The following is a 130802-nucleotide window of genomic DNA, read 5'->3' as shown; positions in this document are numbered from 1 at the left end:
GTCACTACCTGATCGGATCCCTGAGCTGTCTACAAGACTGCTGACTGTAATGTCGAAACTAGAAGTGCATTCATGCAAAGGCTCCCACATACTGGGGCGTTCCGCGGAGGTCTGTGCGTACTTGAGGTGTACTCAAGAGGGGACTCTGAGCGGACTCCACGCATACAGGTACGTGCTACACTGTAAACTTCTCGGAGGCAAGAAGTCTTTACATCGAACTGTTTTATATGTGACACCGAGCTTGATACACTGAGCTGCTCCAAGCAGGCGGTCGCAAGGACGTGTGGCATCACAGTCCGTCTCTGTTCTCACTGACAGGTGGAGCCTGCTGAAAAAGAGACAGCTCTAGGTGCTCAGCTAGCTCATTACACATTTTACCATCCGTTATGCTGCTTCGTCCCACTTGCAGAAAGCATGTGAATTGTAGGAATTTGACACAAGAAATAGTAGACAACAGTACGCTCCACATAAAGGGTAAAACATCCGCGAGAGTCAGGGGCTGGAGTCTGACTAGCTCACAGTATGCGCACAGTACGCCCGAGCGTGTGGGAGCCTTTAACAGCCCGCGCTAGCAACAAAACCTAGTAAGTTAGTAAAAAATTTATTACAGTTATCGTTCATTTGGCCTTAATTTAGAAGCAGGCAGTGTAGTCCAACTTCTCCGGCCACCCGACAGAAAGGATAGCTTTTCTCTCAGAGAGTGCTTTGTACGCGGAGGGGGGCGGAGTGATATTACACACTTGGGAAAAATATTTAGTGCGCCTTATTAATATTGCAATTGATCTGCCCTGTAACAATCAGGGCAAAGTGTAGCAAGTAAAAATTTAACCAAAAACCCTGGTTGGAGCCAATAAATTTATGATTCGACACATGGGGTGGGGGTGTGATTATATTTTCATATACAGTAGGTCCAGTTTGGTTTGTATAGCTATTTACCTTAGTATATAAATACTCATTTGAAAACTGTGTATTGTTTCTCACTTAGAGTATCTGTCTTTGATATTAGAAATTCTTTTGATGAACTGAAACATTTAGGTGGGAACAAGGAAAAAAATATATGAGACATGTAACTAGAAAAATGCTACGCCACAGCCTCGTAAAACGGTTGGTGTACTGTGATAATTGTAACTACTTTATTATTGCATAAATAACCGCTGAATGAACCGAGGTGGGAGCCAGAGTATTTGGCAGATCTTTTTAAGGCCTAAACGTTGTGTCACAAACTAATGGAAAAGAAGGTCATCTTATGTGTGACATGATGAAAAAAACATCTTGCTAAATGGGTCTCTTTCTGAATAATTCACAGACTCGCAGATGCTGTGGTTTCTTGTAATAGTATAGCGACACATGAGGGAGCTGCACAACCCTTGACTTTTCTACCGATTTTGTTATATCCCAACCCCAACCAAAATGTAATATTTTTTAATCGTACTATATGTGATGGATCTGGATAAAATTGTCTCTGTTGGTGAAGTTGGTAAAAATAACTTTAAAACTAAAAATTTACATGTGCATATCTATCCACCCCCTTTGCCCCTAAAATGTTCTGGTGCAACCAATTGCCTTCAAAAGTCCCATAATTAGTGGAAGGAAGTTTACTTTTGTGCAATGTAAGCCTCACGTGTTCGCTCGCTATAAAAACACCTTTTCTGCAACAGGCATCACACAATAAAGACCAAGGAGCTCTCCAAACAAGTAAGGGACAAAGTTGTTGAGAAGTACAAGTCAGGGTGGGCTTATAAGAAATATCAAAATCTTTGACGTTCCCATGGAGCACCATTAAATACATCATCTTCAAACAGAAAGCACATGGTGCCACAACAATCCTGCCAAGAGAGGACCACCCACCAGAACTCACAGATTGGCCAAGGAGGGCATTAATCAGAGAGAGAGAGGGCACAGAGACGAAAGGTAACCCTGAAGGAGCTGCAGAGCTCCTCAGCAGAGACCAGAGGATCTGTCCATATGACCACAATAGGCCTGTTATCTAAACAATGGAGAAAACTCTTTAGCAATCGGTTTTGAGTCCATCTTGTTAGGCTACAAAAAGTCAAAAATGCCAAGGGGGGTGAATACTTTTGCTGGCAACTGTGCTTCATTTTCGTCACAGATGAAGCATTTTTCATCAACATCTGAAAAATGTCGATTTTTTTCAACATCTTTCTTTGTCCTACATGCGGTCATGTCGCTTTCTCTGAATGATTTTGACCAAACTTTAATTGTCTACTCCAATTTTGGAGCATCATATTGATAGTGTGGTTTCTTTACAGATCTTCTCCCAGATTCAGAGTGTCATCTGGACCAGGTAGCTGTCGGCAGGTTCCTAGTTTGGGGGCTCCAATAATATATATAGGCTGGCACAGAAAGTCAATATGAGCTTAGGTGAGTGCTATTTTTGGAGCATTTTCACTGCTTCACCTTGCAATCGAACAGCCCTACCCCACAGGGAGCTGAAGATGCTGCATTTATCTTTACTTAAAATAAAAAGAGATGTCAAAAATAGTCACTTCATCCACCGCTGCTTTGTGAGGTCACGTTGCATTATTGCATGACTTCAAAACAAAGTTATTACAACAGCAGAGTCAAGGCAAAGTTACTTTTATGTCCTGCAATGTTAAATGACACACTTTCTTAAGTTTGCATTTATTAGGTTACACCACCTTGAAAATGTATTCAGGCCCTTTGAACCATGTCAAAAAATTTCCCGCCACAACCACAAGCTTCACTGAATTCTATGCGACAGACCAACGCAAAATAATGCAGAGCTGAAGCGGAAGGACACATGCCATTCAATGTTTTAACAGCAGAAAAGAGTTTCTGCTGTTAAAACATTGTTTCTCTTTATATTATTGGATCATTCTAAAACACAAATATCCTTTCATCTAAACCAGTTCTTTGTAGCTCTAACTGTATATTTAGGGTTATGCTCCCGGAAGTTGAGCCTTTGTGCCAGCTGTGAAGCCTCTAACAAGCTGTCCTTCAACGCTGATCTTTAATACTCTTCCCTCCATATTCACGTCAAAACCTTGACTAGCTTTCCTGCATCTGCTGGAGAAAAAAAAGCCTCCCCACAGCTTGATGCTGCCATCACCGTGTCTCTTAGTGGGGAGGTTGAATTTTGGCTGGTGTGAATTATTAGTTTTTCTCCACATGTAATATTTACCTATGAGGTAAAAAAGTTACCTTGTTCCATAATATGTTTGCTGTGTCACCTTCATATAAAAACCTGTATCCTTTTCCTTCCACTTTCCAATTATTTGCTACTTTGTGTTGGTCAGTCACATAAAAACGCACTAAAATACACCAAGGTTTGTTGTTGTAATGTGACAAAATGTGGAAAAGAATATATTTAGGGGGAATTAACACTTTTTTCAAATCACAGCATATGAAACATTGAGGAATTCACATTGTAGGTTGTTCTTGAGGCTCTCACAATCAGGAGAGAACAGAAGTCAATGAATCTCATCCATCAAGCTCTGCAGCAATCAGATTTAAAATAGAGTCCATCTAAAACAGTTTTCATTCCTAAGCAACTATTGGATGGTTACCAGTTGTGACTAGTTTCTTTAAGTAATTTCAAATACTGTTTTGCTTGGTCCTGTGAGATTAATGGAGTCCAGGCTTTGGTTTGAAGGATGTAATACAGCAGATGAGGTTTTAATCCTGGCTAATCAGAATTTTGACATTCGGATGAAGACAGTTTTAATGATCACTGTCAGAGTCCCCGACTAAACTCAATTCCCCAGTCATGTTGTTAAAAATTGTATACACCGCACCCCGTCAACCAATGCCGCTACAATGTGCACCAATAATTGTGAGAAATTTCAGCTTTTTGGTTTGATTGGCTTCCAAATATATCTTAGAAACCATGCACATTATTTAGCTGATTTAATGACTCTGATGGTGCATTCTCTGTGTTCACGGGAGTCGGATTTTCCAATTTTTCTGTTGGAACAGGAACAAGTAGCAATATGGCTTCCGCACATATAGAAGGTCATAAATGGGTTTTTTTCAGCAACTAAATGTTGCCAATATAAACAATTTATTAGCAGCTGTGACAGTTTGTATCTCTCTAAACTGCGGAACACAATTCTAAAGAATAAGTATTTTCTCTTAACACATTGAAACAAAACAAACACATCATTATCAGCTTGTATTGCTCATAGCAGTCGGTACCAAGATACCCATGCCAACACCTAATGTCACTGATCTCTGACTTGCAACTAGAATGCTCTGAACCAAGGTAGGATGTCACACCCGGCGTTAAGCTCTGACTTCTGAGTGTTTTTCTGATGTTTACACGAGAGACTGAATTGGCCGCTGCACCTGTCTGTTTCATGCGATGTGGTCTGCCCAATTTGTTTCACACAGGCAGAACAGAGAGCTATGCAAAGGCCAACTGAGACACTATTCATTCAATTTTATGACGCTCGAAGCAAGACATCTGTTTACAAAACACGGTCAACTGGATTCCATGCTTAAAAACGGAGAGTAAATATGCTACCATTAGCTTAGCAGTTCAGCTAATGTCAGCAGCCAGGAGCAAGTCGTGAGTTTACTCAAAGCTGTAGGTGAGAGTCAGATAAATCTCTTGCAACATAAGGTTGTTCTGCAGAAACTCCAGCTTTCGCTGTCAAGAAAAAAAGAAAAATACCGCAGCATCCGGAAGCTCATGGTGAGTGGGGCGCAATCACAATGCTAATGTGAATCATGCAATACTGATGAAACATAGCTTTTTACTCTACTGGATGCATGGCATTAACTTTAATGAAGTGCTGCACTGGGTGTCAGTTTCAATAAATGCCTATCAATGGTGACTCGGTTCGGTATATGGGGCTGACGAACTTTGGATCAGGACATCCCTAATTTGTTTCAACACTGTGTGACTGAAACACAGCTGAGTACAGTTAGTCACCTGTCTGTGAAAGCTGAGTTCAATCTTTTCAAAATGTTTTCCACCGCTTTTCCCATTTCGGCATGACTAAACTCAAGCGGAGCGACGGGGAGCTTTGCATTATTCAGCAGGAACATATTTGACTCCCTGGGCTTTCATGTGACAACAGGCGAGAGAATGCTGGGAAATCATAACAGCAGATTAATATTTATTACCAAACTGTCAGATATAGGGAACGACTCAACCACGCTGAACACAATCCGGCACCGAATCAAAGTTCCCTGGGAAACATTTAATTGTAATAATCAATAAAACATTTTTAAATCAAAATGACAACAAAATGGCTGAATAAAATTAGATGTGGTCTAATTGCTAAATAGAGTCCAGTAATATAGTCTCGGTCTATATCCAGCTGTTGTGAGAAGGCCTCTGAGGTTTATTAGGGAAGGTTAATGAACAAACAGCCTCATGAAGACCAAGAAGCAAGTCCTGGAGAAGTTTAAAACAGGATTAGGTTATGTCAAAGCTACCGCCCTCTGTCGGCAGGTAGACACCTCTGCGCCCTGTCCGGTCCTTTAACCCCCGGAGAAGCGATTGCACGTTGAATAACTTCTTTTGAAGGAAATGATTCTTGAAACAGAAACCATACTTCAACACTTTTAATCTAAACAATCCAGAGAAATGGTTACAGATATCAGCACTGAGGCTGCTCTCTCGACAGTTATCGATACTGGAAAAAGGAAGAGTCCCAAATGATGGCTGCCTACATCTTTATAGAAGCCAAGCACAGCCCACAAATAATAGTAATAACAATGGAACATCACAACAAAACAATTTAATAACAATCACCAAAACAACAACAAAAAAACATCTCAAGCTTTGAACATTTGAGCCCTATCCAGTCCTTCCTAAGAACGGGCGTGGCATGACTGCAAACCTACCAAGACATGGCCGGCCATTTAAACTGAAAAAGGATAGCATCGATCTGAGAGGCAGCCAAGAGGCCCGTTGTAACTCTGGAGCAGCTACAGAGACCCACTGCTCAGGTGGCACAAGCCGTCGACAACTTTTAGTCATGTACTCCACCGATCGGGCTTTTGAAAGCAATCGTTTACACACGGAAAGCCACAAAAAGTCCAATCTGTAGTTTGACAAAAGCTTCTCAGGGGACACAGCAAATATGTAGGAGAAAGGGTTCTACTCAGATGAGAGCAAAATGTAAGTATTTGGTCTGCATACAAAACATTATATGTGGTAGAATTTAACAACACATAACCCTGTGAAACATGGTGGTGAGAGTATTATGCTGTGGGTTGTTTTTCTTTAATAGGGACCAGTCTAGCTTTTTACTATAATTGCAGCAAAAAGTGACTCTACAAAGTATTCATACACAAGGACTCAATACAAATACTTTTCTTATTTTTTATATCTAAAACCATATATCAATTACCTTCCTTCTCACAATTATGCACTACTTTGGGCTTATCAATCGCATAAAATCCAAATAAAATACGTTAAAGTTTGTAGTTGCAATGTGACAACATGCAAGAAAAAAAAAGCTCAAAGGGTCTGACAAGGCTTCCATGGCACTGCATGTTCTCAGTGAAACACATAACATCCCTGTGATCCCGGTGACAGTCAGGAGGAAACATCACTTCAGCCATCTTGTCTTTGCCCTCAGCCCTAAATCCTTCATGTCTTCTCTTCAACTCTTCAAAAACCGTTTTTTAATTTTTTTTATTTTAGGCGCTGGTTGCTGCAGCATAGCAACGATTGTCTCCGGAGTTTCTCATCATACGAGTTGTTAGGGACTGCTAGAGGTTTAAGCTGTGATCAATAAGACTGCAGATTAATTAAAATTATTCTTATTAATCAAACAAGCGCGGAAATCACAGAGAGCCAATGAACTACAAAACAGGATAACCAGAACATTAAACATTTACAACCAGAGCGGCGCCTCGCAGAATCGGTGCGGCGTTATTATAAAAGCCTCGGTATGACTTCACGCACTACTTCCGCCCTTCAAATGGCAGCTTCGCAGTCGCTGTGGGGTCCTCCAAGGCAACAGCATCCTCCGCAAGTGACATCTTCACAAAGCAGCACTGACTCACAGAGCAAAATGTCAAGACAAAGGTTATCGGGCTTCTGCATTACGGCCACGGATAGAGAAACCTAGGAGAGTGTCGCCTTCCCTCGCATCGCAGCTGCAACACGATGCCATCCACTGACCTCCATGGGTTCGGATGCAAGACCTGGTTTACGTCTTCCCTATTGTTAGATTCACCAGCTCTAATCCTAAAGCAGTCACTGCATTGTGAAAATTAATATTTTAGTTCAGTTCTGCTCATCTCAATTAAATGTTAATATCTTTATAATTGATTCGTCTAAGTGTCAGATTCAGTCGATTTCAAAGATGTAGTAAAAAGACATTTTAAATTGGCTGGTTCTTTTTCTTTTCTTTTTTTTTTTGCACACTGCCAGATCCTTTTTCTCCCCCGAACAATTTTTCCTGCTGCCCTTCAGCTGACAAAGACCTTGGTGAAGGCTGATAACTCTCCCCGCGGTGGAGCACGAGTGAAAATGAGACATCCGCACCCCTCATTCACGGTCTCCCAGAATTTCTGACAAAGTCGTCTTGATTAATGCGCCGCAGGGGCTCCTGAGTCTCTGAGTGCTCTGATCTTGGGAGCAGAAGAATTGCTGGAAAGATGGGATGGAGCGATACAGCACACAGAAGGGGGAAATCTAATCGGCACAGACCCACAGGAGAGGTCGTGTTTACATCACAGCTCCCTCGGCGTGCTCTCCATCGCATGGATTCATGGCCACGGTGCTTCATTACCGCCGTGAGTAAATAATAATAACAGAGCCGGCTCTCACATGAGAGGGGCTGAAATGAGGGGGGCGATCACGCTGCTTTTAGGGCCTCTCTTCGCCCGCCGTCAGCTCCCATCACCAGGCTCCGGCTCCGTTGTAATCTCTCTGCCATGTCATCCTGTTGGGTAGGAGTGATCGCGTATTCATTGTGACAGCGTAGCATATTTTCGACTAAAAATACACCCAGAAGGTCATGCCGCTCGGAGGCAAAAGAAGAAGTTTTTTTTGAGGGAACGGTAGGATCTGCTGTTCTTATTTTCCACTGATCAGATCAGATCAGAGACAATCTGAGCACAGGCTCAATTCAGGAGTGATTAAAAAAGGGTTTACCTGGATTTTGGGCAACTCACGGCAATAATTGACCGTTTTTGTGCAGGAACTGCAATCATATATAAATGCTACAGTAACCATGAGCAAAAAAATGAAAAAAGAGGCCATCCACGCCAAAATTGAAAACAAAAACAACAATTTCCCTGAGTCTGAAAGGGAATATATTGACAATAAAGGCATCAATCATATTATCTATATACCTTACATTTAATGTTATTTTGACATTAGAAGCTAAGCTTACAGTAGTGCATAGCTCTGAGGTGGCTTGCCTTGCCTTGCTGAAGAAAAGCAACCCCACAACATACTGCTGCCACCACCATGTTTCACTTAGGGAAGGGTTTATTAACTTTTTGCCACACATTTAGCATGTGTGGTAGGTCCAAAAGGTTTTGCCCTGGTCTGACCTAACCAAAGCTCCCTTTTCGCACAGCTTTGCTGCGTCCCCTTCATGTCTTGTGGCAAACCGCAAACAGGACTTCTTTTGGCTTTCTTCTTAATCACTTTCTTCTTCTCCACTCTTACGTTAATGCCAGACTTGTGGAGTGAATGACCGCTAGTTGCCCCGACGAGAGATTGACCCGCATGAGCCGTGGATCTCTGCAGCTCCTCCAAAGTCTCCATGGGTGTCTTAGCTGCCTCTTTTAATATTTCTGCCCTGGGTTTAGCGATGCCTTGGTGGGATTTAGTGCCATTTGTCATCATATTCTTTCTGTTTTCTGATATCGGATAGAACAGTGCACAGTGACATACCCAAAGCCTGGGATATTAGTTTCTATCCGAACTTAAACATCTCCATAACTTTATCCCTGACCTGTTTGTTCCTTGGTCTACATGATGCTCTTTGGTCACTAATGTTCTCTAACAAGCCTCTGAGGCCTTCAGAGAACAGCTGGATTTAGTAGAAGCTTAAACTATACAAAGGTTGAGTCATTTTTAAATGACGTGCCTTCCGAAGACAAATGGTTCACAAGGTATTTGTTTTCTAAGGAGTATCAGAGAAAGAGTGACCTAATACAGATGCATGTCACATTTTTCAGATCTATATTGGCTATGCTACGTTTCTCCGAGCTGCTACAGAGAGACCAAGCTGTGAACGTTCCCGTCCGGAGGAAAGATTTCTCTGGCATCTCACCAAATCGACTAAAAGGACCTTGGCAATGGTATGACGACGTTTTTAGCAGTTTTGAAACTTTTCTAAACGTCGGTCTACCTTAACACTCGCATCCGAGCCCAGATGTCTAGTCATTTTTTTGAGGATATTCAAGTTACATTTTCAAAAAAGACACCAGGCTCTTGGTTATGCTTACCTTTTGGTAGGAGTGGGTGCCCCAGAGGTCATGAGCAATGTGTCGTTCATGTTGACGGTCGCCGCTTTCGGCTGACTAAAACAAGACAAGATTAGAGGTTTTTATTGCTACACTGCAGAGGTCTTGTGCTGCTTGACACCGGGAACGGGAGGAGGGATATTTGCATTTTTATTATTAATCATAAATCAGCTCCTCTGTAACTTCAGCTTTATCCAGCTGTACTTAAGGAGGTGAGAGGGGGAGAGGGAAGAGGAATCACTAAGAACCACTGATTACGGTGCACCAAAAAAAAAAAAGAAAGAAAGAAAAAAGGCAGCATGGTGAGACCGCTGTGATACAATCGACTTTACTGCAAACAGATGTAGATGTGTTTTTTTTAGGCAATTAGCTCAAATCTAATTAACAAGTGCAAGAGCAACAAGAGCAAACAAGAAGTCTAATTAAAACACAAGTCTATATATATAAAAAAAAACGATCTAAAAACAGGGGAAGGTGACATTGCGGGAGGTGATGTGGAAGAGTAAACAAAGCCACACGGCCCAGGTGGTGTCTGGATTCATGGCGGGGCTCATCGGGACCACAGAGTCTCACTAACGGATCAAAACATCCCTCTGAAAACAGCGGCGGCTCACGGAGGCACAGAGGTCTGCCCTTCTCTGTGGTAACGTCCCCTGATTCTGACCCAGGTAGTTCATTCTAGTTATTAACCTCGATTTGGTTTAATTTCATTTTCATCTTTCACTACAACATAAGGGGTAGAACACTGTGGAGCCCCCCGTGCCCCATCTGTGCTTACTGGTCCAAGAAGCAATCTATAGTTAGAGGAGGATATTTACATCCGGAGAACACAGTTATTAATAGCATTACGTTGTTGCATTAGTCTCCTTATAAAACAATACACAAACCAGAAAGACACATTTCCTCTGAATGAATAACAGGATTATCTGCTCACAGATACCACGAGGGGTGTGATATGATGATTTTACGTTTCCCCCTCAACAGAGTGAATTAAAAAACACAAGTAAAAAAACAAAATCATGTTTTGTTGTTTCACTGAAACCATTTCATGCAACTTTCCGCTATCTTTTTTTAAGGAGAGCAAAGAAAACGTGTCGGTGCTGGACGTCGCACATGCTGTCTGTGTTCTCCTTAAAAAGACTAAAAAGACAAACAGTATGCAAAAAGAAAAAAATGTCATATGAAAAAGGTTTGTACGCCGCCACATCGAGCTGCAGACAAGAGGACGAGGCACGAGACTTACCTCCGCGAGGAGAGAGAGAGAGCACCTGCCTCGGTGGCAAAACACATCCAACCGCTGCTGCTGCTGCTGCCAGATGCCTAATCTGCCCTCAACTGAGCAGGCGAGCATCTCAATGTACTACACTGCTGCTGTCTCCAAGGAAACTCGGCAGTCACATGACTTCATGACGACGTAGATTTTCTGTGTCTCACTCGCGCTCCTTTTTATTTCCTCTCTGAGGCTACGCTCCGTCTCTGTATTTTCACCTCACCACACGCAGACACGCTGCGAAATGCCATTTGCTTACAAGGAGGACCAAATACTAGCAAAATTTGTCTTATTTAAAAACGTGTAATAAAGGGTTTGCGACCATATTCACGGTTGCCTGTCTTAACTCCTCCCTTTACCTTCTGCGAGTTACATAAATCAAAAGCTCCTCAGCGCAAGCCTTCTAAAAATAATCTTCGGCGCTTTCTGAATCTATTAATGCAACGCCTGCGTAAGAGCACGGTCCAATAAAAACAGCTTATCCTGATGTTTAGGTTTCAGTACTTTTTTTTTTCTAAAAATAAGTCAGCATCTAATATGCATCCCTACTGGCTCACATAACTGCCTGCAGATCTGTGGGTCGTTACCTATGAAACGCGGCTGGAGGACATACGGCCCAGACGTCTGTTCGGTGACTCAGAGGTCAACCTTCAGGCACTAAAGGATCAAAGCCTGCAGCGCGCCAAGGCCCGCTGTAACCGCTTCTCGTGAATGAAATCACATCATCAATTCTGTCATTTGGCCGTGGCGAGTGCGGGGAAATTAATTGGATGCGTGGTCTTATGGACATTGATGACTCTAAATCAATTAACTAACGACTAAACTCTATTGTCACAGGGGCTTTATCTCACCACCATGCACCTCTTTTCACTATTTTGTATTTTTTTGGGGGGCTTAGGAATAAGGTTTTGGGCTTACCAAGCAGTGGTGGTATTGACAACATTCTCCTAAGTTGTCAGTTTCTTATAATAAGACTGAATGAAGTGATAAATAAATAAAGAAAATAGCCCTTAGCCAGGACAATTAACCCCCCATCTACTTAATGTTTATTCTGAGGGTAAAAGGATGGATTGTTGACACGTGCTGCTATGATTAAAGCACGTTTGTCTGCTTAACACAGGCACTGGAAGCAGAAGGGTGCTGCTTTGTCATCAGGACATTTAACCTGCACTGATTGGTTCTTTAATAGCCTCACCAAACTCGGCGGCACAAGGATTTGGCTTATTTCCAGCAAACATATGACCAACCACGCAGTCACCCACACCTCTCATACATTTGAAGTGAGGTGGTGGAACGGGCCTGTTCGTTTCTGACTAATGGAAACACAACCAACCGCTACCCGTGGCTAAATACGCCGCCTTTAAAACACCGTGCCATCTTGGTACCTGCACCGGTCAGAACCTACACAGTTGTCCTATAACTCAGTAGACGCCATGCTCTCTTCCTTGATGCTATGAATATTGACCTGGACAGTCCTAACTCATCAGAATTTCTGGCTTAGGTTCGTTTGAGATACAACCTCTGACTTTTAATCACCTCTTTTTCCACAAAGCCCTCAACTAGATGATGTTTGCTTCTCCACACCGAGGCTAAACCTCATGGGGGAGGAGCCCACATTTCCCATGTTTACAGGGAAATTCTGAAGTCTGTGAAGAACAATCTTAGTACAGATGTGATTTCTGAGACAGTAGCATTATGATTGGATAAGAGGACCAGCAATCAGGCCTTCATATTGGATTTAAGTTTTCCAGATTTGGAGCGATCTCGACGTTTTTAAATGGTCATGGAAATTTGCAATAGAAGTTACTGTTTTTTTTTGCATAGAAGATGATGATTACTCACACAGGAAAGGAAGGATAGAGGCAGTGCACCACCAACGATCTTCCTGTTTGAAATACGGACTTCATATGGAACAACCAAAGTGTTTCCAATGATAGTCACTGACATAAAAGTAAAGAGACGTAACAGCGAAAACAATTCAGTTTTTTTAAATCCACAATATAGTAGAGATTTTACCATTACCCTGCTTTTCTATTAGGCAAATTTGATCAAGTTTTAATGGCTCATGAAATAGCTGTCGTATAAACAGCTGATGAATTTGTGACTGGAGCTGCTTCACGATCATCAGTTACGTGGCTTAAATGTCTGTTTTTATGACTTTGATGAATTTTGCATTGACCAGGAGACAACTTTCAATTTTAAGGCTTGGATGAGTGTTTTAAAAAAAATGTATGAATTCATAGTAAAGGGAAATTTACTTACAGAATATAAAATGTGGCACACGATTTAAAACAAAGCGTGTATTAAATTGGAACGCAAAGCATAGATAATGCCTGCCGTTTCACTTAAAATCCATTTTGGCAGAAGCAGAACTACCTCCGAAGGTAAGATACGTTTTCAGACAAACAGACAGCGGCTCCCAAACCGGCATCTCCTCTTCCAAAACACAAATCCCCAAGAATCCGCCTGACAGTTTGAGTGAGGAGAAAAAACTCACAGCTCGGTTCTCGGTTCTAGACTTCGCTTCAGACGGCAGTACGTGTTTCAAAACAGCACGAGAACAGCAGCACTTTGTCAAAGGACGCCATGAAGGTTTGGACAGCAGGGGAGCTCGCGTCACTTCCATTTGGGTGGCCTGATCAAACCTGACGCTCTAGCCTGATTCTGCCATTCGTTCTCACCGAGGCTTTGTCAGCTCTCTCACACTCACACACACACACACACATACACACACACACACACACACACACACACACACTCACACAGGCTATAACGGTGACTTATAATATGAAAGGGCACCTCATCGAAGTTAACGTTTATCCAACTTGGCAAAGTGCGGCTCAAGTTTTAGAACCCACATCGTAGGCTAGTGTTACTCTTTTTTGGGATCAATGTCGTTAAGCAAATGTGAGGAAAGAAAATGGAACTCATCATGTATGTGAGGGAATCAGTAGGAGGAAAACACTCTAGAACCGTGAATATTATGGTGACAATTCAACCACTAGAGCTTTAAAAATGCCCATTAAATATGGGAATGATTTGTTCTGAGTCAGCTATCTATCCCCCCGTGGCAACAAAAGGGGAAAGGGGTTTTAAGATATAGTTAAGATTTACATTTTTCTTCTAAATTACAAAACCAAGTGATTTTAGATGCATTTTGTAACTATTTTATTAGCAAATTAAGGCTCAAAGCTGAAAGCCAGTTTTAGTTTTTATGTCGTACCAAGGTCCCCTTCATACCAGATTAAAACTGCCCCATGGTTTCCCCAACATCAACACTGCTGGATTGTGGCACATCTAAAAAGCCTAATTCCAATTTAAAGAAAAGCATGGCATTATTGAGAATTCAGGGTTTGCCAAATAGCTTTCATGCTGTTTTTTTCTCCATCCATGAAGCCATCCTACCAAAGCACTTTGACCTTTTTAAGAAACACAAAACAGCCAAGAGTTCCTGATATTTCTGACTGAATTAAACAACCCTTTAACAGAAAATCCCAAAGCAGTGGTGATGTCATTTTAGGAATCGTACCTCGGTTAGATAAAAGTTATTCACATAGCCGCCTAGGCCTTAAGAGAGCTCCTAAAGTGAACAAATGTTAGGAGTGGTGAGGAGGACTTTTAGCCAGCCAAGAGTGCCTTAAGATGGTGGAAACAGAGAGAGCTGATGGGCTGATCCACCATCTAACCAGTAGAGGAAATGAGCACATACACTTCTTTAATAATCATTCAATTATTAATATGTAGATAAGATAAGCTTCCTCATCCCTGTAGAGGGAAATTAATTAGTTTCAGCGGCCCGATGGGTTAAAGGTGCGGCTCTCCGACAGTAAGGAGGGACGGCTCTATCCACCAGTCAAATGTCTGCTCCCTGGTGAACAAAACGGACCAGCATGCCCTTCTCAGCACAAGAAACTCTGACTTCCTCTGCTTCACTGAAACCTGGCTTGAGGAACACACCTCTGACCGCTTCCAGCTGTTTCAAGTGGACCGCAGCACGGCGCTCTCTGCGAGCCAGAGGGGAGGTGGAATCTGCTTTTATGTAAATGAAGGCTGGTGTTCTGATGTCACATTGTTATAGAAAACACGTAGTCCTCACATGGAGTCATTTTTAAATAAAATTCAAACCCTAATATTCACTGAGCGAGTTTGCTTTGTTTTATTCTGGCTGGTGTTTACATCCCACCACAAGCCTGCATTTCAGAAGCAGAAAAAACAGCTGGATGACCTGATAGCAGACAGGCAGAAAAAAAAAAATTGCCACTCTCTAATCATCGTTCATGGGGTTTTTAACGGCACAAACCTCTCAAATGAACTTCCAGAATTACAAACAGCACGCTGAATGCCCCACTGACTGGCCTCCATGCTCCCCTGACCTAACTCCAACAGAACATCTCTGAGACGTCATATTTGTGTCTGTCTGATGCTAACTGGTTGCACCTCAGGCTGTCCAGGAGCTCAGTGATGACCTGGTCAGGATCTGGGAGGCGATCCCCCAGGACACCGTCTGCATCTCATAAGGAGCATGGCCAGACGCTGTCAGGCTTGTATACAAACACACGGGGGTCATACAAACTACTGAAGATCATTTGGAGTTGGTGCAACGACATTCCAGCAACTTGCACCAGCCTGCTGCATCAGGTTTTCCCTGTCAATTTCTCTCTGACTTTGGATTGAGCCCCCTGCGGGCTGATGTGGCATCCTTTTGTTCCTCGCACATTCGCCATTCCTTGTCTGGATGGATATGCAGCATCAGTTTCATCCCAATTGAGAACTGTTGTGTTTTCAAAGGGTTCCTTATATTCTTTTGTGTATTTTGGTTTTGACACAATATGATAGATTTTAATATGATGCAACATAACACATATTAATGAAATACAACACAATATGATACATTTTGGTGCGACTTGATACAAAATCATATATATAGATATGATACCCTATGTGATAGGGGTTCTTACGATATATGCTAAAGATCTGACACAGTGTGATACATTTAGATTTGATACAGCATATGTTTTACATGACGCCATATGATTGTGTATTTCAATGTGATGAGGTAATATATGGCACGATATCATATGACAGCACAATATAGTTTATAGTGCCTTTGGGTGAAATATGTTCTAGACTCAGCATTGGCCAATAAGCTTTCTATAAATAATTAGACTAATAATATCAGGCCTAAATGGGGTAAATTAATAAAATTACTAAAATAAAACCACCGCACGTAGTTAAAAGACAAACATAGGCCCTGGAGTTTGTGAAGGACTACAAAAAAGACACGTGTATTGACTTTTAGGTGAGGATTCGCAGGACTTTGTGATGTACAATATTGTCTTTAGAGAAATAATTACAACCCATTGCAGGAACGCTGATGATGACCGTGCAAAACTAAAGGAGAAGTTAATACCAAGAATGAAATGAACACGTTTTTCAAAAATATGATAACAACAAAGCGTCGGCATAAAAAAAAAAAGAAAATACGAAATAAAAGAAGTGCCCAATCTGTAAGGCTTATAAAATCTCTTTCCTTTTTTCTTCTGGGAACCACTTCTTTCCCCCCAAAATTGCCGCCAGTTTTCTTTATTTTGTTACTATATTTAAGGCTGTGACCACATTTGTTTCCGAAAAATAAATCAAGAAAAAGAACTGTTTAGGTAAGAAAAAACATACGCTGAATTAAAGATCTATGTTCTCAAAAAACAAACGTCATAAAAAAAAGAACAAAAGAAAAAAAAGAGCAACCAAATGGATAAATGCCTGCTGAGGGCATCGCAAAGATATTATCCAATGTAGTCTGGGTCTTGTTTTTCTTTTCTTTTTTATCACTAAATTAATCTTCTTGTGTGATGTAATTTCATGCTACACAGCCTCCGTTGCACAACCTAATCCAATTGCCTCATCTCTGAGTAGACGAAACACTCGGGTCCACAGTTTATTCTCCACGATGTGATGAAATATACATTTATGCAAATGTCACCTCCGTCTTCAGTGAATGACACGGCGGAGGAAAGAAGGAAAACTTCCTGCTAGAGGGAGGAGCCTGGATGCGAGAACCGATTCGGAGCTAATGGTATCCATCATGCAGGAACACGTGGCAAACAGGGAAAAAAAATTTCGTTTTTTTCTGCAGTTTACTGAGCTACATCCTCCTGCTAAAATGCGGCTCTCTATCAATTACTCGCTGACACTTGCCTGCAGCGGCGGCATAAAAAGACAGCTTAGATTTATGGTTGTGCGCGGAATATGAAGGAGCTTTCCGTAATGGAAAAAAAAACCATAGGAGATGTAGAAAACTCTGATCAGAAAGTTGAGCTATTTCCGCTTTGTGCGCTGAATAAGTAAAGCTATTCTTCATGTCTTTAAAAGCATTAACCTTGAGTTTTGTTTTGTGGCAACCAGAGGGCTTCCATAATTATCAATATCCATTTCTTTCTATCACGTTGAGCATATCTCAAGCTATAGAGCCAATTCAAGTTATCTCATTATAATGAGATACTATCTCATTATTTTGAGATACTATCTCATTATAATGAGATAGTATCTCATTATTTTGAGATAGCATCTCATTATAATCAGATAGCATCTCATTATAATGAGATAGTATCTCATTATTTTGAGATAGCATCTCATTATAATCAGATAGCATCTCATTATAATGAGATGCTATCTCATTATTTTGAGATACTATCTCATTATAATCAGATAATTTTTATTTATTTTTTTAACAGAGTGGCGGAAATGGGCTTCCATAGCCCAGAAATGGTGCTGAAGAAAAAAATTAAAACCAAGGGGGGCCTCAGCGATGTGCGCCGTGTGGATGAGTCGCAGCAGCGGAGGCTGATTCCACAAACCGGCCCGTTTTGTTTTTCAGCTGAGATGTAAATGAGCGTGCAGAGTTTAGGACAGCAGCAGAATATAACGCATTTCCTATAATGCCTTGCAGGAGCCGCAAAGCCTGGAATGGGAGATTGATGCCGTCGTCCCGGATTCATTGCCAACAGATTGACGAGGACGGCCGAGGAGTCAGCAGCAGCAGCGCCTCAGCCTGCGCACTATATCATGTTTCCCCCCCGTTAACAAATAACCCGGGACTAGACATCCTGGTGAGACGGCGCGCCATCAGTTGTGTGATGTCGGCGTAATGGAAGGATGGAAGCCGTTACATGATGGCACAGGACCACAGATCATAAGCACATCGAGCCTTTACTGCGCTGTGGGCATAACTAATAGTGTGGAGAGTAGCACTTACACGGTGTGGGGGAGCTCCTGAGGTCTCTCGGCCTGCTCGGGGAACACGGGGTGCGGCGGCTCTCCGATGGGGACGCAGCCCAAAGATTTACTGATTGCGTGGCTCAGCTTTTTGGCCGGAGACTTCTGTGAAAGTGGGCAGGAAAGACAGCACTCGTCACCTGCTCCTGTGCACACCGGCTTACTTCATTTCATACCTAGGCATGTCTGCCCTGTGCAAGGTGTGGGTTAGCAGTGGTTCCTGCATACACGGTGCTGATTTAACCAATATTTGGGGGAATCATATTCTTCCCAGCGACGCTTTGACCTAGAACTTCTGTTTGCTAGAAAATATTTTTACCAGCAAGTGTACGCTGGATGTATAATGGTGCATGTCCACATATATCATAAAGGTATTTCACTCCATCAAACTTTATAATTTTTCCATATTCTTTTTTACATACACTGTATAGCTACTATTTTGTCATGGTCTAAATCAGAGTGAACCTGTCCTTTTTTAGAATAAAATGTATTTTTTTGCCAAAGGCCCAAATAATGATGGTGAACTTTTTAGAGTTTTTTTTTTATTAGACATTTATAAGCATCTACTTAGTCTTTCGTAAAATTGCCAGTGTGCCTCGGGTAAAATGTTTTGGGTATTCTTCTGCGAGCTTCTCAGAATAGCTACCTCCTGCCAGAACCGGTGTAAGTCCGTTGGTTTTGTAGCTATCTTGCTAACACGCACTTTTACAGCTCTGCTTACACATTTTCTATTATACGGAGGTCAGGTCTTAGTGATCGCACACCAAGACATTGATTTTGTTCTCCTAAAGCCACTTTGTAACCAATCTGGCAGCATGTGTAAGGACAAGGAAGAAGCATCTCTCACTATGTTGCTCCAATGTTTCCCAACAGTATTCTTCCATTTTGGTCATCCATTTTTCTAAATTACACCTTTTCCTCTTGCAGCAAAACAACCACTAAACATGGTGTACCCACTAGTCAGGATGGTGTTCTCAGGCTAGCAAGGTTTAGCCTTTTTCCTACAAATGTGACGAAGGTCGTAATGGCTAAACCTCAAATTCAATTCAGTCTCGTCTAACCACAGGACATAGGTCTTTGTCCCTTAGTGAATTCGCAAACTGTATTCTGTCTTTTTAAATTGCTTTCAGATTAAGGGTTCCTTTGTCTGGGGCTGGTCTTTTAACCCATGTGGTTACAGGACTCATTACTGGTGCTATCTTTTGCTTATGTTCTGGAAGAACATTTTGCACCAATCCACATTCATCTCTGGAACACCACCTGGCTTATTGCTCCTGGGCCTTCCCATTGTGTTCATACTTGTATAAACTGATAAACATGTAACCTTCTGGCATCTGGAAATTGCACCGTTCTTCTGATCTTCTCCTGATGTCACATTCTGAAGCAGCGTGTATGTGAGGTGTTACATTAAAACACATCCAAAGGTGTGCCTCCTGATGGCTCAAATGTTATCAATAAAGAAAGAAGTTGTTATACTGCAACAACATCTACTTTTGGGATTCTTCAAATGGTTTAAAGGCGGTGTAATTCTAGGGTATGTGAACTTCTGAGTTTTGTACCGTAATGGGGGAAAAAAACTCTCTCTTTAGTTTGGCATTTAGGATATTTGACCCAAAACAAGTATGTATATATATATATATACACACACAGATAGATAGATAGATAGATAGATAGATAGATAGATAGATAGATAGATAGATAGATAGATAGATAGATAGATAGATAGATAGATAGATAGATAGATAGATAGATAGATAGATAGATAGATAGATAGATAGATAGATAGATAGATAGTGTTCTTATAATATGTACTCCTATAAATAACCAGCAGAGGGCGACATATATCAAATGATGTTGGGTTATTTTGCAAGTCCCTCAAATACTACAGTGCTTGTCCCTTGATGTTGGGCCAAAGTGAGTATTTACAATGTTAGTCTGGGCTCTCCGTCTCTAGTCCTAACATTTCTTAATGCAGTTTAAAGATGATTTTCCAAATGATGGTGTATCTCCGTAATAAAGAAGAAAAGAAGGCAGGACGACTTTTTGAGCCCGGTCAAATTCTGACTGATCTGTTCAAAGGCAGTTGTGGTATAAAAAGTAAAATCTTATCTTTTAAATTCTTTTTTTGTGTGAATCTTGCATTAGTTCATTAGATGTTTGTATTATTTGACTGTTAAATGTAAGAATTGGTCCCACTGATTATGGGATACAGTGGTTTTGATTATTGCAGCATTTGTGCTGTGTGGTTTAGACACTTCAGACGAAAAAAGGATTTCACAAGGATGTCCCCTGGACCCAGTTGCAGGTGGTGGGAAACAAAAGCACTGTAAGAAAAATCACATCACTGATGGAAAATTTCTCCCACGCCATGCATGTAGCTGACATCTGGGCTGCGTCCCAGATGTCTAAAGGAGCTTTTCTGCAGCTTGTTCCTCCCAGACTTTAAACTATCCGCTGCTCACAACAGACTCAATAACTGTTAACAACGTGTTAATGGTTGCACAGGTTCTGATCTGATCATGAATTGTTTACACTGACTCTCAGATGCTAAGGTACACTTGCACACACCTTAGCTACTCTGAGATGTTGCTGTACTGCCAATGCATGTTAAATATCATTGCATAGTATTGCATATTAACATATTACTGCATATTATTGCATATCATCTCATATTGCTCTCTTCTGTGAATAGGATGGTGTTTTCCCACAGTTTAACTTTAATTTGTTTTTTACCTGAGTATGCGGTATTATCAATAATTTTGCAATGCTCACTGTGATATTTATTTTAATTTTTATATTGGCCTTTCTGATAAAGCTTTAGAACCAACTCTAGATCAGATTAGATATTTTTTGTTTCATTACGAAAAATTCTGTGTAACTCTGTGTCTTTGCCACTGTCACGCCCAAATTTCCCCAATGTGGGAGGTCTTATGTTATAAAGGTTCTTATCTTATATGCAAAATACAGATAAACGGGCAGGTTGCGACAAATTTCTCCTACTGATGTAGACGTGAGGAGACACCATCCCGTTTGGCAGTGTGCCTTGTTTAGGGGTCAGCGTGTAACTGGAGGAGGTAAATGAGGAGATAAATACTTGTAAATTATCTCCTCATTTCTCCTCAAACTAGTCATCTGCGCCCCGTTTGGGAGTGCTAGCTGAACATAATGGTCGATATATATTCCAGTGTTAATTACGCTGCTCATGAAAAAAATTAAAAGATTTCGAAAGTGGATGCAATTTGCTAAATAAATCACACCTGTTACTTAAATTATGCAATTACAACACGTAGCAGAGGGTTTCATTGCCAAAGCAGTTGTTTTAAATTTTAAAATATAATGTAAAAAGTGATGCAGGCTTGTTCCACAAGCTCTCTGTCAAAAAGGTAACTACAAATTGGAGCTCTGCAGTAAAGCGTCTCGGCCACAAACCTGCTGTCGCTGCTTCTCATCCTCTAGGTACGATGAAGAATCATAAAAGTGCATTTTAATGTGAAGGAAATTGGGCACATTTTGTGAAACATCAAGTTCTGAATCGTTTGTCTAAATGTGTTTTGATCAACCCGTTCTTTTAATATTGTATTTGGCCAAAGGGTGCAAAAACAATTCAAACCTTTGAGTCGAATGTTTGTATAAATTAAGCTGTAGGTGTGTGAAATATATGTGCTGTGTGAGTGGCAAACCTAAAGTCAAATTTTACAGCATTTCTAAAAAGTCTGTGGCAAACTTGGCTTAGCTGGCGATTAAATTATGGACGAGTAGGAAAGACTCAAGCATTCTTTACTAAAGATTTCAATTCAATTCATAACTACTTTATTTATCCCAAAGGGAAATTATGCTCTTTGTGGTGAGGTGATACTTTCCTTCTAGTTTGAGATAACTTTGAAAAGGTTTTAGGGCTACTATTGTTACAGTAAAGATAAAAACAAACAATAGCTGCCTTTGAATTGTATTTCTTATGTACATATCTTATTATTACCTTATTATTATGTTGTTGTAGTAATTTGTTTTTCATAGAATCTTCCTTATTGGATTGTTTTTTTTCCCCTCACAAATATGAACTGCTGAATTTTCTCAGTGTGTGTTGTTTAACACTCGTGGTTGCAACTCATTTTAAAAAACGTTTAAGATCCATATTATTCATATCTGGAGAGACAAAAATTACCCTTTGGTCCGGTAACTTATTTAATCAAGGCGCTTAAATTTCTTGCAATGAAATGAACTATCCGAATAAAAAATGTCTTGCCTTTAAAAATCGACTTTATGATGCACTGCTCGGAGACTGAAATAAAAAAGGTGTCGTGTACGCGGAGCGCCTCGAGGCGTTTAGGGATGAAAACATGATTGGATTTTTCCATAAACCTTTTTATGAAGGAAGAGAGGCAGCTGTGACTCTGTTACAGTAGAGAAGATGCCAAAACCAAACTGTTAAGGAGAGATGGGACCTAAATGCCACTTAGACGCTTCAGATTCATTTAAATGGGACATTTGTCTTTAGTTTTCAGGAACACATTGAGTGTAGATGCATCTACCTAACCCGCAATAATACTTTCAATCATGTCATTCTAGTCCTGAAGCCGGACGAGCTGTTGTCCTTTCCTGTGGAATTGGATATGGATTTAGGATCCTGGGTAATATCACTTCCCTGCTTTCAATTTATGACATCATGATTGAGCTCTAAGGGAAGGCGGTAACACAGCGACTTCAATCAATACAATTTCATTTTCAAAATAGCTAAACCTCATAAAACCCCCCTAAGATTGTTTCTGAAAGATCATTAACCGCATTGAGACAGCTGTTCCGTCATAAAAAAATCACTCCCCGCTCTTCAAGGCGTGTTGACTTTTAGATTGTGCGGAGACGGCAGAGAGACGCGACGCCAGAACCGGATTGTTTCCTTACCCAGGACGAGTGCTCCTTCATTTGGTGTTGGTTACTATGGGGGCCGTTGGCGTGGCCGCGCCAGAAGCAGCTCTGACAGAGCTGGTAGCCATGGCACTGTTGGCACCGGTAGCGAAAACCCATCATGCTCTCACTCCGGCAATAAGAACATTCGACCGGATGGAAGACTGCTCGAAGACACACAAAAAAAACAAATCGGGTTGTCACATCCGCGTCGTCACTGGCGTGAGAGCATCCGTCCACCCGTTCCCGCTGAAACATTTGATCGTTTTGGTCTAACTAATGCCATATTGTCTATTTTCAGCTCATGTATTACTTTCAACTGACAAGGGATCCCAGCAGGGATCCTTTGAACTCAAGGAAAACAGGCTGCCGACGCAAAGAAACAAACACACCAGGGGTTTCAATCAACATTTAGAAGGTAGAAGGCTAAAAGTTGGGCAAATTGTTCTACACTCAAAACACTACTGCTAAATTCCATAAAGTGATAGACGTAACATACAATTTATGGAAGGATGAACAGTCTCTAATTTTTTATATCTGCTTTAGTTTAATGGTAAATGGTAAATGGCTTGTACTTGTATAGCGCTTTAACTGGTCTTGACAACCTCCAAAGCGCTTTACACTACAGTTCAGTCATTCACCCATTCACACACACATTCACACCCTGACGGTGGTGAGCTATGTTAGTAGCCACATGCAGCTGCCCTGGGGAAGACTGACAGAGGCGACACAATATAAACAAAAAAAAACCAAATACCATAAAAGTTGCAAATTTATTTGAGTGTCATTGAGATAAATAAGTATTTAATCCCCTACAGTAGTAAGAGATGATTGGTGAGAAACCTTTATAGGCCAGCACAGTGTTAAGATGTTTGTAGAAGGTGTTGACCAGGTTTGCACACATCTCAGCTGGGATTTTACCCCACAACTCTGCACATAGACTCTCTTCTCGACACCTGCTGATGATTTTGCAGCTTTGTGCAGATCTACTACCTCGTCTTTCGTCTGCTCTCTGGTCCTGCCAGTGCTTGTGGAGATGTTGGAGCGCCAGGAATAAACACAGGAAACTGCCTCGAGATGACGTGTATCATGAGTTGAGTTGAATCGAATTGAATAAGTTAGGATCAGTGGTATCTGTAACGGATTAGTTATCTGGTTGACTTGTACACCGTTTGGCCACATAGCTGCCAAACATCTGGCTGGTTTGAAGTGGGTAAAATACCTTTTTTTTTCTTTCTTAAAATACAAATTAAATTCTGTGCGCCATGAAAACACCACCATGGTGGTGGCAGCATCACACTGATGGATGCTTCTTTTCAACGGGGAAAAGGATGCTGGTCCCAGTTGATGGAAATATGGATTAAGCTAGAGCTAAAATAGATGGGTGTAGAACAGTGGTTCCTACAAAGAATTTTTGAGCCTCTTTTTCCAGCAGCAAAACTAGCTGGACCCTCTTCCCTGCTGTCACGCTCACATGCTCCAAGGTGCATTTGTGTGTATGTGCAGTTTTTTTTTTTTTTTTTTTTTTTTTTTTTTTACAGAATGCACATACGGAGTGCAGAGATACCGGAAATAAAACCTCCTATTTTTTCTCGTCGGTAAAATAGTCCAGATGTTTTATTTTCTTTGAAGGATAAAAGCCACCGTGGTCTTTCATTCCTCCATCGATGAATCCGATCTTAGGATTTTATAGGATTGTTTTATTGAGACAACGAGCCCAATTCTCCGTCGTGAACGTAGCATCAACTGGTCAAAACACCCTAAACCCAGTCCTGGCTCACAGCTTGCGCTGTGGCAATCCAAAGCTTCTTTTGCCATCATCCTGGTAAAAATGTTTCTCTCAGTCTGAGCCAGACTGAAAACAGGGGCGTCTCATTGTAGGGCCTGAGTGCGGCAGCTCTTTTGAGACTGCAAACGTCAATGAGACGAGACTGCATTTTTTTTAAGTGATTTGTTAATTTCCCCAATCATGATGCAAATGTTACTGGCTACCTGTCAAGACAGCCTCTTACTTGTTAAAGAGCGTCGGATAGATGTTGCAAACCTGTGCACCAAGTAAAAAGTAATTTATGCCCGCAAGCAATGCCTTTTTTCATCAAAAACATGCTTTACATTTGTTATTGCATATTATCCTTTTTCCACAAACACATTTGGGTTATGTTAGTTATATGTGTCGAGCCAGATTTGATGCAATTAAAGGTTTCTTTTCCCTTCTGAGCATCATTTAATATATGCAGGGGATACAATTTCTATTTTACTCACTGACACTCAATTGCACAGGTTATCCATTTTCTCTGAATCTGAGGGAGATAGTCCTTCTTTTGACGTTTGTCCAACCGGCAAATACAGACCCATTTTTAGTTATGTAACGCAAATGTGTAGGCAGCATTTCTGTTGCATTCAAAGTGAAAAAGAAATCATAGTTCAGTCGTCGAAAAAAAAAAAAAAACTTTAACGCTTTAAAGACTTTTTGTGGAGTACCTGTGACTCCATCTAAAAGTATCATTTTCACGCTAACCAATCTTCCACACACCCAAGCTAAAGTTTGCTGCCTGCCAGGGTTTACTGTAAGTGTAAAAGCTTACCATTTTCAACATTAGCAAGTCGGTGCATGAGTGGTAACCATACAAGACACTGAGGAGGAGGGTCGGCCATCAACACATCCAGGAACGTGTTCAACATGATCTTCTTCTAGAGGCAAGCATACAGACTTGAGTAAAATCCTCACTGCATTTGAAATAAGATCTCTAGACGTAGACATCAGTGTAAAAAAAAAATAAAATAAATAAATAAAGCACAAAACAAAAGGCCATCCTTGCCCTACCTGCTGAGGGAAGCACATCCGCACCGAATGCTCCGTGTAGCCAAAGGACGGGCCCTCGAACACGGCTGTGGGGAGCTTCAACACCTCCCGGAGGAACTGGTCAAACTTTGCAAACACCATGATTCCACTTGAGTCAGAGATCTGTGAAAAAATATCTGAGAGACGTGCGGTTGTCGGTTTACTTTATTGTTTACCGGCTTCTGACATTTACTGCGTGTTGCATGGTCTCTGCTGCGTTAACCCAGAGAGGGCATGTTGCTTCAACAGTGACCCTCTGTGTTTGAATGCAGGAAGTGCACCACGGCACAAGTTAGAGGAGAGCTGTGCAAAGCATCAAGCAGGTACCTTTCAAACATTTTTGAGTATTTAACAGTCCAGACAGCAAAGACTGCACTTACAGCGCAGCTTGTCCACGATTTTTCCTCCGCACATCGTTGCCAGCATGGCTTTCATTGAGAAAACGGTCAGCTTCCCATGACTTTCACTGCATGTTGGGAAAGAAAAGAAACGTTATCAGTACACGAAGGAGATACTGTGAAACGAAATAAATCTCAAAAGCAAAAAAAAAAAAACGAAATAACTGAATGAAAAAAGCTGTCAGATTAAAATATATTTAGGCTTGGTTGCTCCAACTACTTTATTTATGCAGAAAAAAAAAGCGCTTTAACACAACGCTGTTTTTAAGTAACATTCCATTTTTCACAGAAATGTTACAGTAAATTATTTCCAATGAGACATATGAAATGAATACTCAAAACAATTTGAAATGATAAAATGAGCATCATGACACACATGTCCTTTAGTGGTCCAAATAACCAAAAGCAGGGTAAGTATCAGCAGCCGCGCTACATTTCTCTGTGAAATTAAAAAATCTAAAGACGTAAAGCCTGAATAAAAGACGACTAAACATATAAAGTGTTGCCATATGGTATTTACTTCCTCAGAGTTTTTTTTTTTTTTTTTGCTGTTTTTCGCCTTAACGCCACACTTAATATTTCAGAGTATCAAATGTCTTTTAATAACCTGATGAAACACAGAGCACAGCTTTCAAATGACGTCATTAAGGAGAAAAGCTAACCAGAACCAGCCTAGTCCCCTAAGCCTAATAACTCGCTTAGGCACCTTTGGAGGCAGACACCTTGGGTTTAGGCTCAGACTTTGACTAGGCCACTCTGAAAGGCTCCTTTTTGTTCATTTTCCTGGCACATAACCTCAGTGAGCTCGAGCTTCTCAAGGACAAAAACTGTTGGCCACAAATTCTCCTTCAGGATTTTATCTGGTAACGAACCAAATCAGTGCCTTCGTTGTATATATTAAAGTCATTTGGGGGCCAAAGCAGCTCCAGATCATCCCACCGCCACCACCATGTTTGACTGTTGGTGTGATGCTCTTTCACTGAAATGCTGTGTGTGTGTTAAGCCAGCTGTAATAGGATGCGACCCATCCAAATGAGAAATGAGTACAGATTTTGGTCTTGAAGCTCGCCCAGTGATGCCATTTTTGCTAAGTCTGTTTTGAATGGCTGAATCACAAACACTGACCCTAGCTGAGGCAGTTAGGGAGTGTTAAAGTTTTTCTTAAAGTACTTTCTCCATTTGTGGAAAGTAGCTCTCACTCTCACCAGCTGGATTTCTGGAGCCTCAGAAATAGCTTTTTTTTCTTACCTTCTCCAGGCTGACAGATGCCAACGGCTGTATGTATTTTTTATTTGTTCTTTAACTTTTTCTTGAATTGATTCATTTATTATTTACTTGATGTTTTACTTTGTGATGTCTTCAAGCCTAACCTGACCCTAGCCAGCTGAATTTCTTTCCGCTTAGCTCTGCCTAGCTTCACTCACATCCATCTGGGACATCTCCCATAGAGAGTGATTTCTTCAACCAATTTTATTGTCCAGCCAATCAGGACGCAGGGCTGGAGTTTCATAGATGTGAGGTAGTGGAGAAGCGACCGTGAGACTGTTTTGATTAAGACAGCAATGGCGACTCGCATTGAGGAAGCAAGCGTTAGCATTGATGCTGCTATTTCTTCCGTGTTGTCCAATCTACCTAATATTGTTTCATTGAAAGAACATCAGAGAACGGCTCTGAAGGCTTTTGTTGGTGGAAACGATGTTTTCTCCCTTCTCCCGACTGGATTTGGCAGGTTTTGTTTTCCGGGGCGTGCCCGTGGCAGAGCGATTAGCGTGAACCATATTAGGAGGCCTTTAGTCCTCGACGCGGTCGGCCCGGGATCGACTCCAACCCGCGGCGCTTTGTAGCCTGTCTTCCCCCCTCTTCCTGTCAGCTCACTGTCAATAAAACGCATGCCACTAGAGCCGCAAACACATAAAAAAAAAAGTTTCGTTTTTTCCTGCATCGCTCTCACAGCGTCACGGGTTAGCTTCGGTGTGAGTGGTTGAAATAGCATGTCGATAAAGATGACACACAAGTGGCTTATCCAATCAAATGCAAGGATTTTTGATAAGGCCCAGCCTTCAGTAAAGGCAATTCCTATGGCGGTGTCCCAGATGGACGTGAGTGAAGCTAGGCAGAGCAAAAGTCATCTGGCTAGAGTCAGGTTACTTCAAGCCTACTTCAACCTGACTGCAAGTCTGGCAGTAATAAAGGCTGGAAATTTGTGGTAAATCGCAAATAAGTCGGGATTTCACATGGTTGAGCGGGTGGGGGGGGAGGGGGGGCTATCACTTCTTCACATAGGACCAAGTTAGTTTGGAGAGCTTTATTCCCTTTAAAAAATTGCAAACTGCCTTTCCTGTGTGCCCAAGTTAATTCAGTCTGATATTTTAATTTTTTGATGATATGAAACATCTAAATGAGGGAAGAAAGCAAAAAGAGTATATATTTGTAGGGGCAAACATTTAGATCGGTGTAAGGTTGTTTATTTAAGTTGCCATTGTTCTAAATGTATATTCCACACACCCAACAGAGTGCAGCTGTTTAGCATCAGTTTGCTTGCGTTTGCTCCGGTCTTCAGGTACCATGGAGAGCGACAGTGCTCCTGCCTAGTTTAGATTGGACATAAGGGACAGATAATGAAACTGCTTCCTGTAATCACAGCCATTAGCTCAAAGTTTCCCAGATCCGCAGCAGCATAATTAGTAATGGAGCGGGCCCAGAATGGCTTCACAGATAAAGGTAAACCAACTGAGTGGGTCCAGGAACGGACAGGGAAGGCAGCCGATCAAGCTCACAAGTTTAGCTCCTAATAGAGGACCTTATTAACCAATGATAAATGTCTCCGCTCTGAACAGTGGCTGGCCCCAAGCAGGGATATCTATTAAATATTGAAGTATCCCTGGGGCTAATTTAGCTGATAGAGGCATCTTTTTAAAGGTTTATTTACTTTCTTTTGGATCTGATTTTTTTAGGACAATTATATCTATGAGTTTAAGAATTTTTTTTTTTTTAAGTTTTGAAATAAGGATAATTTTGCATTTTTTTTTAAGACTTCTGGTATTCTAAACATTACTGAATGTGGCGTTTGATAATGTTAAATAAGAATAATGTAGAACTGGGAAATGTTTTGATTATAAAAGTAGTAAAAAGAGAAAGAGTGGTTTCATAAGTTTGTCTAAATGTTTTTTATGCATTATCTGAATAGAATGACCACTACAGACAGATACTAATAGTGAAAAGGTGTTTTTCAGCACTTTTATGTTATTTAGCTTCAGACTATGTGCTCTCTATTCATTACGTCTTTATAAAATTCCTTTTTCAATAAATATAGAAAGATTCACCACATTATATGGACAAAACGAAACCATTAGTTCCTCGTAAAATCTGAAAAGAACGTAATTTTTTATGTGATGACCTGGCAACCTGTCCTGGTTGTGCCATGCTGGAGGTAGGAATCATCGACATCCTCCCCCCCACTGCAGGGTGACACATGTGCCCGTCTTTTACGATACGCGAGTAGCAATCCGGAGTCAAATTCCTTGTTTTTACCCACAAATTTGGCGAATAAAGTTGATTGTGATTTTGATGTAGATACATACAGACACAGTTACCTGAAGTTACTAGTAATATATATAACAATTAAAAAGGACTGAGTTACATTTATTTTTGAAGGGCTTATTTGATATCTAAAAAGCTTGCCATTGAATGTTTCTTAAAACATTTATTTCTTAAAATATTTTTTTCCCCCAAACGGATAAATGAACTCAAATTAAGGTCGGATTTTCTACATTTTTCAGTGAATGGTTACGCTCTTTAAACAAAAATGAATTCATTTTAAGGGTTTCTACACAAGGCGTGCCAATAGATTGGGCAGACATTGACAGAGTTCATGTTCTCAGCTCATTAGCTGTTAAGGTGTGTTTTGTTTCGGACATGCTGATGAGCACGTGTCCCGAACCTGTCATAGGTGGCCACCATGAAGTTCAGCAGCAGCCCGATGGACTGCTCCACGTTGATCTGGTGCGTGGTGGGCAGCCGCTTGTTGAGCTGGTAGTAGATGGAAGACAGAATAGTCTCGAGCCGCGACACGCTGATCTCCGCGTGGTGGTCCAGCGTGTTGAGCCCGTTGTCTCGGAAAGCTTCGATCATGTTCCAGACGTCGACCAGATGGACTGCGAAAAAGGAGGGGGAAGCACATAGCGATCAGCTGAGTGTGTGCGTTCATGTCTGCAGTCGTCGTATTAATGTCCTCAGGGCTGAAATGTGAGCAAGGAATGTTTCGTGCGCTTACGGTTGCATCTCTTTTGGACAAACCGGAGTTTGCAGGCAGTCCTATAAGTTGACAATCTAATAACATCAAAGTTTTGTGCTCCTGAAAAACAAAACCATGAAGATTATAACTAAACAACAACATCAGTACCAGGTTATGACAACACCCCTATTATAAATGGATAATAAATAGGTAATAAACCAGTTATTCATGAGACTGTTAATAGTTTATAAGCCATTAACATAGAGTAATAATACATTATTTAAAGGGTAAGGGTAACAAAAGTGTGACTAGCTCCCCCCCCCTTTTTTTTATAAGTGCTTTTTAATGTTTTATAATGTCTTAATACTGTATATCAGGGGGTATTCTTCCACAATAATGGTATAATATTTTTCCAAATACATTGCAGGCACATTTAAACACTATTACTGTGTATTAGAGAGCACACAAGCTAGTGAAGCAGTTATCCACGCACTGACAACGAATAGGGAAAGTTGACAGCACTCACTCATTTCCATGAAGAGCTGTCTCTTCTCGACCATGGCCTTGCCTCGTTTGCTGCCTTCCTCGATCATTCTGTGGCACATCAAACAGCAGATCATGCAGCACTTAATGTTTAGTCACCAGCAGCGCCGCCTTAATGCAACACAGGGGCTTTTAAGTGAATAAAGTCCTCCAGGAGGATTCTATCCAAACGCAATAGAAACGCTGCCCAGAAAAGGTGCCCATGCCCCATGAACGTTTCGCACTTTGTTACGTAAGGACCCCCAAACTTCAAGGAATGTTTATTGAGATTTTATGTGACAGACCAACACAAAGAAGTGCCTAATGGTTTTCAATATGTTCAAGTAATAAAAATCAGAAATGTAGCCTGCATTCCTATTCTATGCACAATAGCTCAAGTTCAGTCACAGAAGATGGAGACGATCTATGAATGTTCAATTTTAATGTCTTGCCGCTGATTTTCACTTGTAAATTTGCGCAGGAAGGTGAACCTTTGTTCCAGGTTCTAATAGGCTTTCTTCCGGGATTTAGCTCCATCCATATTTCCATCATCTTCACCAGCCTTCCCACCTCTGCTGAAGAAAAACACGCCCACGGCATGATGAGACTATGCACAGGATGGGGCACACTGTTTCCTGCGTGCTTCCATCTGACACAGCCTGTCAGTTCAGGTTGGACGGCCAGGTCTGGGTAACCTTATCCCTAGCATTTCTGCAGTGTTTCTTCATCTTCATGTTAATGTTTCTTCCCTAATATTCTATAACAAACCTTTGAGGCCTTTATTTAAGGGTATCAAATCAAAGGAGTTGAATATAGATGGACACAACACTTAATGTCCATAGCTGGGCCAGGCACTGTACCCCTGCACCACCGCTGCACCCCCCGACTTGCAACGTTGTGTTGATCTGTCACATAATATCCAAGTAAAATACATAGAAATGTGTGTCTCACACATTCATGAAATCCAAAAGGATTTGTTTATTTGAATTTATGAGAATGGAGAACAGTTGGCCTCGTCAATCTGGCCTGGAGTAGGCGACAATTTTTTTTCTTCCCATCAGGGAGTTTAAACCATTTGAGGACACAGCAACAGTTTTCACAGAATAATTTATGAGTTTTACTATCTAGTATCGTATCCTTATAATTTTGACTATTGGGCAGTTAGTTTCTAACAATTTCCATTTCTGTGCACATAAAATCTGCACCACACTTGACAGTATTCCAGTTATTAGTCGGAAATTCGCTAAACGTTGAGCTCAGGGAAAAGGCTAACTACTCCTGTCGTCACAACTAAAGACAATGGCTAAAAACAATCTGTTTAAATGCACAAAAGGTAGAAAATGTTCTAAAGTGGCGTGGGTGCCATTAGTTTAATGATATAACCATCTGTTTAAAATGAAAATAAGTGATTTGTAACAGCAGCTTTCGCCATGCTTGATGCACGGCCGCCATGTTGGACTCTGAGATTTGGCAGACAGGAGGACAGGATTTGGACCGCTGGAACCATTACAATTTATGGTTCTGACTTAGAACTAAGAAATCTCAACTTTCTCATGGGAATTAAATGCACCAGAAGTGTATAGGCTGACTTATTTCTACATAGAGTGCTACCTGCTATCTGCATTTAGCCAGATTTGCTAATCCCCCGCTAGCCGCATCAACTTTGGAAACAAAATAGGCCTAGAAAGAGGGAGTGAAATATGTGTGGCGTTTAAAACACTCTGTAAAAATTTATTTAAACTACTATTAACCAAAATGTTGTTTATGCACTGTGATTTTATTAAACTAATGCCTCTTTGTGATACAAAAACAAGCAGATTCCTTGTTGTTTCCTCTCTGTTTTAACTCAGTACGTATTGCAATGGAAAGGTTCAGCCTCATTATTTAGTCTCGCTTCTCCTCTACGTGCAACAGAGGATTTTTAGAACTAAACTGACATTTAGAGTTTCAGCTTTTTCTCAAAATTTGACAATGAGTCATTTTTTCTTTGACAATATTTCAATGTGGTCAACCAAATCTCATGGTCCTGCCGCAATCATTTTCATTTTACCCGTTTTTAGCATCTTCTCAGTACTGAACGCAAGGTGCTTACCTGCTGCTGAGGAGATATCAAGCAAAGTGATGCTCTGAAGGTCGAACCTGCGAAGGAAATGACACTGAAATGTTAGTGAAGGAGGCTTTTAGTTTTTTGCTGGCATAATTAGAAGATTTCAGCTTCTTAATCAAGCCTGAAATGTAGTTGTGTGTTAAAAAAAAAAAAGTAATTAAAGCCCCCCTTTCTTCTTCCCTTCAAAGACTTCATTAACTCTCAATCTGGGCTGTTGTTGTCCCCTCTCTGCTTATGTAGAGATACGGGCGCGCTTGGCTCGGGAGCCATCCAGCGCCTGTGGTCTGCGCAAATGATAATTCTCCATGACATGCCGCTCAGCAAGGCCTGCATCCTGTGGGCTAATGACACCAACAAGAGCTGCACAGGAACTATTTCCCGATGATGGACAAAGAGCACATTAAGGCCGGCCAATGAGCGACGAGCGTCCCCGGGAGAACGGCAGACCACGAGAGCCATGCACCCCGAGCGTGGGTCACATGCATCTTCGTTGGGAGGGGATGATCAGCTGAGCGCGTCCAGAGACGCAACGGTCCTACAGACCGCAATGAGTGTTTTGCTTTCATTTGCAGCTGAGCAAAAAAAAAAAAAAAAAAAAAAAAACTTCTGCGCCGACTCCAAAACGTCCTTCTAGCTCAGATATTGGGCAAATCAAACTTGTGTTGAAGGCTTTGCTTTGCTGCTTGTGCAAAGGCCTGCAAAGCCATTCATATCCCTTGAAGCTTTTCAAGGAATTTAAAATAGCGATGATGAGGTTTTCGAAATTTTTAAAATAAAATCTAAAAAGTGCGGCGTATGTTTGTATTTGCCCCCTTCACTCCAATACCGCTATATAAAATCCAGAGCTAACGGCTGCTTTTGGAGCTCCCTTACTTTATAAAGTACTTACTTTAATCTTGGTATAAATACAAGATATGTCCTGTGAAGCTCTTGAGAGGAAAATTCTGACTAGTGAGCATCAGGAAGACCACGGTGCACAGCAGACAGCTTAGGGATCAAGTTGTGGAGAAGTTTAAAGCAGGTTTAGATTATAAAACGGTATCCCAAACCTTAAACGTCTCATGGAATACTCCTCCGTCGGTAATGAAATTGAAAGAGAACGGTACAGCTGCTAAGCTGTACCATCTACTTCAAATGATAGGCGGCACAGGGAGCTCATTAATCAGAGTAGTAGCCAAGAGGCTGGTGGTAACTCTGGAGGAGCTGTGGTGACACCAGAGCACAAAAAAGGCCTTTATGGAAGAGTGGCAAGATGAAAGCAATTGTTGAAATAAAGTTGTTAGGAGTTCAGTTGGAGATTCCCCCCCACACAAACCATGCAGAGAGCACAGCAAGCACAAGGAAGAAGGTACTCTGATCAGCTGAGAACAAACACGCACTTTCTGGAGTGCCTGCTTTACGCCGTGTGTGGAGGAAAACTTAGATTGCGCCTGAACACAGCATCCTGGGTTCCAACCATAGTGGTGGCAGCATCAAGCTGGGGGAATGCTTTTAGTCAGGATGGGAAGATTAGTCTGAGTTAACCAGGAGGTGAGAAGGAGTTAAATCCAGTACTGGAAAAGAACCGGCTAGAGGCTGTTAAAGACTTCACAGAGGGTTGAAGGTTCAACTTCCAGCCGGACAACCGCCCTGAGCATCCAGCCAGAGCCACGGGAGCAATCATAATCAAAGCACATGTGTTAGAGTGGCCTAGTCAAAGTCCAGAGGTGAAGCCAATCAAGAATCTGTGGCAAGACTTGAAAATCGTCGTTCTCCATCTAATCTTAGTTTCAGCTGCTTTGGCAAAAAAAAACTTTAGTCTGTAGTCATTGCAGTGAAACATGTTTCAACTCAGGGGAGCTAAATACAAATGCAGGCCCCACTTTTCGGGTCTTCTTCTGTAAAAAAACGAAAACTTTTGAACATTGTGTATCCTTTTTATATTATATATTTTTATGTGCTGAATTTCCTTAATTTAGTCACATCCCAAAATCCCAATAAAATAAACGGATGTTTTCCGACTGTAACCCAAGAAAAACGCTTAAAACCTTAAGGAGCACGGCTACTTTTGCAAGGCGCTGTAGTTTTCTGCACTGGGCCGCTGTTAAATGTTGGAACATGTATTTAGTGAAGACATCATGAGCATTTACAGCGTCAGCATTTCTATACCACTCAAAGGATTTTTACCCCTCCTCATCGTTACAAACAAATTGCCTCCGTTCCAGCAACAAATACAGGCAAACCATAGAAATGGCACGGATGAAAAGAAGCTGTGGCAACTAAACAATAGTTGGATAAAGCAAACACCAGAGAGATCAAAACTCTAATTGTAAATCAGAAATCAGAGAAACCCTGATGGGTTAAAAAAAAAAATAGAAAGAAAGAAAAAGAAAAGAAAGGAAAAGCATTTGCTTTGTATTCAAAGACCAACAGAACAAAAAGACGCATCTGACACAAAACCTCTTTCTGATTTTGTGATCAGACAACCAGGGGTTTTCTTAGTATAGTATCCTTAGATAAGGAACAAGTTGTCACTTTTCCCCCCCGGGGATACACGAAAGAGCTTTTAGCACATCGAGATCCCAACCGGTGTGAAGATTAAAACCAAAGTAGCAATGATTTTTAAGCCCATAGCATTCAGACGGCTGCGCCTACAGGAGCCATAGAAGTTGTCCTAAACGCCAGGCAGCTGATTAAATAAGTAAACCTGCGTGCCGTCAGGCCTGTGGGGGGGACAGTGTAACCGCACCTTCAGCTCGGAGGTAATGACAACATCCTTTAAGGAGAATGGACGGAAGGGTTACCGCAGTACCTCCTCACCGCTGATATCATTCATTTCTCCCGTTCCCCCAGAACAGGAGGACCTCTCCGGGACGGACAAAAAAAAAAACGCAGCCATGTTGCTGATTTTTTAACTGCCTATTTAGGTTATCTCATTCCCGCAATGGGGATTATGTGTCGTGATGATTTGATTCTCTTTCCCCTCCTTCTCTGGGTTGCTATAAAAACGATGCGGAATCTTGCGGCTGGTCGGATCTCGCAGATGCCTCGCCAGCGTTGGAGAGGAGAGCGGCGGCCTTTTGCCGGATGAAGCGCAGGCAGGGCGCGTTCAGAGCATCGTCACCATCGGCAGCAGCAGCAGCGGAGTCAGATTGGGAGGCTGAGCGGACTGGTCCTGTGCGAATACGGGCTAAAGGGGGGAGAGGAGGAGGAGGAGGAGGAGGAAGGGGGGGATATTTCCTCAGTGATTCACAGCCGCATTTCTCACCTCTGATGGATCCGCGGGTGTTTTCCGCCGACGTTACAGCTGTCGGGATGCCGAGGAACCACTCGGTGCTTCCGTCATCATATTTCCAGCTCCTCTCCGGTTTCAGTCGCCTCGAGCTCGGCAACTGCGGTTGTAGCCGCACGCAGGAACGCACGAGCTGCGCCGTTCCGCCGCTCGGCATCAGCAGCGACCCAGCGGCGGGGGACGGCAGCGCAGGCACCCCACATGACATGCGCCAACCCCTACTACACTTTACGCATGTGCGCACGCACGCTTGCGGAAAGCTGTCTGTGTAAATAATCCACAAAAACTATTTTTTTTTTTAGTTTAATTTTTTCCTAACAACCGTAGATCATACAGATAAATGCATTATAGGTCTATAGGCGTCCTTACAGATTTCCATCAAAGATGATCGGAGTAAATATGAAATGTAGTCGGTTGTCAGATGATTTCAGATTTACAAAGTCCCTCCTGAGGACCAGCTGGTCAGTGGGCATGGGAAAACAGATTCCTGCGTGTAAATTGCAGAGAGGTAGGACGAGGAAAGACCACCAAGGGTTTTAAAACTAAACAAACCTTAAAATGAATCCTATACGCAGTGGCGCCACCAGGGGGTGGTCAGGGGTGGCCACCCCCACCGACCAGTGTAAATTGTAGGCAGCCGCTCTTCCTGAGATTGTGTCACGCTTTTATGTGTATCTGCCAGTATCTACTTTCCCCTAGTAACTGTTTTGTTTTCCAATAAATGAATAAATGTGCACCTTATTCTAAATATAATTACACAATAAAAAGGAATTGTTGTTCAACTCAAAATGCTAACTGTAGGCTACTGTTATTGGCCTATGCACATTAGATCCATCCATCCATCCATTTTCCAAACCGCTTAATCCCTCATGGGGTCGCGGGGGTTGCTGGTGCCTATGTCCAGCGTTGCACATTAGATCATTAGGAACATTAAAAATAAAAACATTAAAAACCAAAAGATATTAGTAGGCGTTTACCCAAGTCTTTCTGATAGTTTTCCACAGGCTAAAATCCTGAAATTATGGCTTTTAGTTTCAGTGCCACCCCAAGAGTTCAAGTGGCTCCATCTGGCCACCCCTATGAAACATTTCTAAAGGCGCCACTGGCTATACGTATGGGCAGCGAGCAGAGTAATGTAAAAATTAGGAAATGTGCATATATTTACATAAGCCTGTTCAAAAACAAGCGTCAGAATTTAAAAAAAAATACTACCTGAGCAATAATCATGGATCTTTGTATAAAGTGTAGTGCCGTAATCCCAGTGATGACCACTGTCAAAGTGCTTCCTAGAAAGAAAAAAAAAACTGTCTGGTAATCTGTCATTACTCATAAAATCATGATCTCAATGTCAAATTTAAGATCCGTCTTAAATTCAAGGTTTGTGAAAGCTGGATTAGTAAACTAAAATAAAAATGATAACCATCCAGACCCTTTAAATCATCAAGACAGTTTAGCAATGATTTAACAAAGCCCAAGTTGTTCTTTTTGAGCACAACACGCCAAGCTTCTTCATAATATAACAGAGTGGCAACATATGAAGAGCAACGAGAAGGGGAGCAAAAACTGAGCCCTGTGGAACCCCGCATGAGAGAAAAACAGAAGAAAATACATTGTACCCCTGCCGACAATGTTTGCTCCCCAATTAGCATCTGGATAAAAAAAATAAAAAGCACAATTGTGTAAATCGCTGTGTCAAACGCAGCAGTTTAATCTAAAAGCATAAGAGGCGCACCGTCACCGGTGTCAGTAGCTAAAAATATAGGCAAAACCTTTACTTTTCTCTTGTAGAAAGCTTTAAATTGGCATTACCCTGTGTTCAAGAATAACAAGCAGCAAGTGTTCAGTTTCTACACCTCATGCCTTGAGAAAACACCTTTCAACTTTTAAACAGAAATTATCACAGAAATGTTCCAAAGTAAAACCACAAATCAAAATTTTTTTTTAAATTATTTATTTATAATAGATTATAACTTTAAAATACATTTTGTTTACAAGTGCAGATTACCATGTTACATTCACTGGAGTTTTACTGGACACAGAATGACACGGACACGTGTAACAAATGCGACTAGTGACAAATGTGACGGCTGGAAAACGGTGATTACCCCCACACAAACATCGACGCCGGGATTTCTCGACTAACCGCTCATCTGGATGCACACACACATGTGGGCAGGTTCAGCAATAAGAAAGACTGCGACCACCGTGCACGTTTCAGTCATCGTCAACAAGAAAACCAGCTGCCTTACTGAAGTGCGTTCCAGTCCCAAATTTTAACTGTAAATACAGCCTTCGCTAAATCTATCCCGCCGAATAAGACCTGCAATGTCACGTATGACGACTAACAGACACCTGGCAAAACATTCTTTTTCTAGAACTACTCTGAAAACCCAAATTTAAAAATTGATTAAAACTAAAATTTTAGATCACCCTGTCGCCTGTAAAAAAAAAACAAAAAAACAAACAAACAAAGAAAACAAGTCATGACACAATTTTAGGCAAAGGATGAACACAGACATGGTCTTCATAAAAACGATTTAGACAAATGGATTGATTGAAAAGGCTGGTTCACATACCCGGGCCGTTCCAGATACAAAATTAAGTCATGCCTCATGGTGGTCTGTCCTGTCTACACAAAATTACAGGAAGAACGGACAGCCAATATATTACTATAGTAAATACCCTGTTGATTTGTCCCAAAAAAAATAGCAAATAGACCTTTTATATTAAAATATATTAATTAAAATATATTACTTTGATTAACAAATCTGAGATTAAAAACCACTTCTGATGATTTTTTTTTTTTTCGATTTTCTTTACGGTGGCTTTGGCATTTTAGCCTTGAAAATAACGGCTATAAAAACAGGAACGTGTCGCCCGTCCTGGAGATTAGAAAATATACGCGATTAGTTACTCCTCTTAGAAACAAAAGACACGAGTTAACAACTTCCCGCTGACACGTTTTTTTTTTTTTTGCAAGTTAATATGGAGTTAAGTAAGCAGTTACATTGTGTTGTCCGTTCAATGTACTTTACTCTACGTCACAAAGGAGACTGCGAATAATTATGCTTACGACACCCTCATACCACCTTTTAAAAATGGAAGAAAACTGTTCATTTTCTGGAAGGTCAGAGGTAAACTGTTAAACTCGTCTATAAATTTGTGACTTATTGTACCTCCAGATCATTTTAGAAAACCTACAATCGTTTTGACTATACAACATGTTCGTTTCAATGTCAAATATCTTTTTCTACTAAAGAAAGTGGATATACTTAAGCAAGGTGTGCAGCACAAACAAAATATTGAACACCTACATCTAGTATTTACAGTGAAATAAACGCCTTCATTTTCTCCCTTTACCTTGAGTGTTTTTTTGTTTTGTTTTTTTCCTTTCAACTTTTAGCCGCAGCTTATCAGTCTGTACAGATGCAGAACGATAGAAAAAAAACCAAAAACGCGTGGGACGTTTATCTACAAAACGGTTTTAGGGCGAGAAAATGTGGCTTTAAAACAGTAGTAGTTGACATAAGACTTGTCTCTGATATGGGGGAAAAAAAATTAAGAGGGAAGATAAAGGCATTTTCTATTTAAATTGTTTCAATTTAAGTGCTATGTTGAGTTACAACTTTACATCTTTATGCTTTGCAGATGCCTTGGCTTGATACCATTATTATTATTATCATTACTATAATGTGCAATCCACATGGGTAGATTTTTGTAGAACCTTTGAAATTCTACCATATTTTATACGCATTTCTTTAATAAACTTATAAATCCAATATTTTTTTTCTTAAATAGTGTGCTCTGTAATATTGTACCTTTTATATAAAATTGTTACTTCCCTGCCACACATGCATTAGTTGCAAGTAGGAGGTACTGTACAACCCATGATACAACCCTCTGTGGTGCCCGTTCTTACTACCCAGCTATAAAAAGTTCAGTCTCAACACGGAACAGTCATAAAGTCCTAAAAACAGCAACATTCACTTTCTCTCCTTTTTTAAAAACTACACACACACATACACACCCACATACATACATATATTTCGTTTTTATAAAAATATAGACTAATCTAGCTGAGTGCAAACATTGTTGAATGTAAGATCCCTCATATCTGACAGACGACTAAACGGACTGAAAATTGATTGGCTGAAAACAGACGCGGATGGAAAAAACAAGACCGTCGCTGCTTTTCCAGCAGCGATCGCATCCTGGCTTTTGCAGTTAACATCTCTCATTACGTTCTGTATGGATTTTAAAATAATCTGATGCCATTTTGCGCCTCAACAACATAGAAAGTTTAGGCATGGGCCGGTCACCAGTTTCAAGGTATCCCAAAAATTTTAAAAGTCTTAGATTGTTCGTCATCGTGTTCCAGTTTCGTTTTGATTAGAGGTCAGAGAAATTACTGGAGTGACCAGAGTTTCTCTGGCGATACGGACTTCTACTCTACAGACACGACCATCAATCATTACTCCAACGGCATTTTAAAATTTACAGTTCAGGCAGCTAGCCAGTTTGTCGGTTAAGCAACAGACTGCAGGCTCGCTACCAAAGCAGCCAGCATGGTTGGTTAAGCAGCTAATATCTGTTTGTCATATTTCCATGGAGCAAAGTTGTTGTTGGGTCCTAAAAACTTAAAAATAAAAATTCACATTTTAGGTCTTAAACTAGTCTTTCATCGACGTGGCAATATACCTTTAAATTTTGACCATATCTTCAACATTTTGGCTTTCCTTCTTGAAAATGTATTTTTTCTGGATATTTACACACTTTGATTTTTATAAACAATCTGACTTTTATACTTTTTGTTGAAATGGATAGACGCCAGAAATACTTCTACCATATTTTTCGGACAATAAGGCGCACTTAAAATTCCTTAAATCCCCTAAGAAAAATTGAAGATACCCCTTATAACCCGGTGCAATTTGTATAATATGATTGCTGTTGTGTTTACTGACTGATTTTATGTGGTAAAATGCGTTCAAAAATCTGTTAAAATGTGTATGACGTTGGTTAGCAACAAAGTCGCTCCGCTCAATGGATATTTGGAGCATTACAGTACACTGTGCCACTACCTGATAGGACCCCTGAGCTGTCTACAAGACTGCCTGACTGTAATGTCTAAACTAAAAGTGCATTTATGTAAGGCAGCCTGCACCTGGAGTACCCGCTAGCTTAAACAAAACTAGGAAGTTAATTCAATATAAAAGTTACGTTTATTTTAGCTTTATGTTAGAAACAGGGCAGTGTGGTCCATCTACTCTGTCCTCCTGACAGAGACGGATAGCTCTCCCTCTCAGGAGAGAGCTGAGCACGTGAAGGGGCGGAGTGATATTACGCTCTTGGGAAGAATATTTAGCGTGCCTTTTAAAATTCGGTGCGGTTTACGATCCAAAAAATACAGTAATTCTTTTTGTTTTTCTTCATAGTGACCCTGATATTCAGTTGTACGTACCGGCCCATGCCTAATGAAACCATTACATAACTCAGTCCTTATTAATCTAGTATTATTGTACCACTAAACACGACACACACAGCTTTGAAGGGCCGATACAGTCATCGTGGCAGAAAGCTCCGCAGCCTTTGCACATGATCATCGCCTTCAGTCGGCAGTAGCATTTGGACTGGACGTCCTCCATGTTGGAGCCCTCCATGAAGGCCTGCTCGCGCGAGGGCTCGACCTGATTGCTGTGGTCCAACGTGTGACCGGCTGGTATTGTGGTGACAGTCACCGAGAACGACATGACGCTCCCGCAGATGCCGCCGGCGCTGACCTCCGACGAGGACGTGGAGGAGCCGCCGCCCGCAGTGTTGTGGTTCAGAGCGTGAGGTACGGACATGCTGATGGTGCCGCCGTAGCTGGAGGCCACCGCGGCTTCCTGATTGTCAAGCGTTCTCTGCGAGGCGGTCGGCTGCTGGTGACTTGGGTCCGCGTGGGTGAGATATGGCTCAGAGGTTCCTTGATTGCTGCTGCGGAGTTCGAGGTGACTGCGGTGTGACGGAGAAAAGGGGCTGGCGTCTTTGGCTTTTGCAGAGGGGCTGCTGTCGTGACCGCCGGCTCCGGGCTCAGTCTTTACACTGGAGCGATGCTGAAAAGTTGCTGCGTCGTCGGACCTGGCGACCGCGCATCCCTGCTGCTCAGTTTTTACCCTCGTGACGGGCGTGAAACCTTTGACGGGCTCATCCTTCTTAGCCGCCTCCTTTCCCGCCGTGCTTTCCCTTTTTAGAGCGGACACAGACTTGTTGGGACCCTTCTTCCTCTCTGACCCCCTGCCGTACGTGGACACGTTGAGCAGGTAGTGGCCAGTCATGGCAGGCCTGGGGATCTTCCTTCGGCCCAAGAAGCCGAGCAAAACTCTGGACTGCTCCTGACGCTCCTCAGCGCGTGGCATTTGTGGAACGCTGTGCGGCGTCTGACCTCCAGACGGCTGGCTCTGTTGTTGGGCCTTTCTCTGCATTAGAGTCTGAAGGATCTGCTCTTGGGTCTCCTTATCAGGAAGCTCCCTGTGAAGTTTGCTGTGTTCTGGGAGACCCGCGGCGCGTCCAGCTGTACCGGTTCCCCTGTGGTCGACGAGATGCGGCGCTTTGCCCCTACTCCCAGAGGCCGGGTTCGACACCCTCATGTCCACCTTGGATAGCGGTTTTGGGAGGATCTGATCCAGTGGGACTTCTTTTCCCTGCAGCAACTGTGTCACAAGGGGGTTGTTTGCAGGAATGCAAGAACTGGTTCTGGTTAGTGATACCACACTTGGTGGAGCGTCCTTATCCGACGCAGCCGGCACGGATGAAAGCTCCGCCGAAGCCTCTGAGCTCCTTTGGACGCTCTGGAGCCCTGTTATGACGGTCCCAGCAAAATGACTGTTGTGCCGGTCATCAGCTGCTCTTGACTGAGACGTCTGATTTGAGCTGAGCGAAGGAGATGGAGCAGGAGACGGATGGCTGCTGGTGGTGGATGGTAACCTGGGGTAAGCCTGTGGGGACGTTGGGCTGAGGCTGAGGCTGAGGCTGGGCGATGGCTGCCTCTGATCGCCACCGCTGCCTCCCCCGGGCCCCGGGCCTGGCACCGCTCCCTTTGATCCGGATGACAGCGAGGCGGCGGCAGCTCTCTGTGCCCGGGCGAGCTGAGCTTTGGCTTTGATGTCAGCCAAAGTGCGAGCGCCGGTACGCCCCGGGCTGCTGAGCGGGCCGTGGAGGGGAGTCCTTGGCGACACTTGGCTCGGTGACAAAGGAACAGGAAGAATTCGCGACACCGGGATCTGAAAAGAGAGCAACGTTTGTTTAAATAAAAGAAAAGAAAAGAAAACCCCCTACAGGTAGACAAACATATTCTTACAAATTGGGGAGAATAAAGCAGAATTCCTTTAGGAAACCATAACAAACCACAACGACCCAAGCTACAGCGCTTTCGCAGAATTATTCTCACCTTTAAACATCTTTTTCAATTACAACCATAAACTTCTGAATTTTATGTACTCGGCCACCACACTGCATTCTTCTCCGGCTAAAGCTCAGTCAGACCAAAAGGAGAGAATCTGTGAAGACCAATCTGAAATCTCTCCACATTTGAATTTGGGTCCTGATGCTTTGTGGCCACTGATTTTCTCAAGGACAGCTGGAGTCCTACTGAAAATAAGGAGAACGGCAAAATGCTGAAAGTGCAATGTTCTATCGAAGGTTATCACAGATCTGTGTGACGATGCTTGGTTTGCATTAAGGGTTGTTGTCCTGCTGGAAGACGACCCTCAGATAGTCATTCAAATCTTGGGCTAAAAGTTCACCTTTGGTCTTAAAAGCTCTCAAAAGTTTGCGCTTGGCCTATAACATCGAATCCCCGTGAGAAAGAGGGAATTTAGTGGCTTTAATCTGATTAACTCTGAATACTTCTGGAGCATCATGTTCAAAGTGAGGATGCATGGAGCCTGCGTGTGTTCTCACCTTGAGAGGCGGGACCCTCTGACTGGTTGGTGATGGCGTGGCAGGGCTGGATATGGATGATGCTGATGGAGATGCTGAGGAGACCGAAGACACAGAGGACATGGAAGACAGACGAGGTCTTTTCTCAGGCGTTACTTCACCTTCTGCCTCATTGAGCGGTTTCCTCTTCTGGCCGTCCGAGCCGCCGCTGGGCTCTGAGGTGACCTCCTGGTCCTCGACAGCCGCTTTAACCACAGTGCCCGGTTGATCGTCCTTCGTGTCGGCACCGGCCTGAGGAGGAGGGCTTTTCTTCACCGGAGACTCGGGCCGTTCGGCTTTCTTCTCCTCCTTTTCCTCCGCGTGTTGCTTCTCGGGAGGCGTAATCGTCGGGCTCTCTTCGGTCGGTTTCTCGGCCTCTGGCGCCTCTACGGCCGCCGCCGGCCTAGCCTGCGCCGCTGTGTTCAGCTTTCGATCCTCCGCATGTGACCGCCGTGTCTTCATGGGCTCTGTGGCGGGGACGGACTCTCTGTGTCTGGGCAGCTCCTTCGGAGGTTCCAGTGATTTCTCAGTTGGCCTCTTGTCCTTAGCGGCAGCATCCGTCTGAACGCAGTCCTTCGTGCTCTTTCTGTCCTCCAGAGACGGAGCAGCTGGATTTGTGTGACAAGCAGGAGGCCGCCGCCTGACGGGCTCCTTATTCACATCGGGCTTTATCAGCTCTTTGGATTCCTCATAGCTGAGGCCTGAGCTGTACGGAGGGAGAGAAGGGAAAAATTTAAAGATTCCTTTCTCCAACATTAAGTCACAAATATTAGGACGTGCGACGTCCTCGTCGATGCAACACAACCCCTTTGTTGGAACCATCTACCTTTGAGAACATCTGTTTAGGTTTACATGCTTATGGTGATAGAAAAAAAAACAGCAATATTTCAGTTGCAAGTAAAAGCAAATATAGCCACATCCAATCACTTGGAAAATCATTGAAAAGTTAATTTATTTCACCAATTAAATTCAAGAACTCATTAGACAGCATCATTACAGAGTGATACATTTCAGACGCTTATTTCAGCTAAAACGGCTAAATAAGGCGTACAGCTAATGAAAACCCAAAATTCAGTTTCTGACTATTTGAATACTAATGGAGACCACCTTGGTTTTGGAATGAAATGCACAATTGATTATGCTGTGGAAGAAGGACTTTGGAGCACTTAGCAACAGCCCGGTCCTTCTCGTCCCCAGCCCAGTTAGGACACCTCTGACGCAGTCTAGGATTCGGCATAGTGAGCACGTCCTGGAGAAGTCTGTGTTGTGGCTCATGTAGCACTGACTGCAGCTGCAGTACACGCCCTGGGAGTCGTCTTAAAACTTCTGAAGGGGCTTTACTTTGGAATCCTCTTAAAGCCCATCTTTAAGAGGATGTTCACCTTTCTCTACCACATTTTTGTCCTTTTACTCTAAAACAGACAGTTTCAGCACCAATGAGCCTTTGTGGCGTTCAATCGTCCTTGTAAAGAGTGTCAATAATGGTCTTCCTCAATGTTATTTATGCCATAAAACTTGTACTAAAACTATACTTTGGGTTTCCAATAGATTCCAGTTAATGACTGATTTCTTTCAGGAAAAGAAATATTTATCAAATAGCTATCTAATAGTGCAATTAGGCTATTAGCCATGTTAATAACATCCGACTAGGGCTGGGCATCATGAAACCAAAAATATCTCAATACTTTAAGTCTGAATGCTGACATACAGTCTTCATCTGAATAGGTTTTGCTTTACATGAAGTAATTATAAAACGGTATCTCTGAATCAAAGCTTTATCCCAAATGTCTCACGGGCTCAGCTTTAGATAAATATAAGAAACGAATGAAATATAACCTTCTGGAATATATAAAAATATAATTATAACGCAATATACGAATGATATAAACTCATCTTATATCTCTTTTTAAAAACTCTCGATATTTTTACACTCTCAATATATTACCCAGCCTTATATCCTACCACAGGTCAAGGTTTCTTTGAAAAAGCAGGCAGAAGTGTGCTGACTGTCAGCCGCACCGTAGAAGTCAACCAGGGTTGTTAGCATATCTGCACTTTGAAGCGCTTAAAAGAAAATATAAGCAGATGAGCTGCCGCTCTCTGCATCTTGACTACTGCTCGAGGTGGTGCTCAAAGAGGCTAACTCTCTGAGTAAGATGACAAAAAGCACTTAGAAAGCATCTAAAGCGCTCAGACAGCAATAAGAAAGAATTTCATATCAACCTTTCATGCTGTAATCTACATGTGTTTATTACACCTCACAACTGAAAGGTTAGAATATGGTTTTAAACCGAGCCACCAACACTTTCACCCCAGGGCCCCGTTTCAGAAGGAACGGCCGATCTACCCTGAGTAAAAAGCTGCTCTGAGTAGTTCTACCTCACTCCATCATACTCAGCATTTTGGTTTCAGAACAGGTGATATCAGTCAGGTAACTAAACTCAGCGTCCAACCAACCCTGAGTTGAACACAAACATCAAAGCAGCCCTCATCAATGAAATACAGATAACGTGATTCACCATGGAAACGGCAGGAAATAAGAAGCTTTTCCCGCGAGTGTAATTAGGATTTTAGGATTGTGAGTGTGATGCAGCCAATGAAACCTAAAACTATATGAATGGAAAATTAGAGCTGGAAGTCTCAAAATTTGATACAAAATAAATTACTTTCATTCTGCATAATTCTTTTATTAATCTTGTGGGTCTCTGACTATAAAACACCATTAAACTCTGAGTGCAACAGTACCATTCCTGAGAGTGCGACATAAAGCTGCCACTGAAGGATTTTATGCATCTCCTATGTTAATAAAAACCTGCCGCTGGCATAAAAACGAAGAGCAGCACAAAGAAACTTAGTGCATCCCCTCGTTGTGCTATAAGAGCGATGTGCGGCTGAGAATATTAAGATTAAATCAATGACAGTGGCGAAAAACAGTAACGCTTGAAAATATATGAATCCAGAAATGATAAAGACATTTAATCGTTGTCTGATCAGCCTCTCCTGACAGAGATTTCTGAGGCGTATTTGCGCTCCAGCATACAGGCTCCTCCAGAAAAGGACCTGCCTTTTCCGACACTTCCTTGTGCAGATCTCAGGTAATAAGTAGGAAAACTCAGAGTTAACCCAAACAACCCTGCTACAAAGCAAGGTTGTATCATGGAGTAATTTGTTGTCATAATTAGAAGTCAGGATAAAGGTTTCCAGGCTTTCTGAAACGGAAAAGCCAGTGTATGCAGGAATTTACCGCAGAGGTTACTCTGGATATCCCTTAGCCCAGCTTTCTGAAATCCTGATCCACTTGAGGAGGTAGACATAACCGGCTAACCTTAATGGTTACAATAAAGCAGTACTGTGGAACGGGTATAAGGTATAAAAAGCAAAGGCATCAGCAGCAGCTCCTCAGTTTGATGCTGAGCACAGAACAGAGACATCATGTCATCCTCTGATGTCCCCATGTGACCCGAGTAACGTGTTAATCAGCAGAATCTGATGATGATGATAATATGCCACACAGCAACCTTTGCTGGAATGGAGGATCCTGATTTAGAGCTTAGTGCTGTGTGAGATGAATGCCGAGAGTTGTGTGCCACGCCTCTTTGGCGGCCCTGGCTCCATGACCTGAACCCCCACAAGGCAAACGTTGTCGCCAGTCGAGTTGTATGATGTGAAAGGAAAGAAAGTGATCTTTGGTGGAGCCGTTCCTGGTTGCATGTTTCTTGTAAAACTATGATCTGAGGGGTGCAAAGACTACCTTCTATGACCCCAGTGTATTCAATAATAACAGAAAAGCAACATTTATTGCCACTGCTGCCAGGATAGTATAACTCATTCATAATAACGCTTACTGTATTGGTCTTTTTCAGTCTGAAACCTAGGGTTTATTGTGGCAAATATCATGCTCTGTTTTTCTCTTGAATTTAAAAAGCACTACAAGCTGCAAATAATCAAGTCGGTCTTTGGTTGGTGCTGTTTTCTTCAACCAGCTGACAGGCAGTGCGCAGCAACAACAAAACCCTATTTTCTTCAAAAAAAAACCTTGGTGTATCGTAGACTTGGCCCATGCCTTCTCCTGGGGTGAAGAACTTTACTGTATATTCAGCACCTTATGTGCAAGTCGGTACTTTAAGAATCCTGGTATGGGATTAGGAATTAGCATCGGCTGGTACTTTTCTTAAATGACCTGGATCGGTGTGGCCGTACGGTCTTGATCTAGGCTTCATAACAAAGACATTTTCCAAGCAATCAAACCTAGTCTGGATGTGATAATTACATAATTGTGAACAACTCCACTTGTATAAGAGAACCTACTTTTCCCCGTAATAATTTTCGAAGAAAGCCTCCTTCCAGTGCTCAACTTTCTTTTCCTTCTCAATTTCCTGACGCATTCGGAGCTGCAGCTCGGGCGTGAACTCCCCTACAAAAGGAGAAAAGGTTTATTTTATTTTAGAAAAAGAAAAAGCATCACAGGCTCACCTTGGAGACTGATTTTTTTTTTTCTCTTTCTTTATATGAGAAATGAATGCTGTTGTCAACTGGGCGCCAAGCAACTAACCTTCAGCCAGCCTCTCCTTCCAAGACTGTGCCGCCGATGCAAAGAATTCGTTGTTCAAAGCCGAGCTTGTGACCTTCAGAAGGCCGTCCAAGCAAGCCTGCAGAGAAGAGGCACAAAGCGATGACTAATCTTTTAATAATTACCATCACTGCATTGGAACGTTGACTGCACATTCAAGAGTCAGTAAACTACATTCAGGGCTTTGAACAAAACTTCTGCCTTACATAATAACATTATGTCAGAGTTTGACTAGCTGGACCACAGATTTGCTGCAGTATGACACTTTATGCATTTAGTGACTGTCAACGCAACAGAGGTAAAAAGAGGACGTATAATGTGAAAGCCACCTGGCGGTCGACTTCAGGCAGGAGCTTGACCAACTTCTGCTGGCAGTCAGGAGGCAGGACTGAGAAGGTGTGCTTGTTGATGAGTGCTCTCAGGTTGGTGTTAACCAAAATAGAGTCTGGCGTTTCCACGTCTATTTTACACCGTGTGCGCTTTATTTGCCCTTTTAACACAAAACAGGACATAGATGTGACACAGGAGAAATTCAGCAAAACAGTAACAATCGGCATCTTAGGTGGTTTGTTTGCAAAAGTCTTTTTTTTCTACCAATGCAATGGATTTTTATCAATACACAAAACGCATAATTACTGTAATTAAATGTTAAAGAAATAGTTATAAACTTGTTTCCCGTCACTGAAGTGTGGTGGCCGGCAGGTGCAAGCGCGCCACAAACGGCCAAGAGTGCTGCACATACATGAGCGATGCAAACTCCCGAAACACACAAACGCAAAAAAACAATTGAGACAGAAAAACGCTGCAAAAGAAAAATGCTACAATCACAGGAAACAGAAGCAAAATGAAATGTGCTGCAAGTCCTGAAAACACCATGTAAAAAAATTCATTCTAAAAACATGGAAGTGCGCCACACCACTAGGGGGAGTAATGGGAATAGATCAAGATCAGAACGCTAAAATTATGTGAATAGGCCAATGTGCTGTAATATTGATAAAGACTACATCCACAACATGCAAAAAAAACCCCGATCTGAATGAAAACGTAAATTTTCTTTCCTGCCTCCAACTGTCTTCTGAGGATTCTGTTGATGCAGCGGTCTCATACCGCTTCCTGCACCTTTTATACGAACACGCCTGACTCCAGCGTGAGATCATTAGCAGAGCTCGACTCCGTGCTAGTGATGTAGTTTAGCCATTTGATTCAGGTGTGTAGGGCAAGAGAAACATCTAAAAGTTACAGGACACCGGTCCTGAGGATACGTTTGAGACCACTGCCTTGATGTCTTTACTGATGGCCTGCTCCCAAATCACTTGGTGTCTTACTCCCCCTAGTAGTCTGGCGCTCTTCCGTTTTTAGGGTGAAGTTGCAGCTTTTTTAACCTTTATTTGGTCCTTGCAGCATTTTTATTTTATTTTTTGCATTTTTTTTCCCCAAATTGTTTTTGTCTGTGTTTTGGAGTGTGCATAATCCTATTTTTTGTGATTGCAGCATTTTTTTTTGCTCCGTTTTTCTGTTGCAGCGTGGCCGTTTGGGTGCATTTAGTAGTTTGAACCGGTTATCCACTTATCCAAATAATGAAAATACATTTTTTCCATTATATGGATAAAAAAAAAAAAATATCCAATTTAAATGTTTTAATCCATCAGTCACATAGCATCTTCTGATCCATATATTACTAAGTGCTAAGCTCTCTGTGACCACAGACGAACCAGTTTGGTCACGTGGGCGTGGTATATTTGGTAAAGATCTTCAACAGCATAAAAATTATTATAGTAGTACCCTTATTGGGCCAATTAGTCAATCGAGGGCCATTTTTCTGCTTATTAAAACATAGCCACCCCAAAAGAACAACTACATCACCCAAAAACTACTAATCCTAGTTTATATAACACCTTTTGTTTGACCTACCTGTGTTGAGACGACCAGACCTTTGGGGGACTTTTCTGGGTACAACAGGGTGGCACATCTCTGCTTGGACAAAACATAGAGAAGCTTTGTGAATCTGCAGGACAACTAACAGTGAAGCTGCAGTCAGAGTAGCTACGTTTACATGAACAAAAGTAATCGGAATAAAAATGCGTCGTGTAAACGAGATAATCCAAATATTGTGTTTGGATTAAGCTCAATCAAAATGTAACTTTAATCCAAATGAGAGGGGTGGTTTATGCCGATTGATAATCCCATCAACATGCACGTAAACGGCCGTCAGGATCGAGTTATTCTGAATGAGGCAAACTGGCCAGAGTGCGCATGTGCGCCCGTCATAAAACGTGATGTATTTCCATGTTGGTGAGTGGCGGAAATACGTCGGGAAGCAAAGCTGTCAGCACTCCTGATACAAACTTTCTGTTCAAAATGTTAAACAAGCTCAAAACTGCTATATATTCAGTAACGCCTCAACCGTAATTAGAAGCTGGTGAAAGTCCAGCCTGGGTGCTCGAAAGAAAAACAAACTTGTATAATACTGCTTTGTTTGCTATTTTCTATTTTTTAGCAAAGACGGAAGTTCTTCTTCATCTGTGTTTTTTTAGGGAAACTTGATAACTGTGCATGCTTGAGTGGTTCTATTTTGAATAAAGCAAAGCGCATATAAACGCTCATTATGATCGGATTAATTGATTGTGTGCCCATATAAACGGTACAATCCGATTATTTCTTGTTTTTTAAAGATTGTGAAATTTTGTGCATGTAAAAACAGCCAGTGTTTCTAATTTTTTAAGAGTTTTCCATTAGGAGCTGGTGCTCGCTCGGTACCAGCTCCTTTTTTAGTTTCTACTCAGGCGAGCCGAGTTCAGCTGAAAATGTGACGTAAGAAGACTGCCGGTCTCACTTGCTGGCTGGGGGGTTGGCATCACCCACTGAGTCAGGAGAGCGACTTAGTTAAAAGAATCAAACCAGCGATTTTAAAAACAAAGCCTAAGCGCATTAAGAAAAAGAAAACACTGAAATCAAAAGCATGCTCCAACGGCGAGATGCAGGCATTTTTTGCAAGGTGGAACTACTAGGTGGTTTGTCGTGTACAAGTCCTCTTTCCAGGCCGCCTTGCTATGACAACCCCACCCACGTTGAGGTGGTACTCCATTGGTATAGAAAACGACCCAGACAGCATCAAACAGAGCTGAGTCGAGCAGGGAATAAAGGAAAACGGACATATCTCAGGCTAAACCTTCGACGTTCTATTCAAAGTATACGGCGTGCCACCAAGTGGTCAAATCATAGGTACTCGCTAAATTTAACGCCGTCATATTTGAGTGGCATGAATCACAAATCAGCAGTGAATATATGCAGGTTAATGCCAAAAATATTTGGACGGCATGGAAGTCCAACACACACACACACACACACACACACACACACACACGTACACTGCTGTGACTGGGCTATTAGTTGTTACTCTCTAAAGTATTGAGCCATTTTATACCTGTGACAACACTGAAGAGCAGCATCACCACGAGTATTGAAAATGAGTTATTTTATAAAATTAAATATAGTGCAAAAGGAGCACAAAAAGGATGTAGCACATTGCTATCAATTGGTGTTGTACGTAACTGGTTGACGGTTGCAACCTACCAGTTTTTGTTGTAATGTTTTCTGCCATGTCTTTGATGGTCTTTAGTAGCAGCCTCGAACTGGAGATGGCTGGCATGCCACCCTGTCTGCGCTGATTTCTTTGCTGCTGCTGCTTCAGCGCCTATCAAAGAAGCAAAAGAAGAAACAAATGCCAAACAGTGTAAGATGAAAATGAAAATGCTTGCAATTTCAAGTGTTCTTGCAACTTTTCCTGCAGGGCCTAACCTTACAACAATACAACATAAGTTGTACAACAGAGGCAGAAGTCGTCTGTAAACTCAATGAAGTGTATTTATTTTCAAATTCATAACGTTAACAAGGCATAGTACCAATGCAACGCACATCTGATACCTTGCCATGATCTCCGTACACAACAATCTTTTGCAAAAAGAAAAAGACAAATCTGAGTGTGGAAATATTAGCGAGCCGGCTGAAGTTGACTGAAATTAAATGCCTGGCTAAGGCATTTACATCCTGAATCTTTTTCAAATCTTGTCCAATTACTCTTTAAAAAGACTTGGATTTATGTTGATCAACACAAAATAGTTCACAGTGGGGAAGTGGAAAGATCCATTCTTTTGAAAAGGTTTTTAAAGTACAAATCTGTGAAGTAGGGTATGCATTTGTATTTGCCCAATTTAAGCTGATATCCCTGCATCACATTAAAACAATTCCCCCAAGAAGTCATATGGAGCAAGGAAAATTCAAGTTTGAAGTTTAATCTCTTGAAGTTTAATTCAGCTCATTCCAGGGGCAACATTAGCAGAGATGCTTAAAGCAGGGTTAGATTATAAAGCAATATCCACACAAGCTTTGAACATCTTCCAGAGCTCTGCTCAATGCATCGAGCAGAAAATGGAAAAACTACGGTCCAACAGCAAAACCTACCAAGACAGCCAATCACCAAAGCAGATGGAGAGCATTAATCAGAGCAACAGGAGAGAGGCGCATTGTAACTCATGAGGAGCTGCAGAGATACACGGCTCAGGTTGGAGGACAACTGTTCACTCACAATTCATAATTCATAACAAAAGCCATAAAAAGTCCAAAAAAAGCATGAGGAAGAAGGTGCCCTGGCCAGATGTGAAGAGCACTGAATTTTCTGGCCTACATGCTTAACGCTATGTGGGGTGGAAACTAACACGGCACATCAATCTGGGCTAAGCGTCTCCATCGGGAAACACGGTTTGGCAGCATCGTGATGTTCTTCAAAAGGGATGCAGAAGCCAGTCAGAGCTGACGGAAAGAAGGATAGATCCAAATCCAGGGGAGGTGTTGAAGAAAACCTGCTAAAAGACTGAGACTGGCTCAGACGTTCACCTTCCATCAGGAGAACAGCCGGCATGCATTCAGACTTACAAAAAAATGGTTTGGATCAAAGCACACCCGCGTGTTAAAAGTGGCCTAGTTAAAGTCCAGACCTTAGTGCATTTAGTGCAGAATCAGTGGCAAGACTCCTGACAGATGTTCTGTCCAGAGATGTACAAAAGCTGGTAGGAAAATAGCCCAAAAACCTTCAGCTGTGAGGTGGCACTACAAACCAGTCAGTCAGGAGGTTGTAATGTGACAAAATGTGAAAAAAAACAACAACACACTTTTTGGTATTTTTTGCAAGCCCTTGCATCATGCTAAAACAATTAGGTGAATCTAGTGAAACGTTAATAAAGACCACCATTAAAACTTTAGGGCTTCAAACTGATTCAATAAGACCAGGACAGTTCGATAAATATGTTGAAATGCTGAACCAGGATGTATGTGCGCTTTGAGGAGTGGGGCGGCGTAAATAAGAGGGTGTGGCAGCCAGGATCAAGTAATACACATATGCGCTGATGGGAAGCAAGCTAACCGCACTGTAACAGGATTTAAAAATCAAATTAAAGAAAAAAAAAAAAACATACCTGTTTGAGTGCTTTCTTGCTGTGTTTCTGTGAGGGGGAGATGAGTTTACTAGAGGAGACGGGAGGCGATGAGCACTGCGGCTGCGGAGACGACGGCTGCGACTGCAGCAGCTTGGAGGGGACTATGAAACAGAAAAAAAAGGTGAAAAACTCCTTTCCTGAGGGGAGTATGCAAACAGTCAAGCTGGGCTTTATTGTTTTGGCGAAACTGAAACCTGTCCGTTGCACAAAAGGAGATAACATTACCCGTCTAAGTTATCGCTTCATGAAAAAGGGGCGGAACGTCTCAGCAGGAGCTCTATTAAGCCCCCCTTTTGTCACACAAGTGAACAGCTTTTCTACACTCCCAGCACTGGACTTCTTTAAAGGCGTCAGCCCAGTAACGAGCCATCAGATCTCCTGCTCAAACTGTAAACGTCGCTCATTTCATGGCAGCTTCGCACTCGCTCGCAATGAGGAAGTGGTCACGGGTCACGCTGAGAAAACTCTGCTTCCTGTTTCAACCGAAAACGTTCCAAGTAGCAGATAATAAACACAAAATAATCACCACCTAACAAACAAAAAAAAACGCTCTCTTCAAACTTACACCGACTCGCATTAACATACAGATCAAACAGGCACTGGAATACAGCAGCGAGGTAGCCAGACGAGGAGAAACGGCCGTAAATCCAGTCTGCTGGTGAAGGCGGACCGCTCTGTGGGTGACTCACGTTGAAAAGTAAACCCACCTTTCGCTATCATGTTGGGCGCTCAGTGTATTCCACAAACACACGACGACTTAATCTGACTTTCTGGAGGCGCCACGTTCCTTCAGCTTGACTGCAGTCATTGCAGCTGGCTTCCTGTGTTTGTGCAACTAGGCTTGCTAACAGCTGAGAAGAGGCGTTAACGCTCACTGACAAAACACATCCCACTACCCAATCAGCTAAAAAATCAGTGAATAAAGAGCTGCGTGACAATCTGGATATGCTTTCTCTTGATACTTCCTTTATTCCTGCCAGGCGGGTATTGAGCACCAACAAGAGCTGCTGTTCTTTTATGAGCAACAATTAAAAGGCGCTCCTGGATGTAGTAAAAATATTCGTTTTTGCGTGTGAATCTTCCAAATTCAGTTCAACTGAGAGAAAAAAAAACATCGTGAAATTGATCTGCTGGGGCATAAAAAGTACCTCTTCGCATCCACCTTCCTCTCCTGCCCTCCGGGGGAACGGCGCCGCTGTTCTCGGAGCTTCGGGAGTCGGATAGATTGTCGCTGCTCTCGTCAGAGCCCTCCTCGGACAGCTTCTTCACCACCTCTGAGATGTCCTTCTGCGGCAAAACACAAGAAGTCACGGTCACCCAACAGACGCAGAGGAAGAAGCTAAACACCGCTGAGAAGAGAAGTCAGGAGTTATCTACAAATAAAATTAAAAAAAAAACACAACATTCACATCAGCTATCGGTTATTTGTCTGATCGATCGCATCTTCAGTCAAGATATCTTACTTTCACATTCAAGTAAAACAAAAAAATTGTTTGTAGTTGCAGTTTTTGATATGAGAAAAATGGCTCATTCACGGCATGAGTGTGTTCAAATGAAGGCGATCGTGGATGGAGTTCATGGAGTATGTGACGAGCCTGACGTGAGTGCAGGCCAAACTAATCTCATTTAACCAAACCCTATTTAGGGGGAGAACCAAGAACCTCCACTGCATTCTTACAGGGCTGGACATTTCATTGAGAAAAGAGCTGCAACCATTTAGAAAGCTTGATGACTGCTCTGAGAGCGTGTCTGGTACTCGTTTATATCCCCTACAGTTCTTAGGACCTTTATATGATTACATTATCAGGTGAAAATATAATTATATATAACGTTTTGAAGACCAATAAGCCTTATGGGGAACATAGTCCTGTCGTAATGTGGTTCCCCCACTTGATTTGAGCAGTTAAATAAGATTATTTGCCAATGGAATAAGATTTTTGAACTTAAAGTAGGAACAATTCATCTCCAGCATAATTTTTCAAGTGCAGAATATCTAATTATCTTATTTTAGGGGTAGAACTACTAATCCCATTGGCAAATAGTCTTATTTACCTGCTCAAATGAAAAATAGACAAATTTCTAGAAATTTTTACTTACTTTTAGTTCCCTTTTTGCAGTGTACAAAAGCATTCAAAAAGCCTCCGTGATTTTTTCAACGATTCATGTGGCAGTACTTTTGGTTGTCAATAGAAAAAGAAGCAGTGACAGAGGATATGCAAAACGGTTTGTAAGCACTTCAGCACGTCTGCTGCCACTGGCTAACCATTAGCTGCCAACGAGATTAAAACTCCAGAGCGTCCTGTTGGCTCAAAACCAAAGTTATGGTTTCATATTTATGAAACCTTCATTCTGTTTGTTACAGTCTGAAAGCAAAATGTAGCCTTTTCAGTGTTTTCTTGCACTAGTTTCCCCTAAACAATCATAAAATCATCGTCTGGTTATCGCCTCTCCAGCATGGTAGGCAGCATCTATCGACGCCCGCCTTACCGACACATTCTGCCTGTTCCAGGCTGCCTGAGAGCTTCGTCACCAACAACACTGGTTTGGTTTTCTGTTTTCTTGGAGGTTATCTTCCTTTTTTTTTTTTTTTTTTTTTTTAATCTTTCCTTCTTCCTATTGTACTTACCCGTGCTGAAATGTGACCACAGAAACAATGTATGCGTAACAAGACCTACATGAACCGTCGCACCCCTAATAAACACGGCCCAACAAACTGATGATGTGGATCCCAGAGGGTTTAAATGAAAAACTGCACAGACTCGCTGATTCTACAACATATCAGTGTTTCCCCAAGGAATGGGGGGTCATTACTATCGTAGGATGCAGCTCTATTTGAGCAGACTCTCTCCGTCTTTCTCTGATTTATCCACCTGTCTCTCTTTTTATCCGTCTCCCTACACCTTCCTATCTTTATCTTCCAGTCTCCATCTGTCTAACAGTTGTTATAAACATGCCTCGTCTCCTGCCTGCTTCTTGTTCTAATGAAAATCTCTTTAACCAGATCTGCCAGAGTTAAAGCTAATTTTGGCCATTGCTTGATTCTGTGTTTATTTGATCACATGTGGGATCTGATTCAGATGACCCAATTAATGTGGGTCTACGTCGCAAAATAAATGTGTTTCACAAGAAAAAAAAAAAAAAAAAAAAATCATACAACTGTTTTCCAGGAAGGTGGATTTTTGTTTTCAGCAGACAGAACGTTTGGCTAATAGTGTTTTAATTGGACATCTGGAAATGACCGTGGAGCCGTGGTTAATCGAGCCTTAATGTTTATATGAACACACTTTACAAAGACGTGATTATCCTCATCTTAGGCAAATGTTCTCGGTATGTTCAAATAATCAAACACGAGCCGACCTCACATCAATAAATGTGTCTTTTTTTTTTAAAGAGAGAGAAAAAAAAGAAAAAAAGGGAAAAAAAGGAGAAAAAAAGTGTCCTTTTCTGTTGTAACACACCAGCTGAACAATGAAGAAATGACAATCATCTGTCACTTTTGCATAAAAGTGAAACATAAATACTTCCACGTTATCTGGATCCGCTCTTCCCGCCGAATGCAGGAGTGTGAATATCCAACATCCAACCTAAAACCACCTGACCGCGGCCCAATACGAGACTCTGTTAAGTTCATGTGTTCAGCGCCATTTACTGCAATAAATTCAAGTCGGGGGTTTTCGAACCAACTGACTTTGAAAGAAACTTCTGTACCGACACTGAGGGTGGCGACCACAACGCCGTCATTACCCGTGAGGTTATTATTGTAAACGCTGTCTTGTGTGAAACGTATGAGCAGGTTCTGAAGCACTCTGCTGCTGTGGGTAGAGCACCGCGGCCCTCAGCTCTCCAGTGGTAGCCAATCAGAGCTGTAGCCAATCAGAGTGGTATAACCAATCAGAGAGAAGTCAGCTAGGTAGAGCTGCATGTCATTACCACACCCAACCCTTTTACACTGCAAAAACAAGTAAAATTTTCTTAAAAGTTAGTGTATTTGTCCTCGATTTGAGCCAGTAAATAAGATTATTTGCCAATGGAATGAGTATCTTTACCCCTAAAATAAGATAATTAGACATCCTGCACTTGAAATAAGATGATGGAGATGAATTGTTCCTATTTTAAGAGGAAAAATCTTATTCCATTGGCAAATAGTCTTATTTACCTGCTCAAATCAAGGACAAATACACTTATTTTAAGAAAATTTAACTTATTTTTAGTTCTGTTTTGGCAGTGTACTGAGGAGGGACATTCGGCCTGACAAAACAACAAGCTCACAGTTTTTTTAATAAAATTCTTTGCATAATTTACATATGCAGCAATATCAACTACAGCGATGTCATGGCACCTTTAATGCGTGTGTTTAAAAAAAAGGCGCTGTCGCTCTTTTGGCGGGAGGGTTATGGCGTTATTTTTGTGCCACCAACTTCAGCACGCAGACAGCAATCCGAGCGCGCAGCGACGTTGGGGTGCTTGTTAGAGCGAGCGTCTCTAGGGTATAAACGCGCACGGCTGTCTGACCGCTGGCCAGATATGAGATTTGGACCGTTCTGCAAGGCGGTTTGTGTCTTAACTAACCTTTAACGTGTAGACTCCCATTCTGCCTGGGACTTTGTAGAAGATCCCCTCCTCACCGCGAGAGTTTGTGTGCAGCATAGCGTTCAGACATGCCAGCGGCGACGTTCCACTGGGAGATGAGAGAAAAATAAAAACCACAAGCGTAACGCAACGTTAAATACGTCAGGTAGCAGGTTTAAAAACGAGATAAAGGTTGATCAAACATCTGAGGACACAGAGTTGTCATGCACAGGGTCTCGTGACAGTTCGGATCACCAACAGGTCAGGGGAGGATATCTGCCCCGCGTTTCTCGTGGGATCGGTTGGTTGAATTTGAGCAACTCGCGTTACGAGGATCACACTTTTCTGACATAAAAATCCACATCGTGTACAGTGAGCAATCTAAATAGTAATTATTCATGTAAGAAATTCAAAGTAATTAATACTATCTTACAACCTGCGTTTTTGCAACGCTAACTCGCATGATAAATTAGTACGCTGAGCGGGGGGGAAGATAGAAATAAGCAAAGATTAAGAAAGATTTTATGTCACATTTATTGGGGAAACAAAAGATCAATACAAGCTGCCCATAAAACTTCATCTGTTTTTTTTTCTTTTTTTTTTTACAATTATATATAATTTTTTTAGGTTTTTGCAGCAGCGGCAGGTGGCTATATGGTTGTAAACTAAAAATAAGTGAGTTGAGTACCGTGTTCCCTTTGCTACATGTTATCATCAACATGCAAAAGATAAATCTGAACAAATATGGGAATGCAGTGAGGTTGTTTAGATGGGGTGGGTGGGGTTGGGTTAAGGGGGGGGGGTCTTTTTCTGTTCTTACCTTCTGGATGAAAACAGTGACAATGAAACAAAAAGAAACCAATACAGTTATTGAGTAAACTAGTTGTGAATATGAACAGGAAAAAACAAAAAAAAAAACATGAGAAAGAATTAAGAGAGAGCCAGGCATGGTGCTGCCTTTTAATGTACAAATGCCTCTATGAACGGTGCTTTACCTGATTTCTTTCAGCCTCTCTCTTTGGATCACCTGCAGGATCTCTTTATGGCTCATGGGGGTATTAGGATACTTCTCTAAAACCTAAAATAATAAAACACACACAAAACAAATAACTATAAACACCAAACATAATAAAGTAGAGCAGCTTCTTAATCAGTAAATAGCTTGCTGCTATTTTATTGGCTCAGAATCAATAATCTTTTGTGAATTAAAGTAAACGGGCTGTAACAGAAATCAGACCCTGGGCTGGGTGATATAGACTTTAAATTTTATCACGATAAAATTATTATAAAAGACTACTGCCAGTTTCTTGTAGTCTTTTTAGGTAACTTTCTTTTTTTTTACTTCATGTTAATTACAGTCCCATAAGCACAAACACTGACCTTTAAAAACACATTTAACGTATATTAAAACAAAATACATTTTCATCAGGACAACTGTTAAATGAAGAAATGGGATTTTTTTTTAATCACTTAACAGCACACAGTAACTTTTTAATATTTAATTATATTTTGGACTTTATTGACATTTATTGATGCTCTTAGACATTGTTAATAGGAATTTATCGCTGTCAAGATAAACCCAAATTCTTATCATAAGACATTTTTTATAACGATAAAATTATACAATAAAAGGCCCAGGCCTAATCAGACCCAAAATAAATTTTAAATATGGCGTTAATTCAAAAGCTTCAGGAAAAAAAAAACATGCAAGATTTGACCACTTTTTAAATTGTTTTAATTAAACATAATACTCAACTACCAGAAGAAATTAACCAAAAACCAACTGTTACATACTTTGGTATGTATTTGTACGATTATGCCCAGAATTATTCATACCCTTGGCAGATTAGATTAGATTGAAAATAATTTTCATTTAGACAAAAATGGACAAATTGGAGAAAAAAAAATGCATTATATATATATATATATATATATATATATATATATATATATATATATATATATATATATATATATATATATATATATATACTTCAGCACATTATAAATTATATATATATTATATATATATAATTAGCAGTATAAACTTTATAGACAGAGTAATCAAAGCCTTGTTATCATCACTAACCAAGCGTTTACAGGGTTACTTTGGTATTTAGATGATCCATCTCTGTTGATGAGCTCAAACTCTTGGACGATCAGTCCATGTACATATTTATAAGATTATATGTCTATATTTAATTTTTTTGGTTAAAATTGATCATATAAAAAAAACTGTATAAATGCAGTTTGGATTGCAGTTTGGATTATTTTATAGAGTTTTTTATAGTATATTTAGTGTTTTTAATTATTTTCTGTCCTATCAATGTTGATATCCCTCTCTCCTACAACATGATTTTTATTCAAGATAGTGTTTTAGCCTATTGTTTATATATGAAGTTACTTATATACTGTTTTTATTGCTATATTTCTATAAAAGAAAATTTTATTTTGTTCTTTTTTGATTTGCTTTTTTTTTTCAAATAAAGGGGTGAGTGATCATTATTTTTAATTAATTCCAGGCACGTGAATAATTTGGGGCTTGACTGTGTTCTTGAGTGTTTAAGTACTAGGTCTTGTTGAAATGGTAATGGCTGAATACAGCATGGATATACAAAGAGGTGTGAACTCATTCTGAGCTCTTAGGGTAAAACCCATGAACACTTTTCACTTTCAAGTTTATATAGAGTTTTACCCACAAGGCTATTTACTACCTTATGCAAAAATAGTCTTTTTTTTTTCTTTCAACATGTTTATATTTGAATAATTTGCCTTTTCTACACATCATTAAGCTGTGTAGACAGCATTAACCAACTTCAGTGGGTAACAGGGTTTTCATCTTTCAGATGTATACAAGGTCAATGTACAATATGCTAAGCCGGTCTGAGAATGGCTGCTTGCACGTTTGCTGCAGCTTCTCTTGCTCTAGGAAAGGAAACGGCAATGTTGGCTTCATGCGCTATGGAGGAAAACAGCTTTTTATGGAGGAGAAGCTGCATGGCTGACTTAGTGGGGAGTAGATCGGTTAGCTGGGCGAGAATGCACGGCCTGCAGGTGGTCACGATACTAAAATCTAATACCAATACTAAGAAAAACTCAATACCTGATACCAATTTTAAAACCGTGGCAACTTTTTTTTTTTTTTTTTTTTTTTTTTTTTTTTAAAAGGCACAGGGTTGTTTCTGGTTCAAACAAAAAAAATATGATTACATACAGTAAGACAAACTTAACTTTAACTTCCCTCAAATAGGGCACAATGAATAAGTAGGGGACAATTCAGCTGTAATTTAGAGAAATATAATTTAAGTGTCACTTCCTTGTTTAGCAAAACAGCAGACCAGATAACACTAATGATAGAAATGTTAATATCCTTTATGGATTCATGCACCTTTGATGCGGGCATGCAATTATTTTGTTTTATTAGAATTGCTCATCTTTAGCATGCTTCTCAGTGCTTCCACTTGTGCCTGATATGCCGCATACAAATCATACGTTCCCAGTGTGAACAAGGATCTGCGCTATGCAAATGTATTCAGCAGCAGCCCAGCACAATTTCTGCCTGTCTGGTAGTTTTCCATAACACTTTCTTTAGTGTTTAACTACAGCAGCCGGGTAGGTTGCTACAGGTTCCTTATTGTTTTCTTGCTCTAATTGTCAGTTTCAGCCTGGATCCACCATTACCTGTGTTACTATTAGCCACATTAGCCTCCAGTAGCTTTACAACTAAACAGAGAACTAAGGCGGGAGGGGGAGTGAAAGTTTGCTTGGTTGTTTTACTATTTATTGGACGACTGAGACGCTTGTTGAATAACATGTTCCTGTGTTAGTTTGTGTTACAGAACAGAGTGGAAGCACAGCTCGACAGGAGAACTCATCCTGACACCAGCCAATCATTGCACTCTCTGTGAAGCTAATATGTAAACAGGCAGCATTGGCTTATGTCGCCCACAAGCTTTCCTACTGCACTGTGGCGGATAATAGAGTTTTACCAACTTCTAGTTGTTCTAAAAAAAAAAAAAAAAAAAATCAGCATTAGCTGATCAGCATTAGCTAGTAGCGATAGCTAGCATGTAGCATCCTTCAGCAGTCCGCCTTGTAAAATGTTTTTCTCTTTCAAGAGAACTTGACCTGACCAGAACTGTGATATTCACAGATGTTCTCCATCCAATATGACTGAGTTTGAGCCGTTCTCCAAAGAACAATGTGCAACATTTTATTTCTCTGAATGCGCAGAGCTTGCAGACCCTTGCCACTGTTAAGTGCAGCAAAACGTGATACTGCCAGGGGGTCAGCATACAAATGCATGCCACACTTTTCAGATTTATACATCCATCCATTTTCTAACAGTCTATCCCTGTTGGGGTAGGGAGGGGTAGCTGCTGCCTATCTCCAGCTGTCAATGGGTGAGAGGCGCTGTACACCCTGGATAGGTTGCCAGTTTATTGCAGAGATTTATACATGTAAAAAATAAATTACCTATAAAACCACCAATTATTTGCTCAAATTTTACAAATACACACAGGTTTGTCCTTGCAGCTTGAAAAGTTCAAGGGGTGGAACACTTTTGTTTTGGGCACTGCCTCTATGTCAGTGTGAAACTGACCGCATTTTGCAGCCTTTTACATTCAACAACTTTGTGGTTCCCATACTACTATAACCTGCAGCAACATTATATTTTGGTAATTTAAGTTATTAAAACAATTTATTTGCTGCCAGTTACCTGTATTTCTTTAAAAAAAACACTAACTGAGGGTGAAGCTCATATATCAATGGACTATGACGATCCCAACAACTCAGTAAGGGGTTTTAATTGTGACATTATTCTGAGAGTTTTAATGTTTTAAGTACTTCTTAGCATGCTAAGCTAGTCCAACTAGCCTGAAAGCTAACGACTCGTTGGACATGTTGGCATGCAGTAAAATGACTGGCACCAATTAAAAAGACAGAAAAATAACAGTAAAAACCACTATGGTTATTTAAAAAAAGGACCAACTTTATTTTATTCTCCCCAGACCTAATCAAACTAGTTGTCGAGCCTAGCACGAGCTAGCCACCGCTAACCTGGCTAACACACCCTTGACGTGCTCACTTCGTGCTTACTCTATCCGAATCAAGCCGATGAGGATTTGTCAGTCCAGCTATTTGCATGAAACGCCAGCGGCGGGTTCAGAGGCGTGCTTGGGTGCACCGAGGTTACATTAACAAAGCTGCATTTCTCCTCGGAGAAGGCAGGCAGAAAGTAAGTTCCCCTGCTTGTGACAGCAGCAGCCCGCCGCCATTGGACCGTCAACACAACAGGCCTCGCGCGGCGTACGCAACATTTGGTGTCCACCAGCAGGTCATGAACTCATCAACACAGTTGAACAAGTGGGAGCGTTCAAGGAAAACAACCACAACAAACGGAAGGAACAAACAGCCAAGAATACCGTTTTAGCGGCTTCCGCCCACGTCCTCCCCTTCTTTTTCTTCTGTCTCTCCCTCATCGTGGATGTACCGCGGTGGAGCGGAGTTTGGTTCGGCCGCTTCAGCTGAAATGTTGCTTTTAGTCACCGTGCAAGACCTACTCCATCTGCCATGTTGGACTTACTGTAAAGAGTCACGTGACCGCTGGGAAACGTCATCCGTGTACAGTAAGTGGCTGTCATCCCGAGTCCTCAAGTTTCCCGCTTGTGTTTGCTCTTAGACACACAATAAAACTAAGCTGGATTTTACTGAGGGATTTTTCCAGCCCCGCTCCTGCTGATCCTGACAGGAGCTGTCATTTGAAAACAATGAAGAGCTTCAAACAGATTTTGAGTATTGTTGTCTGGTCTGGTCCTTTTGATTATATGAAGTCCAGGCGGTGCCGCAAGTCCATACAAAAATAAATCCTTAATAAGTGATGTAATCTTGCAAAAAAAAAAAAAAAAAAAAGAATTAATTAATAATAAATATTATGGATAGGTCTTGAATGTGTGAATTCTTTTTAAATTACATAATAAATATTGAATAATAAAAATAAACAACACAAACAGAAATATTCTAGCCAGGTGATAAAACCTCTACAGCAGGGGTCAGGCCTTTTTGAAACTGAGGGCAACTTCATTGGTGTTGTGTCATATGAAGGGATACCATTACGGACATTTGAACAGGAAGATTCAGAGTTCACCTTAAATTTCTGTAAAACAAACATATTTTTCATACTTTGTCATTTTAAAATCTATGTAAATGCAAATGTGAATAAATAGGAAGAGTTACGCAATAAAATAAACTTTTAGATGCAGCTTATTGGTGGATTGTGCTTTTTTTTTTTTTTTTTAGAAAAGGCTCATGGGCACCACATGGGGTCCTCGGGAACTACTTGGTGACCTCGGTCACCATGTTGGTGACCCCTGCTCTACAGTATTTTGGCAAGCTCAAGAACCTTGGAGAGAGTCTACGTTTCAGTGCAAATCCATACACGCTTAGCAGGATCGTAACTTTGTGAACATTAAACAACTCCATAAGCAGTTACATTAAATGCCTCCCTATTGTTAAATAGTCAGCCAAATAAAATCATGAAAGCAGTCATTAGTCCTTGCACTAGTGGCCACTCCCTCTTTGGCCACTATGCTTGCCAGTTGTCCAGAACATGCACATGACATGATGAGTTGAGTAAGCCCACAGTATTACCTTAGTGCAAAGCATGTTCCTAACAGCCCAAAACAGAGCAGATGATGGTGGTTGGGGCCAAAATAATAAATCTGTATTTGATCACCGTTTGATCTAAAATCACATCTAATTATTGCACATGATCAAATGCATTTTATCCGGCAGCCCAACTGGTCAAAATCAGTGAGCCAACACTGCTCAAGTCAAGAAAACTTGTCTGAAATAGATTTACTGTGAAGGTTACCCGATCAAAACAGTTTAATTTGAATAAACTTCACATCCAATTATGGAACCATATTGATATATGTGTCCATTTAGTTGATTTATTTCCAGTGTTATATTAAAATATGTATATTTAAGGACGTTTTTATTTTATTATATTTCGTTTCACTCATTTTGTCACTCTAGACGTCACTAATCACTTCCTTTAATGTTGCAAAGTCAAAACCCATGCAATATCCACAAATGCGGCTCGTTCATTTCTCTGCAACCCTACAGAACATAACCAAAAACCTTTGATGGAGGCATTTCATTGATGGCAGGAGACTAGAGCGGAAAGATCCAAAATATTCAGAAAAAAGCTGATCAGTTTGATCTGCCTTATGATGTAATCAGAGGCAAGAGAGCAGGGAAGTACTTTGGTTGTGCAGATCTTATCTCGATTACTTGATTATCAATAGAAAAACAGACCATGACATGTTCTGTGATTTATGGTCTAGTGGCTTCAAACGCCTGGCACTTGCAATTACGACGAGACTCATTAGAGGTGAGCAATACAAACCTTTGAATAAAAATAAAAAAATAAAAAAAAAACAGGCAGTTCAAGACTATTTGGTGTTTATTTTGATATGTACGCAAGTTGACTCTTCGCAATCATGAAAAAGTAAGGCAGCTAATCAAGACAGCACTGCAAGCTTTCTTCACATTTTTGGTTCACAATCACAGTAGCCAGAAAACGCAGCAAAACATCATTAAGCACATGGGCTAAATTATGATTATCACCCGTTCAATCGGCTTTGATGTGTGTGGCAAAGACATGGTCGCTTTTTCTTTTGTGTACAATCATGTAAGTGTATAGACTTTCAATTCTAGGATTTTAAGTAAGCATAGATTAAAAAAAAAAAAAAACAACCTGTGGTGCTTGGTGGGTCTAAATATTTACTAAAATCCTAGATGAGCAAACGTACTAAAGCAGAATGCAGAAGAATTGTATGATTCTTGAAAATATTGATACTAAGAGTAGCTGGGTGACTGAAAGGTGCACAATAATAATTATTTTTTGGAGCAGGTAAAGACAGAATATTCTTTGTTCCAGATGTTTTACAGGTTGTGCTGATGCCAGTTTTCACACTTACGATGCGATATCAACAAGCAAGCCCACATCACCACCCCTCCACCACCGTGCTTCACAGTTGTTACACAGCCAACAGATATTGTTCCAGATGTTTAGTGGGATATTCAGACGTGTCATTTGGGAAGGACATGTCTTTGCATCTGTCTTAGGATGGACAATAGCAACAATTATTCCTTTAAGGTTACAACTTTCCACTCGGGCAGTGTGGTAGAAACATACCTAATTGCTTGGAAATATGATATGAATAACAGAGGACAAGCTATTTTGTTGCATTTAATTTGCGACACATGGTTACTACCTGTCTTTTCTGATGAATGATCGTAGATGCACTTGGTTCTTCACACATTGAATCTACTTTATGGCATAGATTTACTGATCAAACAACATAGCATTGTAATTATATGTCATTGTGGCAGTTACGTTGTAGTTAAATATTTGAATTATGGGTCAATGCCTCCATCATCTTCAGTGTAATTTGATTTAACTGTACATCATAAGCTGAAAACTTTGCATTCCGTTCTATTTCTATGGATGGGGCTTCTGATCCCTGTATAGGTCAGCTGACTCTTCTGAAATCTGACAGGTTAAAATAACTCTTCCTGCTGCACAATCGTATTTGCTGGATTCATATAACCACTTTTGATAGGCGGCGTTACGAGTACATTATAGACATATTATTCTAAATCCCAAGTTGTCACTGTGGATGAACAAAAAAATAACATTCTTCAAAATGACAGGCATCCGATGTTGTTGATCTAAGATTAAGCATAAAAGCACTTACATTTTTATCATGACTGCAAGAAATGCTACATTGGAGGAAAAAAAATCCCTTAGTCAGATAAAACAAAGCTTAGTTATGACTGGAAAAGAAGCCCATGCTCCAAAAAATAAATAAAAACCCTTCACTGAATATTTGCAGTTGAATTGTTCCACTTGTTATTTACCCAAAATAAAAGATAACTTTTTCTAATGAACTCTGTTTTAAAATCAATGAATAATGTGTCTAACCGGGGCCCATCGGGAACTAAGGCCAGCAGTATGCGACAGAACACAAATCAGGGGCTGGTTTGAAGTGGTCCTCCCAGAGACAGGTACGCCGCGGAGGACGGTCTTTGCCTCTGAAAGGTGGAGCAGCTCTGAGGTTCTGATGTCAGAAGAGTGGAGGATGTGGATGTTGTGACTGATGCCGCTTGTGGTGCCAGGTACCTGCGGTCCCACAGAAGAACAAAACCAGCGTTAACTTCAACAGCAACATCAATGCAATACTTATATAGTTTGTTATTTACAGTATATCAACATGTGTAGGACTTAGAAACTGTGATTCACTTTAAATAATTTACCCTACAAATATTAAACATTGTAATACCCTTATGGCTAGCACCAGCACCATGGGCTAATACCTGTTCCATGAGCAGGCTGTATTGAACATGGTGATAAAATGAAAAAGTAAACCTTTCAGCTATACTGCGTATTATTGTTCTAGTGAGGATTTCGAAGGAAATATGAATCTGTCTCTGTCGTTCGCTTACCAGGATTGGGACTTCCTGACCCGTGGCGAGGAGGCGCCCCTTGCATGCAGATTTACTGGCAAGTCCGGCACCAGCCTGGGGGTGAAGGCTCTCTCCAGGCATTCCCCGTTTAGGTTCAAGGTGAACATGGTTGGCGGGGACATGTCTAATTCCAACAGCATGACATTTTCTGCCTGTAAGAATACATAACAACACAGCTGGCATTATAAAACCACAGTCAATTCCAATTATATCTGTTTTCACTAATGTCAAGGTACAGAAGAGAAGGACCATGGCTAATTTTCTAAAATGGAAATTTTAGACACGCAGAGTTAAGAGGATGACAAACGCATCTGAGCAGACTGAATTGTTTTAAGTTCCTTGCAAAAATATGAATTTCCCTTAAGATTTGTTTTCACATTTTGTCACATTGCAACGACAAACTTCAGTGTTTGGGGTTTTACGTGATAGACCGAGATAATGATGAAGACAAAGGAAAACTAAGCATGGGGGGAAGCATGCCACGGATTCGTGTTCCAGGCAACTGAGCCAACACTTTGTAGAACCGACTTTCACCTTAATTAATACGGCAAGTTCTTCGCATGTCTCTACCACGCCCACAGATTAACTCTTTTGACCACTTTTTCTTTGAAATTAGCTCAAGATCATGCCACCCCAGCCAGATGCATTGTCTGTGAACATCAATTTTCAAGTCCTGCCACAGATTCCAGATCAGTCTAGGTCTGGACAAGACACATTCAGACACGTGAATATGCTTTGACCCAAACTATTCCACTGTTGCTCTTGTACATTTAAGGGTTGGTTTCTTGTCAGAAGGTGAACTTCTTCCCCGGTTTCAAGACTTCTGCAGCCTCTAAGAGTTTTTTCCCCCGCCCATTTTGCTTATTCTTAGACCCATCTATATGTTTATATCAACTCTGACCAGTTTCTCTCACTCTGCTGAGGAAAAGCATCCCCACAGCATGATGCTGACACCAAGTTTTGCAGTGAGGATGGAGTTATTTTGTTTAAAATAAGCAGAGTTTGAATCTGAGGTGGGATTTATTTCGAGGTCTCAGAATAAAGCGATCTGAACACAAATGCATGCCCCGCATTTCTAAATGTTGAATATTCTAAAACCCCTATAACCTTTCTTCTGCTTGAAAAATAATAATTAATACTTTTACTGGGCACTGTTGAGTATCTCTATTAAAACAGCATCAAGCTATCTGCGCTGTGACAGTAAACCAGTTATTTCCAAGCAAAGTATGGAAGAAACGGTTCCATGCGTGTATAGTTCTACAGTCATCCTTCATATTTCCTACACAGGGATGCCTGGTAGTGGAAATAAGATCACTTGATTGCACCTTGTGGGCCATCTGGCCTTGTGGTGTAAATGTCTGAGCACTGACCTGGTATCTAAATGGGGTCCCGGTAGCGGTGGCAACGGCCATCTGTGCGTATTGGCTGATTGGCCTTTTGTATCCCACAGCAGAAAGAGGCCTCCTCTTGACCTGAGTGGGCGTACTGGGAGAAAAAAAATACATCAGAGAGGATGGGGTTAGATTTGGAAAATATCCTCTGGAAACAAAAACAGTCTTCCTAATGCTGTCCTAATGACACGTTGCTAAAAAAAAGAAGAAAAAAAAATAATAGACTAGTGCCATTTTGACTGATATCTTATCAATTTGGAGATAATTCCTATTTATTTTCCTTGTATTGTGACATTGTCAGGAGATGTCGTACCCTGCTTGAAGATGAAGATAAAATTGGCTCATTAAGGGGTTTTAAACAATTGTTATTCCAGCTGCAATCTTAAAGAAGCTAGCTTTTGCTTGTGGCTTGAAAGTCCATGAGTGGTTCTAAGGATGCTCTGACCCTGTCGTCATGGCTTTATGCAGCAGATGGTAAGACCACTGGTATGCTGCTGATCTGGACTTGTGTCCCACTCACTCGGCAAGATAACTCACACGCCCTACATGATTCGGTGCTAAGTTCCTAATAGTTCGTAGTGCGATCTATGTGAAATTGATTTACTGACCTCTCTGAAGGAATAACTGGTTGCAGCCACCACTGATCCTCCTCGCTGTCAAACTGCAGCCTGTTCATGATCTTGTTCTTTTCCTCGGGGGGAATAAAATTCTCGATCAGGAGATATCTGCAAAAACGCAAAAATACAAAAAAATTTCCACTCAGAGTGACAAAAATCGGTGCAAGAATGTAAAAAAAAAAAAATAAATAAATAAATAATCACTTGGGGTAAACATCAGTATTCAAGATTGCATATCAGTATGTCTCATAAATGATTTTAAACAGATAAATATTTAATGCATGGGCTGCAGTCCAGTCCAAATGAATGGCTTACAGATCATGAAAACTCCAAAACCAGTGTCTCAGAAAATTTTAATATTTATTAAGATCAATAAATAAGGATATTTTAAACACAAATGTCCGGCTTCTAAAAAGTATACTCATTTATATGCACTCAATACTTTGTTTGGGCTCCTGTTGCATGGATTACTGCATCAGTGCAGCGTGGCATGGAGGCGATCAGCCTGAGGTTTGGCTGAGGTGTTCAGGTCATCTGCATTGTTGGGTCTGGAGTCTCTCGTCTTCCTCTTCACACTACCCCACAGACTCTCCATGGGGTTCAGGTTGGTCCAGTTTGCTGACCAATCACCCACAGTCACACCATGGTCATTGAATCAGCTTTGGGTACAGCTGACAGCATGGACAGATGTCAACTCCTGCTGCAAAATTAAATTAGCATCTCTCTAAAGTTTGTCAGCAAAAATAACCAAGAGGTTATTGCATTGACTCTGGACTTCAGAAAACCCAATGGACCAACACCAGCAGGTGACATGGTGCCACAAACACTGGCTGGAAACTTCACTCTGGACTTCAAGCAACATGAATTCTGTGCCTCTCTGCTCTTCCTTCAGACTCTAGGACATTGAGCAACAGTCCAGTTCTTTTTCTCCTTAGCCCAGGTAAGACGCTTGAAGCCCAAGTGAAGGACTTGTCTATGTGTAGTAGCTCTTGATGCACTGACTGCGGCCTCAGGTCACTCCTTATACATTTCCCCCAAAATCTTGGATATTGCTTGGCAGTCCTCTCAGGTCTGTGGTTATCCCTGTTGCCATTGCACTTTTTCTTACCACAGTTTTTCCTTCCACTCAACTTTCTATGAACATACTTGGATCCAGCAATCTGAAGCACCAGCTGTTTTTAGCCATGACCGTTTTTGGCTTCCACTCCTTGTGATGGTGTATTCTGGACATCTGTCAAGTCAGCAGTCTTCCCCATGATTGTGTCGCCTGCTCACCCAGACTGAGAGACCATTCAGAGGCTCAGAAAAATCTAGTTAATTAGCTGATTAGGTTGTGACAACAAAGGTTTACAATACGTCCCTTTTTTTCACAATATTACAATTTTCGGAGACAAAATTTGGTGATTTCCTTAAATGATAATCTTCAAAATTCCGAGAAATAATGGCTTGAAATGTTTTACTCCGTGTGTAAGGAATCTGTCTGGTACACGAGTTTCACTTTCTGAAATGATTGACAAAAAGTATACAAAATCGTAACTTTTTCACAGTATTCATGACATTTCACGACCTGACAAAAAAAAGTAAATTTTTTCCCCCAATTTTTGTGTTTTGCTTTGGCAAACTGGAGCTTGGATGATCAGAACCGGCGCATCCAGTATATTTTTTTTCCTCTGAATCAAAATCATCTTTAGTCTGCCGTGATTGTGCATGACGATGCACAATCCAGCAATCTGACTTTGGTCACAGCGCTCACAGCCTACAGCCATTTGGTACAAAACGCACACGATAAGCGGTATGTTTGCTTTTAACGTAGAGAAAAGAAAAAGGGAGACAGTGAGTTATAAAAGTGTAACGATCTCATTCTATTTCATAGCAGCGCAGCTGACTGCTCAGGCTGTGAGGTTTTCATAGTGTTCATCAGAGAGACAGCCCGGGGGAACAAACTGTCTCTGTGGCGGCTGGTTTTAGCTAAGAGCGTTCTGTAGCGCCGAACTGAAGGTTAAAAGTCTAGACAGTTTGTGTGCAGCGTATATAGGGTCTGCAGAGATGTAGTCAGCCTTTTTCCCCGACCCCAGACCTGTACACGTTTTTTCATACGCACCTAGATCTGCAAGCTGTATGCAAAGGGAGTATAACTTGTGAAATTCACCAAAATGCCACCGTTCTACAGCGCCTTGCAAAGCAGTTCATCCTCCTTTACCTTTTCCACGTCATGTCAGAGCCGCAGATGTTTTCAACATGAAGTGTGCTGTTCAGTGATGTGTTTGAGCAACAAAAAGCAACGCGTAATTTTTTAAGTAGAAGGAAAACGATGCAATTTTTTTAATATATTTTTTTGTAATAGAAATGTGAAAAGTGTGGCATGCAATTGTATTCAGCACCTCGGAGTAAACAGTTTGTAGAAACCTCATGTACAGCTGCAAGTCTGGGCTATGCCTACGGTTGACTTTGACTAGGCCGTTCTAACACACCGATATCCATCGATCTAAATCTTCCCATCGTACCTCAGGCTGAATTTTCAGGATCATTGTCCTGCTGGAAGGTGAACGTCCGCTTCGATGTCAGGTTTTCAGCTTTTTTTTTGTTTGTTTTTTCCAGAATTGACCTTCGATTTATCTCTGTTTATCTTCCCATCAACTCTGACCAGTTTCGTGTCCCTTATGAACAAAAGCATTCCCAAAACATGATTCTTTACTGTGGAGACGGTGTGTTTAGGGTGAAGTGCAGAGTTAGTTTGTCCCGCAGGACAAAGCATTTTTAAATTTAGGCTACAGACTTCACGTTTTTGGTCTGAAATGATTGCATGCACAATGTATCCCCTACATGACTTGTGCCAAACGGTGAAACAGGACTTCCTTACAGCTTTCTTTCAGCTGTGGCTTTCTTCTTGCCACCCTTCCAAGGCCAGAGGTTATGTTGTTACACATTCTCCCACCTAAGCTCTCTTGGGTGCTTCTCTGATCGCAGGTCACGCTTTTCAAGATCGGTATCGGTAAAATATTTTAAAATCCAAGCGTAATCTTCCCTTGCCGTCACAGTCCTGTCCTATCATAAGGAACGCCGAAGTTTGTTGCCTGAATCCGAAAACGTGTGGATTCCTAGCGCTACGTGAAGCTCACTACTCACTTGTACTTGAGCTCTCTGGTCAGCTCTTCCTGAGTCTCCTCGAGCTCTTGTCTGGTTGTGACGTGTTCGTCGAAGATGTCTTTCATCTCGCCTCTCAACAGCTGGAGTTTTGCATACAGCTGCAAAGAATGTATTAAGAAAAAAAAAAAAGAAGACTGTTAGCGAGATCAACAAGCAAACCAAACACCATGCACATCTGGACGGACTAAATTTGTCTCCAACAGATGTTTCGACGCTGATAACTATTTGAATAACAGGCATCTTCTTCAGAGATTGTGCCACCAGTGTGCACCGAGTGAGTCTCCCCACCCGTTTCAGCTTCTTTGTCTTGTGTTCCACCTCCTGCTGCATGGAGGAGAACGTCTCTTTGATTTCCAAGGTCTCCTCGTCTTGCAGCATCATCTGCTGCTGGATCTCTCGCTCTCTTCTTATCTGCAAACCAAGCAATTAGGAAGGCTGAATACAAAAACGCCCCTCCTTCAATGAAAGGCTACGTGAAAGTACGCGGCAGGAACTGACCTGTTCGGCAATCTCCTGCCTCCTCTGCTCCAGCATTTTCTGCTGCTCGTTAGTGTGATCAATTATAGTCTTTCCACCAACCAGCAACTTGCTCTCCATGGCCTGTGAACAAAGACAGGATAAATTATTCATGCTAATTCTTTTGTTTAACTGGCGTCTCACTTGTCGGACGTCGGGCTTAACAAAACACCTTGTATTTCTCCAGGATCTTCTCCACCGCGTCTTGATCCCACTGCACGTCCGCCAGGCTTCGCCTGTTGAGGTTTAAGTTCTTCAGTTTCTCGCTGCTTCCCTGGTAGGTCAGAACTTTTGGACCGTCACCTGCCTCGATTAGGCAAGGCCTCCCATCGTCTGGCTCCTCCGCCGTCTTCCATACGTCTCCGTCCTTCTGGCAAAAGATCTCCTCCTCCATGCCAGCCATGCTTTTGCTCAGTCTCTTGCTGTCCCTCCTCCTCTTCCTCCTCTCTTTAGCCAGCATCCCTCGCTCCTCTAGCTGAGCTTTCAGCCGTGCGATCTCCTGCTGGAACTCCCTCAGCAGTGCGTCTTTGGGGTCCTCGTTGATCCGAGGTTTGTTCTTGATCTTCTTGGCTCGGCTGGCGTACCGCAGGGTCGCCAGGGTTTCGTCGAAGCTCTTGTGAGCCGGCCCCACGGTTGCGATCATGACCGTCTTGGCGTTGCCGCCCAGCGAGTCCTGGAGCAGGCGGGTGAGCTTGGAGTCTCTGTACGGGACGTGGGTGCTCTTCCCGTCCACCAGGGCTGAAATGACGTTCCCCAGCGCCGAGAGGGACAGGTTGATCTTGGCTGCTTCCTTCAGCCGCTTCCCCTTTGCGCCCGTCTTGCTCTGGCGCTCGCTTCCGGCCAGGTCCACCATGTTCAGCTTCCCCACGCGTATGTGGTCCTCGCCGTCCGGGCCCCGCTCGCTGCACTCCACGGTCACGAGGAAGATGGCGTGGGACCTGGAGCTGCGCTCGTTCATGTTGGTGAAGCCCACCGACCTGGACTGGTTCCCGAGGTTCATCACGTGCTCGATCTCGGTGGCGTTCTTCGTCACCACCGACGACAAGTCTTTGACGTAAACCCCGTAGTCGGGGTTCTCTTTGAGCTCCAGCTTCCTGTTGTTGTCCTTGCACAGGAGGTCCCTGATCTCCTCCTGGTAGACCTCCAGGTAGGACGACCTCACCAGATACTTCTGGTTCTGGCTTCTGGATATCTGGGTGAAAATGTGCTCGAAGGAATTGGGGATGACGCCCCTGTGCTCCGGGTCCTTCGACATCCCCTGCATGGTGTAGGTTTTGCCCGTGCCGGTCTGGCCGTAGGCGAATATGGTGCCATTGAAGCCGTGGAGCACGGACTCCACCAGAGGTCTCACAGCGTCGTCGTAGATGTCCCTCTGCTTCGAGTTCCAGCCGTACACCGAGTCAAAGGTGAAGACCTTCATGGGCTCGTCAGGTGGCGCCTTCGGTTTCCTGACGGTGATCTGCCCCAGTTTGTCATCCACCTCCAAGATGTTCTCACACCTCGTTGTCTCCTCCTTCCTGTTGAACGGCCGGCAGCGCACCACCACCCTGATCGCCTCGCAGTGTTTGGCAGCAGACATTTTTTTTTTTTTATTATTATTATTATTTTCCGGTTGATATCCTCACCAAGTTACATAGCCGTGCTCCGGCCGGAGCTGAGCGAGTTGCTCCTCTCCTCCATGCAGGCGCGGCAGCGATGACAGCAGCAAAACAAGCGAGACACGCCCCATTGGCAGGTCAGTCCGAGCCGCCGCTGTTCATCGCCTCCGCCGCTGAATCCTCTCCCGTCCCGAGCATCTTTGGTGAAAAGCCGGCGATGGAGGAAAGATACAGGAGGAGGAGGAAAAACAGCCAGCTAGCCCTCAGTCCAGCCCACGCAGCGTCCCCACACGGTACACGCCCTGCTCTGCGGACAATGGAGAGCAGACATGTGACCTGCGCGGCGAATTGGGTTTGAGCGAAATTTTCTCCCCCGATCGCATCCCCGCGATGGGAAATACACCTTGCGTAATTTCACACAGCCTATCAGGAATCCGTATTTAATTTATATATATATATATATATATATATATATATATATATATATATATATATATATATATATATATATATATATATAAGCAACTACGTTACTTTTCCCTGTAAAGGCTTAACATGTTCAATAATAGACTATACAGGTGCATAACGCTTAAGTATATTCTACTAATTGAAAAGGTGATTTATTTCAGGCATTTCGTTCAAAAAAGTATTTTCTGCCTAGTGCATTTCTTCTGTTTTTGCATGCAATAGGTTTACATTTATTGTTGTATAATTGTATTTATTATTATTTATTTTCAAACCAACCTGGCCCAATTTTAACATATAACCGTCCACCTTCTTCTTAAATCATGACTCGACTGTGATTAACCTGTTGTTTTGCTGTCTTTGCCCTGAGCTGGATCACTATCGAACATGTAGAAAGAAATGCATCAAAGGAACCTGTCTGACGTCATGAAAAGGTCTAAAACAGGGATCACCAACATGGTGCCCACCAGGTAGTCCCCCAAGGACCATATGTGGTCCTCTCAGGTGTGTTGAAAAATAGCACAACCCTCCAGTGACATGCATAAAATGTTGTTTTATTCAGTTGCTCTTCCTTTTTAATCATAGTGGTATTTACATAGAGACAAAATGACAACAGCATTAAAAACATGTTTATATTACTCTTCTAGTTCAAACATCAGTCCATGTGCCCCTTCGTATCACACAGTAGGCTACTATTAAAGTAGCTCTGTCTGAAGAAGGTTGGTGATCCCTGGTCTAAAACATCAAACACACAACAAGCATGGCTGTAATCCTTAAAGGATTGTGAGGTGAAACCCTTTTAAGAGTCCAAAGTACTGCCTTCAGACAACAGAAAAACATTTGTATAACATTTTGCAAATGAAGGTCCAACAGCCACCGAATTAAAGATCATGGTGTTCCATTGTAAAGTTTCCACAGTCTGTGCGGATTCAGGGAGCCACGTGTTGTTTTATAAGGTCCAAAGTCAGTGCAGCCATTTACCAGCGGATTACAGAGAATTTTATGCTGTTTTCTGCTGACAAGGTTTTGAACAGTGGTTGTCATTTTCCAGCAGGAATCGTGCCCAAACCTGTTTTAATTACCATTACTGTACTTAACCTGGCCTAGAATCTACAGTAATACAAGAGGACCCAGACCAAGTAGTGAGAACACATACTGTCCAGTATTTGGACATACTTTTCAGTAGGAAATCCTTGTTTAGATTTTTTTTTTTTTAATTGGACTTATGTAAGATTCAAATTTTCTGAGCTCTACCTTCAATTAGATAAGTCATAATTATCAAAATTCACAGTAAGAAAACTCCTAAAACATATTATGCATAATAAAACCAGATAAGTGTCTCAGCATGATCATTAAGGACCGTTTTGAAGTCCATTATTGATTTATTAAATAATTCCTGGATTTCTTCAACATCACATTCTATTCCACTTGAAAAAAAGTTAACCATTACTCACTCGCAAAGTTCAGGTTCTGAAATTTAAGAACTGTAGTTCAAGATTTTTATTTGCTCTTCACATGAGCAGCTTTAATTTCATCTCTTGAAAGGTAGAATGTCTGTAACTTAACCCTATAACTCTAAATGAATAATTTTTGATAAAAACGTTTGAGATCTCGAGCTCTTCAACAAAGTCTGCATTTGTTTAACATACAAATGAATGTTAATTAAATTGCAACTAATTAAGCTGCAGAAAACATGATGAAATTGTATTTATTGGTCTAACGTATCAATACGATACAAAGAAAATTTGAAAGCCTGACCTTTTTTTTTTTTTTTTTACAGCATTTAAAAAAATTATGTTTCCTAACAATTATCTGTGTCAACCTTTAAAGGGTCACAAGGGTTTCACTTGTGCGCTGAAGGAATTCACCTTTAGATCCGTGCTCATCTGTAAGCGAGCGGCTCTTTGACCATGAGAAAGTTTGGTTACATTCAATATGCATAAATCAAAACTCAATCAATGAATTTTTTTATTGAAGCTTCACATTTACATATTTCTCCATACCAAGCAAGGAAACCTTTAATGTACAAAGAAAACAAGACACTTGCTGATCCATGATGCACCTTAACATTCACTGATAGTCGAGAAGTCACTTGGCAGCAGGAAAGGTTTCTTCTTGGCAAATGTCTTTACAGATGAAACGTGTAAATAACTAATGTCCATACACCCTGATATATCAAGTGAACATTCATGTAAAAAAGAATTAAAACAGACTTCCACCCGCACACACTGGCCAGTTTATTAGGTACACCCAGCTAAATAATGATCAATGCAGTCTGTTGCGTTCCACTTCTGTTCAAACAGTTCCAGTGTTCAATCAAGTTCATGACCATTTTGAAAGCTTTAGAAGCTCCTCATTGTTAAAAAAAAAATTCAATGAGTACAAGTTAAATACAGCTACAGTAGGAGGGAAAATAATTAAACCTTCAGAAATGATCCTTAACTTTACTTTGTACCTCCTTAAATGAGCACAAATAAAACCTTAGAACTGTAATGAATGTAGGAATTATTGCAGGAGTCTCTCCATCAGATAGCACCCATTTAGGTTGGTGGCACCTAATAAACAGCCCAAGTGTGCCGTCAGCATGTTCACCCTCCCTGTTAATCGTCGTTAGGCACATTTCAAGTGGCAAACTGCAGTTTGTTAGGAGCTACTGGCCACACCGGTGAGTCGGTCACTTGTGAAATTTCTTGCTGGAATCCTTTGCGTGATCCAGTAGGAGCTGGCAGGGAGTGAACTGATTCCCGTACACGGCTTCAAACTTCCTCATCTTCTCCACCAGTTTGTCAGCGCCAAAGGTGTCCACAAAGCGGAAAGGTCCTGGAAGCGTTACATAAAAGACGCGTTAAAAGTGCCATCGCGGTCAACGGCGCTCTTTTCTCCAGTAATGTAGGTTAACTGACCTCCGAGGTAGGGGGGGAACCCCAGCCCGAACACAGCGCCGATGTCTCCCTCCAACGGGTTGTTCAAGACGCCCTCCTGCAGGCACAGCACCGCCTCGTTGACGAATCGAGAAACGAGCCGGTACTGCACATCGGCGTCCGAGGAACTGCAAAACATTCACAAGCAAGAACAGGTAGATCACAAGATGGATCTTGGAAGATTCCTGTTGAATTGATCAGATGACAAACGATTTTAATGAACATAAAAATGGAGTTTGAATTTACAGAAGATTTTCTCTAATCCACACAGGCTCAAAACTTCAGAGGATTAAATATATACATCCTCCCCGAAGATACGTTGAAACGAGTTGCAGACAAAACTAAACACTTTGTTTTCATTCTGGCTGGATGTTTAATCACGCTTCTTGTCTTGTCAGAATGGCTAGCTCACCTACATTAGCTGGTTTCCTAACATAGATCTCCATTTTAACCATAGGTCAAATATTTACAATAAGACTCAAGTTGGGGTTGTTTGAGAAGCGTCATGTTAGCCTGCTTCATCTATTCTAAAACAAGGATGTGTTTTTGGGATCATTGTCCCGTTGGAGCGCACAGCTGTTCCCAGATTCTGGAAGATTGGTGTGAATTTTCTGGAAGAAAGTTGCTAGATTTTTCACTGGTCACTTTTTTTAGTGAAAAAAAAAAAAAAAGGTTGCTGGATGGGTCTGAAAAAATTGCTAATTATAGCGACAGAGTCACTAGAGTGGCAGCACTGACCAGGTGCTTCCTCAGATTAGATGTATTCCCTCCACTGGCCTTGTACTTTGTGTCAGGAATATTGCAGCGAGCGTAATCTGCAGCGCATCTTGAAAAGTGGAGCCATACTTGCCAGCGCTTTCTATCAGCCATGCTTGCTTTAACTAGACCAGCGCCGACTGAGGTTGCACACATGAGTGATGCTCATGTGTGCAACACTGTCTCTTCCGCTCCCTCAGTGTCACAGTGATGTGTTAAGGTACAGAAACATGGCATCGTTTGATTTTACGTGAATCGGTACTAGATAGTACTGACAGGATTTGGTAGGTACCTCTAGAAATACCGAACACAGAACCCATCCCTACTTAGATGACAGAATATTGCTCATTATGGTCAGCAACACTCAAGGAACGAGCAAAATGCAAGCATATCTAACTGGAAGATGCTAAAACCCTAGCATCACTGACCACTGGGAAACCAGTTTCACAGCCCTGGACTGAGAGGTTGCGTCCAGGAAAAAGCCCTAGCTCTCCACCTTGAACAGGAAGTAGAAACATTTCAAGAAAACCGACTAGGCACGGTGGTGGCAGCATCATGCTCAGGGTCTCTTAAACTCCTTGAGAAGCATTGCACAAAGTGGGCCCTATAATGAAGGAAGAGGCTGGCCTCTATAATCATTTAATCTCAACTCAAATCAAAGATGGTTAAAACTTGCCCCAACATCACAATGATCCCACCAGAACTGGTTTTGGATGACATTAAGCAGACTTACATTAAGTTTCAGAAATGGCCCCAATATCATCTCTATTGAAAATGCACATGGAATCGTCTTGTTACTGAAAAGTGCTTGATAAATAGACTGTTTGTTGGTATAATCATTTCACCTCAAAATATGTAGATTTTCTGAAAGATAATTTTTTTTAATTTCTTGTGTTCCTGCATTTACATTTTGAGACGGGGAGGGGGGGGGGGGGGTTCACTTACACAGCAGGATTTGGTGTCAATCTGAATTTCTTAAGAATGTCTCCAACCTCCGGGTTGACATCTTTGGCTTTGCGACCTGGCTGGTAGACGTAGCAACCTTTTCCGGATTTCCGTCCTTCAAAGTAACAATTTTACAAATAAGTTAGTAAAAATAGATAAAAAAAAGATAAAAAAATAGCACATCATTTAATCAAAACTCCAACAATGAAAAGCCTGCACCTTTAAATCCCTGATCCACCATGGTCTTTAAAACCTCCACATTTCCACCACCAAAGCGGGAGCCAAAGGCTTTGCCGAGATCCTCAGCCACGTGAGCTGCGACATCGATACCGACTTCATCGGCCAGCGTGGCTGCACCCACAGGGAACCCGAAGCTTGTTGTAAGGGCGTCCAGCTTGCTGGGGTCGACACCTTCCTGCATGTGAACAAAGATTTGATGGTATGCAAGACAGCTATGGTGATTCTGAACAACATAAACCCATTTCTGTATCTTGCTCAAGCACAGCAGTATTTTACGGACACGCTATAGCTGGGTTTTACACAGCAATACTACTAACCTGAAGTACTCTTACGGCTTCAGCCAACATAGGAGCCAGACACCTTGTTGTGTAGAATCCAGGTCCATCCTGAGAAGAAAACAGTGATGCTTCTGGTAAATGTCAACCAAGACAGCAATAATTACTACCAGAGGTGTTACATGTTATCAGGTCAATGTTCCACAGTTCTGGGTCTGTTCCTCCCCAAAAGTTTAAAAAAAGATAAACAGTTTTCTGTGAATTTATGGCACGCAGCTTTACAGTGATCAGGCGTTGGTACATAAGAAAATGTTGAACAAACAGACGAATAGATAGAAATGAAGAGATAAAAAAAAAACTATGCCTGGTTAGATGAATGGAGGGAGAAACAGCAGGTTTATAGATGGACAGAAGGATGACAGATGAATGGATCAGAGAGAAACACTTATGATGGACAAAGAGAAGGACTACTTAATTCGTCAAGGTAAATGAATGGACAGCTAGATGGACTATTCAATGTCTGACAATCAGAGGATGGACTAAGGTCGTCACAATATTAAAATTTCCAACTCAGTAACTGATACCAAGAGAAATACACCAATTATTACATAGAACCAACAGTGGAAAAATATTTCAATTAGGAACGGTAAAAATCTCAACCAGTGTTAAGGATTATATGATCATAGTGGCTTGAGCTGCAAAGGCAGTTACCAGGGAAACAAGCAGATAAGTCACGAACCCAGGGACTTCACAGATGTGGCATGTATAAACAAATGGACAGTTATCTTGGGGCAGAACGGACTCGTGGGTATCCCTGGAGCCAGGCTCTTTCAGTCTGGTATTAACACGTATCCCAGAAGACAGCAATGGGGAGAACCGATCAATCCTGAGCAAGTCTCTGCTGATCTACATAAACTGACGTAACCGAGAGTTTGACACTCTCCCTCGCGTCCGGAAATCTGCCCGTCTCACATTGTTTTTGTAAGAGAGTCCAGTACTGAAGCTGTAAACATCCCTCTGCCCTTTTAGATTATATACGTTAAAGTATAGTTCTGTTTCAAGAGTATTTCTATTACTACAGGAGGCTACAGTAGTGAACACCAGATCTTTAAAAGGCAAAGAACCTGAGGGGACCGCAACTGGATGCGGTCAATTCTTATAACCAGTCAGTTTTTTTCATTTTACAAAACGTTATCAAATAGAGTCTAAAATTTCCACAAATTATTATATTTATCACAATAATTAATTTCCCCATGATAGCAATACGCGCCTCAATAACTGGAGGGTTTTCCCCAGCATATTATTGGTCTGGCGGGCCGCCCCCCCACAGCTGCGTGCGGACTTTCTGAACCACCATGATGAGCCCATTTTCTGTGGGAAACTCTGAACTGACTATCACTGGTATTGATTTCATTCAAGCCTCGACAACCGTAGTATGGACAGAAGGAAAGATGGACGGATGAATGCACTACTGGATGGATAGACTGACATCCAATCTAGCCAAGAGATGGAGAGATGTATAGACAAACAGATGAATGGATAGGGAAAAAGATGGAAAAAACCTTGATGGATTGAAGTGTAGATGGAGAAATTAACAGCCATGCGGACAAAGGGATGGATAAATGGAAAAACGTTGGGGCGATACAACTCAAATTGAATGAGTGGTAAAATTTAGAAACAGATAATTTTTCACCTATTTTATTAAAACATAAAATGACTGTGTAACCCTTTAAAAAGACACAGTTGATAAATATTAGTCATTAGCGACCTGACCCAAGATCACCGCTCAACTTCACCAACGTTCTCACCCCAACTACTATGATGACTTTTCCCTGCTTCAGGCCGACCGCCACCGCAGAGGCTGTGGTGTCCTTCGATGTCTTATCGGTGGTTATGATCTCAAGCAGCTGCATCTTGTCCACAGGAGAGAAGTAGTGCATTCCAATAACCTGAGGGTGGAGAGAATCGTTCAGCTTTTGTTCGTGAAAATAAGATGCTTCCTCGAGTGTTTATGATATTCCCGAGATCAAACCTTGTCTGGTCTTTTGCTGGCAGCAGCGATGTCCTTGATGGGAAGAGCAGATGTGTTGCTTGCAAATATACAGTGAGGGGGGACCACCTGTAGACACACGGATAAAGATCAATAAAAACCTTGCAGGATTCTTTACAATAATGTTAGAGAAATAAAAAAGGTGAAGTACTAATGAATACAGCCACACACTTACGGCTTCAACCTCCTTCAGGACGGCATGCTTGATGTTAATATCCTCAAACACAGCTTCAATGACCATGTCAGCCTTTTCGAAGCCCTTGTAATCTAGCTGGCCGGTCAAGTTGGACAGTATGGAGTCCCTCTGAAAGGATGTGATGCTCTTCTTCTTGGTCTTGTCGTTGAGCCTGTTTAAAAAAAAAAAGAAATAAAAAAAGCTTAAGAACAGCTGGATTAGAGATCATTCCATCTGGGCTACCTGACATGAAATTACACCGACCCTTTGTAAACCTGCTGCTCTCCTCTGGCCAGTCCTTCCACAGTGGTGTCCTTGAGGATTGTGTGGATGCCTTTGTCCACCGTCACCTGGGCGACACCTGCTCCCATCAGACCTGCTCCCAAAATGGCAAGAGTTCTGGACAGAAGCAGAAACAGCTACGTCATCTCCAGCAAGGGTTAAAAGAAAGCAGCAATGAGCAGGTGACATCTGCCCCACACAAAGCAATGATCCCTGGGGAAAAAAGAAAAACACAATCACTTACTTCACTTCTCTTTCCGGCGTCCCAAAGCGGTTCTTCTTGCACGCCACTTGGCCGTGGTACAGGCCAATCAGGGCGCCGGATTCGGGGGTTTTCGCCAACTGCCCGAAATTCTGTGACAAATGAGGAAATCTGATGTTCAGCAAACAAAGATGCAAGCACTAAACGTGGCAGGGATGCAGGAAAACGAACCTTACCTGAGACTCTGCCAAGTATCCAGCAGTGGGGCCCTGCTCTATTCCAGTCTTCACACACTGAAAAGGAAAAAAGAAATCAGTGAAATGCAACGAAAGCTAAGATACTTCAGCCTTTTCTCTTTAAATCTGCCTGATCTCTAGTGAATGATCTCTCAGCTGTTCTTTATTTTGAGCAGATCTTGGATTAAGACGAAAAAAAAAGGCTCCTGATCTTTAGCTTTGTCATAGTTTGAGGTTAGTCTTAAAGCTTCACTCATGCACAACATAAAACACATAAATATGGATGGAGCCTTCTGCATTCACTGTGTGCATATTTTAGTCGATCATCAGGGAGCTTTAAAATGCGTATCCAAACACAACAAATAGGAGTCTGGAGCTATAATGCACCAGGGTGGATGAGACACCACCACCCTGGTGCAGCCACGCTGAGTTTAGATACAATCAGCCAAAGGGACAAAGAGGAAGACGATGTTGGTGGAACCGCTCCATCCAGATGCGGCGATGCATTTCATGGATGCAGAGACCACCTATATTTACTGCTATGCCTCCTTTTATGTCTCTTTCTAAGACTGCATGTATCCCAGATTTTATCCACCGGCACCATGTTTGCTATTGCCTGTAACTTGCCTTTGAATTAGGAATCTAACTCAGGACTGCCCTCTAGAGGCATTCCATAGCAACCAAGCAAAACCGGTGGATCCATTTATGTATGTAAAGGGAGCGTGACATGCTGTAAATCCTTTTAGTTGTGCTCGACGTGTATAAATGGTCTTCTCTCACAATCGGAAAGGTTTTAGAATATTTGTGCTTTTCTGGTGGTGCACAGATAAGTTGCTCTGTAACCTTTATTTTATTTTCCCCTACTGAGATTTTATAATTTTCTGAGAATTTTTACAACAGATGCATTTTCAGTTTGCCCAGAAAATGCAAATATTTTCTGGGCAATATTTGGATTTCTGCTAATTGCAGCTCTTAAAGTAAAACTAGAGTGAAATTTGTAACACTTGGTTGGATCGTTACATTCAGTTTGAAAATTGGTCACATGGTTGGTGCATTCCTTATCCAATTCTAACTTTTATTTCTTTAATTTGACTCTGTAATTTAGAGATATATATGTGGATGTAAAGATATAGAAAACTGCTGCGTGGAAAAACAAGATCTCACTTACTTCAATGATTTTGAGAGGGGCTGGATAAAGTCCCTTGCTCTGCTTCATGACTTTGCCGTGGACGGTTTTATAAATTTGATTGCGGACAAACTCGTAGCTCATCACGTAGTCTTGAATTTCTGTTGACAGAGATTAATGATTATATTTGTAATGAAAGCGAACCAAAGCTTTAAAACACCGAATGAATGGAGAAGAACTTACTCTGCATCAGGGTTTTCTCTTTCTGGAGAGGAATCTTCTTGCTGACGATCCCTCTGGCACATTCAACTGCTATTTCTTCCAAGTACTCCATTGTTCTTTCCTCTGGACCTTTCAGCCCGGGTCCTGGAACATGAGGCAAAACATAGTGTCATCTTCCTAACAGCAGGGATGGAAAGTTACAGGTGAAAGCCTGCGAAGCCCAAAGCCAGTTATGCTTCACGAAACTTAAATGGTTTTTCATGTGTGGCTCGTGACAGATTTTTACCTAGAGGGTCTACAAGCTGGTGGACAAGCCCCATCTTCTTGGCTTTATCTGCTCTGATGTTTCTTCCTGTAAGCATCATGTCAAAGGCACTTGGAAGACCAACCTATGGGTTACAAATCCGAAAAATTACTTTGGAATTAAAACAATTCAAAATAGCTGTAGAAAGAAAAATCACACTTATTTTATTGCTGTTGTTTTGTTAGACACAATCCAATATTTGTTTTGTTAGAATTAAAGAATAATAATTCTTGTTGAGACCTTTAAATAGTTGGTATGGGATTACTCCTGTGTCTGAAAGTGCTTAAAATGAGTAAAATAAATACATGTAAAGGTCTTGTGAAGGAGAAAGTGACATTTCTGGACGTAGCTGTTTAACTAGAGACCTGATAGGCTGAGGTATAATGTGACTTCCTGATTTTAAAGTTAGAATATGTGTATGTTTTAGTTTATAACTATTAGCCAGATTAATCTTTAGGCAGTTTAGCCCAAGAGGTTTTGTTTTACTCTAAAAGAAAATTGTACTAAATTCATGTGGTCTACAGCCGATGGATTCTAACTTGTATGTGAGCTAATAAAATATGAAGCAAATTAGAAATAAGATAACATTTGTAATACAGACCATTTTAGGGAGTCTCTGTGTGCCTCCAGCTCCAGGTAGAAGGCCCAGCATTACTTCAGGAGTACCAAGAACTGTCTTCTTGCTCTTTGTAGCAATCCTGTACTGACAGGCAATGGCGAACTAAAACAGAAGAGAAAACAGCATCATAATCCATTCTCCTCACAAAACACCTTTATGGTTTAAAGCTGCTTTTTGTACCTCCAAGCCTCCCCCTAAACAAGAACCATTGATGGCAGCAACAACAGGTTTAGGAGACTTTTCAATCTGCTCAAACATCCTCTGGCCTTCCTGGGAGAGTTTTGTAACCTCCTCTGCAGTGTTGCAGGCCTGGATCATACTGGAAAGAAAACAACGTTGCTGGGTTTTTTTTCTCTCAAAGCAATATATCATAAAGAACAGAATGCATTCAGAGACGTCGCCAAGAAGTGATCACAACGCAGTTTTTTTTTTTTTTTTTTAAACAACATCATGAACAGAAATCAGAATCTACTAAAAATCAGTATGGGTGGCCCAAGGCTTCCCAAAAACCATAGACTCACCAAAAAACACCGATCAGTTCCCCCACTTACTTTTATTCCCAAATAAACCAACACAGAAATGGTTGGAGAACATAAACAAAACCCAAGTTAAGACATCATTCTTTTTTTTTACAATTTCCACAGCACCGGGTTTAAAAGACCGCAAAATAAGGCCACATAAACAGCAGTAAGACATGACGTATTTCGCTTACTTAATATCAGCTCCTGCAATGAAGCATCCTGGCTTTGAGGAGATGAGAACAGCACTTTGAACAGCGTCGTTGGCCCACACTTCATTCATCACTTCCGTCAGCTCATTCTGCATCTGAATCGACAGCGTGTTAACCTGCAAGTAGAGAAAGAAGACAGCAAAAAAACAAAAGTCACATTTCTTCTGCACAATTAAGAGACGTAGAGCTTTTAAATCATTCTGAAAAAAGGTTCCCACCTTGGAGTTTGGGTCGTTGATCCGTACGACGGCAACATCCTTCTTGACTTCATAATTAACGTGGGTTCGGGCTGAAATTACACGAGCAGGATTGGTTCAACAGAACTAAGGTGACATTATTCACATATGCTGTGCATATAAAAAAAAAAAAAACTTAATTACCAAGCATGGCAGGAGCTACTGAGAAGGTGCGAAAAGTACCGCCTGGAAAAAGAAACAGAGAACATAGTTTAAATTTCTTTCTTTTTTTTTTTTTTTTTTTTTTTTAGGAATGCTACTCTCAACAAGTCTGTGGCTTCAGTCTTTATATAGTGCTATAATTCATAAAAATGGGGTTGTGTATTACATTTTGACCCCGAAAATGGTATTAAATGCATTTGGCAGTACTTGTGAAGGTAATTTTAAAAATGTATACAATTTGAAAAAAAAAATGCAAGTAGAGTGCCATTTTGTTTCATATTCTCAGTCATTTTTAAATGGAAATATATAACTTCCTACTTAAAACCTTGACCTGCCGCTTGAATAAATGACTCTTATGAGTCAATTAAGTGGTTAATATCTAATCCAACTACTGAAAAGAACAAAACGCATGTTTGATGCCTTTTACAAGAAATGGAAAAAGTTGCAGAAAAATATATACATAAATGCACGCTCTAGACAAGATAAAAGAGGTGAGAATGTATTTGCTGTATTGTACATGATGATGTCAGTAGCCTAAATGGACATATGAAGTTGGCTTGTGTGATGCCATCTCCTCGCTTTTGACTGCTTCACGGAGCTCTTCTCCCGTTCCAGGCTGACGCGTAAAGCACCGAGACGCGCAGAGAAAAGGCCGCATTGATTTGTGCTTTCAAGTCCACCTATATGCACCACGATCCAGGGACCAATTTACCTGTAAACACCCCTCTATTCCCCTCTTACTGTGTGGGACAGAGGCGCTGGTCCTCTTGATTCTTTTTTTATCCAATTTTATGTTGGTTGTTCTGCCAAATACAACCGCTTTATACAAGCAGGCAATCTCAGTAAACTGCTGTGAGCTGAGTGCACATTAATATAAAATAGATAAAGTAGTAAAATTATCGGTATGGCGAGTAAACATAAGCAAATCAAAATGATGATGAGGATGTGAATAAGGTGCATTGAAAAATTTTGATGTGTGTGACAATTATTTCACTTTGCTAAGTTTCAGCATCATGTCACACATTTCTTAATCCAGTCTAATCAGTTAATTTCTCTCCTTTTAAAAACCAGGAGCACATTTGTGTGTTTTCTTTTAGCACTATCAACCAATTACAGCTCTTAAAAGACAGCGTCGCACCTGGTCATAAGGTCAACTACACCTCCTCACCAAGATAAAACTGTCTGTAGTTTCCTTACTCAGAGTGGCTCTCCGCCTGAATCATTCTTAGGATAAGACTCCTAAGTATGACTTTTTAGCCTAAGATAGGAGCTCTCTGTGGGGACTGAGAATTTCTATGAATACGAGCACAGATGAAACCTTCTGGTTCCCCCAGCGATCCTATTCCCCCTTGCCTTTTAAACATGTTTGTTTTTAATACAGTAGGACCTTCTGTCCTGACTGTTTTTAATAGCAGTATTGCTACAAGTGTGGAGCCTGGTGCTTTACCTTTTATTGTTGTTCAACCTATAATAATAATAATAATAATAATAATAATAATAATAATAAAAACAGATCTTGATCCATTTACTGTTTAAATTTTAATTTAGACCAAGAGCGTCACCCAGGCCACTGTGCGGCCCCAACAATCCTTTACCTTTTAATGCAAACCAAAGCAAACAAATGACACCAGAATTTTAGACTTTACATATCTGAAACTTTCTCATTTTTTTATCTCCATACATGATCTTTTTATTAACTGCAACTGATGTTCTTTCAAATGAGAATTAGACTCTACTTTATTGATCACTCTGGAATGACTCTCCCAGGGACATTAAATTGCCACATCTTCAAAACAATACCGACTTTTATAACCATCAACTTTATAAAAGTCCTTGTAAAATAAATGTATGCATCGTCTACGAGACGTTTAGGTTTGACTGCCTCGACCTCAGATGGTTTTAGCCGTGCTATGCGAGAATGACCTTTTACCTAGATAATCCGCCTACCCCGCATACACTGGTCATCACAATGGCGAATGAATGGCACAGCGTTTAAAATCCAGCTCCAAACTATCCCAAGTCGTCAACGACACACAGATACAACTGCAAACACTATTATTTGATTCAAATATTCTTTCAAAAAAGCGCTACAGTCCCACAAACGAGTCCGTAGCATTGAGCTAAGTCGCTCTGGTAGGTTTACGCGAAGGTTTAAAACCTCAACCAAAGACGTTTATAAAGAATAATGCCTGCATAGCTTTTCTGTATAAATGCTCAAACTGATATACTTTCGTTGGGCTATCAAAACGAGCGTGTTATCGCATAACACCACATATTTCTTTCGAGCTAGCTAGCAGCTAGTCAGACAGGCTAATTATTCGACTGGGACGCCTGACAGAGCCTGGTATTGGTAACATAACTATTCGCACTGTTTTTTTGGTTAGAGGTTATCACCGAAAGTAGGCGTACTCTACCTGAGAAAAGAGCATATCGTCTGGCTGACAATCGGGAGAGAACGCCAAGAGCTCGAACACCAGCCATGTTGGGAGCGGAGGTCAGTCTGTGTGGAGCTAAGGAGTGCTGCTAACTGGGCTCGCTCACCACTGTCAAGGTACCATTACTCTACTTCCTGAGACGGAGCCATCGGACAAGAAGCCGATTGGCTACTGCTGAAACCCAGCATCTCATTGGTCTATTTTGTACCCTTGCAGTTCATTGGCTGGTGTTTCGCTGCCTTTTTACAGTTAGCTCTATTTATTCCCCTTTGAACTTTATGTTGAGGAAATTATATCTGTAGTTTAACTGCACTTGACTTTGCATTGTTTTAGAGAAAGTTTGTTTGCACTATTATTTTTTATTTATTCATTTATTTGCCTGGTTTTATCATTCTGGTTCTTTTTTTTTTTTTTTTTGCCAGAAAACTATTTTCATTAATTTATTTGCATACTGTTTTTCAATGGGATCGCAATTTTTACAACTTTCATGATTTCTTCTAGATTTTGAATATATGACTATACAATAGTTAGTCCACACCATCTCTCCTTGTCATCAACATAAGTGTGTTTTATAATTCCTCGAAAGCAACGTCGTGTCCGTTAACTACACATTTCTGATCTCCCTTCCATGCTTAGTCTTGCTTAACTATTTGTTTTTTTATATTGTTTTTCGTTTTCACTATCTTTTTTTTATAGCACAATTAAAACATTTGCCATATAAGTAAATAATAAACTATTTTTAAACAACAAGAAAATACATTTTTTTTTGCAACCGAATGCGTTTTTATGTTATTTCACAACAAATTTGTTGTAATTGCAACATCCTGCCACACGATGGAAGCAGAATTCAGCTGGTTTGACTCTGTTCTCAAGCTACTATTTCATCCACACATAAAGGTTGAAATATTAAGTTTTAGTTATTTTAATGCTGTATTTTTGTTCTTGTCTTTTACTTTGGGTCAGCTTTGACAAATATAATAGAATATTACATATGGCTGCGCAATGCAGTGATGACTGCAGTGATGCAGCTTTATTTACTTTGTACTTATACATTGTCATAGAATATAGAGTAGCAATTCAACAATAATTTGTAGGAGATCGTAGATTATAGAAAAACATTCAGTCCTATATCAGCATATCTACTGCAGGGATTTGCCGACGAAGATAGCGTTTAATATGTTTGTTAATAAATAAGCAATGCTTTGTAATCGGTTTATTACATCCCTTATATATGGGGATGTCTTTCAAACTTGTTATTTATCAATGTTACCAGAAAAAGGATTTTGATTTCATACTCCGATTATTTAGATGTACAGAGGAACTGCATTTACCTCGACTAACAGGAACTGATCCCTTTCATGATAGCTGCCCTTATTGCTCAATTTTCACTGTGTCCGGTGTTGTGAAACATTTTAGAGCCGTGCAGGAAATATATAAGAGAAATAACTGCACATTATTTATTCTTATATTTAATGTCCGTCTTGCATTTTCTTGATTATTTCTAAGGTTGCTCACTCCTAACATGAACCATTTTTAAAATAGTTTAATCTGGTGTTGCTAGCAACATTTCACTGATTTACAGATTGCAGAAATCAATGAATATAAGTTGTTTCCAAAAATGTGTTCAAACAATTATTATAAACCTATTTCATATAATAAATTCTAACTGGAACTTTCCCGTTCTGACCTTTCGCGTTAGAGTGTACGGGGGTATTTGAAAGCAGCATCTGTCATCTGAGGAAGGCGGGACTTCGTGTCACCGCCACAAAAGCGTCCAATCCTAGGCAAGATCGTGCCATAGCAACCCCAATCACTGAAGAGGGACGGTCTGGTTGCGAAGGTAGTGGTCGTGGTTATTTGCTGCTAGAAGACGCAAGTGCTTCCTCCAGAGCTTCCCCGCGGCCAGGCTTGGTGGGGAAAAAAATCGGTTTATTTATCCGTCAAGCTCGCCGTGGGCGACTCGTTTCTGTTTTTTGAATGATAATACCGTAAACTAGTCTGTAAGGCGAGCTCAAATTGCTCTGAACAGTAGGGACACGAAATTACAATGCCATCCCCAATGGAGGGATCTTCCAGAGAAGGTGACCTGTTTACTGTGAAACATGAGCTGAAAAATGGTAAGTACCTGTCAGCCTGCTGAAACTTGAAGCAGTATGTTTTATTTTGGATATGTATATACACATACACAGACACACACACATGCACATATATTGTATGCGTACAGACGCCACAGGGAGACCTGCTTCCAGGTTAGCATGGAGGAGTCAACTGTCAGTTGGGCGTTTGAAGTAAGCGCTAACGTGAACGTCGACGTTACTCCGAATAGCAGAAGAAGACCAACGATGTCCGACTGCCGTTTTAATGAATAACGCTGCCGAAGCTCCTGCAAACTGTGGTTATACGTGTCTGTTACAAACTGCGGCTAGCTGCTAGCGTAACTTCTCCCTTCTCAGCCATGGTAATAAAATTAGCTTAACCGGCAGTTAACAGCGTGTTATAAGACTATCCAGCAAGCCTATACTAAGTTTAACGCTAACTTATTTGTTAGCAATGACGTTTAATGTCCCATTTGAGCAACTGCAGCTGCGCTAATAAGATGACTGACTGGCTACCTTTATTCTATAGATGATTAAGACATTCGTATAACTACAACTATCAGCTCTATTTTAACAGATGATGTTGATACTAATAATAACAATAATAATAACATATAATAATCATAGTTAATAATAAATAAAAAATAATATCATGTATCTCAAACACACTTCACCTTCAAGACAAATTATTTTAGCTATATCCTATCATGAATTTTGTGTACTAATAACTCTTCACAGAATAACAGCTGAAGGTTCTAATGTACGAAGAAAGGCTAATAAAAAAGCTATAAAAGTTATAAAAAGCTATAATATAAAAGGCTAAAGGTGTAATTATTATTATTATTATTATTATTGCTTTAAACACACTGTCATCTTTAGTTTACATTATATATATGTATATATATCCATCCATCCATTTTCTGACCCGCTTAATCCCATATATATATATATATATATATATATATATATATATATATATATATATATAATCACTGTAAGATGAAACCACACATTCACGGTGACTCCAGTATTAGCACAAACATTTTAAGCCAGGATGTGTACAAGGATGTTTTATTCATAACCGGAAAAGACTGAACAGTTATTCTGACTGTGCCAAAACTAATCTAACATACAGGTAAAATAATAATGTGGATGCATAACAAACATAATGCTTGTAAGTTACAAGCTGTAGTTTTAAAACAGCGTGACCCTTGCTCCCTTCCCTTGCTTGCTCTCTTTCAGCCAGCTGACTGGCAGTTTGTGGCAACAAGTGGGGGAGGGGTTATTATGTGGGTTTTGGTACATAGGTAGAAGCAATAACTTAGAAATAAAACTAGCTATACATCAGAATACCATCTGTATTGCCCAGTTATGCAGTTCTGCTCGTTCTAAAGCCAAGAGTGTCATCGGTTGATGTTAGCTGGTTTATTTATTGGACTATTTGCTCAGGTAGCCAGCAGTTGGCTCCTGCAGTTTTTTTAAAAACAGTGTTTCCTCCTCTCTGACTTTCCATGTTGTACGTGATCAGAAACATTTCCAGATAGCTGAGTTTGTCTTTCCTATAAGATAGGATAACGTGGAGTAGCCTTCTTTTAGCCTGTTGCTGCAGTGTTCCTTCACACATGGGGAAAAGACTGAGCTGTGTTACTCTGTGTTACATGCAGATAAATGACCTGAAATTACTTAATAACAAAGTAGATTTTAGTCGTTTTGAAACCAGCTTTTTAAACCTTGACATAGCCTGTTGCCAGGGACCAGCTTACAGCCAAGGGGAAACCCCCCCCCCCCCACACTTTTATAAGAGATTCAGCGTGAGACAGGAGCTATAATAGTCCAAAGCGTTTGCAGCTTAAAGTTCCTTCCTCTTACAACAATAGTAGTCATAGATGCATTTACATGTAGGGCTGACATGTGTCAGTAATGCTTGTGTAGCGTACTGCCATTCAGTGCAGAAGACTGCTGCCTGGAGTTTCACACTTGACTTGCATCTGTTTTATAATGACAGTCTTTCTGTTCAAGCTGCAACATGACTGTGCCCCACTCCAGTTTACTACTGGCTTGAGCATGCACCGTGTCGAGCTGTCAGTGATTCCTGTTTTAATGCCTTCCTTTGGATTGTAAATCTAAGCCCCCGTGAGCACAGATTGAAGCGTAAATATAAACCCAACTGTGGTTTTAACGAGGGTGTACACAATTAATACACAGAATATCTTATTTTTGTTATGAGGAATGGGCGGTGGGAAGTTGTTTGTGATCAGACGTCAAGTTTTTTTCTGGCCGATCTTTTAGAAAACCAGCCAAAGACGCTTTGTACAGATAGATTTTTCTTTTTAAGAGCCTTCCCCTCCTGTAATTTGAAGAGGTTCCCCCTTGTCTCGCAGCAAAGCATCGTGCGGTTGGACGTCTCTGTCGGTCTATTAATAACCACTAAAATCAAACTTGGCCCTGGCAAGGCGAGCCTGACAAGGGGGTTATGCAACCAGAATCCCTGACCTCAAATTTGAAGGACAGCATTGTTGCTTTCAAGCGAGTTGTGATGCATTTGAACATTACGAGGTGCGTTTTGTGTCTAACAAGAAAGAGAGCGAGTCGGTGTAAAAGATCAAATCAGCTGTATTAATTGCTCCGTCGCCTATTTTGAGATTATGACACAGAAGGAATGTGTTCACTACAATGGACATGCATATCTAAAAGCGTGCCATGCTCAGTCAGCTGTACTGGGAGACCGTGACTGAGGAAGAAGTGTGGAGCAACTGCCGGTCGTTGCTGAATTCATTGAAGCTCCGTGATGGGATTAAAAGACTAATGTCCCAGCAGGATCTTGAAAAACTCATCCATGTGTTTATCTTTAGTCGCATTGATTACTGCAACAGTGTCTTCACAGGTCTGCGAAAGAAAGTCAATTAGACAGCTGCAGCTGATCCAGAACGTTGCTGCCCGCATCCTGACTAAGGCTCAGAAAGCAGAGGCTATAACCCCCAGGGCTGAAGTCCTTACTCTGCCTCCCTGTATCTCAGACAACAGACTTTAAAATACACTTACATTTTGAAAACACATCAGATTGCGTTTGTGGAAAAAAAACTCATGCTGAATATCCATGCTTATATGGAATGGGTAATGTATTAGGAACAAAAGGACGCCTTTATAATATGATGAAAATTATCAATCACTAAGGACTTAGTCCAAAGTCACAGAGAAAGTGAAACTGAAAAACTGATGGTTTGTCAAATTTGCTGAAAGTTCACTGCAGCAACTCAAAATGGTACTCAGTAGTTTGTATGGCCCCATGTGCTTATATGCATGCCTGACAACATCAGGCCATGATCCTTTTAATATGATTGATGGTGTCCTGGGGTATCTCCTCCCACATTCTAACTAGGGCATAACTGAACTCCTGGACAGTCTGAGTTGCAACCCGGTGGTGTCGGATGGACTTAAACGCGATGTCCAAGAGATGTTCTATTGGATTTTGGGGTGCATGGAGGCCAGTCAATGGTATCAACTCCTTTATCCTTCAGGAAATGCTTGCATACTCTTGCCACATAAGGCTGTGCATCATCATGCACCAGAAGGAACTCAGGACCCACTGTACCTGCAAAGGGTTTAACAATAGGTCTAAGGATTTCACCCCGATACCTAATAGCATCAGGATGAAGCCATCATTAATACTGTACAGGTCTGTGCGTCTCTTTATGGATATGCATCCCCAAACCAACACTGACCCGCCAACAAACCAATTATGCTAAAAAATATTGCGGGCAACATAAAGTTAACTGCAGACTGGGGTTGCAAGTTATCGATTAATGAGTTAATCTGAAGTTGATTGACCGTATCGACTGACTAATGATTAGCAGCCATTTTCTCTCTTATATCAAGAGGGTCTTTCCATAACTCAAAGGCAAATATTTTTTACTATATGCTGCATTTAAAAAGAGGCAGATCATTATACAGTATGTCAACAGTTTATTGTGCCACCTGAATTAAATACTCACTGAATAAACAAAAACTGTGTTTTTTTTCATACATTATTAAACTTAGACATACTTATAAAATTCAACTAAACAGGAACCTATTAGGTTACTGAATAGAAACAAGATGAAAATAATAATAATAATAATAATAATTATTATTATTATTATTATTATTATTATTATTATTATAGTAATAACATGTGAAGAACTTCCTCATGAAAGACCTCATCAACCGTGCTTTTGGCATAATGTATTTTTCTATCAGATATTTTTGCGTAACTCCCTTTGCTTTTCTGTCATCATATCCTCACCTTCCAAGCACATCAGCAAGTGTTGGTTGAGAAGTTGACGCTGCTCCGCCATGCAGCATGGCTGAATGGTGCTACCTAGTTGGTAACTAAATGAGCTTGTTCTGTGTTTATATTTAAAAACAGAACTGCATAAAGTACATTTTGCATCCTTGTCATCATCAAACAGTATAAAATAATCCCACACCAGACACTTGTTTGGACCCTTTTCACGTTTCCTCCGCCTTGATTTTTTTCTTTTATAGCTACTGGTCTGGTTCTGGTTTAGAATGAGTGGTGCACGCCCCACCACTACTGAACCAACCGGATCAATATTACAGAAGTTTAAATGACTTTATATTATCCTCTGATTAAAAAGTGGTTGTGTAATCATTTTGAGCAGTTGGTTTATAAATCACTGAATATCTTGTCACCAAAATACATTAAAGACTTTTCGTTGTGTCAACCTTCCAGACCACTCAGGTTGTCTGGTACAAGTCTAATCTGCAGCCTCAGAAATGGAACCAAACATGGATATGCAATATTTGTTTTTAATGCTCCTCTAATCTGGATCAAACTCTCAGAAACTGCAAGAAAGCTTAAACTCTGAGTTCTAATGTTTAACTTTGACCGCACCGTGGCCAATAGAAACTGGGCCATCGACCGTCAGCCGGAAGGACCATGAAGCACAATGGTATGACACAGGTTTGAGATTGCATCACTGTGGAAACGGAGCTTTTTAACAAGTCTCAACTCCCCAAGCTGATCCTTTGACCTGAGCGTTTTGTGCCCCCACACCCTCTTCCTTCTTGTTTCTCTTTTTCTCCTAACTAGCAGGGCTAGTGCTACCGCTAGCTCCTTAGCATGAGACAGATATATATATATATTTGCTGCTGACAACAAAATAATTAACCCAAACAATTGCCACACTTTATAAACTATATAATAACAACAACCGTATAAAATGGTTTTAGTTTGTCATGTACATGCAGACAAAATAAGGGATGAAACTAAAATGTTCACTCTGGAAACAGCTGGTGTTAGTTTTAGCTTGCCACGAGCTTCATCATCAATACCTCAAATAGACTAGCTGAAGATATGGTGAAAACATGATCAAGACACCCCATTAAAGATGAAACATTGTTTTATACTTTTTCAGGAGTTTATTAATATTATTCTCAGTGCATCTCAGTGTAGTGAAGACGTTGTTTAGATGATTTCCCAGAATCCCTTGCTGCTTACACATTTAATGAATTCAGATGGGGCTGTTGTCTCATTTGTTTTATTGTTGTTAAACTGGTAAACTATTAACTTAAATATTGATTTCATTCTGTAGTCCAACTTCTCTGTACTTTCCTTTCTTATGCCAATGCAATATACCTATGTCTTCATCGTGAAAAGTACTTTGAATTGTCTTGTTGCTTAAGTATGCTATCCAAATAAACTTGCCTTAATGACATTTTGCTAGCTAATCCAGCATGTTTGCCTGCATTTGCAAGTAGGATTGTCTTTTGCTTTAGAATTTTTCATACACAGTTTAAACAGACTTTTTAAGATCTACATTAAGGAGGTTGAGGTGTTTTCTGCTCGTGTTCTCTGTTTTCTTAAATTATTGTCCATGAACATTAGTTTTCGATTCTTTTGCCACTCATTCCTAATTAAATTTGGTCTAGACTTTGACCTTCCCAGTATAATACACAAACATGCTTTGATGTAAACTATTCCATTCTAGCTCTGACTCTATGTTTAAGGCCAAATTTTGCCCTTTTTCCGCTATTGACCTTCCCATCAACTAGGGCTGCACAATTAATCGGATTTGCAATATAGTCTATTTTAAAAAACGCAATTTCCAAATCGCAGAGGTCTGCAATTTTTGGCTATGTAACAATTAGTGAATCAGACACGTCCTTTAGGTGTCGGTAAAATGTTGAGATAATCTAATTTTATTATTTGTTTTAGAGTTTATATAATCATACTGTTTTACCAGAAACTTTCAGGAATCTCACCTTAGCATTAAGTACTGGTCAATCAGTTTAATACATAGACTTGATTGTTGGTTGCACTTTATGTTCAACAAGGTTTGATGTCCAAATCAATTAAAAGATGTTCTCTTGAATTAACACTCTGATTAATAAAAACATTAAGTTCTTGTTTTAAACCTACCTTGTTTACAAAAATCTTTATCTAGAGGCCATTTTTGTTGTTTGTGGTTAATGCAGAGAAAAGTCAAAATCAAATCGCAATTTTGGTTGAAATATATCATAGGCAAAACGCAATTATTTCTGCTCAGAGTTGAGAAGCAGTGGCTCTTTTAGCACCTAAGCTTAATCTGCACAGCGATGAAACAGATTGATTTGTTGTTTGTATATGTTTAAAAAGACATGATAAATTAAACTGAAAAAAATAATAATTGATCGCAAATAAATCGCAATTGCAATATTAAGATAAAATAGTCACAATTAGATTATTTTCCAAAATCGTTCTTCTCTACCATCAACTCTAATCAGCTTTCCCGTCTGCAACGAAGAAAGGAAACCACACAGCATGATGCTGCCATAATGTTTTACCATGGGAATGTTGCGTGATGTCAAGTGTTTACCGCAATGTAAACTATTTTAGATGTAGGCCAGACAGTTCAACATAGGACTAGAGCACCTCCTTCCACATGTTTGCTGTGTCCTGTCCATGGCTTCCTACAAAGCGCCAGTTTAACATCTTTTGGTTTTCGTTCAAAGATGACTTCCTTCTTGCCACTCCTCCAGAAAAGCCAGATTTGTGCATGGTTGTCTTGCCAATAGATTATTTCACCTGAGTTGTGGATGTTTGCAGTTTTTCCAGTCAATTTAGCTGGATGCCCGTGCAGTGATAGGTTTGCGTTCTCATTTTCAGCTGATGCATTGAACGCAGTGCGTGAGACTTTCAAAGCTTGAAATATTGTCTTGTAAACCTGCTTCACCACAGGTGTACTCCTGCCTCCTGTCTGCTGTGTTCCTTGGCCTAAATATGTATATTTAGCTTGAAGAAGCTAAATATACATATTTATATGAGCAACCAAGCTTTACAATCCTTTTTGAAAAACACATCTGTAGCTCATGCTCTACAATCTTGATGTTTGTTGTAACGTCACAAAATATGAAAAAGTGTGAATACTTTTGTGCATAATCATATCGACAACACTGCATTTCTTGTTTTGTAACAAATTATATATAAGACATTTATTCTGGATTAATTGACAGCCTTTCCTCTGGACAGCTTTTATAACTTCTAGTCATGAAGCAGTTGGTGTACCAGACATGATGGATAATTTGTTATTTAAAAGCCTAAATAGGTATTTAATAATATAAATAAAACACTAAATATGCATGATATGCATGTTTTGACCCATCACTGTACATTTAATGGATGTTGACCATGAGAATAAAAATGTGCTTCAGGTTCCTGAACAGAGGTAGGGCTGATTCCGTATTTTCTCTTTAGTAGAAATGCGCCCAAGCTTTACAAAGCTAAAAAAAAAAAAAAAAATGCATCATAGAACATGTTGCTTCTTGATGTACTCACCCACGTTACAAATAACTGGAGTTTCCAGTTTTATGCATTTATTAAACTGGAATGATCTTTATATTATGTAATCGCATAACAAAAACTCAGGTCTACAATGGCTTCTCTTATCCGCTTCATTCATTCATTGTTTCAGTTAATGGTGTCTGGGAGGAGACCTGAACAGAAAAAAACTGCATAAGAACATTTTAATCTTTTATCTTTAACTTCTAAAACCTGAAAAGTTGAAATAATGTTTCTCTTTCACCAAAAAAGTTGCTTTTTTAATGGTGTTTTGTGTGTATATGAATGGGGGGCTAGGAGTTGGGTTTGAAGGGTGTCAATTAGGTTAAAGTAAGGGTTATTTATGTACTGGTAATGGTTAGGGTGGGGGTCAGGATAAGGCCATAGAAAGGTTTGACAATGAATGAAAGTCAAAGCAAGGTCCTCAGTAAGTACTTGAAGCAAGGATGTTTGTGTGTGTGTTATGATATGTACGTGCTATCAGTGAAATTTCTTTTGGTATGTGTTTTATGCATTTTAGAAGTTATTTGTGTGATGTTTTCTATAGATTCTGAAAAGAAAATTCCCATTAATGTAATTTTAATCCCTGGAGGATTTGACTCAGGATTCCAGGAAGGTCTGGAAATTGTACTTGATTTCAGTTTTTCCAGGTCTTGATAACTGGAAAAAGAAAAATTCGCATTCACATTTCCTTTTCCCTTCTTTCTTATGTCTTTCCTTCCTTCTATGTGTCGTAACACCCTTTTTTTTCAGTCCTTCATTGTAGTCTTTGTTTTGTCCTTTCTTTCTTATGTCCTTTCCTCTTTCCTCTCTTGCATCCTTCCGTCCTCCCTTCTGTCCAACCTCCATTCATTGTGTCGTTCTTTCCTTCTAAATTTTCTTGTGTTCTTTCACTTGTGTGTCCTTCCTCCTGTCTTTCTCCTACCGTCTAGATTTCATTGTGAACGTATATACGTATTCATTTCCTCCCCCCTCCAGTCTTCCCTTCTTCTTTCCTCCTTATGTCCTCCCTTTTGTTCTCTTTTACTTTTCCCCCTTTTGTCTTTCCTTTACCTAATTCTGTCCTTCCACCTTTGTGTCCCGCCTTTCTTTCTTCGTTCCTGCTGACTAGCAACGTCAACCGTAAACTCAAAGTCAGTTTTAACATTTCAGATTTTGACACCTGAGAACTCTTGAAAGTTGAGTCTGGAAACATCAGTAATTTTTACATGAAGAACTGCAATTCTACAAGAAATACTAGTAAAAAAGCTATTTTACATTTTTATTTATTTATCTTTTCACTGCAGCCAACCTGACCGGGCACATCGAGAGGGTGGGAATCGAAAACTTCGAGCTATTGAAGGTTCTGGGCACAGGAGGTGAGTAGCTCTGCCTCGACGTCCTTCTCTCGCTGAGATCGTCTCAAACACAGCGGCGGAGACTTCCCTCTTATACGGACGTGTTTTCTGCACGCTGAAAAAATGACGGCCGTGTAGAGCTCTTTGATTGATTGACTTAAACATTTCCTTGATACAGAGTCAAAGAAAACAATAGTATCTACTTTTATGGCCGCATGTTAAGCCATCGCGGTGCCTCCCTTTTACATAGATGTTGATTTTGCTCTGTTAAACAAGGTGAAAAGAAGGCTCAGCAGTCCCGCCTTGAACGCCGTGTGTGAGAAGGGCGTCTCCCTGCAGAACATAAAACACAAGCAGAAAATATTTAACGCATCAATCCTGCAGCTTGTATGTTTTCATAAGAATAGGCATGTCGCACTAATCGGTTCCTTCCCAGGCTGTACCCTGAACGTTGCCCTCTGTGTTTGCTTTACCCATCAGCGTATGGGAAGGTGTTCTTGGTGAGGAAGGTGAGTGGCCACGATGCCGGGAAGCTGTACGCCATGAAGGTGTTGAAGAAGGCGACCATCGTACAGAAAGCAAAGACGGCCGAACACACCCGGACGGAGCGGCAAGTGCTGGAGCACATCCGCCAGTCCCCGTTCCTCATCACGCTTCACTATGCCTTCCAGACCGACACCAAGCTGCACCTGATTCTTGGTTAGGACGCGTCAGAGAAGACTGCCTGTAAAGTCCTGTTTTAGTTTCAAGAAAATGACACATGTTGTCTTTTATTGTAGATTATGTAAACGGGGGGGAGCTTTTCACGCACTTGGTGCAGAGGGTGCGCTTCAAGGAGCAAGAAGTAGCACTGTACAGCGGGGAAATCGTCTTGGCACTAGAACATCTACATAAGGTATCTTGTAGTTTTAGTTGAAAGAGAATCATCATGCTGTGGTGTGTCCATGTCATCTGTTAAACCTGTGCTTTATTTCCTTGTTGCAGCTTGGAATTGTCTATCGGGACCTAAAACTGGAGAATATTCTGCTGGATTCAAATGGTCATATAGTTCTTACAGATTTTGGCCTAAGTAAAGAGTTTGATCAGGTATGGTTCATCTCCACGTATTCATAGCAGAAACTGAGTATCGGATTCCGTTCCTGTTGTCTTTTAGTAAATAATGCCTCACCCTCCATACCTTCCACACATTTTGGCCTCCTTATGATGATTTTAGTAGAACCCTCTTTTGTGCCAACAAGACGGCACCTGTAACACTTCAGAGGGCTGGAACACACACACACAGGGTATCTACAGAGTATAGATCTGGGGACTGTGATGGCCATGGAGGAAGGATGAGTTTGTGTTTGGTAAACCATATCTGTTTGGATGTGGCCATATGCTTTTGATCATTAATCTGCGACCCATTTTCAGTTTTCTGGTGAAGCCCAGCAGATTTGATTCAAAACCTGTTATTTCAAAAGGTGCAAGATGCCATTCGCCATCACAAGGTTCCCACGTCATCACGAGTCCTTCAACCTACCTAGCAATGATCAAGAGGTCAATTCTTCATATTTATCTTAGAATTTTTTCCAGATTCACCTGGGACGATTATCCAGAAAAGCCTTTCAGGTTGATCTGACCAAATCACATTGTTCCAGTTAAAGTCCCTGCAGCTTTTAACAAACTACACACAGGATAGCAAAAGTTGTTTTACTGGCATGTCCCTGAAAACAACCACAGACATCATCAAACACTTTGATGCTCAGCGAAAAAAAACTGCTTCTATTATCTTCTTATGAACAATAAACTCTAGAAGCATCTAGCCGTCCGGAGCTTCTAGTTGAAGTGGCTAGAGATCCACTGTGAACATGTTTTATTCAGAAGCCTAAGTCGTTCTGATTAAACTATATAGAATCAGAGTCCAGTGCCCTGAAGACCTTCTTGGTATATATATATCATTATGTGTTAGAGGTGCTAGGTTATTAATTGATGCACTCCTGTTATGCACTTCATTTAACGCGTGTTATGGAGACTTGGTGATCTTAAAATGCCACTCTGCTGCAGTTGTTTAACAGGGAGCTTAACTTCCTCCTTCCTGTCATGATAAGTTTGATTACGCCTCCAGCCTCGTTTCTTGCAGCTTCAGTTCTTTTAAGCTTTTTGGTTGTTGCTCTTTCTGTAGATTTGGGCAAGTTAATGCAAGGAGCTATTTTCCTGCAGCAATTTCCTGAGTACAACATGCTGCCTTCCTTGAATGTCATATTCTCTGGTCATTCCCATTTTGAAGAGCGCTTCAAAGAAACCGACACCTGTCTCTGATGAGACATGCAAATAAATGCTTCAGTTATATTTATCACTACCAGAAATATTACTTTTTTCTTAACCTATGTGCCCTCCTCAAATTTACCGAAAAAGTTTTGTTGCTAATCTTTGACCTACCTAAGACCACAATCGTGCTAAACTGCAAACAGATATTTGCGGAGCTAACTTTTCAATTATCACATTATCATTCATGCTAAGATAGCGTCCACTTTATTGGGTTTTCATAACTGTAAGTTCGATAACTATGATCACACAAGATATTCATCTGCCGTTTACGTCACTGTCCTGGCTTTGAGTACACATCCACACAGACTTTTCTAAGCAGTGGGTGTCACAGCTCCACAAAAAAACATTGTTGATAGCTGTGCTGTTTTCTTCTTACCGTTCTTCTTCTTGTTATGATGCGGTCGGCTCCCATTGCTCAAAAAACACGTTTTGTTTTCTTCCTGTAAACAATGCACTGCTGTGTGATTCCAACCCTTTAATCAGTTGGGTCACTGCATGGCTCAGCTGGACTCTTATTAAGACTTCTGAATACAACACGGCCACCACTGACTCCCCAGTGCCTACACTATGGCAATCCACGAGGGACATTTAACAAGCATGGGAAAACACATTTTTACACAACAATGATGAAACCAATTTTTTTTATGCTTTTTAATTGAGAATTGTGCACATTAAATATAATATAATAATAATATTGATATAATTGATGTTACAACAATAAGTAACCCCAAAATCTATGATTTATTGCACACTTGTCAAAAAGTGATGACAGAGGGGGAAAGGGACTTCCAGAAATGCTCAGCACTGTGTTCCAGGCTTCCAGCTGTGTTGCCATGTCTGCTTCTCATCAGCAACTTTTCTTGTTTCTCCTGCAAGAGCTGCCGTTAGCTTCCTCAAATCACCTTATTTATCATCTGTTTAACGGTAGCAAGGCTAATATTGTCATTTACGCAATATGAGTTCACGAAGCTAACTTTTTGGTTAGCTTTGCCCACTGCTGTCAGTCTTATCATCTTGAAAGTCTCATCCTTCCACTCCTTTTTTTATAACAATGTAAATATTGCATATATGCAATTAAAGGATTAAAACACTGAAAGTGATTAAATGTTTGTTAGTTTTGAGTCTGAAGCTATTTAAGGCATTTATAGAAAAAAAACAAATATTTCTTGTTGATATAAATGTTTTATTTTTTGTTTGTGTAGGTTTTAAAAGACACTAGCTTTCATAAGATTTGTTACAAGCTGTTCAATAGCCAAATGCTTCACCAAAATAAGCCTAAAATAAAAATTTAACAAATTCCAATAGGTGGTATATGCATTAGTAACTAAATGTACTGAAATTAAAGATAGATTTTTCCCCCCTGCTATTTTCTAGTGTAATTAAGCATGAATTGGTTCTTATGAATTGGTTCTTATGCATGAATTGTTTTTTTATTAAGCAGTTATGGTTTTACTTGAACACATTTATTTGAAATTCTCCATTAGTGACATTAGGGATTGTTGTGTTTGAACTTTTTTCACTCATTTCAGCTGGACACCTTTGTTGCCTAAAGATGATGCTAAATTAATCTACTCGTGTGCACCATCAGAATTTAGCGACATTTCATGAGATGCCTGATGACACTCTTGATGGGGATGTTGCTAGGCACTTGTCATTCAAATCTGTCAAAAAGCCTCTTCAGGTCTTAAAGAAGAGCTAAAGACGCCCGCCTGGCTGAGGCTCTACACAGACAACACATCAAAAACATCTGTGTGAAGTGTCACGTTGAATTTTTTGAAGGCGGTGGGGGTAAAATAAGATGTTTAAACTACTATACTGACTTTGATTTTTTAAGATGTTTGAGAATGACTGCTTGCCTTTTAAAAATGCTTCTTTTGATGGATTGGCCTGTTTCTGTTGTTGTTTTTATAGGTTGAGAGGGCGTTCTCTGTCTGTGGCACTATTGAGTACATGGCTCCAGAAATAGTTGAAGGAGGGGATTCTGGACATGACAAAGTAAATTGAGGTTTTAATGCATTAAAATGAACCATGTCTTATTTCAATGAATTTCCTTTATAACCAAAACCTTGGCTTTGGCCTGTCATGCATTCCAGGCAGTGGACTGGTGGAGCCTTGGTGTATTGATGTACGAGCTCCTGACTGGTGGATCGCCCTTCACTGTTGATGGAGATGAAAATTCCCACTCAGATATTGCCAAGTATGGATTCATCTTGTGGAGCATCAGATTTGCCATCCACACTTTGCGTTTCTGACTGTATCTTATCTTTCACATTACAGGAGGATTTGCAAAAGGGACCCTCCTTTCCCCAAAGACATGGGACCGCTGGCCAAGGACCTAATCCAACGACTGCTTGTCAAGGATCCAAAGAAGAGATTAGGGTCCGGTCCTAACGGAGCAGAGAATGTGAAGAAACACCCGTTTTATCAGGTAGACAATGCTGCCTGTCCTGAGCCAAGCCAACTTTATTTATAAAGCAATTTAAAAACAGGCAGGCAGTGACCAAAGTCCTGAACAAAAATAAGGATTAAAATAAATGAATAAAACATTAGAATAAAATATTAAATGATTCAAAGTTGAAATAAAATCCATGTGAAAATAGCAACGATAAAATACAACATAGACAGGAAAGACATACAATTAACAACTTTCTACTGGCATCAAAAGCCAAAGAGAAGACATGCTTTGAATACCGGTTTAAATTACTTTGACTTTATACAACTGAACTTTTTCACATTTTGTCACATTTTAATCACAAGCCTTTTTGTTTTGGGGAGATTGCATTTGTCAGATCTACAATTGTGATAATGGTGAAGAGGTAGGAAAAGGATCACATGGTCACATGAAGTGTGTCATGCATTTGTGTTCAACTCCTTTACTCCCTTTACTTATGATATCCATAAAAAAGGAAAATGGCTTCAGAAGTCACATAATTAATAAATGAAGCGACCTGTGTGTAATTTATTCTCAGTATAAATACAGTTGAAAGCCTTCGAGGTTTGTTACAGAACAATATTGACCATCTTGAAGACCAAGGAGCCCTGCAGGCAGGTCGTGAATATAGTTGTCCAGAGGTTTAAAACAGAGTTTGGTCATAAAACAATATTGGAGAGAATGATCAAATGGAACAGTATGGCACCACTGCGAGCCTACCTCGACAAACCTAAACTAACGAGCCTGGCGAGGAGAGCAGAGAATCATGCAAGAGGTCCATTGCAAGTCTGGAGGAGCTGCAGTGATTCACAGCTCGGGCTTCTTCCTACTCCATAAAGGAGTAGGAAGAAGAATGCTATGTGTAAGAAGATGTCTTAGTCAGTTGAGACCAAAATGTAACTTTTTAACCACCGTACATGGCAATATGTGAGACAGAAAGTAGCACTGCACAACGTGGCGGTGGTGGGTCTTGAACTGGTCAGAGTTGATGGGAAGACAAACGGGGCTAAACTCAGAGCAATCCAGGAGGAAAGCCTGTAAGGGGATGAAAAGATTTGTGACTGGGAGGGAGGTTCACCCTCTTGCTGGACAACAACCCCAAACATACAGCCCTAGCTACAACAGAATGATGTAGATGGAAGCCCATTGCTTTCTTATAACGGCCTGGGAAAAGGGCCAGAAGTAAATCCAAATGAGAATTAGTAGCAAGACTAGAACATTGTAGTTTACAGATGCTCTTCCTCCAGTTTGACTGAGCTTGACGTGTCTGGGCAAAACTGGTGTAGACATAAAGCTGTAACTGCAATGAAAAGTGGTTCAAGCATTCAAAGCATTGGATTAGGGATGTTCAGTACAAATGCATACCAAACTTTACTGATTTTCATTTAAAAAAAAAAAGTTTTGTTTACCTTTCTTCTTCATAATCCTGTACTACTTTGTGCTGGTCTGTCAAAAGATCCTCCCAAAATACATTAAAGTTTGTGGTTGTAACATGACTAAATGTGAAGTTGAAGGGTTGTAGATGCGTTTGCAAGGTATTATTATTATGATAATGGTGGCAAAGACTAAATATGTCGTTCCTTTTTTTACTATTCATTGTAGAAAATTAACTGGGAGGATCTGGCGGCAAAGAAGGTACCCGCACCGTTCAAGCCCGTCATCCGAGATGAGCTCGACGTCAGTAATTTTGCAGAAGAGTTCACAGAAATGGACCCCACTTACTCCCCGGCAGCTCTGCCTCAGAACTGTGACCGCATTTTCCAGGTGGGTGAACAGGATGGGATGTAAACAAGCCAGGCTGCGTGTTTTAGGACTCTTGTTTCTGCTGTTTCCTTAAATAGATATTCCTTTGAGTTGCCGCGCGGGATCCCATTTAATTCTGCATGCTCTGTGCCCCCGTTTGTCTGGGCTGTAGCTGCAGGCATTGTAAAATGTTGACACGGAGGACAAGAAAAAAATTGCATTATAATATACCCACTTTTTTTTTTTGTCTGTGACTATATTTGACATACTTCACTGCAATTGAAAGAATCAATTCAAGTTCTGAATGTCCTCAAAAGGTTGCTGTAAGTCAACATGAGTCTGTCTGTGTGCATTGGTATTCAAATTGACTAAAGAGTCTTTTATTGAAGTAATTGCTGCCATATGCAGCTCTCATTGAAGTAACAGATGTGAATGACTATTTTTGATGTAGCTTTGAACCATAATATGGCCCACAACTCCACGCCAGCTGATAGCTGTCTGATGTATTGCATGAAATTTCAGCTCTGATTGCCTTCTGGATCCTTGAGCTTGGTAGATCAATAGATCCATTAACGGGCTTCTCTCATGAAATAAAAGGTTACACTTTGAGAGCATCACCACGTCTATCTCAGTTACGCCTTCAGTCTTTGATTGCCAACTTCATCTTGGCTTTTTCCCCTTCTCAGCTGCCGTTCACACACTCCGAAATTTTGCGGTCTTTATAATTTGCAAGCCTAGCAATCTCTGAGATAACGACAGCAATCCCAGTTTAAACTGTGCACTTGCTCCCCCGTGGTGCCTCACAAAACAAAATTAAAATTGCATTAAGAGTGCCAAGATGTAATTTCACGGCAGAGCAATCAAATATTCAAGCCCGGCAATTTAGGGCATCTCATTCATTCAGCATCCATCCTTCCGTCCATCCATTGCTGTCACTGCACGCCACACAGCTGTGTGTGTGTTGGTGGGGTAGGAAAAGGGAGGGAGATTAACGCCAGCTCAAAGCCGTGGGCTTCCCACTGCTGGAATTAAGCAGTCACGCAACACAATGACAGGTTTAACAATAGAAACAGCTGGACAGCTGCTGTCACTCAGAGACGAGCCAAAACGGCCTCATTGTGGAGCTGACAGACTGATTTGACGAGTTAAAATCCAGCACTTTTCTTCTAGAAAAGTGGTAAAGAGCGTTTCTCCTCCTCTCTCCATACAGTTTATTCCTCTTTGAACGGCTTGGGAAAATGTAAACACAGAGCTCTTCTGTTACTGCTTGCAGGGGTATTCTTTCATGGCCCCCTCCATCCTGTTCAAGAGGAATGTGGTGATGGACGACCCCATCCAGCTGTGTGGGGGCTCTGAGAGGCCCGGCTCCGCCGCCGTGGCCCGCAGCGCCATGATGAAGGTAAGATGAACAGACTTGGATCCCCCAGCAAAAACACACTTAAACTAATGGCTGCTGTCACAGACAGATGAGATTTTTCTCTATTTCTGTGTTCCACTTTAACTTTTTTTTTTTTTTTTTTTTAAACTTTGCTTGTTTCACTCTCTGCACTTTAGATTCTGTGTTCAGGCCTTAGCCTGTTTATTCAGCAATGTGTTTCTCTTCTATGAATGCACTTGTGCACCTTTGCAATATATCGCTTTTGGAGAAAGTAGGAACACAAGGATTTAAGATCTATACTTTGAGTCTTGTTTGTTAAGGCTCACCAACATTTAGGCATGTGTTTAAGCTTGTTTAAGCCTACATATTTCCTCCCGCTTTGTTGTATGGGTTTTATAGAACCCCAATAAAGCTTCTCTGCTTTATAGGTTTCTAGCCTTTTGTTTGTAAACTGGAAGCAAGCCAGAACAGTTTTCTCTTCTTCTGAAAAAGGCCTTCAGTAATTTCTGCTAGTCTTTTGGGGGTATTTCTCTACCAGGTTTGGCATTGTAGGGACTATTTTTTTTTATATTTTTCAGAAATCTTCTTTGTAAAATAGCTCAAGCTCTATTTGATTGGAGAAAGAGCATCTGTGAAAGTGACATTTTAGGTCATCCTGCAGGTTCTCAGTTGGATTTAGGTATGAACTTTGACTAAGCCATTCTAGCACATAGAATTACCTAAATTAAATCCATAGGGGTTTTGTCCTGTTGAAACATGAACCTCCAACCCAGTCTCAAGTCTTTGGCAGTTTCTTAATAGGTTTTTCTCTCTCTCCCTGCAGGGAAAGTATCCCCACAGCATGATGCTGCCATCACCATGTTTCATGGTGGGGGTAATGTGCTCAGGGTGGCGTGCAGTGCAGTGCAAACGCTTAATACACAGCGTTATGTATGTAGGCATATAAAGCTTAGGGTGATGTATAATAACTTAACCCTGCTTTAAACCTCTCCTTAATTTCTATTCGACCTATCTGCTGTGTTTGAAGTAGTTTCTATTTGTTAATGAGGTGACATCTGAAGTCTGGATTTTATTTAGGGCTACCAGAGTAAAGGGGGTGAAAGCACTGCACTTTCATGATTTTTTGTTGTAGAAAATCTTGAAAGGCATGTAAGCTTTTTCATCCATATACCCAACTTTGTGTTGGTCTATAATAGAAAGTCCCTACAAAATACATAGAAATATTTGTAATGTGAAAAAAATATAAAGAGGTGTGAATACTTTTACATTGTGCTGCATTTGGTGAGGTTTCTTTTTTTTTGTTGGACAACAGGAGAACGTCTTTCTATCCCTCAGAACAATCACATCACGTAATTCTCCATTTTACTGTATGCTTAGTTTTGTAAGTTAATATTCCTTTTGAGCTTCCACCTTGTAGATTAGGGCCTCTCTGTTTATCCACTCTTCTTCATAAATTAAACCCTTCCATGATCTGTACCTCCATTGAAAACAGGGATGAGGACTCCAGAATTAATTCTAACTTGAAATAAATAGCTTTTGTGAAGTACTCCCTGAAGATGAATTAACTTGTTGCGTTTATTGTATTTCTGACCCTTTAGAAAACGTACGTTGCGCCGATTGTTCCTTATGCCTCTCATAACTTAACCAGGCAGCTTGTTTGGGTCTACTGTTCTTCTATGCAGGACTCCCCTTTCTACATGAATTATGAGATGGACCTGCAGGACAGCGTTCTCGGAGAGGGTAGCTTCTCCATCTGTCGACGCTGCACCCACAAAAAGACGGGACAACAATACGCAGTCAAGATAGTCAGCAAGAGGTACAAGCTTCTATTTAACATGCGCTTTTTGACCCGGATGGTATAGTTGGTGTATTTATAGTTGCATTGAAATGCACTGAATTATATAGACCCGAGCACTTAAAGCACATTAGAGCCACGTTCACCCAATCGCTCTCAATGACACACACAGACCCATAGGCAACCTGGGGCAAGTGCCTTGCTCGGGGGGCACATCGGGGTGTGACAGGGGAAGCTTGAATTGAACCCGCAACCTTCGGATTGCAAGCCGTCTACTCTAGTACAGTATTACATGGAAAATATGTTGGAAAAAGAGGTGATAGCCAGATATGACCTCATTCAATCCAGCTCTTTTCAATCATTGGATGTTTCTTTTTTTTGTTTGCTGGTAAAACGCCAACAAAACCTGCTTTCAGCTCCTGCGTTAGCAGCAGACACTGCACTGCTCACACTCTAGTACTAGAGGTATTAAAAACAACACTCATCCCTACAATCCAGAAAGAAAGGGCACGCTTTGCTCACCGTGGAGCTTTTGGTTCGTTTCTAAACATCCTCTGTACCATGAAATCATGCCTTTTATTGCTGTACAACAACAAAACTCTGTGTATTTCCTTGGGATTTCTTAGGGTTTTTAAAAATCCCGTTCTAACACACAAGTATGCTTTTATCTGGACCTGTCTATTGTAATGCAAGTGCTAAAGGTTACTGGTTGATGGGGCCATTCATTGATTCGGTAGAATAACACGTAAACGCCACATAGAAATCCCTAAAAGAAACAAAGACAATCACTTAACTTTTTATTTTATTTGTGTTTGCGGTAGGATGGAGGCGCAGACTCAGAGGGAAATAGCAGCCCTGAAGCTCTGTGACGGCCATCCAAACATTGTGAAGTTACATGAAATTTACCACGACCAGGTGAGGTTGGATCCGACTGTTTTTTTTTTTTTTTTGACAGTGTTAAATCTGTTTTCCGCAGTCGTCTGTAGAGCCTGTGGGACGGCAGCCTTAATAAGTCCTAGAACTAGAACAGGACAGATTAATAGGATAGCCTGCTGGGAGTCTTTTTGTGTCCCTTTCTGCATCCTATCATGTTATCTGTGAATATCGGTGTGTGCATGATATTTCAAAGCTGATTTATTTGCAACCCACAGCTGTATAAACAAGCTTTTTGTCCGGCTGAATGGAAACAACCTAGATTCACTGTGTTGCTAATAGAGTTGCACACTTAACCCAAACTGAGTGTGCATACGCTTTGACGTGGCTTACCTCGGTTATTTGGGAAGGTGTTTCCAAGCGTCTGACTGCACACAGGTTCATTAGCCAAAGTCCTTCATGCCCAGGAGCACCACTTTAGTCCTGATGAGCTCAGCGGGGTTATTACTGTACCTCGCAGGCGTGTGACCCAGATCAAAGCTGCGCTGCCTCGCTTCGTCTCAACTGAGTCCTGCTTTTGTTCCTTTAGATCCAGCACTAATTAGAAACTCTACCCTGCTGCCCGGACACTTTATTCCCCTCCATCTTTATTAGAGCCCTTTCACTTTTATTCAATACTATTGTGGTTTGATCTCACCACCACGAGATCAGGGATGGACTGTTTGTCTGTGTTTGAACATCTCACTTGTCTGTTTAAAATATAGTTGAAGCTAAAACTAATAAATTAAATATGCAAAAAATTAAATATGCAAGAAATCACTAATTTAACAACACGATATAAGCTTGGGGATTGCTTTAAATGAGTTTGGCAAGAAACAGTGATAATATAATTAGACAAACGTTAACCAAAATGTGGGAATGTTTGCTAGCCTTTCAGTATGTTTCTTTACTCTTAAATAAAATAAGCTGCGGTTTTGGTTCTGGGAAACACTGTAGTGTATGGGTCAAAGTGGTCTTGTTCCCCTTTGGAGAATGTCGATCGCTTTCAATCCGCCCCCGATTGGAACAGTGTGCGTGTATTAAGATTAAAAAGGTTTAATTCTACTTTTATTATAATTTTTATTTATATTATGATTATGTAAGGATTATCTGACCACCTGAGAATAACATCTCAGTGGCCTATGAGTGCCTCCAACTGGTCAGACAAGTATTTGCTGAAATGATCAGGTAGTAGGTCATACTTTGAGTTTCAAGCATTTTGCATGCTGAGGTGATTAATGGAGCATCATTGTTGTGACAGCGGTGCACATGTCCAGTATACATGGTATTTGAGAGCATCGACGCTCATGTTATGGAGTTTTTTTTAACATACTCAAAAAATCTAAAGCAGTCTGGCTCATCTTTTGGTCTTATTATGTATTGCCTCATTGTCAAATGTGTAGGGGATCCTGGAGCCTGATTTACCAAAGTCATATTATTTTCTTATGCTATAAAAAGTGCAGTAGTGGAAGCGTCTCAGACCTTAACTCTGAGATATTGCAAAATCTGCCAATATTTACAAATCCAACATGTTTCCTGACTGACAAAGGACATGGAAAACAACTCCATGTCTTGGAATTTCGTGGATGAAATAGTTTCCTTTTAAATAGCTTTTTTACAGCTTTTGTGGCCCTTCAGACTTCCTTTTTGAACACCATAGTTCTAATGAAATTAGTAATCTTTTCACCTTGCTATCAATTCTGGGCTATTATATATCCAAGTTGGGTATACTTCTGTGTTTTGGGTATATGAAAGAAGGAATTGGGGTAAAAGAAGACAAATATTTACTGATTTTTTTTTTTGGTAGCTTGTTAAAAAAGCAAACACAAGTAAATTGATTAAGTCAGATTCACCAACACTAGACGACTGGATGAAACTTGTGAACAAAATATACTTAATAGAGCAGTTGACTCATAAGTAGGTGTGGACAATAATTCAATATCAATATATATCGCGATATAACTTTATTCAATAAATTTCCAATATTTCAATATACATTACAGTCTATGATTATGGCATTTGTCATGACTGACGTTCTGGGTTTTATTAGATTTTATGTGGTTTATTTTTTAAAGCAAATATTTCTAAAATGTTTTATTGGAAGAGTTTTATAAACATGGCTTTGCAGTCTTTCTGAGGCTTTTATTTGGTTTATATCGATATTGTAAATATATCGTGTATCGACAGAAATTATGAAATATATTGTGATATAATTTTAGGTTATATCATCCAGCCCAACTCATAACTTAAGGACTCAAGAAGAAAAAAATAGAAATAAAAATTATATATATATATATATATATATATATATATATATATATATATATATATATATATATATATATATATATATATATATATAAAGAAGATAGTTAACTTTGGGTGTTCTTTGCCCAGTAACAAGTTTCACACTGTAGTGTTGTGGTTAACTCGTCCTGGCAGCGCTTCCACACGGTGTGATCTTTGATTGTAATTTTGAGTTTCTGACCAACCCATCAATGTACCAGGTCAATCAAGCTGGAAAATCTCTAAGACTACCGCGTTCTGTGTTTTTTGCTGTAGCTCCACACATTCCTGGTTCTGGAACTGCTCGGTGGAGGAGAGTTGCTGGAGAGAATCCGGAGGAAGCAACACTTCAGCGAGACGGAGGCCAGCCGCATCATGCGCAAACTGGTGTCCGCCGTCAGTCACATGCATGATGTAGGAGTGGTGCACAGGGACCTGAAACCAGAGGTACCAGACAGAACTCAGCAGGACTAGGAATGTTCATGTGTCCTTTGTGGTAAATTCAGCCGGGCTGGATCATATGCTTTGAAGAGAGAATTACTGTGTTTTTCTGAACTGCATATGATGTGGCGTGTTGTCACTCTGACTCTGCAATCTTCTTCAAAACAAGAGTAAAATTGTTTGACCCTAACGTGGGTCAGAAGGACCCGGGCAGCCTTGAAGTACAATTTAGCAGGCTCTTGACTGAACCGAGCCGAGGGGGGGAAAAAAAGAAGAAAATGACTGCTGTCCGTGTCTCGAATTGCTTTGTAGAACCTGCTCTTCACGGACGAGAGTGAGAACTCCGAGATAAAAATCATAGACTTTGGCTTTGCGAGGCTAAAACCTCCAGACAATCAGCTGCTGAAGACTCCCTGCTTCACCCTGCAGTATGCTGCCCCAGAGATCCTCAAATATACCGGCTATGATGAGTCCTGTGACCTGTGGAGTCTGGGGGTCATTCTGGTAAGTACATGATCCATAATACTGGTAATCTGAATAATACAGCATAATTCAATATGAAGCAATGACAGCACACTTGAATCTCTGCCTTCTAGTAGTTTTAAAAATCCCATATTTCTAATAGATTCAGTTAAGGAAACAAAAAAAATGCAGAATGTTATTGCTTTAGGTAAAACAGGTTAGAATAAAAGTAAACTGCTACAAATTAAGCACAGTGTTGTTTAGTTTAATGTTTTGTTTTGGTTTCTGCTTTACTTGCTCATTGTTTCATGTAAAACAATGACATTTTTTTCAGTTGTAGGCAAATATATGCTTTAAAAGAGAGTCACTGTTTAAATTTGGAAGATATTAATTAGCTATTGTCAAACTATTGTAGATCTTGTATGATATTCAAGAATTGAACTCTGAATACTTCTAAAAAGAGCCCTTTTACCTGCAGCTTTTTTACATTAGAAAGCTCATGCTTCCAACTGACTATTAATTCCTACCCAGGACACGATCATCATCAGAAAAGGTTACAGGCGGTCTCTTCCCTAAGAGATGAACTGATCAGAATTTTGCTGCTGATTTCCAATTTGCTGTGTTTTTAAAGCTTTTATGTGCTCAATCTAGCCAATTACAATTTCTCTTTATAAACTATGATAATAAAATATATGACAATTAATAATTAAAAATATAGTCTTCAAGCCCTCCTGCTGTGTGGTTGTTAATTAGTCATTGAATTATTAATTTTTTGTATCTGTTATAACAAGGCATTTATTATTTCGGCAACCATACTATAGCATCATTGGTTTCACTGCTATCGATGTATATAAAAAAAACGTATTTAATCTGGGGTGCAAGTAAAGCCTGGTGGCCTGTCAGGCCTATAAGTGGGGGAAACCCTGCTTTTATATTATTTTGTGAAGTTATGATTGGTCAAAATCACTGATCAAAGCTTTATAAAGGTCAGATATCAGCCACCGCAGATTGTGCTTGGTGTTAGAGATCCATGCAACATGTTTCAAATGTGTTTAAGGCCATGCTTTTTGGTGACTGCACTATACAAATGTCTTATATTCACTAATATTATTTAAATCCACACATCCACTTTGAAGCTTATCTTTAACGCTGTTATCCCGTTCTGATCTTAAGCTTCATACTCGGCTAATTTTTTTATGTATAATAATGAATGCTGGGTATTGTGCATAGTTTTCATCTAAACTTATGGTATCCCCATGGTGAACGGATTCTATTAAATCGTCGTTCACTGCTTTTCAACATTTCTGGATAAAGCAGGAAATAAAGAAAGCGAGGTTGTGGAGGGGACACGGATTTCTGTCCTGGCCAGTCATGCCTACAGAGCAATGGCTTTATATTTATGCGCTGTTTTGCCGCTCTCCCTCCGGGGGGGGATACATAGTGGTCTGCTTCATGAAGCTTTAATAAAATGGCTTCTGACATGCTGTGTGCACAGCGCCCTGCAAGCCAAGTGAGCTGAGACAGTGGGCAAAAGCGCTCTTCCCCCACTGCTGTCCTTTTTAATGAGAAATCTGAGGGCAGATGTAAGCGGGCGAAGGTGAGAGCATCCTGTTCATTCAGCTGAGCACAGGACTCTCCACTTTTTAGTGCTGGTGAAACCATGGTCAACAACACGCAGCATAACAATGAAAAAATGTGGACGGTCGTGATCGGTCGAGAGCTCTTTTAAAGCATGCCATATAAGCACCAGTGCCTCGTTCCTCTCCCAGCTCAATGTAGGCAGCGTGCTATTAACTAAAACAAACATCTAAGAGTTTGCACAACATGCGAGCATTACAGCATGACACTATAAGTAGGTAATTAAGTCTGTATTCCAGATTGATGCCGGTTTTGCTATCGTTTCAGTACACCATGCTGTCTGGACAGGTGCCTTTTCAGTGTCAGGAGAAGAGCCTGACCCACACCAGTGCCGAGGAGATCATGCACAAAATCAAGCAAGGAGATTTCTCTTTTGGAGGCGAGGCCTGGAGAAATGTATCCCAGCAGGCTAAAGACCTAATACAAGGTGAGGCTGTAACCTCCTCACAGTTATTTGGATCTTAAGATAAAAAAATTATATACTAAAATGAATAAGATGAAATATATGTGTTTTTTTGTTACAATAATAAAGATACCCAGGTTTAGGTTTATTTGGGACAAGAATTTCACCCCTTAAAACGTTTTGACATTTTGTCATATCACACCCACACACTTCAGTCTATTTTGTTTGGATTTCATGTGACAGATCGGGTAGAAGAAGGTTTTTGTGCATTTGAGGCTCAAGTCTTTAGCTGCCTGCATCTTCCAGGATTGCCTTGTATTCATCTTCATCCAATCTTCCCATCGTCTCTGTTCAGCTTTGTTAAAGAATAACACCCCGCAGGATGATTCTTCCCCCACATACATTATTTTACATTTAGGACAAAAAGTTCAGTTTAGTCTCATCTTACCTGCATCTTCTTTGAAGTGTTTGTTGTGCCCTCCGCAGTATAAGGAAGAGTGAAAACCTGATATTCATATTGATTTATTCAACAGTGGCATTTTTCTTGCCACATTTCCCAAGCCAAAATTTATGGAGCGTGCGGCTAATTGTTTTCCTGTCAACCGAGCTTCGGATCCCTGCAAATCATCCATAGTTACCTTGGGCCTCTTGGCTGGTTCAATGATTAATGCTCTCCTTGAACGTCCTGTCTGTATCGGTGCACAGCCAAATGAGGGAAGGTTTACAGTTTCAAACTCTTTCCGCTATCAAGATAATGGATTGAACAGAGCTTTGTTAGATGCTTAAAACTTGGGAATGTTTTATAACCTAAACCTGGACTCTGTTTGATAATTGGGTGTCTTCTGATTCCCTGTTGTTTTTATTTAGGGGTGAGAACAATTGCACGTCACATTATTTGTTTAAAAAAAAAGTAATAAAGCTATGTATCATTTCCTTTCACTTCACTCGTATGCACTACTTTATAAAATACACTGAAGTTTTTAACTGCTACGTGACCAAATTTGATTCAAGGGGTATGAAAATCTTTTCAAAGTTGGCATGTAAAGCTGTCTGCAGCCTTGCTGATAAGACACACAGATTTAGCTAAGATATAAAATTGATGTCAAAACAGGAAGTTTGTCCTCAGCTGAACTTCAGCTGAGGACCAAATTTAGCTCCACGAAAAACATATATCAAACTAATTTAATAACTACAATATATTAACCCACCACAATCACCCTAATAGTCAAGTACATTGCTAAAGTACTTTCTTTCTCTGTCATGATTGTAATTGAACAATTCTCATATTTTTGGGTTTACATTCACCTGCTTATCTAACTTGCTGCTTTTATTCTTTTTTTGTCTGATTTGAGCTCCTCACTCCACATTGTATTTATTAACAACCCTCCAGTTTAGACAGATTTCTTCTTTTTGGAGTTTCCTGTTGTAGTCAGTGGGTTGCATCATGGTGATTCTTCATCATGGCGCCTTTAAGCCATCAGCTGCAGATGATGGTGTCATCTGTTTCACCGGTTTCCCAACTTAGACCGCAATTTTCAAAATCATTATTCAAGATGTTAAAGGTCCCGCTTTTTGTCCTAAAAATTATGTATTATTCCAAAATGTACCATATGGCTGCGATAGACTGGCTACCAGTCCAGGGTGTACCCCGCCTCTCGCCCATTGACAGCTGGAGACAGGCACCAGCAACCCTAGTGACCCCAACAGGGATAGACTGTTAGAAAATGGATGGATGGATGTAGCATATGGTTAAATATGCAAGACTGTAGCAGAAGATCGTTCACTCTTCCATTTTTGTTCTCTTGAAAGCCAATCCCTGTCCAGATTTTATGGACAAACTCTTTGAAACTGAAATGCAGCCACCTAGGTCACTGACCTAGTCTTTTTTATTGTTTATTTCGTTCAAGAATTCCCATGTTAACATTTCACATGATTATATTTTATTTTTTGGAATGTCAATCTAGATGGGATCAAAAACTGATTAAGAAAATGTTTTCAAGTGACAATAAAACAATGGAGATAATTTGGAGCAATTTCCCACATCATCATCATCATCATCATCATCATCATCATCATCATCGTCATTGCCCCCTGCTGGCTGTTAGCCAGTAGGAACATTAGGTTACCTCTGCAACGGCATAAGCATCTGCCTGGGGAAGAACATCACTTCCTCTCCTATGTGTAAAGTAAATTATCTGGGTCTTTTTCCTGCAGAGCTGCTGACGGTGGATCCAGACAAGAGGATTAAGATGTGCGGCCTCCGTTACAACGCCTGGCTCCAGGACGACAGCCAGCTGTCCTCCAACCCACTCATGACCCCCGACATTCTCGGCTCCTCCACTGCCTCTGTTCACACGTGTGTCAAAGTGACCTTTAATGTAAGAAAGTAATGAGAGAACTCTGTTGTCAGAAAGTAGGTGAGGATGTTCCATCTATTCCAGTAACGCTCTTCTTCTGGGAGCCCGCTACTGACTTGACCACTCTGTTTGAGATATAATAATAAGACATTTTCACAACTAACAGCTGAAAAGTTTCAAAATCCGCCATCTACATGTATTTAGGCCCCTTTTCCTCTGACACCCCTCAATAAAATCAGTCCAGCCAACTGCCTTCAGACGTCGCCCGATCAGTAGAGTCCACCTGCATGCATTTTAACCTCCTTATTAAATCCAGCTGTTCTGTTTCTGGCCTCAGAGGTTCATTAGAGATTAATGAACCCACAGCATCACTTTTGTAGCTCAAGAGAAAACATGTGACATAGAGAGAGGAGCTGTGCATGAGGAAGTCTGGAGTAGGGTTGGACAATATAGAAAAAAAGCTTATCGATAAAAAAAAATGCATATTGATCGATATCGATAATTATTGAAAATATTTAAAACCATATTTTATGTGCAGCTCTGCCTGGATATTTTATGATATTGCTAAATGATTTAATTTTAATAAAGAACACAAACACAGAATTCCAATTAAATCTTTATTTAACCAACTTTTTTAACCATAACAGAATTTTTTTTAAGAAAAATAACTTAAAAGACCTGAGTTATGTTATTAAATACTGACAAAGAATAATCTAAAGTGACCAGTAAAATGACCAAAATAAATATACCAAATAAATAAATAAATTAGCCTATTTAGGTGGGAATAGTACAGTAGTTACTTCTGAGGTTTCATAATTGAGAGGCTGACGCAGGGCTGAGGTCGTCTAAGGGCACAGATTGCAGCTCATTTTGCACAGATTCCCTGCACTAGTCCCACAATTTAGGGAGTGCTGTTAGAGAAAAACTTGCGTCCCGGAACGTTATATCGCGGATCAAGAGTGGCGAGTAATTGTTTGAAGCCAGGTTTTTTTAACTGCAGACAACAGCAGCATATCCGCGGAGTCGCGCGGGGCTGCACAGCTCGCGCTGCTGCGGTAGTGAGCGGCTTACGTGATGAAACAAGTTGGTTGCGTTACCAGATTTGTTTTTTTCTTGGTTCCTTGCAAGTTTTACAAATCACTGGTTTATTTCTGTCAGACTGGCGAACTAGTAAAACCCCTCCACCGCTCCTTGCTGCGACATATTCACGCGCTCTGTGTTGTGGTTTGAGAGGGCGGCGCTTTGTGACGCCGTGCCTGGGTCCGCAATTACGATTGGTCGAGAGGAAGCAGTGACTGTAGCATCAACTAATATGATAGGCTGAAAGGAAGGAAGGAAAACTGTTTCTATCAAACTTTTATCGACCCTATTTTTTCCTAATGCGCCACACGTCTATCGATCGATATATATTGTTATTGAATTATCGTCCAGCCCTAGTCTGGATTAACAGAGAAGTATGTTAAAGTGGCGCAGGACATGTATGAGAGCTGGAAGACTGTGGTGAGGTGTGCTCTGTAGGCGTGACAGAGTGGGACGGCATCAAGGATCGGCACTGAGCCCCTTCCTGTTTGCTGTGGTGATGGACAGGTTGAGAGATGAGGTTAGACAGAAATCTCTATAGACGATGATCTTTGCAGATGACCTTGTGACCTGTGGTGAGAGCAGGGAACAGCTGGAGAGAACCCTAGAGAGATGGAGGTTCACCCTGTGGAAGGGAAAGCAATGAAAGTTACACTGCAAAAACAGAACTAAAAATAAGTTAAAATTTTCTTGAAACGAGTGTATTTGTACTTAATTTGAGCAGGTAAATAAAATAATCTGCCAATAAAATAAGATTTTTGCACTTAAAATAGAAACAACTCATCTCCATCGTCTTATTTTAAGTGCAGTTTATCTAAATATCTTATTTTAGGGGTAATAATACTCATTCCATTGGCAGATAATCTCATTTAGCTGCTCAAATCAAGTACAAATACACTCATTTAAAGAAAATTTTACTTATTTTTAGTTCTGTTTTTGCAGTGTAGCCGTAGCAGCGCAAAATACATGTGTGTGAATGAGAGGGACTCGGGTGGAGTCATGAGGTTACAGGAAGCACAGATAAAAAAGGGGAGGATTTTAGCTACTTAAGGTCAACAGTGCAGCGAAAACAGTGAGTGTGAAAAAGAAGTAAAGAAACGTGTCCAAGCAGGTTGGAACGGTTGGAGGAAAGTGTCAGGTATGTTGTGTGATTAAAAAAGGATCAGCGATGTCGTCTGGTTTAGAGACAGTGGCACTGAGAAAGAGACAGGAGGCGGAGCTGGAGGTAGCAGAGATGAAGATGTCGAGGTTGTCTTTGGCAGTCACGAGGATGGATAAATCAGAGGGACGGCTCATGTTAGATGGTTTGGAGATAAAACCAGAGAAGCCAGACTGAGATGGTTTGGACATGTAGAGAAGGAGTAGTGAGAGCATCTGTAGAAGGATGCTGAGGCTGGAACTGCCAGGTGTGAGGCCTTGAGATTTAAGCACTGAGGGAGAGAAGACATGAAGGCAGCTGGTGTGAGAGAAAGATGCAAATGACAGGTTTAGATGGAGACAGATGACTCGCTGTGGCGACCCCTGAAAAAGAAAAGCAGAAAGAAGAAGAAGTGGAGAAACGGCATCATGAAGACCAAGGGGCACAGCTGTAAGGTCAGGGTTACAGCTATGGAGACGTTTGAAGCTTGGTATATTCAGTCCTTTCTGAGTCAACGCTTTGTAAACCATCTTTGGCTGCAATGCTTCGATCTAAACCGTTTGATCTGTTTAAAGTTCCAGGTTTTTCTTGTAGAATTGCCTTTTATTTAGTTACATTTTCACATTAACTTTGAAATAACTTCCCTGTTAATAGCAAAGAAAGTCATCCAGAAAACATGATGCTGCCACCACCCTGTTCCAGAGAGAGGATGGTGTTCAGGGTGATGTGCCGAGTTAGTTCTCTGTCACACAGAGAAGTTTACAAAGCACATTTTGTTGTTAAAATAGCAGCTTTAATAAAGACAGCAGCAACTTTTAATTATATATTGATGTAAAAATGTTGGACCAAGAGGAGCAGTGTCTCTGCCGACAAATATTAAACCAAGAGATTGGTTAGAAAAGAACTAATTGACAGAACTTGTACTAATCTAGCCTTCTATTCCTTCTTAGGCATTTAACAAATGTAAACGGGAAGGTTTCCGCCTGCAAACAGTGGACAAGGCGCCACTAGCCAAGAGGAGGAAAATGAAAAAGACAAGTACCAGCACAGAGACCCGCAGCAGTTCCAGTGAGAGCACCCATTCCTCTTCCTCCTCCTCCCAGTCTCAAGAGAAGACATCAACAGAGGGCGAACCCATTCCGCCGCCTTCCAACAGCCCCCATGTCAACACATCAGGGCCTGAAGAAACAGACTGCGGAGAGCAGACGGCACTTTCAGCCTTCCACTTTTCAGAGGGACAGTGAGACAGCAGGAGACAAGTCCAGATTCAGCCTCATTGACGGACCGTGGAGCCGACTCTCTTCTTTGTCTGCGCCCCTGATAGCTTCCTGCCTCCAGCTCTATTGCATGGACGTCTGCATGTCACCAGAACCGAGCATGCAGCAGGAGCAGCAGCTTGCGCCGTAATATCACTCAATCAGTCATCACTAGCAATAGCCTCTCTTTCCTTTTTTATTTTTCTCCAGCTTTCACACCTTCTCTGTATCAATCAGGGACTGGACCAGGCAGAAGTTGTCGTTGTTGTCTTAAGGGCTGCTCCCGCTGCCCCCGGTCCAGGAAGATAGAAGGGAGAGAGATTTTTATTCTCGTCATTCAAAAAAAAAAAAAGAAAGAAGAAGAAGCTCGGTCCGCTCCTCGTTCTCTGTATCTGTCCACGTCTCTAGGCGTTTTTTAAAGGGAAACTTGTAGTATTTAAACCATGGAGGCTTTGTATTTTTCGTCAAAAGGAGAGAAGATATGTAACAAAACCGTGGGTCAAATTGCTTCTTTGAGAAGTCTCTGAGAGATGGAGCGTTTATTTATATGTGAATTTTAGACTGTAATGTATTTATGATAAGCTATATTGTTAACTTATTTATGGCTCCAAATGAGCCCGAATAGAAATAGTGGATACAGAGAGTCTTTTAAAAAAAAAAAACATATTTTTGTGTACGTACAGTTCTTTATTAGCAGGTTATTAAGACAGTCATATAGACATTGATATTATGGACAAAAGAAAATAGCCAACGTTGTTGTCAGTTGTTAAATATTTTTTAAATAAGCAGAAATGTAAACATTTTAAGAAACAAGCCAACGTGTTTTGTAGTTTCTGCCAAATCCAAGCGTTTATTGTCGTCTTGAGGACTCTGCAGCCTGCAGGGATGCGACCCTGAGAGCAGGGCTTATTTCGAGTTGTTTCCTCCGATGTGGGAGTACTTCAAAACTTAGCATGGCTGCTTATCTACGAGGCGCTGTCCTCAGGTCAGCAGCATTTAGCGCAGCAGTGGACTATTCTTCGGCCGCAACGCGTAAGACTTAATTGTGTCCTTCCCACTACAGCCAATTAGATCTTCGGTGGCCCAGATGAAAAATTCAGATCCGCTCAATGTGAGATGAAGTAGAGCTTTCTCTGATTGACGATTGAAAGGGGGCAGCTTCAAGTGGTCTCCTGTTCAGAAATAACGAAATGCAATTACTTGGTAACAGGAAGCTTGTTTGTGCGTGCCAAAATTGCAGCTGAATCAAGTAATGTCCGGTTTCCAGCTACGAGTGTAGAGGTGGTGATATTTCAGGAGACTGCGGGGCACCATGGAGTAAAAAAAAAACAAAAACATGTTGCGTTTTAAAAAAAATGGGAAAACTCTTTTATATCTGACAGAAGTCAGCTCGTTCGCCATCTTTGATGCTGTCCTTTCTCCGTCTACCATGTCCCGTTGCATGTCTGAAATAAGGAACTGTGCAGATATTCGGTCAGTGCTAAGTTTCCGGTGCATGATATAATGTGAACTGAATCATTGGCAACTTTTATCCTTTTGTATTTATGGCCTTAAAGGCAGATTCCTACTTGATTCGGTGTGAGTTTGTTTACTTGCACATGTTGAAGGTCCTGATTCAGTTTGGGACATTGGAGTTTTACTCGTTGATTCGTTATAAATGTACCAACCCCCCCCCCCCCTTAAACTGGAGATGCCCTGAGAAGAGAAGTGTGGCTGATTTACCATCTCTGATTTTTGTAAAGCTTTGACCTGCCAAGGCCAGTTTTAGCCAACTCCGATTTCCCTTTAAGAGCTAAACTATGAAAACAGCAGTGGAAATACGTGTTTTTGTAGCTTTGTTGTCGTGAGGGGGGTCATCAAGGTTTTACTATTATTTTAAAAGAACAACAAAATAATGACTGATTTCAGCTAAACTCTTGTTAGCCTCTTATATTAGCGGTTAGCGTGGTCAGCCATTCAAAAACAGCAGTCTCTAGCTGTATTTCCTAGAGAATGTAGACCTTTACAGGAACGCTGACATTTCCATTACAGCCAAAAGGTTAAACGCTCCTGAGGATCAAACAGAGCAAGTTTGCTGTGCTCCGGTCAGCCTTCCTGCTACTCTGCGAAAGCTTTGCTCTCGCTCGCTTTGCTGCAGCGTGATTGAACCGTGGAAGTGATCGAGCCCGGGCGTTGTTGGGAATGAGAACAGCCGCCTCGTTGAAGAACAGCTGCCCGGCTCAGCTGTTACTCCATACAGGCAGAGCAGAGGTGGACCTTTCCTCTTGGTGACCCATCGCCAGACAGACTATCGTGGCATTAGGAGAAAGAAGGGAGAGGCAGAAATTGAGCGGGACGGTATAGAAAAAGAGGCGGATTTAGCCTTTGAGGAGTCAGACTGCAGACGTGTCTCGACATGTCATTAAAAATGTTTTTTTGTGTCTTTGGAACGGCCTCTTACATCTCTGTGCTTCCTCTGCCTTCAGTTTCAACACCTTACTGCTACCGAAAACAGCCAGCTTTGAGTCTTCTCCCCTCTCTGATAACCCACACCCGCACCAAAGAGTGTTGTTGTCGTCTTGACCCGGTAGCGCTTAGGGTACGTTCACTGATCGGGGGGGAAACGGTGGGGTTTTTGAGATTCTCACCCCCCCCCCACAAAGTGAAAAATGGTCCGATTCCGGTAACCGCTTGATCACTCGGTGCACCTCTACTTTTCACTCTAGCCTAAATATTATATTGTCCCAGTGTTTTAGTCAGTATGGTTTTTAACGCCATGTTGTTCTAGTTAATATGTGTCTCTTTCTAAAAACTGAAATACTGTATTTAATTATTTTTTTTCTATAAAGGGGTACTGGAGATCAGATGTGAAATGTAATTCCTGAGCTTGTCTGTTTTTGTGTCCTTTCAAACACGCTCTCGCCATCTGCCATTTCAATGCACTCTGAATCTGAACCAAAGCATTAACTTTAAGGTAGCTGCTTTAAGCTGCATGAAAACAAAAAGGTTTCCTGTTATGCAGATATGCAAAGTAGTGCTTCACATACTGTGTTTAGTTTTGTTCAAAATGTTCAAGATTACTGTTTATTACTTTTTTTTTTTTTTTAAAGCAACCAACCTGTTATTTTTCTTCTTCTTAAGATCCACATCCAGCACACACCCTCATGGCTGAAACTATGCATCTCTTTTTTGCTGTTGTGTTGCTTTTGTCCCTTTGTAAAAAAAAAAAAAAGAAAAAAGAAAAAGAGATCGAATCAAATGGGTTCAAACATAAAAGGGCGTAGCACAATGTACATGTACGGTGCTTTTTTTTTTTTTTTTTCCCCTCTTTCGTTTTTCATCTGATAGCGTCAACCATAAAAGAAGAAGCAAAGTGGGGATCCGTTGCCCTTCTAAAAAGAGCTGGAATCCTTGAAACTAAACACTACAAAGCTCTCGTCTAAGTTAGCTCGCATGAGTTCCCCCGTTGCTGCCTCATTAAGCCTCTTCTTTTGTTTGGGTGTATTAATAGCTCAAGTGGAGGAAGAGGAAGAGTGTCCTATATTGAGCTCTCCTCTGGGAGCCGTGCTCTATTAACTGATGTGCTGCGCTGCTGTTTGTTCCAAAGAAAAATACCGTCCTCCTCTCTGTGTCTCTGTGGGGCCGAGCTTCACTTTCTTTGCAGGGAGCAGAACAGTGCATCACATTAAAAAGGGATAGTTTGTGGTCCCCACCCCTGCTTTTGACAAGCAGCTTGTTTGCTGCTGTCCTGCTATGAAAAAAGAGAGAAAGATGGACGAAGGACTTAGTGTTAGATACGCGTGAAGGTTTAATGAAATTTCTCCCTCCTCCTCCAGTGCTTCCTCTCTTTTAAAGGTAAAAGCATCCCACCTGACAGAGCTAATCCTTTTTTATATCGCCCCGTTTTAAAGTCCAAGCTCTCTTGGTGAATTGTTTCGAACTTTGTCTTTTGCAAAGCAAAGCAACGTCGCGTTGCACGCTTTTGGTGTTAAAGAAACAGGCTTAGAGTTGAGTTTTCTGAGCGCTGAACGCACTGCGCCTCTGTGTAGATCGTTGGTCAAGCCCTTTTATCGCGTTTCTTTGAACAGGGTAAGCGATGATTATACACAGAGCTGATCATGGTGCTGAAGTGCCCAAAGCGATTTTTTTTTTTTGATGTTTTTAAAACGACATGGCCCTTTAATGAAGCGATTCTCCTGCCGGGATTACTTGAGGACACCTAGAAAGACTGCCGTAGTATTTCTGCCTCAGGAATTAAAAAAAAAAGGGGGGATTTCAGAATGGAAAGAGGCTTATTTTGTGTGTATTTATTGTTATAGTCTATAATGAGGGAACCACTTTCATCAGCCTGGGTATGTTGCAACTTCTTTGACTGAAATTTATCAAAAATATTCTCAATAAAATGCGTGTTTATGTCAGCATACTGAAAATATGTAACGTTCACATTTGTTGAACTGACATGGTAACATAGTCAAAATGTATGTGTGTGGGTGTGTTTTTTATTAAGCTGTCGATGTAGAGTTCAACAGATGCTTCTTAATGGGTACTTTGATTAATTTTTTTTCTTACAAAGTTGGCTTAAAATGACTATAAATCCTGGGTGTGCGGCAGACTCGTGTCATAACTCAATGCAAAAGCAGCCATATGAGAAGTGGTTACTACACACTGACCTCTTCCAGGACATTATTGTGACATGAATTGTGCGTGTGTGTGTGTGTTTTAAAGAGAATCTAGTTCTGCATGTGTAGTTTGGAAGAATGGGAGACATTGTCACCACTGTGTCATATTGCATGTGCTGCCGCTTGATTCTGTTTTTGTTTTTTTTCAGTCTCATTGGGTCAATAAAGTACTGTAGCAGCAGATCCCTTTGAAATTGAGCAAATGTGTGACATAAGGAAAAACAAAATTAAGCTTTAAGGGCAAAAATGTGCATTCAGTTATTTATTTTTTTATACAACAATAAGAAATGATCCCCTGTCGAGACGTTTGATTAATATATTTTGCTCGTTTATCCGTCTGTTCATGTTCATGGCTGTTGTTCTGTAATATAAACCTCAATAAGACAGTACTTTTTACCTAAGACAAGAATATACTTTGTGCTTACCTGCTTTGTAGAGCACTGTGGAGATCCTTTTTATTTCAGGTCACATCGGTTACTTTGTACTGATTGAAGGGGGGGAAAAAACGTAATTTTCTTCAATAAAATGCTTTATAATGGCTGACCACATCCGCAACCCGAGTTTGCATCATTGTGTTTTCATTATTTCCTTCATTTTTGGGGCAGACATAACACATTTTGCTATACATATAATTTTCTAGTTAGCAATACAGCACGCAGAACCCCTGGCTAAATGACATGTGAGGGAGTGGCCCCTAGGTGGCGGTGTTTATCAAAGAATCTGCGGTGAACAGTAGTACATGAGCCTGAGATCTACGTCTCAGAAAGTTTGGTTTAATATGTTTGAGAAAAGCAAACAAAAAATCGTGGTACTTATTTATTTGTAATTTATTGCTTCCAGGAGAATAATACTTTTAATTGCCTCTGAAGTTGTCACACCTAAATGGTGACTCCTAGATCTATCTGCACAGTGTTAAGGCATTTGGCGAATAAAACAGCAAAATATCATTTTCTACAAGAATTTATAGGTCATCTGGATGGTGGGGATGAACGAAATCAATGTGCAGTTTAATCTAATTACGACATTTTCTCCCCAGTTTTCTAGAAAGCTCACTTAATGAACTCCTTATTAAATACCTATTCTTGAATATCTTTATACATTTTTTTAATTAATTTACCCCCCCCCCCCCAAAAAAAAAATAAAAATAAAATAATACACAAGCATATAGGGATAACTGATGAAATCCCACATTAACAGCTTATAGCTGCATCATTAATAAAATGACTGAATAATTCTGCACTGTACTAATTAGGGTTAAAGTCTCACCCTATATTTTGTGTGTGTGTGTGTGGGGGGGGGGGGGGGTAGTAGTAACACATGGCAACGTAAGAGGGCGCTCTTTGAACCGGGGCATTTCCTTAAAACCTGGCATCTGCTGAAGATATGATTGTCCCTGTCTTCAATAATGGATTAACTCTCGTTTTTTTGGTTCAGCTCTTAAGCCACAACCGGGTCTGATTGCTGCCGAGAAAAATACAAAAAAACGAATCCCAACAACAGTCAAACATGAAGGTAGTAGTATGATGGTCAGGATTTTCTTTGATTCATCAGGACCCAGGAAACTCATCCTCAATGAAACCTGCTCTCTACCAGGAAATCCTGAAGGGCAGCATCTGGCCATTACTTCCTGACCTTGACCTCCACTGCGCTCTGTGTAATGCAGCAGGACAGTGATCCAAAGCACCCCAGCGAGCCCACCTCTGAATGGCGTAAAAATGAACGTCTAGGAATTGCGGTCATCCTTTGAAAAACCTCCAATGCCCCTGAACTAAATTCTGCTTAGGGCCTCCTACTACCTTGACTCTCTATGCTTTCACACAGCAACTCTGTTCATGTTTACATTAAATTCCACACAGGCAGGTCCTGTTACCTGATCAGGTGACAAGACTGCTGGATTTTATTTAGGGGTCTCAGGGGATGGAATACAAAGGCAAGCCACACTTTTCAGATTAGTCGTAATCAGGAGCTTCTTTTATTGGTTTATCACATACAATACCCTAAATATATGTCAAAGTTTGATATTTGAAATGTGACTAAATTGTAAAAAGCTTCAAGGACTATTATATTTCATAAGGCCGGTATATATGACTGCTTTTGTATAGGAGAGCGGTTCATGTTTTCGATTGTCGGGAGGATTTCTGCCGGAGCCAGATTGATCCAGCTGCAAAATATTTGAAAAACAAAGCAGAGTTGTCTGTTGGTGGCTTTGAATCCCTCTGCTGTGGTTTCACCCCACTTGCCGCCATATATGCAAGGATACAGACGGTGCACTTAAAGGGCACTTTCCTCCGGCTAATTTTGCAACATGGATGTTCAGCAGCAGAAACTCATTACACTGCTTGTACACTCTCTCTCTCTCTCTCTCTGCAAGATGTCTCCTCTTTGAAATCTCCCCTGCACTAACATGCTATCCATTACTAGACAATGTGTTGTATACTCTGAGTGAGTATGTAGATGGGAGATACACTCTAAAACCCATCACAGAGACTCTTAATGAAAACTGGGGGCTGATGCATCGAAAAAAAAAAAAAAAGAAAAGACAAGGAAACAGACAGAAGAGAACTACTTACCACTGAATGAAGAACACGCACACATGCGAGATATGGTTGGTTGATTTAAACAGTCATATATGTTTGCAAATACATGAGGGACTGGCAGTGAGCCACTGATAACAAAACTCCCATTTTAAAGGTATGAAAAGCTGCTGTGGGAGAGGGAAAACTTTTCGCTCACAGTCACAACACACCTGAGTAGACTTTGGTCTGCTGCGAGTCAGAATGTCTGTCCCTCTTTTCACACATCAGTAAAACTATTTCATATTTTAATACCGTAAAAAAAAATCCCTTTGCGTTTTTTTTTTAACCTAATGCTGACAAAGCTGAAGGGAATAATGGGGCTACAGGTACAGCTCAAGATATTTGGATATGGTGAAAAATGTTGATATTTCTTTTTGTCACTGAGTTCAAAAAGTGAAAACTCAGCTTAAGAAAGCCTGAATTCAGTCAATCAGAAAACAGAATCTATTATAAGATCTATTTAAAAAAAAAGAAGGATATTTTAAACAAAGATGTCCGGCTTCTCAAAGTTCATTTCTCCACACTTAATACTTGGTCGGGGCTCCTTGTCCATGGATTACTGCATCAATGCAAAGTAGCATGGAGGCGATCAGCCTGTGGTGCTGCCGAGGTGGAATGGTAGCCACGCTGTTTCCCAAATGAGCCAAAATGCCTTAGGGATGACTGTGAAATAC

General features: G+C 40.9%; 5 protein-coding genes across 9 annotated transcripts; 1 reads left to right on the top strand and 4 right to left on the bottom strand.

Annotated features, from left to right (window-relative positions):
- Positions 1 to 9348: 9348 nt before the first annotated feature.
- Positions 9349 to 36457, bottom strand: dtnbb (dystrobrevin, beta b). Of its 2 annotated transcripts, none has more exons than XM_036150413.1 (11): positions 36221 to 36457; positions 32959 to 33005; positions 30871 to 30938; positions 30384 to 30464; positions 30051 to 30264; positions 26093 to 26178; positions 25695 to 25849; positions 25456 to 25558; positions 22868 to 23034; positions 17949 to 18073; positions 9349 to 9483 (listed from the first exon to the last, which is right to left on the bottom strand). In XM_036150413.1, exons 3-11 carry the CDS (start codon positions 30935 to 30937, stop codon positions 9405 to 9407), a joined length of 1077 nt encoding a protein of 358 aa, XP_036006306.1. In that variant the 5' UTR covers position 30938; positions 32959 to 33005; positions 36221 to 36457; the 3' UTR covers positions 9349 to 9404. The 2 variants fall into 2 exon arrangements, with proteins under 2 accessions (XP_036006306.1, XP_036006305.1); XM_036150412.1 differs by having other exon boundaries at positions 9351 to 9483; positions 25456 to 25561; positions 36221 to 36456.
- Positions 36458 to 41354: 4897 nt separating this feature from the next.
- Positions 41355 to 64452, bottom strand: asxl2 (ASXL transcriptional regulator 2). Of its 4 annotated transcripts, XM_036150601.1 has the most exons (13): positions 64258 to 64452; positions 59827 to 59909; positions 59652 to 59654; positions 58832 to 58940; positions 55411 to 55549; positions 54242 to 54363; positions 52344 to 52464; positions 50682 to 50741; positions 49100 to 49260; positions 48753 to 48849; positions 48509 to 48614; positions 44183 to 44906; positions 41356 to 43503 (listed from the first exon to the last, which is right to left on the bottom strand). In XM_036150601.1, the coding sequence occupies exons 1-13, from the start codon at positions 64312 to 64314 to the stop codon at positions 41755 to 41757; spliced, it is 3531 nt and encodes a 1176-aa protein (XP_036006494.1). In that variant the 5' UTR covers positions 64315 to 64452; the 3' UTR covers positions 41356 to 41754. The 4 variants fall into 4 exon arrangements, with proteins under 4 accessions (XP_036006496.1, XP_036006494.1, XP_036006495.1 ...); XM_036150602.1 differs by lacking the exon at positions 59652 to 59654 and having other exon boundaries at positions 64258 to 64451; XM_036150604.1 differs by lacking the exons at positions 58832 to 58940; positions 59652 to 59654; positions 64258 to 64452 and having other exon boundaries at positions 59827 to 59894.
- A 1829-nt stretch (positions 64453 to 66281) lies between these two features.
- On the bottom strand, positions 66282 to 76001 carry kif3cb (kinesin family member 3Cb). The gene is made up of 8 exons (XM_021321014.2): positions 74209 to 76001; positions 74019 to 74120; positions 73809 to 73931; positions 73500 to 73618; positions 70365 to 70481; positions 69736 to 69850; positions 68345 to 68517; positions 66282 to 68021 (listed from the first exon to the last, which is right to left on the bottom strand). Exons 1-8 carry the CDS (start codon positions 75613 to 75615, stop codon positions 67871 to 67873), a joined length of 2307 nt encoding a protein of 768 aa, XP_021176689.2. The 5' UTR covers positions 75616 to 76001; the 3' UTR covers positions 66282 to 67870.
- A 2048-nt stretch (positions 76002 to 78049) lies between these two features.
- hadhab (hydroxyacyl-CoA dehydrogenase trifunctional multienzyme complex subunit alpha b) lies at positions 78050 to 90134 on the bottom strand. The gene is made up of 20 exons (XM_036150585.1): positions 89995 to 90134; positions 87563 to 87604; positions 87401 to 87471; positions 87165 to 87298; positions 86633 to 86771; positions 86435 to 86554; positions 85816 to 85918; positions 85551 to 85673; positions 85350 to 85468; positions 84182 to 84238; positions 83988 to 84097; positions 83726 to 83860; positions 83462 to 83633; positions 83269 to 83355; positions 83045 to 83185; positions 81279 to 81347; positions 80941 to 81136; positions 80722 to 80836; positions 79003 to 79148; positions 78050 to 78919 (listed from the first exon to the last, which is right to left on the bottom strand). The coding sequence occupies exons 1-20, from the start codon at positions 90059 to 90061 to the stop codon at positions 78774 to 78776; spliced, it is 2292 nt and encodes a 763-aa protein (XP_036006478.1). The 5' UTR covers positions 90062 to 90134; the 3' UTR covers positions 78050 to 78773.
- A 1702-nt stretch (positions 90135 to 91836) lies between these two features.
- Positions 91837 to 128100, top strand: rps6ka5 (ribosomal protein S6 kinase, polypeptide 5). Its single transcript, XM_036150500.1, has 17 exons — positions 91837 to 92132; positions 101217 to 101288; positions 101748 to 101966; positions 102047 to 102162; positions 102252 to 102353; positions 105486 to 105569; positions 105668 to 105771; positions 105852 to 106002; positions 107608 to 107769; positions 109022 to 109147; positions 110809 to 110942; positions 111743 to 111836; positions 114396 to 114566; positions 114873 to 115064; positions 116928 to 117087; positions 119278 to 119441; positions 122589 to 128100. Exons 1-17 carry the CDS (start codon positions 92063 to 92065, stop codon positions 122880 to 122882), a joined length of 2415 nt encoding a protein of 804 aa, XP_036006393.1. The 5' UTR covers positions 91837 to 92062; the 3' UTR covers positions 122883 to 128100.
- Positions 128101 to 130802: the final 2702 nt, after the last annotated feature.

This window comes from Fundulus heteroclitus, chromosome 19 (genome assembly GCF_011125445.2).
Source record: "Fundulus heteroclitus isolate FHET01 chromosome 19, MU-UCD_Fhet_4.1, whole genome shotgun sequence".
NCBI classification, from domain to species: Eukaryota; Metazoa; Chordata; class Actinopteri; order Cyprinodontiformes; family Fundulidae; genus Fundulus; species Fundulus heteroclitus.
Note: the sequence above shows the minus strand (reverse complement) of the source record. Positions and strands in the feature narration are given on the sequence as shown.

Excerpts from the sequence above, each read along its gene's own strand:
- hadhab (XM_036150585.1), bottom strand. The coding sequence starts at position 90,061 with ATGGCTGGTGTTCGAGCTCTTGGCGTTCTCTCCCGATTGTCAGCCAGA. Across the intron at positions 85,919-86,434 it reads CACAGAGACTCCCTAAAATG|GTTGGTCTTCCAAGTGCCTT; the intron begins GTCTGTATTACA and ends TGTAACCCATAG. Across the intron at positions 83,186-83,268 it reads CCAGCAAAAGACCAGACAAG|GTTATTGGAATGCACTACTT; the intron begins GTTTGATCTCGG and ends CTCCACCCTCAG.
- kif3cb (XM_021321014.2), bottom strand. The coding sequence starts at position 75,615 with ATGTCTGCTGCCAAACACTGCGAGGCGATCAGGGTGGTGGTGCGCTGC. Across the intron at positions 73,932-74,018 it reads GGCAGGAGATTGCCGAACAG|ATAAGAAGAGAGCGAGAGAT; the intron begins GTCAGTTCCTGC and ends CTTGGTTTGCAG. Across the intron at positions 68,518-69,735 it reads GGACCCCATTTAGATACCAG|GCAGAAAATGTCATGCTGTT; the intron begins GTCAGTGCTCAG and ends GTATTCTTACAG.
- asxl2 (XM_036150601.1), bottom strand. The coding sequence starts at position 64,314 with ATGAGGGAGAGACAGAAGAAAAAGAAGGGGAGGACGTGGGCGGAAGCC. Across the intron at positions 59,910-64,257 it reads GGGCGGAAGCCGCTAAAACG|GTTTTAGAGAAGTATCCTAA; the intron begins GTATTCTTGGCT and ends TTATTATTTTAG. Across the intron at positions 55,550-58,831 it reads TGGGAGTCTACACGTTAAAG|AAGGACATCTCAGAGGTGGT; the intron begins GTTAGTTAAGAC and ends GTTTTGCCGCAG.
- dtnbb (XM_036150412.1), bottom strand. The coding sequence starts at position 30,937 with ATGATCGAGGAAGGCAGCAAACGAGGCAAGGCCATGGTCGAGAAGAGA. Across the intron at positions 30,265-30,383 it reads TGTCCAAAAGAGATGCAACC|TCCATCTGGTCGACGTCTGG; the intron begins GTAAGCGCACGA and ends CCTTTTTCGCAG. Across the intron at positions 18,074-22,867 it reads TGAAGGAGCACTCGTCCTGG|AAGTCTCCGGCCAAAAAGCT; the intron begins GTAAGGAAACAA and ends CCACTTTCACAG.
- rps6ka5 (XM_036150500.1), top strand. The coding sequence starts at position 92,063 with ATGCCATCCCCAATGGAGGGATCTTCCAGAGAAGGTGACCTGTTTACT. Across the intron at positions 111,837-114,395 it reads ATGAAATTTACCACGACCAG|CTCCACACATTCCTGGTTCT; the intron begins GTGAGGTTGGAT and ends TTTTTGCTGTAG. Across the intron at positions 117,088-119,277 it reads GGCTAAAGACCTAATACAAG|AGCTGCTGACGGTGGATCCA; the intron begins GTGAGGCTGTAA and ends TTTTTCCTGCAG.